This window comes from Mauremys mutica, chromosome 4 (genome assembly GCF_020497125.1).
Source record: "Mauremys mutica isolate MM-2020 ecotype Southern chromosome 4, ASM2049712v1, whole genome shotgun sequence".
In the NCBI taxonomy this organism is placed as follows: domain Eukaryota; kingdom Metazoa; phylum Chordata; order Testudines; family Geoemydidae; genus Mauremys; species Mauremys mutica.
Genome location: NC_059075.1, coordinates 6,330,566 through 6,452,461, shown reverse-complemented (window position 1 = coordinate 6,452,461; position 121,896 = coordinate 6,330,566). Strand labels below are relative to the sequence as shown.

The window sequence follows — 121,896 nt, the reverse complement described above, 5'->3', positions numbered from 1 at the left end:
AGTTTTCATAATGAAATGTGGTAAACAATGGGATCCCTCAAATCTGTATGGGGACCTGTGCTGTTAAACATATTCATAAATTATCTGGACAGAGAGGTAAACAGTAAGGTGGCAAGTCTGCAGTAGATTAAAAAAATTACTCAAGATACTCAGGTCCAAAGCTAACTAAAGAGTTACAAAGGGATCTCATACAACTGGATGGCTGGGCAGCAAAAAGACATGAAATTCAATGTTGATACATTGAAAAACATCCTAATTATACATACTAAATGATAGATTCTAAACTAGCTGTTACCACTCAAGGAAGGGATGTTGGAGTCATTGTGGCTAGTTCTCTGAAAACATCCACTCAATGTGCAGCAGCAGTCAAAAAAGCTAGCACAATGTTAGGAATCATTAGGAAAGGGATAGATAGCAGATATCATAATTGCACTATATAAATCCAAGATACACCAACATCTTGAATACTACATGCAGTTCTGGTCTACCTCTCCCAAAAAGATATATCAGAATTGGAAAAGATACAGAGAAAGGCAACAAAAGTGATTTAGGGGTATAGAACAGCTTCCACAGGAGGAGAGATTAAAAAGCATGGGACTGTTCAGTTTAGAAAAGATAAGGGGAATATAACAGAAGTCTATAAAATGATTAATGATGTTGAGAAAGTAAATAGGGAAGTATTATATACCTCTTTATAGAACACAAGAACCAGGGTCCAATGAAATTAGGCTGCAAGTTTAAAACAAACATAAGGAATACATGCAATGCATAATCAACCTGCGGAACTTGTTTCCATGGAATGTTGTGAAAGCCAGAAGTATAACTGGGTTTAAAAAAGACTTGGATTAAGGATAGGTCCATCAATGACTATTAGCCAAGATGGTCAGAGGTAGCAATCCTATACTCTGGGTGTCCCTAAATGTGTGACAGCTGTACACTAGGACTGGACCACAGGGGGTTGATCACTTGATAAATTGACCTATTCTGTTCCTTCCCTCTGAATCATTTGGCACTGGCAGAAGACAGGATACTAGGTTAGATGGATCATTGATCTGGCCCAGTATAGCCCTTCTTCTGTTGCTCAACATATAAAAAAGAAATTAACCCTATAATTATTAAAGCTAGACCCACATTTAAAGTTGGAGGCTAAAAACAAAAAAGTTATAAATAACTTAAATGAAGTAACAAGGTTGTTTCCAGTAGAAAGCTGGGCAGTAATCAATATGCTTAATGTGCTGTGGATACTTGAAGTTTATGCATCATGAGAAAAACCTTCCATGTCTGAGAGGTGCTTCTTTCTAAGTCTCAGTCACTTTAACAAGCTATTTTCATTCAAAATTAACAAAGCCCTTCCAATGGGAAACAACTTTTTAAAAAATCATTTGAAGAAATGTTTCTTAAAAAAGGCTAGACTTTTCTCCTCCTCTTTGTGTAAACCTGAATAGCTCTTACCCACAGTGGCTTTTAACCTTGTTACTTTTTAACCATATTATTTTAAAGAGCCTCAGTGGGAGACATCACACCTTAACTGAAAGCTCTGAACTTTTTAAAAAAAGTAAATAGAAGTTTAAAGAGACTCTGAAGGTTAACATGACACAGGGGCTTTAAGCTAGATGCCTCTGCAGGAGCTGGGGGAGAATGTATTGCTACCTTCAGAAATTCTTTGCTATCCTGGAGAGATTTCCAACTGGTGGTAAGATGATTGCTACAGGCTGGGAACCGACTGGCTAAGCAGCAGTTCTGCAGAAAAGAACCAGGGGATTACAGTGGGTAAGAAGCTGGATATGAGTCAGCAGTGTGCCCTTGTTGCCAAGAAGGCTAACAGCATATTGGGCTGCATTAGTAGGAGCACTGCCAGCAGATCGAGGGAAGCGCTTATTCTCCTGTATTCGGCACGGTGAGTATTGCATCGTGTTTTGGGGCCCCCACTACAGAAAGGATGTGGCCAAATTGGAGCGAGTCCAGCGGAGGGCAGTGAAAATGATTAGGGGGCTGGGGCACATGATTTATGAGGAGAGGCTGAGGGAACTGGGCTTGTTTAGTCTGCAGAAGAGAAGAGCGAGGGGGGATTTGATAGCAGCCTTCAACTACCTGAAGGGGGGCTCCAAAGACGATGGAGCTTGGCTGTTCTCAGTGGTGGCAGATGACAGAACAAGCAGCAATGGTCTCAAGTTGCAGTGCGGGAGGCCTGGGTTGGATATTAGGAAACACTATTTCCCTAGTAGGGTGGTGAAGCGCTGGAATGGGTTACCTAGGGAGGTGGTGGAAGCTACTTCCTTAGGGTCTTTTAAGGTCAGGCTTGACAAAGCCCTGGCTGGGATGATTTAGTTGGGGTTGGTCCTGCTTTGAGCAGGGGGTTGGACTAGATACCTCCTGAGGTCCCTTCCAACCCTGAGATTCTATGAGTCTATGAAATCACTCAGGAGGTCTTTAACCGATACAACCAGGGCCCCAACTTTGGATAGGAAGGTGAGAGCCACACCGGGCAGCCAATGAATGAGTCCTGCCGCTGCACTGAGGGTGGGGGAATGAAGCAGTGAGAAAAAATTAGGCAGCATCTCCCCCAATCAATGCCCTGGCTGGGGGAAGGTGGCCTGTGCCAGTCAGCCGCCAGCCTGCTGAGGGGGGAGAGGGAACTGAGGGCGCCCCCCGGTCTCGGGGTGGACTAGAACCCAGCACCGCCTGGCGGCAGGGCGCCCCCTAGAGGCGGGAGCAGGCAGAGCGGCGGGGCCGCCATTTTGTTTGGCGCTGTTTCCACGGAGACCAGCGAGGGTCCGGCCGGGCCGAGCGGGCAGCAGCGGCGGCGGCGATGGCGGCCGCGGGGCGCTCCGGCCTGGAGGAGCTGCAGCTCACGGCCGAGGAGGTGGAGCGGCTGAAGGGCGCCTTCCGCGACGAGCGGTTCCGGGCGCTGCTGGCGGAGTACGCGGCCGAGCTGGCCGACCCGGAGCAGCGGCGGCGGTACGAGGAGGAGGTGACGGCGCTGGAGCGGGAGCGCGGGGTGGAGGTGCGCTTCGTGCACCCGGCGCCGGGCTACGTGCTGCGGACCAGCCAGGGGGGCGCCCAGCGCTGCTACCTCAACGTCTGCAGCAACCCGCTGCTGGGCCGGCCCCAGGCCCGCGCCGAGCCCCGCGGCCACCGCTGGGCCCTGCCCTACAGCCTGGCCCCCGGCCGCGAGGAGCTGGGCCGCGCCGGCCACCGGCGCCTGGTCTACGACGTGGTCTTCCACCCGGAGACGCTGCGCCTGGCCGCCCGCAGCGCCCGCTTCAGGCGCATGGTGAGCGACACGGCGCTGGAGGCGGTGCAGAGCCGCTTCGGGGTGCAGCTGGACCGGGCCAACGCCGTCCCGCTGCGGGGCACCGCCTACAAGGGGGTCCCGCAGGCCTCCGTCATCCGCACTCCGCTGCCGGGGGGCGCCCCGCCGCGGGCCGAGGAGCCCGACTCCCCGCTGCCCCCCTTCCCTTCCCCCTACTCCTACCCCGCCAGCAGCGCCCCGCCGCCGGCCCCCGCCGCGCCGCCCGGCCCCCAGGGCGGGGAGGGGGCTCGGCCCCCGTCCCCCACCGCGCCCCGCTGGAGCCTGCGGCACCGCTCCTACGTGGACCTGCAGGACTATCGCTGCTGCCGGGACTCGGCGCCCAGCCCGGTGCCCCGGGAGCTGGTGGTGACCATCGAGCTGCCGCTGCTGAGCTCCGCCGGCCAGGCCGCCCTGGAGATCCGGGGGCGGGAGCTGCGCCTGGACTCGCCGCGGCCCGCCTACCGCCTCCGCCTCCGCCTGCCCTACGCGGTGGACGAGAACCGCGGCCAGGCCACCTTCAACAAGGCCAAGCGGCAGCTGCTGGTCACGCTGCCCGTCCTGCCTCCGCCCGGCCCGAGCCTCGCGGCCTCTGCAGAGCCCAGCGGAGCGAGCCCGGAGGAGCCCGAGGCCGGCCTTGCTACGGGCCAGGAGCAGCGGGAAGAGGCTGGCCCGGCAGCCGGGGAGGAGGAGCTCGGGCTGCCTCCAACTGAGCAAGCGTGTGCGCCAGGCGGTAGCGGCCGGGCCCCCGGCAGCCTGACTCCTGCCGGGAGAGCGGTGTGCCCCGGCAGCATGGATCTCACCTCGTGCACCGCCACCAGCAGCGAGGCGGATCCTCCCCTGGCACCCAGTAACGGCACAGATCTTCCCACCAGTCCCAGCCACAGCCTGTGCCCTGCCGTGCCCACCGAGTGCCTTAGCCGAGGCGGCTACCCAGACCTTCCTGCGGCCCCCAGCACCTTGGCCGTTCCGGTTTGTCCCCCCTTCCAGTGCACCCAAGACGAAGAATCTCTGACCCTGCTCTTGCAGGTGCCAAACATCCAGCCAGAGAGTTTGAAGGGGGAAGTCGGCACAAATCACTATAAGCTCCGTTTCTGTTCCAAGGACGCTGCTTCCTACTCCTTCCTCTTACAGTTTCCTCTTGAAAACAAGCTGACCCACCCAGAGACTGGTATTAATGTCTCCCCCAACAACGCTGTAATAGGACTAGCCAAATCTCCTGAGAGTGCTGGACTTTGGGGGAAGATGTACTTCGGCGTAAACAGCAACGCTCTGCAGGTAAATTTCCTTTAAAATGACACATCCAATATATAATGCTCCTGAAATAATCTTAAATTTAGATATGCTTTGTGGAAGGTCATAACTTAATCAATTATTTTTTAAAAGATGATTGGCTCAGGGGATAGTTAATGGAATATGAAGCTTTTCACTTCTAGGCCACTAGTTCAGGTTTAAACCAGGTGGGTAGTGCCTCCAAGTTCATTACCATCTGACAGCTGTTCAGTGGCCTATGTAAATTGAACCACTACATTTGATGGCCCTATTATGATTCACGGTGGGCAGATGTCCACATGGCTTAAGAAACTCAGCAAGGCCTAGCATTGAATGGGGTGGAGTGAAAACTACTCTTGCTCTCAGAGGTGGTCCCTCTAACTAACTAAGACCTTTTTTCAGAGTAGCAGCCGTGTTAGTCTGTATCCGCAAAAAGAACAGGAGTACCTGTGGCACCTTAGAGACTAACAAATTTATTTTAGCATGAGCTTTCGTGAGCTACAGCTCACTTCTTCGGATGCATAGAATGGAACACACAGACTAAGACCTTGTCTACACTGCGGGGGATTGATTTAAGTTACATGACTTCAGCTATGTGAATAACGTAGCTGAACTCGATGTACTTAGATCTACTTACCATGGTGTCTTCACTGTGGTAAGTCGACTGCTGACGCTTCCCTGTCGACTCTGCCTACGCCTCTTGTTCCGGTGAAGTACTGGAGTCAACTGGAGAGCACTCGGGGGTCGATTTATCACATTGACTTTAGCTGCGATAAATCGACCCCTGATGGATTGATCGCTCTGGAGGTAAGTGTAGACGTGCTCTAAGGGTGAATCTTTTGACCAATGGACCTGAAAAAGCGAAGAGAAGTTTGCAGCAGAGACTTCACAACCAGGAACGGAAAACTGAGCTAGAGGAGCGAGATCCAGGAAAGGCAACCCTAGGATCCCTGAAGGCACTGTCCAAAATCCAAGGAATGCTCAAAAGTGAGGTGGACTCTGAGGGAGAGAACTGCCTACACATTTATGATTTTTTCAATAGCCCTGCACATCCCTAGTGCTGAGTAAAGTCAAGGTGGGTAGGCAGAATTGTGTGAGGGAAGCTTGGTCTAACGTACCTGTTTTGTGGTTAAATAATTGGCTTTAATCTCTAGGGCTGTCAAGCTATCATCTTCCACAAGCACTAAATTCACATGAAAAGTAGCATATGTATGTGCACACACATACAACTATTTTTGAAATGAAAGTGTGTGAATACAGTATACACCAGTGGTTCTCAAACAGGGATACTAAGGGCTTGGCTACACTTACAAGTTGCAGCGCTGGTGGAGGCTTTCCAGCGCTGCAACAACACCCCGTCCACACTTGCAGGGCACAACCAGCGCTGCAACTCCCTGGTTGCAGCGCTGGCTGAAAACCCATCCCGGCAGGGGTATAAGGAGTGCAGCGCTGGTGATCCAGCGCTGCCCAGCAGGTGTGGACACTCACCAGCGCTTTACCTGTCCTCCAGGGAATAAGTAGTTATCCCAGAATTCCTGTTCAGCCACTCTGCACATCAGTTTGCACTCTACTGCTCTTGCCTCAGGTGACCCGCCCTGTAAATGCCCCGGGAAATTTAAAAATCTCCTTCCTGTTTGCTGCAGCCAGGTGTGGAGTGCAATCAGTTTTAATCAGTTACAGGTGACCATGCCTCCACGCGGCAAACGAGCCCCAGCATGGAGCACTGGTGAATTGCAGGACCTCATCAGTGTTTGGGGTGAGGCATCTGTTCAGGCACAGCTGCGCTCCGGCCGTAGGAATTACGATATCTTTGAGCAGATATCAAGGGCCATGCTGGATCGGGGCCATGATCGGGACGCAGTACAATGCAGGGTGAAAATTAAAGAGCTGCGGAGTGCCTATTACAAAGCCCGAGAGGGGAATCGACGATCCGGAGCTGCTCCCACGACCTGCCGTTTTTACAGGGAGATGGATGAGATACTTGGGGGTGACCCCACTGCCAATCCCAGGATAACGATGGACACTTCTGAGCAGGCTGGGGGACAGGAGGAGGAGGCGGAGGAGGCGGCGGAGGCGGAGGCGTGGGGGGGGGAGGAAACCGCGAGTGAAGCTCCTGGCATGGGGGAAGAAACCGCAGATTCCCTGGAGGCATGCAGCCAGGAGCTCTTCTCAAGCCAGGAGGAAAGCACCCAATCGCAGCAGCCAGCAGTTGCAGAAGGACAAGCAGAGGAGCGTGTTACCGGTAAGCGGCTTTTATTTTCTGGGTGAAATGTTTCTGGAGAGGAGGGGGGTTATGGATGCATGCATGCCAGCCTCTAGATGTGGAATAGCCCGTTGATGTGGTCTATCACGTCGCGGTAATCTGCCTCAGTTATCTCAGCAAAAGCTTCATCCAGAGCGTGGGCAATATGCCTGCGCAGGTTTATAGGCAGAGCCACTGTGTCCCTTGTCCCAGTGACGGTGACGCGTCCGCGCCACTCTTCTGCCAGTGGTGGGGGGACCATTTCTGAACACAGGCAAGCCGCATAGGGTCCCGGGCGGAATCCACATTGCTCTAAAAGAGCCCCCCGCTGTTCCCTAGTGACTCGCAGTAGGGAAACATCTTCCAGGATTAAGTCCTGTGAAAAATGTTGGGAGACTCTTTAGTGAAGAGATAGGGAGATAAGATCACCCCTGCATCTGCATCTTCATTTCACTCAACCCCTCTAGCACTCCAGATTACCCGAAGCAACCAGCTCCCCTCTTACACCCAAGCCCCACTTCTCCCCATATAAGCACTGCTCACTCACCATGTCGTGGCTTCTGTAGTGTTATGCGTGTGGGTAAAAGAATGCTTAAATAAGAACTCACTCCCTCAGTGTAACAATTCATGTCTGGAGATAGTGGATACAATGCTGCCCGTGTTAAATGTTGTCATTTCTGTTTCTACAGTGACCTTGACTACTGGACTGCCCAGATGTTCAACATCACAGAGGCTTCAAAATTTGAGAAAAAATCCCCGAAAGAGCAAAGAAGACATGCTGAAAACTGTTCTTAATCAGTCTGCTCGAGAGAGTAAGGACTTGAAGGATTGGCGAGAGAAAGAAAGCAGGACACGCAAGAGAAATGCAGTGGCCAAGAGGAAAACCACGGAGCGGCTGCTAAGCATCCTGGAGCGCCAAGCGGAGTCTATAGAGTCACTCGTTGCCATGCAAGCAGAGCACTACCGTGCTACTCCCCACCCGCCCCGTCCTTTGTGCCTTGTGCCCCAATGTCAGCTCAAACCACCTTTCCCCAGCATCCAGGTTCTTACCACCACCAGCTGCCTCCAACACCTGTATGTTCCCCAACCAGCCCTGATACCTACCACCACCCTTACCCTCTGCATTCAACCCCCATCACCATGCAGTATATGAACCCTGAAGTGCAGGATTCATTAAACAGCAATCCAGACAGGGCATATGCAAACTTGTGACTGTACAGTTCACCAACCCACACCCCTGCCCTCTTGTGTTCATGAAATGTTGTGTGTCTGTCTGTCTGTCAAGGAAGTTTTTTTCTTTTCAATAAAACAATTCTTGGCTTTGAAAACAGTCTTTATTATAGCAGATAGTGAAAGATACCTTAGCCCAGTAAAGAAAGAGGCACTACAAATCATATTATTATTATTATGGATAATAGAATAACAGTGTAAGCAGTGCAATTCACTCCCATGCAAGGCAGCAAACATTATTGTTGGCTTTCAGCCTCAAATTCTTCCCTCAAGGCATCCCTAATCCTTGTAGCCCTGTGCTGGGCCTCTCTATTAGCCCTGCTCTCTGGCTGTGCATATTCAGCCTCCAGGACTTGAACCTCGGTGGTCCATGCCTCACTGAATGTTTCACCCTTCCCTTCACAAATATTATGGAGGGTACAGCAAGCGCATATAACCGCGGGGATGCTGCTTTCCCCCAAGTCTAGCTTCCCATACAAGCAACGCCAGCGGGCTTTTAAACGCCCAAAAGCACACTCCACAGTCATTCTGCACCGGCTCAGCCTGTAGTTGAACCGGTCCTTGCTCCTGTCAAGCTTCCCTGTATAGGGTTTCATGAGCCAAGGCAGTAACGGGTACGCGGGGTCTCCAAGGATCACAGTGGGCATTTCGACATCCCCTACTGTGATCTTCCTGTCTGGGAAAAAAGTCCCTGCCTGCATCTTCCTGAACAGGCCACTGTTCCGAAAGATGCGTGCATCATGCACCTTTCCAGGCCAGCCTGTGTAAATGTCAATGAAACGCCCGCGGTGATCCACAAGCGCCTGGAGAACCATAGAGAAATACCCCTTCCGATTAACGTACTCTGATGCCAGGTGGGGGGGGCCAGAATAGGAATATGCGTCCCATCTATCGCCCCTCCACAGTTAGGGAAACCCATGTGTGCAAAGCCATCCACAATGTCCTGCACGCTCCCCAGAGTCACGGTCTTTCTTAGCAGGATGCGATTAATTGCCTTGCAAACTTGCATCAAAACGATTCCCACGGTCGACTTTCCCACACCAAACTGGTTCCCGACCGACCGGTAGCTGTCTGGAGTTGCCAGCTTCCAGATTGCAATAGCCACTCGCTTTTCCACCGTCAGGGCAGCTCTCAATCTTGTGTCCTTGCGCCGCAGAGTGGGGGCGAGCTCAGCACACAGTCCCATGAAAGTGGCTTTTCTCATACGAAAGTTCTGCAGCCACTGCTCGTCATCCCAGACTTCCATGACGATGTGATCCCACCACTCAGTGCTTGTTTCCCGAGCCCAAAAGCGGCGTTCAACGGTGCTGAGCATTTCCGTAAATGCCGCAAGCACTTTAGTGTCACACGCGGCAGGCAAATCCATATTGATATCATCGTCGGAATCCTCACTGTCACTTTGGAGCTGAAGGAATAGCTGGACTGCCAAACGTGTTGTGCTGGTGACACTCATCAGCAGAGTCCTCAGCAGATCGGGCTCCATTTGCCACAGAAATCGCGATTCACACAGAGAGTAACAGAAAGACACTCACAATGGCGCCAAACGCTGCTGGAAAGAGTGAATGCTGGGATGTGAAGCGATGCACCACGGGGCGCTGGCAAACAGGAAGCGGAATGACCCGCACACTTCCTTCCCCTTCCCACAATACTCAGCGCCAAAACGGCGCCAAAACGGGACGAGGTGCTCTGTGGGATAGCTGCCCACAATGCACCTCTCAATACAGCGCTGGAAAGTGCTGCAAGTGTGGCCACACTGCAGCGCTGGTAGCTGTCAGTGTGGCCACACTCCAGCGCTGGCCCTTCCACAGCTGCATGACCAGCGCTGTAACTCCCAGCGCTGCAACTTGTAAGTGTAGCCAAGCCCTCAGAGGTCTTCAAGGGGTGCATCAATTCATCTAGATATTTGCCTAGTTTTACAACAGGCTACATAAAAAGCCCTAGTGAAGTCAGTACAAACTAAAATTTCATACAGCCAATAACTTGTTTATACTGCCCTATATACTATACACTGAAATGTAAGTACAATATTTATATTCCAATTGATTTATTTTATAATCGTATAGTAAAAATAAGAAAGCAATTTTTTAGTAATAGGGTACTGTGACACTTTTCTATTTTTATGTCTGATTTTGTAAGCAAGTAGTTTTTAAGTGAGGTGAAACATGGGAGTACTCGACAAATCAGACTCCTCAAAGGGGTACAGTAGTCTGGAAAGGTTGAGAGTAACTGGTATACACAACTGATTTCAAGATAGCTATATACTGCTATAACTATAGAAAGAAGACTGCTAAAACAAGCAGGTTAACATAAAAAGCAGCTTTAAATTTAAAAAAGCCGTGGATTGCCATCTTGAATTAGAGCTCCTGTAATGTCATGTGAGCAATCTAGATGTGATTGCTCACTTAATTTTTTCCTTATTCCCTGGGCCATGGACATTCCACATGACTTTTTCTCAGTAGTCATCTAGAAATGTCTATCTCCAACATATGGAAATTCTCAAAACTGTTTTTCTTCAATAGTGAAGAGCATTCACTGGGATTTGCATGATAAAGAGCTAGACTTCCCTGCACATGGAGCACTTAAAACAAATGTTCCATGTATAAGGACCCAAGAAAATGGAATCCTGGACTAATTCTTCAAGTCTGGAATTTTGGGTTCAACTTCTCTATGTTCTAGAACCATGAAATCCTTTACAACTTGGAACACACATTGTGAGATGCCCATTTTTAAAGCTGACTAGTATCTTCAGTATATTCACTGGGCTGAGGGCCTGGAGTATGGAAAATGTCTTGCCAAAATCTGAGGATTATAAAATATTGTATGACCCATTCAGGGATTCTGGGACTTTTTAATTTTTGGGGGTTTTTTTTCCTCAGTATATAAAGGGACAAGGTTTTGAAACTCGACTTCTAATTTTGCATGCCTACATGAAAGCCACCTTATATCATTGTGAGAGAAGTTGCTGGTGAAAGGAGTGGGTGAGAGAGGGTATTGTGGGGCGGGATGGGAGTGGGATTAAAAAAATATTCCCCAACAGGGCTCTGATTTAAGGTACTGTCCCTCAAGGCCTCTCCAAAATCCCCTCCTGGGCTGTTTGCCTAGATTTACCTAACAGCAGATCCAGATCTCTCCCAGTGTTACTTGTATTCCAGTCTACATCTCCTGTGTTCACACTGGATTACATTCTCCAGAATGTTGTGGTCCTAGGCTGAACCAGGAACAGGGCTATAGGTAAATCCTGACTTTTAAAGGGCTAGCTTGCCTCTTGGCATTAGCCTATATAGTGAAATACTTAATTCTTAACAGAAATAGAAATCAGGTTTGATCTTGTTGGGTGAATCAAGAATATATTCTACCTTCAATAATGTTTAAACTATATTCAGAAATGGGAAGCAGATTCAGAGAGGCAGTTAATTTAGGCAGATCAGCCACCTGCAGCTTTTGGGGCAAAAGTGCCTTATTTTGTTTAATTAGAGAAATATTGGTTAAAGTACTAACTGAAATGTATTTAACTTCCTCCAGGTTAAGTGTAAGAAACATCAGGTATTCCTCCAAGTGCTGGGGAGGCTATGCTCATAGGGGTATATACTTTTATCATTGGTGGTTGTGCTCTAAAATCATCATCTTTGGGGGAAAAGTTACTGAATACTTAAAATCCTAAAGCCTGACCTCCCTTTAGACATTGGCATTGGGTTTATTCCATAACATACTAGGAATAAGATTACACAGGGAATTGTGCTCTCTCTTTCTTTTGTGGTCTGTATATAGTATCACCTGTAAAGGGAATAATCCCCTTACTCATAAATCTTTGATTGGGCCCAATGTTTATGGGATGTAGTGGTGCTGGAAAAAATGTTTAACTTTTTCCAAAGATACTTTTTTCATTACTACACTATCTGGTACTCTTTCATCACTGAAGGATACAATCCTCTGTACCAAAAACCCAACGTCAAACAAACTTGATTATGATGTGTGTTGGGACTTTAACTCATGAGTTGTGGTTACAAGAATGTCCTCTTTATGACTGTTCTTATTTAAGGTTATAATTTACCATACTGGGAAGTGACTTAAACTTGGGCCTGTGGACTGGTTACAGAGAGACACCCCATTTTCTCAGTAATGTTAGACATGCTGTGTTAATTCATGGTTAGATCTTATAGTAGATAATGACAAGTTTTATTGTTTGTGAGAAGTTAATTAAGGCATATGTCTGAAAGAACATTGTGCAGGGATAGGAGAGCTCTCTTGGACCCTTGTATCAACATTGACACGCCTGTGGAGTACATTTTACATCTGTGTGCAACCAAGTATACCAGAAGGATTGTGGATTGACTGTTATCCTACACAGCTGGACCTCCTCATGACTTGACAGTCTAAGGGTATGACTTGCATCCGACGAAGTGGGTGTTCACCCATGAAAGCTCATGCTCCAAAATGTCTGTTAGTCTATAAGGTGCCACAGGACTCTTTGCTGCTTTTAAGGGTATGTCTGCACGTAGAGTTCTTGCGCTGTAAGTTTCACCGGTGATAGGGAACCAGTGAAAATAAAAGGCTGGTTTGTGTACTCATCCAATTCCTCAGGCATCGGAGAGCGTTTACACTACCAGCACTTCCATCGCGGATGAGAGCAGCCCTGTAGGGCAGCTATCCCACAGTGCAGCTTTCTCGATAGGTCTTGTGGGAAGACGGGGGTGAGGGGAAGGCATTCTGTCCTGTGCTGCCCTGCTTCATGTCTCAGGAGCCTCATTACTTTCTTGTTTCTTCCGTGGCACTTTTTTTAAAACCTCCTGCTGTCGGGCTGCACACCACATCTACAAACAAAGGGAAAGGGACCTTCAAACTTCCTGGGGCTTACGGACATCCATGTGTCAGAGCAGCGGAGATGCTGGCCAGAGTGGTCGCTTTTGGAACTGGGGGATATCCTCCGGAGGCCAAAAGGTGTTTACACTGCTAGAACGAGTCTTCACTTTCACACATAGGCGTGCGCAGCACATTTCATTAGGGTGTGCACCCAGGGAGCCCTGCCCCTGCCATGCCCTAGCCCCGCCCCCATCCACTCCCTCCTACTTCCTGTCCCCTGACTGTCCCCCTCAGAACCCCCAACCCCCTCGTGCCTTGTCCTCTGACTACCCCCTCCTGGGAACCCTGCCCCTGAGGACCCTACCCCCTAACTAAGCCTCCCTGCTTCTTGTCCCCTGACTGCCCCCCAGTACCCTACCCCCTACCTGTCCCCTGTCTGCCCCGACTTTTATCCACACCCCTGCCCCCAGCCAGACCCCTGGGACTCCCATGCCTATCCAACAGCTCCCTGCCCCCGACAGGACCCCCAGAACTCCCGACCCATCCAACCCCACCCTGCTCCCTGCCTGCACCAACCCCTCTCCACACCCCTGCTTCCTGACAGCCCCCCCCAGAACTCCTGACTCATACAACCCCTCCAACTCTTGTCCCCTGACCACTCCCTCCAGAGACCCCCCCACCCTAACTGCCCCCCCGCCAGGACCTACCTTGCTTCCTGTCCCCTGACTGCCCTGATCCCTATCCACTCCCTGCCCCCTGACAGACCCCGGGACTCCTATGCCTCATCCAACCCCTCCTGCTCCCTGAGTGCTCCCTCCAGAGACCCCCTGCCCAAACCACCCCCTGGGATCCCACCCCCTATCCAACCCACCCTGCTCCCTGTCCCCTGACTGCACCCACTCCTTAGCCAACCCCCCCAGCCCCGGCCCCCTTACCATGAGGCTCCTAGCAGCATGTTCTGCTCCGCGCAGAGCCAGACACACTGCCCCGTGGGAGCAGGCAGCCCCGCCCCTCAGAGCGCTGCGTGTGCGGCAGCATGGCTCCAGATGAGCGGGGAGCGTGTCTGCCTCCCCATGGAGCCAAACACTGCCCCACAGGATCGCGCAGCCCTGGCCCCCAGAGTGCTGCGCATGCGGCAGCATGGCTCCAGAGGAGAGGGGAAGGTGGGGGAGGGGCTGGCGGCTTGCTGTGCTCGTCTGGGTGCTCTGGCCCGGGACTGCGGACCCCGCGGCTTGCCACATGGGAGAGTGGCCATTTTCTCACCCCTGCATTAGAGTGTGCCTGGGCACACCCGGCACACCCTGTGCGCACACCTATGCTTTCACAGCAGCGCAAAAAGAACAGCGGTAAGAGCTGTATGCCTCTCGTGAAGGTGGTTTTCTTTCTGCGGTGGAAACATCACAAAGAGTCATTAACAAGTGTAGACGCTCCCACAGTTTTAGTGCAAAAAAGGGACTTTTTATGCTTTAAATTGTAAGTGTAGACATACCCTAATAAAGCAAGCATTTTTTCCTTGCTCCTCATATGCTTATATTAGTTTTATAAGAGTTGGACATGTGAAATTTATAGTCTTACCTAACTGCATATATTAATGCTTCCTTGCTATAAAACTGTAAGTCTGACTGGCCCCTTTGTAATAAAGTAATCAATTCTGTATATAAGACTGTAACAGCTGTAACTTCTACCTAGTATTATCGTAAGCAGATGCGTAGATATGTACTTCAGAAATGTTGTATTTTCTAACATCTAAACTCCTTATCTTTTTTGGTGATAAGGCACATTGTAGGGAAAATCCTATTTTGTTAAAGGTAAATGTCCTCCACAGTTGTCTGTCACAGAGGTGTTGACAAGAGAGGCCATGGGAACTTTTTATATAGTCTGTCATTTAAATGTTTTTAAAGGGACCCTCAAGGCTGACAATCCCTAAAAGTAGCCAATCTCACAATCTCTTTAAAAATACCATTATTATTTTTTTTAATAAACATTTCTTCTGACACTTAAAATTATCAGCCTTTCCAAAATCAGGGCTGCGTTATGGATACAAGTGTGGTAATCCACTATATATGAACCCAGAGAGCTGTGTTCTGAAATGCAGGGTTCATGTTTATTTAAAGCCCTTTCCAACTTCCAAGAACAAAGCTGTCCATGAGAGCTGAGGGGATGGCACAGTGCGCCCAGAAAATCTGCTTCCCTGTAAACCAAAACAAAGCTAGTGGATCTTACTGTTTTTATTTATGAAAGTAGTGGTAGCCTGTCTTCAGTGCTGGACAAAACTTTTCCTGTTATTTCAAAGCAATTTTGAATGTGACTACAAGTCTTGAAAAGTTTGTCTTTGTCAATATAGTTGTTTGCAGTTTTTGTAGAGTACTAACTTTCCTGTCTAAAAAAGAGTTAATATATTGTGATTAGGACTAGGTTACTTATTACAAGAGGATGCTAGAAACTAAGACTTTCAAGATTACTCCCATGAATGTTTTATTTTGGGGTCAATTAATTCTGTACTGAAGATTTTGAGACACTTAGCAAATTTTTGGCAGGTCACAGAAGGGAAAAAAAGAGAACTTCATTGCTTGATTTTTGAAGTAATCTCTTCTCTAAACTACATTACAAATAATAATAGGTTTCCATATCATATAAAGCAAACTGAATAACTGTTAATTGTTAGGTGTATTATGGGACTGGACTAAATGACCTCTCAAGGTCCCTTCCCGTCCTGTGATTCAGTGCTCATATTAAAAAGAACAGGAGTACTTGTGGCACCTTAGAGACTAACAAATTTATTTGAGCATAAGCTTTCGTGGGCTAAAACCCACTTCATCGGATGCATGGAATGGAACACACAGAAGATATTTATACATAGAGAGAACATGAAAAGGTGGGAGTAGCCATACCAACTGTAAGAGGCCAATCAATTGAGTGCTCATATTGTATATAATCAAGAGGAGACTTCAACAGAAACCATAGATGTCTACAGTTTGTTCCTCAGCAAGAACAATCAACAGAGCAAACTCTACAGATGGCAGATGCAGTACAGGATGACGACGACTCAAGGATTCCAGACAGCCAGTTATTATAACTAATGGGCAACCAAATGACCAAGTTGTTATGCAGCCAGGTCATGTAATTTGAAAACCAGTACCATTCAGAGACACTTAACAGGCAGACAGTGTAATGGCAGAAATACTGTAAATGGTAGGAATGTAGAACTTAAAGGGGGAGATGTAACAGAATGCTAAAGTTTATTATATTGTTCTGCCACTAGGTGGCACTGTGTGAAATACCATCTTTAAGCTAACCTCAGTCATGGCAGGCAAAGCATTAGAGGATCTTATGATACACACTAGATGTGTTCCTCTCGCTGAGAAGCAAGCTGGGAAGTTAGTCCATGTCTGGTACAGGAGCATGACAGGGATATCAATGGCTAAGCCCTTTCTACAAAATGTAATCACTATTACTACCATTGGTGGTGGATTCTGCTAGTGTAAACAAGGCCCCTACTGTATTCTCTTCATGAATAACCTCTCTGCACCCTCCCCATCTGTCCTGCTGCCTGTGTACATTTCTTGGATTGGAAACTCTTTGGGCAGAAAATGGGTTTAATTCTGTACTTTGTAAATTGGCAGTATATACATGATCTCCAAAGTTTCATTTAATGTTGTATGACTATGGAACTGTTTCATGCTCCCAATTATAGCTTCTTTTAACAATCAAAATTATATCTTTGAGAGCCCAGACACAGTTGGATGAGAGAGCTGAAAATATTCAAAATTGCCTCATTGCATCTAACATCAACAGGACTTCCTTGATGGCTGTACTTTTCTGGTATTCTAGCTCTTATTAGGCTGATGAAATGAGGGAGTAAAAAAAGAATGAGGGATTTAAGTGTGTCTATTAAACCAACCCAAGTAATTGAGAATCCTGGAAAAAGGGGTTTAATCTTTTTCCAACTACACCGCTACCCTGATATAACGCCACCCGATATAACATGAATTAGGATATAACGCGGTAAAGCAGCGCTCCGGGGGGGCGGGGCTGTGCACTCTGGTGGATCAAAGCAAGTTCCATATAACACGGTTTCACCTATAACGCGGTAAGATTTTTTGGCTCCCAAGGACAGCGTTATTTCAAGGTAGAGGTGTATTTTACATAATGGAAGAATGTATTGTTAAATAGAAAAAGAAACAGATGAATACATCTATAAAGTATTATTGTCTTTATTAAACAACAAGATATTCCTGGTTGTATTTTTGGACCATTAATATCCACAGCTGGTTTGAATCATAAGACGAGTAGCAACATGCTTTACAGTGCACCTGAATCACATATTAATAGCCCTAAAAATATACCCTGGAGTATCTTATTTAACTGTAAACTGCATTTCATTCCAATCCTCTTGTATTTACTCATACCTGAATGAAGATCTAAAGAGACAAGTTTGTTACACAGATCTGAAATGGATATTGTCATATATATTTCATACTCTCCACTCTAGAAGGCCTAATCTTGAAAGCTGATGACTAAAATGAGCTGTACTTACAAACTAATTAGATGTTTAAAGAACAAAGTAGTACTTGTGGCACCTTAGAGACTAACAAATGTATTTGGGCATATGCTTTCGTGGGCTAAAACTCACTTCATTGAATGGTAATTAAGCAAACCCACAGATCCAGAACTTTTTGAAATTGAATATCAAAAGAGAAGGGAGGGCAACTGAAACAATTTTTTCATTGTAATCGTTCCTCAAATGGCAATTTAAAACAAACACATTACATGTAGAAAACATGCCTCCCTTTAAACCATTGCCTTTTGTGTGAGGCAGACCCATATTTTGTACAGAAATCATTTAAACCATTTTCTTCATGTTCATCTCACTACTTCTGAATGTCTTATTGAGAATTCATTAAACCAGAGATTTAAACAGATATTGTTTTCACAAGTAGTGTGGGTGTCTCAGCTGCATATTCAGAATCAAAATTTTATATGTATCTATATATTTAGTGGGTTGCTGGGTACAAAACACCGACACATAGTGTGAAAAGAACATGTAAACATGTAACTTCATTTTTTTTTTTGCCTTTAGGAAAGGTGGTTTGTCAGTGAAGAAAATGTTGATGAATTTCTGGACAGTGTTTTGTGCCCTTCATTCCTCAAACAGACAACACTGGAAAGCCAACCATTAATTGAAGTACTTGATGTTACTGAGGTCAAAAGTCAAATCAGATTAAAGGTAAGGATCTGCTTAGCAATGGTACATGGTACTTCTATAATTTAACAAGAATAGAGTGTGAAACCTCCCTCAAATGGAGTCATTCATGCTTTGTTTGGGTTCTGTTGAAAATCATGTATAGGAAGTGATGTTTGCAAGTGTAAACATCTGTTTTTGGAGAGGCCGATTTACTTTTAACTCCATTTAATTTAATTTGAATGGTGAAGTGGAACTACATACAGTTCTGGCTTAGCAACAGTTTTATTGGGATGGCAGTGACACATTGTGTTGTCTCATGTATAAATACCTATATAATAGATCCCTCCTTCATATTAAAACAAAAATAGTCACCGATTTATATCTCAGTAGTGTTCAGGGGATACAGACCTAGAAAGTGCGTCCAATTCACAGCCACTTAGCTGTGCTGGAGTCTGCACTCTCCAGACAAACCAGGGGTAGGGACTTCATTGGAATAAAACCAGTCTGAGGCTTGTCTACACTGCAGAGTTCTGGTGGCAAAACAGCAAAAGCGTTCAGACAGCAATGCCATTTTTTGGTGACAAAATAAAACCACCTTGATGAGAGACATAGGGCTTTTTGCACAAAAGTTTTGTCGACAAAGTGCCAGTGTAGATGCTGCCATTCATTATGTTGACATAACTGGCCTCCCCCAGTATCACACAATGCCTGCTGTGACCGCTCTGCTCACTGTTTTGAACTTGGCTGCCCTGCAGGCATGCACCCCTCCTAGGGTGACCAGACGTCCTGATTTTATCGGGACTGTCCCGATATTTGCTTGTTTGTCCCGCGTCCCGACCAATGTTAGGTCGGGACACTGGACAAACAAGCAAAGGCTCCAGAGCCCGAAGGGCTCGCGCCCTCCCCTGCCCCGACTCCGCCCCCTCCTTCCCCCATTGGATCCTTCCCCAAATCCTCGCCCCCATCCCCGCCCCCTCACTGCCCCATTGGCTCCCTCCCCAAATCCCCGCCTCTTTCCAAGCACGCCATGCCCAGGAGACTCAGGGGAGTGCGGGGCCGGGGTGAGTGTGAGTCTGGCCTGGCCCCGAGCAGGCAGGACTCGGGCGCGGTACCTGGAGGGAGAGTAGGGGGGCGGCCCGTGGGGCTAGATGGCGGCTGTTCTCCCCACCTGGGCAGGGGACTCGGGAGCAGCCGCTGCTGCAGCTCCCACTGCTGCGGGGGGAGGAAGTGGCCAAGCACGTGGCGCTCGGCGGCTGTGGCTTTGGTGCCCGGGCCCGAACCCCCCGAGCCCGGGCCTGCTGCGGGGCAGCGCGCACACTGCGCTCAGCCCCTGGCCAGTCGCGTCTGGCCTGGCTGCCCAGCTGGTGCAATCCCGTGGCAGAGGCATCGGCAGCCCAGTCCCGTTCGTTGCCCTGCAGGACCCGAGTGGGATGCGGGGGGCTGGGGCCTGCTGCCCCCACTCCGAGGCCGCCTGCAGGATTGCACCAGCTGGGCAGCCAGCCCAGACGCGAGTGGCCAGGGGCTGGGTATGCGCAGCGTGCGCGCTGGGTCCCCGCAGCAGGCCCGGGCTCGGGGGGTTCGTGGGTGCCAGAGCCGCAGCTGCCGAGCTTGGCCAGCGGCCGCTTCCTCCCCCCGCGGCAGTGGGAGCTGCAGCAGCGGCTGCTCCCGAGTCCCCTGCCCAGGTGGGGAGAACAGCCGCCACCTAGCCCCACGAGTCCTGCTGCCCAGGTGGGGAGAACAGCCGCTGCCTGGCCCCGCAGGCCACCCCGTACTCTCCCTCCAGATACCGCGCCTGAGTCCTGCCTGCTCGGGGCCAGGCTGGACTCACACTCACCCCGGCCCCGTGCTCCCCTGAGTCTCCCGGGCCTCCCTCCAGCGCTTGCGGAGGGAGGAGGAATCACTGCCCCCGCCCCGCCCCCCCCACGTCCCGATATTTGACCTGGGTGATCTGGTCACCCTAACCCCTCCCCTTTCAAAACTCCAGGAAGCTTCCACATTCCTCATCCTGGAGAGATCACCCAGCTGCTGAGGATTCTGCTTCCAGTAGCTGAGGAGGCTGTGGGAGAACTCAAGGGAATTGCAAAACTGCAGGCAGGCAGAGTAGGCTGCTGCTGTGGGGGAGCGAAACTGCTGTGGATTGGTTGCTCAGGCTGCTGTCCGAACTTAAAAAGACAGCATGCCGCCACACACTTCCCCAACACACACACTCACTCTCTCTCTCATATATGTACTCCTCTCACACACTTCCCAAACACAAAGTTTGTCTCTCCTCCCCCCACCCCCAACAAACACACATACTCCCTGTCAATCACTCTCCCACCTTCCCCCCACATACACTTCAATCTACTAGGATGCCCACAGAACAATGGGATTGAGAAACCTGTATCATGTGACACTGTTCTTACCCCATGAGACATTGAAAACCCCTCCCAAAGCACCATGTGACCAGTTGCACAGTGGGATAGCTACCCACAATTCACTGCTCTCTGTGTTGATGCAAGAGCTGCTAGTGTAGATGGGCTCTTCCAACACAAGGAGCATAGTGCAACAGTGGTTAATTAAAGTGCTTTAATTCAAGCGGCATAACTTTTGTTGACAAAACTCTGCAGACAAGGCCTGACTCTCCAACTCTTCTTTAAGGATGTGCTCAATATGAATAAGTGAAGAGTCCATGTCCCTCCATATACACAATTTTGAGTAAAGTTTTAGAGCTCTGTGGATGTAGTGTACAGTACTCCACTGGTTCTCAACCAATATCTAGATGAGTTGATGTACCCCCTGGCCTGGGGGTACACAAAGGTTTTCCGGGGTACATCAACTCATCTAGATGTTTGTCTAGTTTTACAACAGTCTACATAAAAAGCGCTAGTGAAGTCAGTACAAACTACAATTTCATACAATGACTTGTTTATACTTCTCTATATGCTGTACACTGAAGTGTAAGTACAATATTTATATTCCAATTTATTTATTTTATAATAATACGGCAAAAATGAGAGTCAGCACTAGTTCAGTACTAGTGTGCTGGGACACTTCTGTATTTTTATGTCTGATTTTGTAAGCAAGTAGTTTTTAAGTGAGGTGAAACTTCGGGGTACTCAAGATAAATGAGACTCCTGTAAACCAAAACAAAGCTAGTGGATCTTACTGTTTTTATTTATGAAAGTAGTGGTAGCCTGTCTTCAGTGCTGGACAAAACTTTTCCTGTTATTTCAAAGCAATTTTGAATGTGACTACAAGTCTTGAAAAGTTTGTCTTTGTCAATATAGTTGTTTGCAGTTTTTGTAGAGTACTAACTTTCCTGTCTAAAAAAGAGTTAATATATTGTGATTAGGACTAGGTTACTTATTACAAGAGGATGCTAGAAACTAAGACTTTCAAGATTACTCCCATGAATGTTTTATTTTGGGGTCAATTAATTCTGTACTGAAGATTTTGAGACACTTAGCAAATTTTTGGCAGGTCACAGAAGGGAAAAAAAGAGAACTTCATTGCTTGATTTTTGAAGTAATCTCTTCTCTAAACTACATTACAAATAATAATAGGTTTCCATATCATATAAAGCAAACTGAATAACTGTTAATTGTTAGGTGTATTATGGGACTGGACTAAATGACCTCTCAAGGTCCCTTCCCGTCCTGTGATTCAGTGCTCATATTAAAAAGAACAGGAGTACTTGTGGCACCTTAGAGACTAACAAATTTATTTGAGCATAAGCTTTCGTGGGCTAAAACCCACTTCATCGGATGCATGGAATGGAACACACAGAAGATATTTATACATAGAGAGAACATGAAAAGGTGGGAGTAGCCATACCAACTGTAAGAGGCCAATCAATTGAGTGCTCATATTGTATATAATCAAGAGGAGACTTCAACAGAAACCATAGATGTCTACAGTTTGTTCCTCAGCAAGAACAATCAACAGAGCAAACTCTACAGATGGCAGATGCAGTACAGGATGACGACGACTCAAGGATTCCAGACAGCCAGTTATTGTAACTAATGGGCAACCAAATGACCAAGTTGTTATGCAGCCAGGTCATGTAATTTGAAAACCAGTACCATTCAGAGACACTTAACAGGCAGACAGTGTAATGGCAGAAATACTGTAAATGGTAGGAATGTAGAACTTAAAGGGGGAGATGTAACAGAATGCTAAAGTTTATTATATTGTTCTGCCACTAGGTGGCACTGTGTGAAATACCATCTTTAAGCTAACCTCAGTCATGGCAGGCAAAGCATTAGAGGATCTTATGATACACACTAGATGTGTTCCTCTCGCTGAGAAGCAAGCTGGGAAGTTAGTCCATGTCTGGTACAGGAGCATGACAGGGATATCAATGGCTAAGCCCTTTCTACAAAATGTAATCACTATTACTACCATTGGTGGTGGATTCTGCTAGTGTAAACAAGGCCCCTACTGTATTCTCTTCATGAATAACCTCTCTGCACCCTCCCCATCTGTCCTGCTGCCTATGTACATTTCTTGGATTGGAAACTCTTTGGGCAGAAAATGGGTTTAATTCTGTACTTTGTAAATTGGCAGTATATACATGATCTCCAAAGTTTCATTTAATGTTGTATGACTATGGAACTGTTTCATGCTCCCAATTATAGCTTCTTTTAACAATCAAAATTATATCTTTGAGAGCCCAGACACAGTTGGATGAGAGAGCTGAAAATATTCAAAATTGCCTCATTGCATCTAACATCAACAGGACTTCCTTGATGGCTGTACTTTTCTGGTATTCTAGCTCTTATTAGGCTGATGAAATGAGGGAGTAAAAAAAGAATGAGGGATTTAAGTGTGTCTATTAAACCAACCCAAGTAATTGAGAATCCTGGAAAAAGGGGTTTAATCTTTTTCCAACTACACCGCTACCCTGATATAACGCCACCCGATATAACATGAATTAGGATATAACGCGGTAAAGCAGCGCTCCGGGGGGGCGGGGCTGTGCACTCTGGTGGATCAAAGCAAGTTCCATATAACACGGTTTCACCTATAACGCGGTAAGATTTTTTGGCTCCCAAGGACAGCGTTATTTCGAGGTAGAGGTGTATTTTACATAATGGAAGAATGTATTGTTAAATAGAAAAAGAAACAGATGAATACATCTATAAAGTATTATTGTCTTTATTAAACAACAAGATATTCCTGGTTGTATTTTTGGACCATTAATATCCACAGCTGGTTTGAATCATAAGACGAGTAGCAACATGCTTTACAGTGCACCTGAATCACATATTAATAGCCCTAAAAATATACCCTGGAGTATCTTATTTAACTGTAAACTGCATTTCATTCCAATCCTCTTGTATTTACTCATACCTGAATGAAGATCTAAAGAGACAAGTTTGTTACACAGATCTGAAATGGATATTGTCATATATATATTTCATACTCTCCACTCTAGAAGGCCTAATCTTGAAAGCTGATGACTAAAATGAGCTGTACTTACAAACTAATTAGATGTTTAAAGAACAAAGTAGTACTTGTGGCACCTTAGAGACTAACAAATGTATTTGGGCATATGCTTTCGTGGGCTAAAACTCACTTCATTGAATGGTAATTAAGCAAACCCACAGATCCAGAACTTTTTGAAATTGAATATCAAAAGAGAAGGGAGGGCAACTGAAACAATTTTTTCATTGTAATCGTTCCTCAAATGGCAATTTAAAACAAACACATTACATGTAGAAAACATGCCTCCCTTTAAACCATTGCCTTTTGTGTGAGGCAGACCCATATTTTGTACAGAAATCATTTAAACCATTTTCTTCATGTTCATCTCACTACTTCTGAATGTCTTATTGAGAATTCATTAAACCAGAGATTTAAACAGATATTGTTTTCACAAGTAGTGTGGGTGTCTCAGCTGCATATTCAGAATCAAAATTTTATATGTATCTATATATTTAGTGGGTTGCTGGGTACAAAACACCGACACATAGTGTGAAAAGAACATGTAAACATGTAACTTCATTTTTTTTTTTGCCTTTAGGAAAGGTGGTTTGTCAGTGAAGAAAATGTTGATGAATTTCTGGACAGTGTTTTGTGCCCTTCATTCCTCAAACAGACAACACTGGAAAGCCAACCATTAATTGAAGTACTTGATGTTACTGAGGTCAAAAGTCAAATCAGATTAAAGGTAAGGATCTGCTTAGCAATGGTACATGGTACTTCTATAATTTAACAAGAATAGAGTGTGAAACCTCCCTCAAATGGAGTCATTCATGCTTTGTTTGGGTTCTGTTGAAAATCATGTATAGGAAGTGATGTTTGCAAGTGTAAACATCTGTTTTTGGAGAGGCCGATTTACTTTTAACTCCATTTAATTTAATTTGAATGGTGAAGTGGAACTACATACAGTTCTGGCTTAGCAACAGTTTTATTGGGATGGCAGTGACACATTGTGTTGTCTCATGTATAAATACCTATATAATAGATCCCTCCTTCATATTAAAACAAAAATAGTCACCGATTTATATCTCAGTAGTGTTCAGGGGATACAGACCTAGAAAGTGCGTCCAATTCACAGCCACTTAGCTGTGCTGGAGTCTGCACTCTCCAGACAAACCAGGGGTAGGGACTTCATTGGAATAAAACCAGTCTGAGGCTTGTCTACACTGCAGAGTTCTGGTGGCAAAACAGCAAAAGCGTTCAGACAGCAATGCCATTTTTTGGTGACAAAATAAAACCACCTTGATGAGAGACATAGGGCTTTTTGCACAAAAGTTTTGTCGACAAAGTGCCAGTGTAGATGCTGCCATTCATTATGTTGACATAACTGGCCTCCCCCAATATCACACAATGCCTGCTGTGACCGCTCTGCTCACTGTTTTGAACTTGGCTGCTCTGCAGGCATGCACCCCTCCTAGGGTGACCAGACGTCCTGATTTTATCGGGACTGTCCCGATATTTGCTCGTTTGTCCCGCGTCCCGACCAATGTTAGGTCGGGACACTGGACAAACAAGCAAAGGCTCCAGAGCCCGAAGGGCTCGCGCCCTCCCCTGCCCCGACTCCGCCCCCTCCTTCCCCCATTGGATCCTTCCCCAAATCCTCGCCCCCATCCCCGCCCCCTCACTGCCCCATTGGCTCCCTCCCCAAATCCCTGCCTCTTTCCAAGCACGCCATGCCCAGGAGACTCAGGGGAGTGCGGGGCCGGGGTGAGTGTGAGTCTGGCCTGGCCCCGAGCAGGCAGGACTCGGGCGCGGTACCTGGAGGGAGAGTAGGGGGGCGGCCCGTGGGGCTAGATGGCGGCTGTTCTCCCCACCTGGGCAGGGGACTCGGGAGCAGCCGCTGCTGCAGCTCCCACTGCTGCGGGGGGAGGAAGTGGCCAAGCACGTGGCGCTCGGCGGCTGTGGCTTTGGTGCCCGGGCCCGAACCCCCCGAGCCCGGGCCTGCTGCGGGGCAGCGCGCACACTGCGCTCAGCCCCTGGCCAGTCGCGTCTGGCCTGGCTGCCCAGCTGGTGCAATCCCGTGGCGGAGGCATCGGCAGCCCAGTCCCGTTCGTTGCCCTGCAGGACCCGAGTGGGATGCGGGGGGCTGGGGCCTGCTGCCCCCACTCCGAGGCCGCCTGCAGGATTGCACCAGCTGGGCAGCCAGCCCAGACGCGAGTGGCCAGGGGCTGGGTATGCGCAGCGTGCGCGCTGGGTCCCCGCAGCAGGCCCGGGCTCGGGGGGTTCGTGGGTGCCAGAGCCGCAGCTGCCGAGCTTGGCCAGCGGCCGCTTCCTCCCCCCGCGGCAGTGGGAGCTGCAGCAGCGGCTGCTCCCGAGTCCCCTGCCCAGGTGGGGAGAACAGCCGCCACCTAGCCCCACGAGTCCTGCTGCCCAGGTGGGGAGAACAGCCGCTGCCTGGCCCCGCAGGCCACCCCGTACTCTCCCTCCAGATACCGCGCCTGAGTCCTGCCTGCTCGGGGCCAGGCTGGACTCACACTCACCCCGGCCCCGTGCTCCCCTGAGTCTCCCGGGCCTCCCTCCAGCGCTTGCGGAGGGAGGAGGAATCACTGCCCCCGCCCCGCCCCCCCCACGTCCCGATATTTGACCTGGGTGATCTGGTCACCCTAACCCCTCCCCTTTCAAAACTCCAGGAAGCTTCCACATTCCTCATCCTGGAGAGATCACCCAGCTGCTGAGGATTCTGCTTCCAGTAGCTGAGGAGGCTGTGGGAGAACTCAAGGGAATTGCAAAACTGCAGGCAGGCAGAGTAGGCTGCTGCTGTGGGGGAGCGAAACTGCTGTGGATTGGTCGCTCAGGCTGCTGTCTGAACTTAAAAAGACAGCATGCCGCCACACACTTCCCCAAAACACACTCACTCACTCTCTCTCTCATATATGTACTCCTCTCACACACTTCCCAAACACAAAGTTTGTCTCTCCTCCCCCCACCCCCAACAAACACACATACTCCCTGTCAATCACTCTCCCACCTTCCCCCCACATACACTTCAATCTACTAGGATGCCCACAGAACAATGGGATTGAGAAACCTGCATCATGTGACACTGTTCTTACCCCATGAGACATTGAAAACCCCTCCCAAAGCACCATGTGACCAGTTGCACAGTGGGATAGCTACCCACAATTCACTGCTCTCTGTGTTGATGCAAGAGCTGCTAGTGTAGATGGGCTCTTCCAACACAAGGAGCATAGTGCAACAGTGGTTAATTAAAGTGCTTTAATTCAAGCGGCATAACTTTTGTTGACAAAACTCTGCAGACAAGGCCTGACTCTCCAACTCTTCTTTAAGGATGTGCTCAATATGAATAAGTGAAGAGTCCATGTCCCTCCATATACACAATTTTGAGTAAAGTTTTAGAGCTCTGTGGATGTAGTGTACAGTACTCCACTGGTTCTCAACCAATATCTAGATGAGTTGATGTACCCCCTGGCCTGGGGGTACACAAAGGTTTTCCGGGGTACATCAACTCATCTAGATGTTTGTCTAGTTTTACAACAGTCTACATAAAAAGCGCTAGTGAAGTCAGTACAAACTACAATTTCATACAATGACTTGTTTATACTTCTCTATATGCTGTACACTGAAGTGTAAGTACAATATTTATATTCCAATTTATTTATTTTATAATAATACGGCAAAAATGAGAGTCAGCACTAGTTCAGTACTAGTGTGCTGGGACACTTCTGTATTTTTATGTCTGATTTTGTAAGCAAGTAGTTTTTAAGTGAGGTGAAACTTCGGGGTACTCAAGATAAATGAGACTCCTGTAAACCAAAACAAAGCTAGTGGATCTTACTGTTTTTATTTATGAAAGTAGTGGTAGCCTGTCTTCAGTGCTGGACAAAACTTTTCCTGTTATTTCAAAGCAATTTTGAATGTGACTACAAGTCTTGAAAAGTTTGTCTTTGTCAATATAGTTGTTTGCAGTTTTTGTAGAGTACTAACTTTCCTGTCTAAAAAAGAGTTAATATATTGTGATTAGGACTAGGTTACTTATTACAAGAGGATGCTAGAAACTAAGACTTTCAAGATTACTCCCATGAATGTTTTATTTTGGGGTCAATTAATTCTGTACTGAAGATTTTGAGACACTTAGCAAATTTTTGGCAGGTCACAGAAGGGAAAAAAAGAGAACTTCATTGCTTGATTTTTGAAGTAATCTCTTCTCTAAACTACATTACAAATAATAATAGGTTTCCATATCATATAAAGCAAACTGAATAACTGTTAATTGTTAGGTGTATTATGGGACTGGACTAAATGACCTCTCAAGGTCCCTTCCCGTCCTGTGATTCAGTGCTCATATTAAAAAGAACAGGAGTACTTGTGGCACCTTAGAGACTAACAAATTTATTTGAGCATAAGCTTTCGTGGGCTAAAACCCACTTCATCGGATGCATGGAATGGAACACACAGAAGATATTTATACATAGAGAGAACATGAAAAGGTGGGAGTAGCCATACCAACTGTAAGAGGCCAATCAATTGAGTGCTCATATTGTATATAATCAAGAGGAGACTTCAACAGAAACCATAGATGTCTACAGTTTGTTCCTCAGCAAGAACAATCAACAGAGCAAACTCTACAGATGGCAGATGCAGTACAGGATGACGACGACTCAAGGATTCCAGACAGCCAGTTATTGTAACTAATGGGCAACCAAATGACCAAGTTGTTATGCAGCCAGGTCATGTAATTTGAAAACCAGTACCATTCAGAGACACTTAACAGGCAGACAGTGTAATGGCAGAAATACTGTAAATGGTAGGAATGTAGAACTTAAAGGGGGAGATGTAACAGAATGCTAAAGTTTATTATATTGTTCTGCCACTAGGTGGCACTGTGTGAAATACCATCTTTAAGCTAACCTCAGTCATGGCAGGCAAAGCATTAGAGGATCTTATGATACACACTAGATGTGTTCCTCTCGCTGAGAAGCAAGCTGGGAAGTTAGTCCATGTCTGGTACAGGAGCATGACAGGGATATCAATGGCTAAGCCCTTTCTACAAAATGTAATCACTATTACTACCATTGGTGGTGGATTCTGCTAGTGTAAACAAGGCCCCTACTGTATTCTCTTCATGAATAACCTCTCTGCACCCTCCCCATCTGTCCTGCTGCCTATGTACATTTCTTGGATTGGAAACTCTTTGGGCAGAAAATGGGTTTAATTCTGTACTTTGTAAATTGGCAGTATATACATGATCTCCAAAGTTTCATTTAATGTTGTATGACTATGGAACTGTTTCATGCTCCCAATTATAGCTTCTTTTAACAATCAAAATTATATCTTTGAGAGCCCAGACACAGTTGGATGAGAGAGCTGAAAATATTCAAAATTGCCTCATTGCATCTAACATCAACAGGACTTCCTTGATGGCTGTACTTTTCTGGTATTCTAGCTCTTATTAGGCTGATGAAATGAGGGAGTAAAAAAAGAATGAGGGATTTAAGTGTGTCTATTAAACCAACCCAAGTAATTGAGAATCCTGGAAAAAGGGGTTTAATCTTTTTCCAACTACACCGCTACCCTGATATAACGCCACCCGATATAACATGAATTAGGATATAACGCGGTAAAGCAGCGCTCCGGGGGGGCGGGGCTGTGCACTCTGGTGGATCAAAGCAAGTTCCATATAACACGGTTTCACCTATAACGCGGTAAGATTTTTTGGCTCCCAAGGACAGCGTTATTTCAAGGTAGAGGTGTATTTTACATAATGGAAGAATGTATTGTTAAATAGAAAAAGAAACAGATGAATACATCTATAAAGTATTATTGTCTTTATTAAACAACAAGATATTCCTGGTTGTATTTTTGGACCATTAATATCCACAGCTGGTTTGAATCATAAGACGAGTAGCAACATGCTTTACAGTGCACCTGAATCACATATTAATAGCCCTAAAAATATACCCTGGAGTATCTTATTTAACTGTAAACTGCATTTCATTCCAATCCTCTTGTATTTACTCATACCTGAATGAAGATCTAAAGAGACAAGTTTGTTACACAGATCTGAAATGCATATTGTCATATATATTTCATACTCTCCACTCTAGAAGGCCTAATCTTGAAAGCTGATGACTAAAATGAGCTGTACTTACAAACTAATTAGATGTTTAAAGAACAAAGTAGTACTTGTGGCACCTTAGAGACTAACAAATGTATTTGGGCATATGCTTTCGTGGGCTAAAACTCACTTCATTGAATGGTAATTAAGCAAACCCACAGATCCAGAACTTTTTGAAATTGAATATCAAAAGAGAAGGGAGGGCAACTGAAACAATTTTTTCATTGTAATCGTTCCTCAAATGGCAATTTAAAACAAACACATTACATGTAGAAAACATGCCTCCCTTTAAACCATTGCCTTTTGTGTGAGGCAGACCCATATTTTGTACAGAAATCATTTAAACCATTTTCTTCATGTTCATCTCACTACTTCTGAATGTCTTATTGAGAATTCATTAAACCAGAGATTTAAACAGATATTGTTTTCACAAGTAGTGTGGGTGTCTCAGCTGCATATTCAGAATCAAAATTTTATATGTATCTATATATTTAGTGGGTTGCTGGGTACAAAACACCGACACATAGTGTGAAAAGAACATGTAAACATGTAACTTCATTTTTTTTTTTGCCTTTAGGAAAGGTGGTTTGTCAGTGAAGAAAATGTTGATGAATTTCTGGACAGTGTTTTGTGCCCTTCATTCCTCAAACAGACAACACTGGAAAGCCAACCATTAATTGAAGTACTTGATGTTACTGAGGTCAAAAGTCAAATCAGATTAAAGGTAAGGATCTGCTTAGCAATGGTACATGGTACTTCTATAATTTAACAAGAATAGAGTGTGAAACCTCCCTCAAATGGAGTCATTCATGCTTTGTTTGGGTTCTGTTGAAAATCATGTATAGGAAGTGATGTTTGCAAGTGTAAACATCTGTTTTTGGAGAGGCCGATTTACTTTTAACTCCATTTAATTTAATTTGAATGGTGAAGTGGAACTACATACAGTTCTGGCTTAGCAACAGTTTTATTGGGATGGCAGTGACACATTGTGTTGTCTCATGTATAAATACCTATATAATAGATCCCTCCTTCATATTAAAACAAAAATAGTCACCGATTTATATCTCAGTAGTGTTCAGGGGATACAGACCTAGAAAGTGCGTCCAATTCACAGCCACTTAGCTGTGCTGGAGTCTGCACTCTCCAGACAAACCAGGGGTAGGGACTTCATTGGAATAAAACCAGTCTGAGGCTTGTCTACACTGCAGAGTTCTGGTGGCAAAACAGCAAAAGCGTTCAGACAGCAATGCCATTTTTTGGTGACAAAATAAAAACCACCTTGATGAGAGACATAGGGCTTTTTGCACAAAAGTTTTGTCGACAAAGTGCCAGTGTAGATGCTGCCATTCATTATGTTGACATAACTGGCCTCCCCCAATATCACACAATGCCTGCTGTGACCGCTCTGCTCACTGTTTTGAACTTGGCTGCTCTGCAGGCATGCACCCCTCCTAGGGTGACCAGACGTCCTGATTTTATCGGGACTGTCCCGATATTTGCTCGTTTGTCCCGCGTCCCGACCAATGTTAGGTCGGGACACTGGACAAACAAGCAAAGGCTCCAGAGCCCGAAGGGCTCGCGCCCTCCCCTGCCCCGACTCCGCCCCCTCCTTCCCCCATTGGATCCTTCCCCAAATCCTCGCCCCCATCCCCGCCCCCTCACTGCCCCATTGGCTCCCTCCCCAAATCCCTGCCTCTTTCCAAGCACGCCATGCCCAGGAGACTCAGGGGAGTGCGGGGCCGGGGTGAGTGTGAGTCTGGCCTGGCCCCGAGCAGGCAGGACTCGGGCGCGGTACCTGGAGGGAGAGTAGGGGGGCGGCCCGTGGGGCTAGATGGCGGCTGTTCTCCCCACCTGGGCAGGGGACTCGGGAGCAGCCGCTGCTGCAGCTCCCACTGCTGCGGGGGGAGGAAGTGGCCAAGCACGTGGCGCTCGGCGGCTGTGGCTTTGGTGCCCGGGCCCGAACCCCCCGAGCCGGGCCTGCTGCGGGGCAGCGCGCACACTGCGCTCAGCCCCTGGCCAGTCGCGTCTGGCCTGGCTGCCCAGCTGGTGCAATCCCGTGGCGGAGGCATCGGCAGCCCAGTCCCGTTCGTTGCCCTGCAGGACCCGAGTGGGATGCGGGGGGCTGGGGCCTGCTGCCCCCACTCCGAGGCCGCCTGCAGGATTGCACCAGCTGGGCAGCCAGCCCAGACGCGAGTGGCCAGGGGCTGGGTATGCGCAGCGTGCGCGCTGGGTCCCCGCAGCAGGCCCGGGCTCGGGGGGTTCGTGGGCGCCAGAGCCGCAGCTGCCGAGCTTGGCCAGCGGCCGCTTCCTCCCCCGCGGCAGTGGGAGCTGCAGCAGCGGCTGCTCCCGAGTCCCCTGCCCAGGTGGGGAGAACAGCCGCCACCTAGCCCCACGAGTCCTGCTGCCCAGGTGGGGAGAACAGCCGCTGCCTGGCCCCGCAGGCCACCCCGTACTCTCCCTCCAGATACCGCGCCTGAGTCCTGCCTGCTCGGGGCCAGGCTGGACTCACACTCACCCCGGCCCCGTGCTCCCCTGAGTCTCCCGGGCCTCCCTCCAGCGCTTGCGGAGGGAGGAGGAATCACTGCCCCCGCCCCGCCCCCCCCACGTCCCGATATTTGACCTGGGTGATCTGGTCACCCTAACCCCTCCCCTTTCAAAACTCCAGGAAGCTTCCACATTCCTCATCCTGGAGAGATCACCCAGCTGCTGAGGATTCTGCTTCCAGTAGCTGAGGAGGCTGTGGGAGAACTCAAGGGAATTGCAAAACTGCAGGCAGGCAGAGTAGGCTGCTGCTGTGGGGGAGCGAAACTGCTGTGGATTGGTCGCTCAGGCTGCTGTCTGAACTTAAAAAGACAGCATGCCGCCACACACTTCCCCAACACACACACTCACTCTCTCTCTCTCATATATGTACTCCTCTCACACACTTCCCAAACACAAAGTTTGTCTCTCCTCCCCCCACCCCCAACAAACACACATACTCCCTGTCAATCACTCTCCCACCTTCCCCCCACATACACTTCAATCTACTAGGATGCCCACAGAACAATGGGATTGAGAAACCTGCATCATGTGACACTGTTCTTACCCCATGAGACATTGAAAACCCCTCCCAAAGCACCATGTGACCAGTTGCACAGTGGGATAGCTACCCACAATTCACTGCTCTCTGTGTTGATGCAAGAGCTGCTAGTGTAGATGGGCTCTTCCAACACAAGGAGCATAGTGCAACAGTGGTTAATTAAAGTGCTTTAATTCAAGCGGCATAACTTTTGTTGACAAAACTCTGCAGACAAGGCCTGACTCTCCAACTCTTCTTTAAGGATGTGCTCAATATGAATAAGTGAAGAGTCCATGTCCCTCCATATACACAATTTTGAGTAAAGTTTTAGAGCTCTGTGGATGTAGTGTACAGTACTCCACTGGTTCTCAACCAATATCTAGATGAGTTGATGTACCCCCTGGCCTGGGGGTACACAAAGGTTTTCCGGGGTACATCAACTCATCTAGATGTTTGTCTAGTTTTACAACAGTCTACATAAAAAGCGCTAGTGAAGTCAGTACAAACTACAATTTCATACAATGACTTGTTTATACTTCTCTATATGCTGTACACTGAAATGTAAGTACAATATTTATATTCCAATTTATTTATTTTATAATAATACGGCAAAAATGAGAGTCAGCAATTGTTCAGTACTAGTGTGCTGGGACACTTCTGTATTTTTATGTCTGATTTTGTAAGCAAGTAGTTTTTAAGTGAGGTGAAACTTCGGGGTACTCAAGATAAATGAGACTCCTGGAAAGTGTGGAGTAGTCTGGAAGGGTTGAGAGCCACTGGCATACTCCATTGGTTCAGGTACCTCTGAATTTAAAATATTTCATGCTGATGGATGCAGCTCAAGTCAGAAGCCCACAAGGCCCAAAATTTGTACCTTGGAATGTGGAGGTGACAGACAGGCTTAAGGAGAGGACAGAAAACTCGTTGTTTTGGGGATTGTAATGAGGACAGACTATGCTGAGATGGGCAGGGAGAGGTCACAGCGAAGAGGAGCAGTGGGACTGTCAGGAAGGTAGAGGGTACCTTGGAAAGTTTGTCTGGATAACAATCCCAACTTTTTCTATTTATTTGATCTGAGCTAAACCTTTGAATCTTGTGAGTTTTCCCTGTGAGTTAGGGCATTCTTGGGAGAGTCCAGGGTTCTCTTCTACACAAGAGCAAGTCTATGAGACTAGAGGATTAACATGGGACTAGGAGGCAGGACTTTATGAATTCTAATCTCACCACTGCCATTCGTGTGGTGTCAACTAACCGACTCTCCTCCCTCTGTTTTCCCATTAGTTCAAAGGACATCTCATGCAGCCTACCTCTGAGGGGTACAGTAAGCTTAAGCATTATCTCCATTTTATCAAACACAAAACTGAGGCACATAGGATAAGTAACTTGCCAGAAGTCCTACAAAAAATACATGCGTCAGGCAACTCTCCTTGCTCCTAGTCTCCTGCCTTAACCAGAAAACTATCCTTTCTGCCCCCTTCATTGTCTAAATACACAGAGGTACAGCCACACTTATAAATAAAAAAAAAATTAATTGTATCTTAACCCTTTACAATAACTGAACAAGTTTGGAAAAAGCTTTCTCTGCTTTTTCAGTTTAACTTTGTCCATAGTAACTTTCACTGTTTCCCATCTCTAGTGAACATTTCCTCTCGTTTGTATGAAATTGTCAGAGTAATAGAGAGCACAACATTTTTAAGATAGGAAAATGTGATGGTAAAACTACCAAAGCTGATGGGGATTTGGGCAGGCGTAGCACCTGAAACTTAACTCCTTTTTAAACACATTAAATTTCAAGTCGACAGGGTCTGTTTAAGTTCCATCTACAACTGTATGTTGGAGCTCTAGCCAACACTTAAATGCTAATCCAGAAACCAAAGTTCAGAAGTGGAATTTGGACTTTGATACTAAAGTAGCTGAGTAAAGAGCTTACTTCAGGGCTAGTTGCTCCACTGTTATTTCAATGAACTCTTCTTTCAATTGATTATGGTTAAACTATCCATTAGATTGAGAATTTTTCCATGTTTCACTTTGCATCACACTGTGGTGTTATCTCATTTGCATTTACATATTTTTGCATCGTTCCAAATTAGCTGTGTTAAATGTTTTGTCCTTCACTTTTGTAATTTATTCAATATTTAGCCCTAGTTTAAGATGCATGTTTTGTGCAGATCTCAAAATAAGATATAGCCTTTTGCATATTTAGTTTTGTTTGTACCTAACAATGGAGATGCTCCACAGCGGTGCAGTGGGCCTAAATTGTGTGGCAAGGCTCCCTGATTAATGACACTGAATTATGTGTTGCCTTGGCATTTGTGGCAGCTTCAAGTAATGTCAATAATAAGGTTTTAGTTAAATAAACAAACACTGCAGTAATCCCTTAACCTGCTATTAATTTCAACAATTTGGTTTTATATTTTTTCAGTTTTACCCACCCTTAGTTGTCAGCGAGCGGCAGAGCTGTGAAGTTCCAGTCTCTCACTGCATTTCTAGTCTGAGTCTTTGGAGGAAAGCTGGAGATTTTGGACACTGAATAAGCCAGTGGCTCTCAAACTGCACTGCGACCTCCTCCTGACAACAGAACTGACCACATGGCCCCAGGAGGGGGGAGCAAAGCCTGAGCTTGCCAGGCCCTGCTGCTGCAGGCAGGGGAACCCAAGCCCGAGCCCTGCCATTGTGGGAGATGGGGGCGGAGCGCAAAGCCTGAGTGAGCCCCACCACACCAGGCAGGGGGGCCAAAGCCCCATGCCAGGGGCCTGTAATCTGAGCCCCACCACCCAGGGCTGAAGCCCTCGGGCCAGGCTTCAGCTCTGGGCCCCAGCAAATCTAACGCCAGCCCTGGCGACCCCATTAAAATGTGGTTCCGACCCTGTTTGAGAACCACTGGGATAAACAGATTTGGCTTTTGGCACCAAGGAAGTGAAGGAAGGTAGTTTGGGGTGTTGATACACTTTTGTCACTGGTAAGGGAATGAATCTTCTCTTACTTTCTTGTTGACAGGGTGACAGTAACTCATTTGGGGTGTGGGGAGTAGACTAGAGAAGGTTTGGAAGGGTAACGAATCTTGAAATTGCTAGTTCCTGGAGCTAGGCAACTGCCTTTGACAACATTGAGCCACTCCACCGCAGCCAGACCCACCCTATTTACTAACCATGGATACACATTATGTAAAAGCTTCTGCTGAAATAACCAACAGCAAAAAAGTGAATGTTGATCTATGATATTGAGTCACCTGGTTTCAGAGCGCTCACCTTAGTGAGATGAACAAGAACAGTTCTCTGACGTTGTTTTATGCACACTCAAGACAACACTGCATTAGTTAAACTTTCTACATGTGACAGGGACATAGTTTTCACAACCCTACAGGCTAGGAGCATTTCCTCAAATGAAAGTTTATATTCTAGGGCCAATTTTGCAGCCATGGATTTGTGGAAAATGCAAGGCTGTGTGCATAACCCAACTGTGATCATTTGCTCTTTCTTCCACTATTAACTGTTGTACATCATTACCAATTGACCGCTGTCCAGCAACTCTTTCCACAGCAGAGTAAAACCTTATGGTGGAAAACAATCTGTAATACACTCCCATGTGCATTTTGATTACAGTATTGGGAAACCCTCAGTATAGGTCTGATTTAGCTTTCTGAAAGCACAGACTAACACAGATTGTAGATCTCATAGAAATAAATGCATTCTGAGTTATTCAGTATCTAGGCCTCCCCTTGATAACACACAAAAATGCTCAGTCTAAATTAAGTGTTAAGGTATCAAAGTACAATTAATTACCTGTGTTGTTTTTTTCTCAACAGTCACAGGAGGGTAAACAGTGTGAACTTGGTGAAAAAGAACAAACAGTTAACAATTCAGGAAGAGATCAAGTTGAAAAAGAGAATAGAAACTACTTCAAAACAAATACAGAAGCCACCCATATTGCAGCTGACACAGCTGGAGAACATGGCATGGAAACTGACATGACTTCTGGATCTTTTACAACTGATAAAACAATAGGAGTAGTAGATTGTAGTTCAGACCATTGTTTGCAGCTTGAACCTATTGACACTAGTTTAGCAATTTCTGGGAAATCTCAGATAAATGAACCACAGTTAGAACTTGCTTTCACAACAGGCAAAAGTGCCACGTCCTCAGACTGTGAAAAGCAAGAATTACTTCATTTGGAAGAGCAGGCAAAAATAAGAAAGGATGAAGAGGTCATGTCTTCAGAGCCAGCAGAAGAGAACCAACATAATTTGAACTGTACTCCAGTTGTAAAGGAAATTAATATGCAAGATGGAAGTGTGCAAATTGTTAGAGATCACACAACGCACTGTCCATTCATTTTTCAAAATGCTTTGTTGTATGAGTTGGATTAAGCTATGGCAGGATTTTAATTATAATGGTCAGTTTATCATCTGCAGTTCAGGCTTCTGGTTTTTTTGGCATTTAAATCATTGCATGGAAACCAGAAATCTGAACCTGATTCTGACAGCTTCAGTAAGAGGAACTGATTTAATTGTTTTGTTTACAAGTCAACTTTTGTTAATTTTGATTTTTTACAAGTTTTAAACTTTCTTTAAAATAAAAGTATTTTCAAAAGAAATGTTAAATTGAGTAGAAATTAAAACATATAAACAGCAACAGTGGATTACTTTCCCTTCAAGAACTTGGACTCGGATCTTGATTAGTTGGGTAATCTCTCTAATGTATTGAAGTTTTTTTTATATGTTTGTGTATGTACTGTGTTTTTGTAATGCTTCTCTCCAGATTTGGTATCTTTGTTCAACCTACTGACAAGCAATACCCATCATTTGAAGTAAATATTTGCCAATACTCATTTTGTGGATTGTAAGGTTAGACTGCTAGTGATTTTTGGCAAATAGAATTTTTCATTCCAGGGAGAAACCCACTTTTTAATTAGTCTCCTTAAAATAAATGTTTATATTGCTATCTTATCCTACTACTTTCCGTCAGATATACAGTATCCAAATACACCAGTGCAACCATGTTTAACTAATTTGTTTCTTTATTATCCAGTGTATTAAAACCTGCATTTCCCAACATCTCTGCATCTATTCATGTATAGTCTTCTAGTATAGAGTCAATTTGTCTAAATTATTCCTACCACTCAAAATAAGTTTCCGGGGTTTAAATATGCTGCCTGTTGGGATTGCATGGCAGTGGAAGAGCAACAATAAGCAAGCAGACTTCTAAGCTTTGATATTAAACTTTCAGATCCCTTTTCTGTCACTTTCCAAAAAACAGCAAAAACCAGTTCCTTTACAAACTGTTGTACATGCTGAAGAAAATGTACTTCTGAACAAACTTAGGTTAAATTTGATTTACAGTTCAAATCTCCCATAAAATTAGGTTGCTTACATAGCTGTGCCAACCGCAAGTACTGAATTTTATTGCTTGTGACAACTCTAAAATGTATGTACTGTACTGTGTTGGTTCCAGGATATTAGAGACACAAGGTGGATAAGGTAATAACTTTCATTGGACCAACTTCCTGTTGGTGAGAGAGACTTACACGGAGCTTTTCTTCAAGTCAAATCTGAAGAAGAGCTCTGCATAAGCAGGAAAGCATCTCTCTCTCACCAACAGGAAGTTGGTTCAGTAAAAGAAACTACCTCACCCATCTTCTCTAACTCTAAAATTTGACAGTTAAATTACCCAGGAGAACAATTTGTTTTGGCACACATCCTGTTTTTTTTTTAAAGTAATAAACATCCACATATTGAGATGGCTTCATAACAGTTGTTTCCTCTCCAGTGAATACATTTAAGCAATTTATTCACATCCCATAAAGGAGAGAAAATTAACAGAGTTTTGTTGAAAGTTGTCTTATCTATCAGCACACAAGTTAAGCAGTTTCATTGAGCAATAATTATTTTTAGACAGGAACAAAAGGCCACTGACCCTCTATTATCTTAATACAAGTGCAGTAGTTTTTTCTTCAGCCTTAATGTAACAAATTTATCCAATCACTTTTTTTTATTAATGTCTGTAAGTCATCTAGCTACATGAAAGTATTTTTAGAATAATTCCTGTCACCCAATTTTTTCAAGCTTGGTATGTATTTGATATGGTTTATGGGGACTAGCTGATGTTTAGAGAGTGACTGCATTCCAGCTGTCACGTACATTCCCCCTCTGTACTTTGTCTAGGTTGTTCAGTGAAATCTGTTAAGGCTATTCCACAAAACTTCTTTAACTAGTATTGATAAGTTTGTTATACTTCAGGGGTAAGTGACATTTAAAAAAATGCATCACTACAGTTAGAATAGACATTTCACTTTAACAAATGGCATTGTTTTGTATTGTTTCTGGCTTTCAGTTCCAGTTCAACATATGTTTTCATTAAACAGTATGTTTATTCTTTTTATATGGCTGACTAATTTGAAGGCTAAGTGTTGTGATTACTTTCTTTCAAATGAGGTAATAGTGTTTCTCTATTTTAACTCCATTACTGATTTTTTTTTAAACAACATTAGATGTACACTCTTTGAATGGGTAATGACATTTGGTGTGTTTTTAAACCCTCTTTGCATTAGAAAAAATGAATTTTGTCATAGCAAGAAAGATTTAAACTAATGTTTTTTTCAGAATCAAGGACTTTCATGGTATTACAAATGTGAATTTTATTTTGGCAGAACTAAAAAAAAGTATATTTCTACATTAAACTGAGCAATGATTTGTCCCTTTTCATATAATCAAATACATAGCAAATAAGAGAATGCTCTTGCAGATATGCACCAAATCTCAAGCAAGCCTAATAAAATAGTACAAGCTTGTGAAATGCTGAATGATTTTACTTTAATGTCACTGAATTTAAACAATCAGAACGTTATTTAAAACAGTACAGGGCTGCTGGACTGAACTGACTAGAGTTCAGTCAAGCTTATTCCATTCCACCTTACTCTTCTCAGTACTTTGAGTATCATGGATTTGCTCATTTCAAAACGTATTTTACATGGAGTTTGAGATTCTGAAAGTGAAAAGCCCTCTAATGTAATAGATAAGAGATGCATTTGAATGTTTAGCCTTGTCAGTAAGCACAGCATAATGGCCCCTTTCTGTATCTGGGCTTAAATTTTGTTTTCCAGCTGATCTCAGCCATAAAGCCTGTCCCATTTAAAAAATTTAACAGGGAAACATGAAAGATTACTAGTTTGGGACACCTTTTACAAGAATGTTTATTCATCTTAAAGCAGAAACCCTTTTATTCACTTTTGTCCATAAGACAGCATGGAATAATTCAAGAGAGAGGCTATTTGAGTTTGATTTTCACTGCAGTCTGCGATAACTTTTACAGAGTTCATGGTCTCTAATATCTCCCCACCCTCCGTTTTTCACGTGAGGAGAGAGAGGTGCCATGGAGTACCTTTTACTGACACTCATTGTTTCAGGAAACAGGTACTGTTGGTTGCTGCTTAAGAGTGAGTCGATTTTGGCACTCTGGGTGGATGGTCTGCAGGATTTCTTGTGGTGCATGCCACAGTCCCCTGTATGAAAAACCCTGGGGATTTCGGGTACTAGCACTTTCCAGAATTTGGGAAGACAAGAGATAGTCAAATGCTGCAGCGTCCAGTCCCAGTTGTAGTCGTCGTATGTGCAGAAGGCATCTGTGCACTCAATCAGTTGCTGGTACGTGTCTCTGCTGAAGGCCATGCCCATATTGTGCTCGGTGGACTTCCACGTCTTCATCTCCACCTTGTCGGCTTTGCCGGAGAAGCCCCCCCGCACCACGTTGTAGCTGCCAAGGGAGAGGACCTGGCACTCCGGGCACTCCTGCTGCTTCAGCGCCCAAAGCTGCTTGAGGACGTGGTAGAAGTCAGGGGCCAGGTAGTGATCCTCCTCCAGGAAGAGCACCAGCCCCGTGTGCTCCCGCAGCGCCCGGAGCCGCTCCCACACGAAGTGCAGCTTCCACCACCAGTGGTGCTTGGTCTGGGAGAACTTGGCCTCGCGGTAGTGGCCGAAGGAGTCCGGGTACTCGGCGTTGATGCAGCCCAGGCGCAGCGCCGCCGCCTTGTCGATGTCGCGCGGGCAGTCGCGGGGGTCGTGGCCGGGGAACTCGCGTGGGTAGAGCTGGGCGCTGAAGGGGAAGAAGATCTGCAGCACCTGGCAGAACTCCACCTGCGCCGCCAGCCGGTTCAGCTCCTCCGACCACAGGTCGTGGCTCAGCACCAGCAGCGCGTTCTCCACGCCCGGGGCCCGGCGCAGCGACTCCAGCAGCAGCCGCAGGTGCTCGGCCCGCTCGTGCACCTGCACCACCAGCACCAGCTCGCCGGGCGGGCGGCGCGGGAAGCGCGCCAGGTTGCGCACGGGCTGGTCGAAGTTCAGCCGGTAGAAGAGCGAGCGGTAGCCCAGCGTCCGGTTGGCCGGCTCGGCCCTGGGGGGCGGCGGCGGCGCCGAGGCGTTGGCGGCCCGGCGGCTGGCGGCGGAGGCGGCGAGCTCGGCCGCCCGGCTGGCGGCGCGGGGCGCGGGCGGCTCGCCGGGGTCCCGCGCGGGCTCGGGCTTGCGCTGGCGGCCCCAGAGCGCCAGGCCGCAGGCGGCCCCCAGCAGCGCCAGCAGCAGCAGCAGCACCTTGCGCTTGTAGATGCGGAGCCGCATGGTCCCGGGGCGCGGGGCGGAAGCGGGGCCTGCCGCGGGGCTGGGCTCGGCGGGGCTCGGCGCGGCGGGGCCGGGCCCGCCCCTAGCTCATCGCCCTCCCCGCTGGCCCCAGGCGGCGGCGGCGGGCGCAGCGAGCCCGGAAGGGGGAGGAGACGCCCGGCCGGGGCCGCCCCTCCGGCATCAGCGCCGCGGCGCGCGCATGGCCCCGGCGGCTCCTCGCGGCCCGGCGCTGAGGGAGGCTGACACCAACTGTCACGGCGGCGGCGCGCGCGCGACGCCCCCAACCCCGGACACGTCCCCGGACGCCATAGGACACGCGCCGCACGCGGGCCCGGGCCATTGGTCAAACGCGCTGTCACTCACCCCTTCCGCCCCGCCCCTTCCGCCCCCCCGCGGGCTGGCGTGTTGGGAGCGGCTCGGCTCGGCTGGCCAGGCCCCGCGGGGATAGGGCGGCCGGGGCCCGCGGAACCCAGCCGGCGGGGGGGGGCGGGCCCGGGCCTGTCCTGGGGCAGAGGGAGCCGGTGCCCCCGGGCCGCCGCCTCGTGCCCCGTGACTGGGGCCGGAACGCCGCGCGAGCGCCGGGCGGGGCCGCCGTGACACAAGCCCGGTCTGGCCTAGGGGAGCCGGCGGCGGCGGCAGCTGATCGGGGTTTGTAACCAGGGTTCACTAACCCCGCGTCTGCTACCCTGAGAGCCCCGCGGGCCTGCAGCCCCCCGGCCGCTGTTACCAGGAACACCCCCAGCCGACCGAACACCTGCACAGACTGGCCGGTGGGGGTGGGGCTTTACCTCTGCTACACCTGCCCCCCAAGGGCTTTGCACTGTCCTCTGTCATGGGCATGTGCCATGGGTGTCAGCTGCAGGCTAGGGCCAGGCTCTAGGCATTCCCTCCCCTGGGGGAGCAGACAGATTATCAGAGAGACAAGGAGAAATCACACCAACTTCTAGTCTTATTATAACACCCGGGAGGTGGGCAGGCACAAGCCCATCCACTTCTAAAGGCCCCTCCCCCAGCCTAGCAGGAGGGACCCAGGGACCAAATGAATACAGGGGACAACAAATGAGAAAAACAGGGACTGAGGTGAAGGTCAGAGGTTCAAAACGAGGGTACCGGATGGGGACACCAAGCAGAGTAGCCCAGAAAGCACCCACTGCTCCTCAAAGGTGTCGAGGGAGCCAGCGGACGCTGCCCCATGGAACTCTGCCCGGCTGTGTGAAACTAGGCAGGAATGGAAATAGGCCCCACAGTCGCAGAGCATCCTTGTCCAGCATCCTCCTGTGTAAATGGAAAAGTTTTAAGTTTTAAAATCTACATCCTGAGTTGGTTTGCCTTGAACACTGCTGTGCCTCATGTGAAGGTGGAATATGCTTAGTGGTCCAAAGTTGGGGTAATTTGAGCAAGGGATTCCCAAGACATAGCCTTCCTAAAAAAAAAAAAAAAAATTCACATGCTTAGGGCTCAGAATAGGTGTACCCTTCCCAAACTGACTGGTCACTCGGCATTTAGCTGTGTTAGCACACAGCCTCCAGTGCCCTTTGGAGAACCAGTATAGAAAAATGTATCATGAGTAAAGATTCTAAGTCTGGGTCAGCACAAGCTAAACTGATGCACCTGCCTGAAAGGGTGAAGTACATGTGTGCAGCAAAACAAGGGCTCTGCTGAAACCAGAGGGTTCCACACAGGCTGTGTCACAATAACTGGATGGCTCTAGGTGACATACTGTAGTCAGTATTATTTTTTATTATTTTTAGTAATTGAACTTGAGTGACATCCATGCACTCAGTTCAAGGCATACTCTGTGTTATGTGAGTTTTCCTTCTTCTCTGCCTGCACACAGCAGGGGCTCCTTGTGGAAGTCTTGCCCCAAAACCAAAATTTCCAGTTTAAGAGCAGTACTTTTAAAAGTGCTCTAAAATCCACCTCCAGACTCTGATTTTTACTATACAAATAGTGCCAAGGAAACTAACACTAAACAAAGGAAAGACTATTAAGCAGCTAGGGTAATGTAATGACTACTCCTAGGGTTCACCTTTTCCTGAACAGAACTGAGCCTGATCTAAGGAAAGAAAGAGACAGCCCCCCAACATAAGATGCTCATAAGATTTTCAGATTCTTATAATTGTTTGGTGGAGAGCTAGAGAAAAGGGGGTGGGGATCAGAGCAGGGAGGGAGGGTTGGAGCAGTGCAGGGTGGGCGCTTTGTCAACCTTCATCGCTTATGGGTGTTCTCTGGCACAGCTAGTGAGGGGCCAGCACAACCCTGGACAACAACCCTTATTAGGGTAAGGGATCATCCAAACGCTACATCTGAAAACCCAGTTTGATGACTAGTGCTTTGACAAAGATCTGGGTTTCCACAAAGTAGTTTCTCTGTGGTCTCTCACTACATAAGGGATCATCCTCAGAGGGATCTTTGTTCATTGGGAGCTCAGAAGCACTGACAGAGCAGAAACATGAGGAAGTGGGAGCTGAGCAGGTCCTCCAGTGACATATTTTGGGGCAGAGGAAAATAGAGCCATCTGTGCCCTTCCCTACAAATAATCCCCACAATTCTTCCACGGGGCTCTACTAGGCCAAGAGGAGGGCTCAGGAGCTCCCCTTCCTTCCGTTATTCCCCTCCTTTATGCTGCCTCCAGCAGAGGGGAAGGAACATCAGTGTCCCCCCCCCCCCACAGTTTCTGGGGGAAAGGGGAGGTCAGAACAGGAGAGAAAAGAAAAGAAGTGGGTCAGAGCTGTGCAGCAAGGGAGGGGGGAGTCAGCTCTGCTTCCTCAAACCTCTCCCTTTCTGTTCAAATCTGTCCCCACAGTGCTGAGAGCTGGAGAGGTGGGAATTAACATATTCAGGACACAGTACAGGCTGAGGTGGGGTGAGGAGCTAAGAACAGGCATACTTGTCGCAGGGTCCAGGCATACCAAGCAGAGACCCACGAGAGCAGTGAATCGGGATGTTTGACATATGGCCTGGAGAATGCAGTTGGGAGCTGGGAACTGGCCTGTGCAATACACACCAGCCTGGTCATCCACACCTAAAACTTAGGCCAACCTCGCTACAATGCACACCTGAAAGAGAGAGAGAGAGTGTCTATGGAACTGCAGCACCGCTATGGCACTGCAGCTGTGCTTCTCTACTGTAGATGCTCCTTCCTACATCAATGGAAGGGGTTTTTATTGCTGCAGTTAATCCACCTCTCTGGCAGGCAGTGGTTAGGTTGACAGGAGAATTCTATCAACCTAGCTACATCTACAGTGAGGAGGTAGGTTGACTTAACGATGGCACTTAAGGAGTGAAATTTTTCACAGCCCTGAATGACATAGCTAGGTCAGTCTAGTTATTAGAGGTAGATCAGGCCATAGTTAAGCTGACCTAGGTCTCAGTATAGATACCACTAAGGTGATGGAAGAGTTCTTCTGTCAACCTAGCTACTGCCTCTTGAGGGTGTGGATTTACTACAGCAACACAAAAATCTTTTCCAGCATAGTACAAAGTGCCTATGCTACAGCAGCGTAACTGCAATTGTGCTGCTATAGTGTAGACTTAGTCACAGTGTTGAGAGCAAGGTGAGGAGCTGAGAACAGGCATACTCCATGCACATAATAGGCCCACAATTGCTGTAAATGGAGGAGTTGGGGCAGGGGGGAATGAGAACACCCAGTGAGATGGTTGGAACAGTTCAGCTGGAGCTGAATGCTGCTCAGACCTATTGTTTCAGGCTGCATTCATTTCCATGGGGCTTCTCCAGCTGAGAAGAGCACACTGAGATGAATGGACCATGTCACACCTCTCTGAGTCTCCTATACTCCTATACTGCTGAAGCTGTGGAAAGAAACGGGGGGCCGGAATTTGGAAGTGCTGCTGGAGGGGTCTATATCCTGCAGGGGATAGTGGGGTGATGAGAGGGGGTGAGAAAGAGAACCAGTTTTCTCCTAGGTGTTTAAAGCTACTGCAGTGGTTCCCAAACTGGGGTTCGTGAAATGTTACAGGGGGTTCTTGGGAAAAAATTCCCTAATGGTGGACAAAGCTGTCCCTAGGAACTCCGGGCACCATGGGGCCAGCAGCCCAGAGCCCCTGGACTTCCAAGAGCTAAGCAGATCAAAGCAAGCACATCACATTGAGGAGTAGGGTGACCAGATGTCCCAATTTTATAGGGACACTCCCGATTTTGGGGGATTTTTTTTTACATAGGCACCTATTACCCCTCCACCCCCTGTCCTGATTTTTTATACTTGCTGTCTGGTCACCCTACTGAGGAGATTTAAACTTCAAGACTCCTTATAAGAAATGGAAAGGGAGGTGGATATTTTTTGCTGTTTTTAAAATTAAATAGGCAGCTAGTATTGTTTTTAAAATGATTATGAAGAACAAGTTTAAGCTTTGTTGTAACGTGCGTTGTTTGCCTGGACTGCTCAAGACCTGAATGCTTGTGTAGGAGGAACTCTGAGTTGGCTTCTTAAATACTTTCATGCTGGTTTCACATGATACTCCTTGATGAAACATAGGAGCCTTGTCTTATAACAGGCTTAATTAAAGTGATACAAGCTACAAAAGTGAGATCTTGGAAGAGTGTTGCCGTTTTCATAATGTAATAAAAATACTGTAATGATAAATAATAATTAATAGTGTATAATAAGCATGTCATAAAAATAAATTTTATATTTCCAAGATCACTGCTTTTATAATTTATACTCAGGTAAAGGAGAAAATCCCCGGCAATATTCATTTTTAGGAGGGGGCTCGTGAGACTTGACAGTTTAGTGAAAGAGGTTCACAGGTTGTTAAAGTTTGGAAACCACTGAGCTACTATAACCTACATGGAATAAAGCTTTCAAAATACTATGAAATAACAATGTCTGTGTTTTCCCTCCCTACCCTGTTCACACCTTCACACCCAAAAAATTCCACAGCATCATTTGATTATAAACAAAGTTCATAGGAAGGGGGAAGAGCCACTTAGGAACCACGTAGCATCTTTTCCCTAGCATCAGTTCAGCTGCCAACCCCTGTGATAACCATACCTCCCTAACTAAAAACTCTCTACTAATAATTGCCTAGTGTTTTAAACAGAAGAGCTATTTAACAAAAACAACAAAAAAACAACCCAGTTAATGCAGAGTTAAGCTTGCCTGGTGGTGTCTCACCCCCAACAGTCACAATTCTGCCCTCGTTGAGTGGTGCCCCATCATGCCCATAACACACGCACTACTCCTCTACCCTTGCAGAGAGCTCTTTGCTGCAGCTAATCACCACATCCTCTCTGCTGCAGAACTTCCCCCATCTTCAAGGCATATCCTCTGGTTCTTTTGTACTGCAGTATGAGGAGACACTGATTCTTTCCTGCTGAATTATGGGAGAACCTGAATGTCCTTCTGCACATGGGGGATTGTGGGAAGGCACTGGAGGACTACTGGCACCTACGTAGTTTAACCTACATCGTCACTGCAAAGTGTAGGGGTTACTAGCCCAAGTGAAAGCAAAACAGGGCCAACTAGCCCCAGTTTAAAGCATCACTTAACCTGGAGAAGAGGTTTCTGTAGGTGGATGGGAAGGGGCTTAGGGGCAACACCCAGGTAAGACCCTGTACAAACAGTGAAGATGTACCCAGAGATGCCGCAGAACACTCTGGAAATGGAGCACACAAACACTGTATGACACGATCGAACATTTCTTTGATAAGGCAAAACGTGGGTATATGGGTCAGATAGCAGTCAGGAGCTACACTTCCACCCTTACCCCTATAGTTCCTACTAAGACATTAATTTCACTTACCCCTCCTGAGACCTGGAGATCAGTCATATCTGCCTCTAGCATATGGACAATCCCCATGATCTCTGCACACCAGCATGGATGCACCCTACAGAACTCAGGACCGAAATGAGGCATACTTCATCCCTCCAGGTAAATGTGCACCTCTCCTAATATATCACAGTGACAACTCTTCCAACCTGCTTCAACTAATCCCTCCACCATTCAATACATCACCCCAATCGTGAGTACACCTGGAGTGCATGTAGGTAAAGGTGGCATTCAAATCTGGAATACAGCACAAGGACACCTCAGTCCTTCATGTCTACTTACTGTGGCACTGCTACTTGCTGAACCATTCCCAGTGGTTATTGCCAGCTCGGGGGGCTCCGGGGACACAGAGTTAAGGCTGCGTTGCAGAGGCGGTGTGTATGCTAGCTCTGTATTTCCTGGTTTTCAGAAGTTTGAGTTCAGCAGAGCCTGACATTCTGGAAGGACGAGATACCACAAGGCCACCTCAACTCTGCATTAACAGTGTTTTTGTTAGCAAATATATGCGGAGCTCAGTACCAGTGAGCAGTACTGAATGCCCCTGTCTGCCCGTCACCAGCTTGTACTGCTGTGTTATAGAGGAGATTTTATTCAATGGAAAGATATTTTACTTCTTTTTTAAACCAAGGGCAGGGCAAGGCAGCAATTCAAACCCTCCCTGCTGAGAGCTGTACCTATATAGGTACATTCCTCACTGTTCTTCTCTCTGCTGCTATTGGTTTTGTTTGTGATGCCCATTCCCTCTTCAACCCACCTTCATTCCCCTCACCCTTCTCCTAACACAATATCCAGCTTTTAGTAATCCCCTTGCCCACTCCGGTCCTCCTTCCCTCTCCCAAGAGGCTCCTCCCACCACGACACTTTCCTGAGGTTTCCCACACTCCCTCCATTCCAATTGCCACTGAATCTTCTGTTTCTAACCTTCCATGCCTGGTAGGAGATCACCTCAAGCATTCTAAGAACATAAGAACGGCCACACTGGGTCAGATCAAAGGTCCATCTAGCCCAGTATCGTCTTCCAAAAGTGGCCAATGCCAGGTGCTTCAGGGAGAATGAACAAAACAGGAAATCCATCAAGTGATCTCACTGCTCTTTCAATAGCAGTGGAGAGGACAAATCACAGCACCCACGTGTTCTGTTACATAAGCCATATAAACTAAGCCCCTACCAAATTCACGGTCCATTTTGGGCAATGTCATGGTCATAGGAATTTAAAAAATCATAAATTTCATGATTTCAGATATTTAAATCTTAAATTTCACAGTATTGTAATCGTAGGGGTCCTGACCCAAAAAGGAGTTGTGGGGGGGGAGGTCGCAAGGTTATTATAGGTGGGGTTGTGGTACTGCTACCTTTACTTCTGCACTGCTGCTGGCGGCAGCGCTGCCTTCAGAGCTGGGTAGCTGGAGAGCGGCGGCTGCTGGCCGGGAGCCCAGCTCTGAAGGCAGAGCCACTGCCAGCAGCAGTGCAGAAGTAAGGACGGTATGGTGTGGTATTGCCACCCTTACTTCTGCGCTGCTGCGGGCAGGGTGCTGCCTTCAGAGCGCGGCGCCCGGGCGACAGCCGCCGCTCTCCAGCGGCCCAGCTCTGAAGGCAGTGCAGAAGCAAGGGTGGCAATACTGCGACCCCCATAAAATAACCTTGTGACCCCCCTGCAACTTCCTTTTGGGTCAGGACCCCCAATTTGAGAAATGTTGGTCTCCCCTGCGAAATCTGTAAAGTATAGGATAAAAGCACAACGAAGACCAGATTTCACAGTCCATGACACGTTTTTCATGGCCATGAATTTGATAGGGCCTTACATATAACACAATATTGTAATTCGTAATATGTCCTTATTAGCCATAAATAAACATAACAGCTACCTGAGAGCTCCTCAGTTAGTGAGATGTACATGCTCTGGGACAGTGTACAGCCGAGTACTACACTTGGAAATCACACTGTTAAATGTATCTGCAATTATCAAAATGGTAAAAGGCACTCTGACTGAAAGCAAGGGTGATAGAAAATCCGAGAAGGAATGTACAAGGATGGGCCTGAAATATTTCTCAGGCCTAGTCTACACAAGTTGACGTGAGTTGACCTAGTTGTGCACGTCTGCACCAAAGTACCTTATTACAGCGACTCAGAGCCATCGTTGATCTACTTAGGTCAATGCAGTGAGAGCACAGACACTGCATTACTGAGTCAACCCTAACAGTCCTTCAGCAGCTGTCCCACAACGCCAGTCTCCACAACAGTGGCTGCTTCAGTCACAGCCTTGAATTTCACTGGGTCACAGACACCAGAAACCCTCACGCCTCCTTACTTTTGAAAAATCACATTTTATCAATGCCTTTTCCTGAATGCCCACCTTGGCCAGCACACCTACCAGCTCACCTTTGTTGCGTGCATCTGACCATACTGCCTCCCCCACCCACACAGTTACAAGACACGCTCCTGCTGGGAGCAGGCAAGATGTCTTCTCCCCCCAGCCCAAGAGGGTCCAAGAGGCTGTGCAAGCCCAGCTACAGAACAACCATAGAAACAGAGACATCTATGTAGAGATTGCACAGGGGATGCTGAAATGGGAGTACAACACAGAGGAGCAGCAGTGCCATATGCAAGCTAAGGAACTTTGCCAAGGATACCAGGTGAGGGAGGGCAGCAAGAAATCTGGTGCCGCTCTGCAAACCTGCCATTTTTACAACAAACTGCATGCCATACTCGGCAGTGACCCCACCAGGAGCCTGCAGAGGACGGTGAACACTTCACAGGAGCCGGCTGCAGAGTCCCCTGCTGTGAATAGTAAGGAAGAGGGGGAAGAAGCACCGGGGAACTCAAATCATGCCACGAGCCAGCTATTTGAAACTCCGTCAAGTCATGCCAGTCCCACCAGCTGCATAGATGATACCACTAGTGAAGGGAAAGGGAACTCAGGCAAGCATGTGCATGCTTTCATGCATATTTCTTTTTTCTTTTGGTTGCCCAAAACTTCACCACCTTTCCTCTGTTAACAATTTTCCCCACTTACAACTGACACCCAGCCTGTCTGCATGCGGACAGAACGAAGCCATTGACTTTGGATTGCTTACTTTACTGGTATTATGTTAGAAATTAAACAATAGGGAATAAATTCAAAGAAATTAGTAGGAAAATCGGATCACACAATGCTGGAGCATTCTAGCACCACATTGTGGTTACAGAAGGGAATTTTTGTTTTAGTGCAAGCTATGCTTCACAGAGGTTTATAAACCTAATAGCTGTGTGTTAATTTCAAATTGAAGACTTTAGCTGCAGACAAACCTAATCCAGATGTTTGTCAGGGTTTTATTTCACCATCTTTACTAGCATTATCTATCATTACTACTGTTGAACAAAACCACTGCTCTCGTGTTTCTGGAAGCTGGAGGAAGGTTTTTATTGTAGGTCTCCATCTTTCCATGCTGGAAGTGCTGCATTTCATCATCTCTCCCTCAGATGAACAGTTTCCCTGGTTTTCTTTATATTTCTCTGGTCCTGAAGTGAATCTCTATCCTTGCCATTTAGAGCAAACATACATGGCCCTCATCAATTCTGTGGCAGATTACTGCTGCCTAGTTACTGCCTCTGTGCAATGTGGTATTTACAGTTGTACAGGTACAGTTGTTTGTAGTTATTGTATCAGAGGGTACTTGAACAACATTGTTTATATCCATATTTGTAAATGTTTAGTGGCTAAATGAAGACAAACCATTCATCAGGCTACATATTAGCGATCTTAAATTCAAATTGGAGACTATTTCTGGGAATTTTTATGGGGTGCAGGGACAATAAACACATTAAAGATAGTGAGTCACTTGGATATTACAATAATGGATACCATGAGTATGATAGCGCTAAGCTAATTTTATGAAGTAAATCCACTTAAAAGGTAGCCCATAGCCTAGTTTTCAATGGCACTTGACTAGCACTGCAATTTTACATAGTTAAGTTCGTTTATTTTTTAAGGCGGAAAGCTAAATGATGGGTACTAATTACATTTCAAAAGAAGTCTCATGTTAGAGCAGGGGTCGGCAACTTTTCAGAAGTGGTGTGCCGAGTCTTCATTTATTCACTCTAATTTAAGGTTTCGCGTGCCAGTAATACATTTTAATGGTTTTAGAAGGTCTCTTTCTATAAGTATATAATATATAACTAAACTATTGTTGTATGTAAAGTAAATAAGACTTTTAAAATGTTTAAGAAGCTTCATTTAAAATTAAATTAAAATGCAGAGTCCCCCAGACTGATGGCCAGTACCCGAGCAGTGTGAGTGCCACTGAAAATCAGCTCGCGTGCCGCCTTCCGCACGCGTGCCATAGGTTGCCTACCCGTGTTAAAGTATCCTTAACTTTAAAATGATTTGACCAATTGCCTTCACATCTGCAAAAGAGATACTAGTCTATTCAGAGTAAATCCCAACATACTTTCCCCGTACAAAATTATAGGGATTTATAACAGAATTCTGGTCACAACATTAATTAAGGAGCTGATGCAGAGTGTTTCCATGTTCAAGATAAATTTTAATATCTGTAACTCCAAAACAAGCTTGACCAATTTTCTTCATAGTATTAAAAAGTTTTCTTTAGCTTTAAACATACACCTGGAAATTTGCAAATCAAAAGTTAAAAAGGACTGGGGCTAAAAGTATTGGAGTTACGTAATTCTAAGAGAGAAGTTGGTCTCTCCATAACATACCAAAATAAGTCAACTCGCCCATTCTGTTCAGGTTAAATCAGGTATTTCATGGAATATTCCAATACTTAAAATGCAAGTGACTTCTATGATAACACATCAGTTTTTCACCTATTCATGCCTTCCCTTTGGGAAGTGCATGTGTTTCATGGTCACTAAGTGAACTAGTCAAATGACATGGACTCGAGTGCCAGCAATGTGCGGCTGACACACAGCTCTACCTATTCTTCACTATACGACCATATCACTACCACCAACATAGCCCAGTGCTTGGATGAGATCAGTTCATGGATAAAGAACAGCTGGCTGAAGCTAAACCCAAGCAAGGCAGAGGTGGTGCTGGTGGCAAGAGGAATGGACTTTGGAGTTGCAGTCTCCTTTGGTTGAAGGTTCACACCCACAATTTGTCAGTTCAGTAAGTAGCTTAGGAGACTCTTGGTTTCTCACACTAAGCTCTCAGAAAGAAAGCGTTACTCACAGATGCTGCTATCATCTCTGATTGGCTAGGGGAGGCTCTCCCATCCTGGTGAACAATGACATGGCCTCAGTTATTCATGCCTTCGTTACCTCTTGACAGGACTGCAGCAACGTAGTATATCTGGGCATGAAGCCCTCGGTGCTTAGGAAACTTCATCTAGCACAGAATGCTGCAGCACATCTCCTCAGCACCACTGGTGACTGAACACGTCAGACCTGTTTGCCACTCATTACGCAGGCTTCCCATAGAATACTGAACCAAGTTCAAAGTCTTGGTCCTTATCTTTAAGATGTTCAATGGCCTAGGACCAGGGTATGTAAAAGATCAGCTACAGGATGAAGATGTGGCTGATAACTTCGATCCTCTGAGCCCAATGGAACTTTCCACAATAAGGGTAAAGCTCATCTGTATAGGAGACAGATCTCTGAGGCCCACCCAAACCTATGGAATCAATTCCCACAGGAATTCAAGACCATCACAAACCTCCCCACCTTCCACTCCACGTGCATAGCACATGTTTTTCCTTCACCTTCTCTAATATAAATTGAAAAACACTCCACTGCACACAGTTCACCTGGGGAGAGAGTGAGAACATGACAGATGTTAGTTATGATGCTTAATGTAATAGTGGAAGATGCTCGGATACTATGGTTATGAGCTTGGTACAAAAACCTACACACAACTTGGGAGGATCTGTGGCACCCACTATTTCACTCCTGATGCTTCATGTCACAATTACTATCCCTTCCAAGTTAATTCTGTGACAATTTGATTAATTGTATCCAACCCTCTCCATCAGGAAGAGCAGACATGTTGGATGCAAAAAAAGGAAGCATATGTGAGGACAGGCAACTGAAGAATCCTGGAGGAGTCCCCCATATAAAACAAGATTAAAATAATCTTTCCTTGAGTCAGCTGCCCAACTTTTGTTCAAGACGACACCAACTTTCCTCCCTATATATTGGTCATTAACCCCCCAACCAATCATTAATTCCCCATGAAGTGACTTGCTCAACTGTTATTGCTATATTTAAAGTCCATACCTTTGTCTCTCCGTTCCACCCCGGTCTTGAAAACAGATGATGCAGTGCATATAAAAATTCCATTTGTAAATTAGTGACCAATACCTTAGCTGTTAAGATTGCCTCAATCAGCTAAGTCATTGTTTCATTCACCTTACAGCAGACTTTCTGTGGGACCTGTTTTACATTTAATTTGTTTGGTTTCTTGAGATCAGTTTTAAATAAACAGGTGTATATAACTTCCTGGTTTGAATTATTTCAGTAATTAAACAGCTATATAAATACAGAACAATAAAATCAATTGTTCCCTTTACTAATATAGTGCTTCACAAACATTATATAATGATGAAAACACAGTATATAAACTCACATGACATTTGCTACCAGTGTTAGAGAATGTATTAGTGAACATGTACCTAAACATTTCTAAACTGTTTTCACTAGCTTTGGGAGGTTCCTTTCCCTAAAGAAAAGTATTTTTCCCTAGAGTGCATAGTTATACCGATATAGGTCTGTAATGCAGACCTGGCCTCAGAAACCTGGAAAGGTGGGCAATGTACAGCCCATGTTATGGTAATTAGTAACGCGGCTCCAGAAAAACAGACAAAAGGGATTTCAATGTTACATTTCCTCTCCAAAGCTGTAACATGTTCTGACGTGTCCAAGCTCCTTCGGCTCAGGCAGTCTAAAGATTGCCCAGAAGCTCTTCTACTGAATAATCAAGCCACGGACAAGACATGAATTAGGAGTGCAAAGGCTCTCCAAACATTTCAGAATCTTGGTCAAGATAAGAGACTGGGACTAGTGACCGGAAAGCATTAGATGATCATAATGGACAAGTGAAATTGTAACCCAAAGCAAGATCTGTATAAATTCACATGTGCAAGAAAAAGAATTTCACCATTTAATAATTGAAGTAATCATATAAGGAACATCCCAAGAACCTTAAAAATTTACATGATGCTTAGAAATAGTAAACAATTTAGGCTGTGAATGTGAAGCTGTCATTTCTCTCTCACATGACAGTTATAAAAAACACAAACATTTGTTCTGATAAAAAAATCATAATACTGTTTCCTGTTTGAGGTGAGCACCCTACACATGGAATTGTTTATGGAACCGAAAATACCTGAAGAGTGTTTTAGAACAAGTCATACTCTTTGGCAGCAGACTACTTTGCTGCTCCACAATAAACAAGTGAGTGAATAGACATAGGACTCCTGCTCTCTAGCAGGAAAGGCACCACACTGTGCTCTTACTGAAGGAGAATAGTAGATTCTGGATTACGAAAAAAGTCTACTACTCTCTAGCTGATAGAATTCAGAGCATCAAGCAAGGGACAGCGTACAAGACTGACAACAGAAACAAGCAGAAATTCACTCAACTCCCTCCTTCTGGCAAGAAGAGGTCATCTATTCCATAAAAAAGCATAAAGAGAAAAAATAATGAAGCTTTGGAGAAAGTTACAGCAATATAAGCAAGCTAAAATACATTCTTACTAAGAAGACTCAAGTTGGGAGCGATCTCTCTTTCTGCACTGAAGTGATAGCTACTTAAGATTAGTGAAACTTTAAAGCACCGACACACCACATCAGGCTTACAGTGAGAAGGCTTTGTAAGTTTGACATTATTAACTATTTGTAGTGCACAGTCAATGGTTTGTCTCCATTTCATAACAGCAGACAAGGACAGCCAAGCAACATTTGATTTCGGAGTCCTCCATCACTGGATGAAACTTCCCACAACAGTGCCTTTGCTGTCCCTTAAGATCACCTATTACTTTGCAGATATCTATCTAGAAACTGGGAATAGCAAGTTAGAGAGCAAAAGTAACAGACAATGGGTGCCTCTGTACCTCCCATGTTATCTACAAGGACCACAGTATGAGCTACATGGTGGAGATTCATGGTCACTGTTGTCTGAATGAAGCAGCTTAGACAGGCACTTCCACATTGACATGTTTTAGCTACTTCCAGATCTTCACAGAGGTGAGAAGGAAGGAGATGACAACCATAAGGGATCCTGTTGAAAAAGATGAGTGTGAGAGAACATACCGCAACAGTAACCAATACCAGTCAAATTTAGTGACTGACGCATGCATTGCTAGCAATTGTGCTACAGATATCCCTTTGTAAGAGGAAATAAACACAAGTCTGAATGAGTCTGTTCATCATCTACAATGCCAGACTAGCATTCCAGCCAAGATGGAAGTAAACAAAGTGCAGCCATGTTCCTGGTTGCTTTGTTAAGGATCAGGAACCTGGATCAAGACAGACACAGTGAAAAAGAGCCAGAGAGCCATGCTGGTTATAAAAAAGCATTACAGTGCTAGGACAGATGCAGGGAGAAAAAGAGAGGGGCAACAAGAATTTAGCCATCACACCATACATTTGCCTCCCCCCCCAACACTGGTGAGCAAGAGCTCTGTATGATCCCTCCCTCCAATCCATTCATAATACATAAAGTATCTCAAAGCCTGTGACATAGAAGAGACAGTGATGTCAGATATTACTTATGCTGATAAGAGTAAGCAGGAAATAGCATAAATTAGATATTTATAAAAACTGCTTTGAAATAAACAAAATGGTAGCATGTCCTAAACATCTTAACTCGGCTTCTTGCTGACTTACTTACCTTCTCTGTCATGACACTCAAGAATCACTTCAGATCAAGAACTAGAACCAAGAATTCTCCCTCATGCAGTTATTGTTCTAAACAACCATAAGAGACTCTGCCCCCCAAATTAGTTCCCTCTAATTTGAGGAGTGAAACCACAGATAATCCAAATTCTGACTTTGCATATGGAAAACTATAATGCTACAAAGTATAAAAACATCCCAAATATAGTTTAGGGATTTTGGGAAGGGCTCCTTCTGAGGCCTTGTCTACGCTACGGGGGGAGAGCAATCTAAGTTATGCAACTTCAGCTACGTGAATAATGTAGCTGAAGTTGATGTACTTAGATCTACTTACCACAGGGTCCACACTATGCTATGTCAATGGGAGACGCTCTCCTGCCGACTCCTCTTGTTCAGGTGCAGTGCAGGAGTCAACGGGAGAGCAGTCTGTGGTTGATTTAGCAGGTCTTCACTAGACCCACTATATTGACCGCCATTGCATCCATCCCCTGGTAAGTGTAGACAAACCCTCAATCTCCCCTCATCCTTGGAGTCAATTAGCAGCAGTGTATTACAATGATTATGCTTGGCATATTAACTAAAATAAACCTTCCTGAAATCTAACTGGCTAGTGTACTGGCATTAAATTCTCTAGAGATACCCTACTAAAAGGGAGCTGGTAGCAACCCCTATATTTAGGTTGCTTAGCACTTTTTTGAGAGCACTTTTAGCTTGTCACAAGTGTACTTTGTATTTGGAAGTGGGGGAAAAAAGTATTCACAAAGCTTCATCAGGACTGTATTGAGTAACTCACCTCAGAAGGGGCGGTCAGTGGCAGTGAGAATATAAACTAGATATGAGCTAGCCAGTAAATTCACATTATGAGAGTGCCCCAAATACCTGTATGTACTTGTCTGGAAGTACAGGTTACAAGTGGACAGGACTTTACAGCTCATATTTTAGAGAAAGGACTGGGGAAACATTCCAGAATTTTGATAATCTACATTTTATTTCCCTTTTCTTCTGTCTCAGGATCCTATATTACCCCTTCCTCACACCTCTCCTAATCCCAACCCCATTTTCTTGTGTAGTCCAGAAGCAGCAGGCTCTTACGGCTTGCAGCTTGGGACTTGCGCATTTTTCCTCTGCCTGTCTCCCCTAGCAGCTGTTACTGGGCATAGCAGCTCCACTCTTAACACAGCTGCTGGTTTCTATACAAACCAACAGGCAGTAACGTTTAGGAGTTGCACATTGTAGTAGCCCCAGGTGGGTGCAGATGGCAGACACTGGCCTTGCAGGGAAGCTGCTTATTTCCTGCAAGAATACGATGGTAATTACTTTGTTACTCAGAGCTGGGTCTTTCCAAGTTAGAGGTGAAAAGCTCCACATCCTAATCCCTAAAGCCAGTTAGCAATCCTGATGCTGCAGTGGTTCAAGAAAGCCAGTGGTAAGGTAGATTGAGATCTCAATTGGAATGATGTAGCTACAGCTAGATATTTACCTTCCAAGCAGTCACCTCACATTTACCCAAACTCTTTCCAACACTGCTCAGATCTTCTCTAAAGCCCTGTCCACACAAAGAGCAGAACAATGTACAAACACACTTGCAGCTGGCAGTTTCAGTGTGGAGGGATTTCTTGTCCTTTTCAAAAACCAGCATACCAGCAGAAAATGGCTACCCACTAGCAAATATTTAGCATGGTTTCTAATATGGATGTGTGAACACAGGTTGAGTGGCAACAATGCGTGAAAGCAGCCTCAAGCCATAGTGGATAGGACCCAATATAGAATCATAGACTTTAAGGTCAGAAGGGACCATTATGATCATCTAGTCTGACCTCCCGCACAACGCAGGCCACAGAATCTCACCCACCCACTCCTGTATCAAACCTGTGTCTGAGCCATTGAAGTCCTCAAATCATGGTTTAAAGACTTCAAGGTGCAGAGAAAAGTGACCCGTGCCCCATGCTGCAGAGAAAGGCGAAAACCCCCCAGGGCTTCTGCCAATCTGCCCTGGAGGAAAATTCCTTCCCAACCCCAAATATGGCGATCAGTTAAACCCTGAGCATGTGGGCAAGACTCACCAGCGATATACCCACATGAGAAAACCCCACCACAATAGAAACCCTGCACTGGTAGTTTCAGAAGAGACCAATGTTCATGGAAACTGGTGTATTCTCATAACTTGAGAGAGCAGATGTTCGTTACTGAAACTATACCTGTTCTGTGGATAGAGGATTTCAGTCTACAGGTTTCACTCTGACCGCCCCTTTCAAAAGCTTCAAGTTACAGTTAAAAATCTCAGATTCTCACCATTATTACACTGAGCCTTGAGAGATGAACTTACATTGAGTTTAAAGGAACTTTTCTGCTACCCTGTAATTTACTGTAATTGCACATGTTAGTCAAAGTTAAACACTTGCCAGGTTGTTTATCATTCTTTTTCAAAGCTACAGACCAATCATTCTATTCTTACCTGTAATTTACTGTTGCTCTTGCAGCAGATTCTAATAAAGTTAATGGTATTTTTAGCTGTATGCTGGGCACAAGAGGATTAGGCTGTTCAAAAGGGTTTCCAAAGAGATCTAACTTCTCAAGTGAGAGATTTCTGAAGTCACTGGGCAAAAAAGGAAGCTTATTACGGGCTGCTGACAGGAAGCGTAGTTGACTTAGCTGGCCCATCTTGAATGGCAACCTAATCAACTCATTATCATCAAGCTTTAAGTGAATGAGTTCTTGCAGTTGACAAAACTGAACTGGAAGTGCTTTGATTTTATTTTGGCTGAGGTCCAAAAACTGGAGAGACTTCTGAAGCGTGGAGTTGCACAGAGCTACGCAGAAGGACTCCAAGTGATTGTTGTGCAGATTAAGCTCCTGAAGGCTGACAAGGTCACCAATAGTTTCTGGCAGCTTTTTGATATGATTGTGGCTTAAATCTAGTGTTCGGAGTTTTTTCAGACAAAGCATTCGCATGTCGACTCGGGCGAGTTTGCAGTATGAGGCCTGCAGATGTTCGAGGGAGTAAGGGAAATTTTTGGTTAGCGGATAGTCTCTTCTCGACATAATGATCATCTTAGTTTTAGGTTTTTCAACTTCTGAAGTCTTTGCTGGAACCAAGACTGAGAGCGGCAGTGCTTCAACATCGGTGCCTCGGTGAGCCAGCCTCACTGCTGCAAGGAAGCTCTTTAAATTGCTGGCATTTGCCTACAAAAGCAAAAACAGAATAACTAAACGTTTCACTTTTAAGCCTCCTCTACTTGTGCTAGCACTTTCTGAACTCTTTTGTACAGGAGAGTGTGACAAGTGACACTGAGTCAGCAGGGTAATGAAAATGGCAACGGGAAAAAGAGACCTAATTCAGGCTTGTTTTGAACTATCTAGTAATTGTATTTAAGTACCAATGATACAAATTTCAGTTAGAGAAGTTACAACCTCTCCTAATCAGTCAGAGCAAACAAAATGCACTACCATAGCTCAAAAAAAAAAAAAAAAAAAGAACAGTGCGCAAGAGTTTGAAGCTGAGAAGCTAGCACAGAATAAGGGTTGGAAAAGGAGGGCAGCAAGTCACAGCTGGAACATGCCCATTTCTACAGACTACACACATGGGGTGGAGTGGGAGGCAAAGCTTTAAGGCTATAAACAGTGTTTCTGACGGCCCCTAGGCAGAGACAAAAAACAACACAGGTTGAGCATGAGTGGCATTCTGAGTGTGAGGCACAGTGGAAATTCTGGACTAACTGGTTTAACATCAGTAGAGCAAGTTCAGATGTTCTGAGACAGAGAGGTTAACTGGTTGCCCATAGTCACGCAGGAAGCTTCTGGTAGAGCCAGGAAACCACCCTACTTTTCTGAGGAAATAACCATCCTTGCTTTAGGTTGGGCCCAGAATTATGACAGCACCCTGACATATCACATGAATAGGTTTGCGGAATACCAGATGACTTGCATGTTAAGTAAAGATCTAGCACAACTTTAATAGATTTAAAGGAGGGCTGTATTGGTACAGCTGAGGTTAAATAATATGGCATCACTTTCAAATGCCTCAGCTCTTTTGAAAGCTTCCCAGTACAAATCTAATCCAAACTACCTCTCATAGAAAAGTAACTGGCATGCAGTAAACAGCCAGATTAAGCTATTACGCACCTCAAAAAACAAACAAAAAGCAGATGATGAGGTGTTCCCACAGACAACACGCACTTCTCTCTCTGTCTTGTGCTTCAGGACTGTGTGGAGACTGGGAGATCTGTACTCTGTTCCCAGCTCTGACAGTCTGTGAGCTTGGGCAAGTCACTCAGTCTATACGCTTCAGTTCTCCATCTGTAAAATGGAGGATAGTAATTCCTTTCTTCCACCCAAATGTCTGTTTAGATTGTAAATTCTATAGGGGAGGGGACTGTCTCTTACTATGTGTCTGAAGTGACCAGCACAACGAGGCCCTAATCCTGGGGGCCTCTAGGTGCTATTGTCATATAGATAAACCGTATTTTATTAAGATAGCAGTAAGGGCCAAATAAACGGGATTGCACTGCTAACAGTCTGACTGGTTTTCTTACTAAGACAACAAATATCTAATGTCAATTAACTCCCCATTCAATGTCAAAGGTGGCAAATCAAATCTGAACATTAAAAAAAATACCCTCCCAATCTCTGGGGAAGTGGGTAGATTTGTTGTGACTATACACCAGAGAACAAAAGTTACACATAAGATTTCCTTAGCTCTAGAAGTGGATATCACAGTTTCCAAGAGTTGGGATCTGCTAAGAAGCTCTTGGATGCCAGAGGCTGAAGTTAAAACATTCTGCAACTTCAAGATGACAATACTTCGTCTTTTGGTGTCTCAAAGAAAATCCCTCCACATTATCTAAGCAAAGTTAGTATTATACCTCTACCAAGAACAAGTTGAGGAGAAAACCCACAAAGACATGCCCATGCAAATAAAATAGGTAAACGGTTACTCTCAGAAATACTTAGGAAATGACCCCGTGATAGTAATATAAGTGAAACTGGAATCAAAATATCAGAGCCCCAGCAATAAAAAAGGATATTGTAGAAGCATAGTAAGCAGTCTGTGTTGCTGCCCTACAAATCTCCCGGACTGGAACTGATCTGAAGCTGGCTATGTAAGTAGACATTCTTTGGACCTAATGGATCTTAATGTGATATTGCTGGTGCAGGCCTGCTAAAGGAAAATAAGACAGTTGATTGTAGCATGATCTTTTGCTCCAGGGTTATAAAATAAAGCACTGGATGGATGTTCTAAAGATCTTTAGTCTACTCTAGAGAAACTAGGAACCTCTCTACAACAAGGTTATGAAAGAGAACATTACCAGAAAGGATATGGAAAAATTATAGGCAGGGAGATTGACTAGTTAAGTCGGAATTCTCACTTTTGGGAAGAGAACAGGATGAATCCCCTCAGGGAAGAGTCCCCTCTGCCCCCTTCAGGCTATGAGGGACCAAGCCTTGCGCTGCAGTCCCACATCCTGCTTAGCAGCACAGAGCAGGGAGGCAGGTTCTGGGAGCCCAACCCAAGGGTGCTGGGTTTGGGCAGATTCCTCCCTCAGTGGGCACAGGACTGTGTTTTGCTTGGGACATTCAGCAATCACCCCCCCACCCCGTTGCCATAACAAATAAAAATGTGCCAGCTCCATCAGTAACCTGTCCCCTCACCTCCAGGAGCACTCCTGGACGAGGCTGCTGTTGAGTCTCTGTCAGGTCTTTTTCTACAGGCTGTACAGAGGTTTGTCTCCTCCAGGAAGGTGGGGGACATGGCAGATGTTCCCAGCCCTAAAGAAGCTGGTGGGCTTGGACCAGGCTCCAGTCAGAGACAAGAACATCCCTGTAGGACTGCAGTCCATGAACCAGGGATGCAGAGCAGGTTTGCCAAGGGGTCCAGCATAATATGAAAATTGTTATCTGAGGGGACGGGAGAATCATACTCTGGCACTGATGCCAGGGGAAGAACTTTGTTGAGGAATATATTCCTACTCAGGAGATCCAAGTCACCAGCATCCACTGGAACTATGAAACTAATGATAATATGGCATGAAGGCTGTCGTCTGGGATGTAGGTGACAAAGGAAAATGCAAAGCCAGAGCACCACTAATTCTTAAAGAATTTAGAGTGGGTGTGTTCCTAGATCCTGAAGCTCATTCCAGAAGCTGAAGTCATGGTCATCAGGAAATCTGAACTCAAGATTAGAGTGGCTCAGAAGGAGGTTGCATGAGTTTTGTGAAATGTCCACATTCATATCCAATGAAACATGGAGCTTTTTAATTAGAGGTTTTAAATGTAATAAGCAGCTCATGATTTACCTTCAGCTGCTTCATGGAATGCTGAAGTTAGCAACTAAATAAACTCTACATGAATACTGTAACCTAGACTGACAGATGAAGTCAGTCGAGCAGTTTTCCTGTAGACATGTAATGAAATCCAAATGGGTCTTTAAGCCGTACACATTTTCCACTTCAATGTGTATACCTCTTGTAAACCCCTGAACTGCTGGCAGGCCTTCAGCCTTTTGCTCAGAAACAAACCTTCGGATTTGTTTCATTTCAGAATCAATACTGAGAGAGAAGGATCTTCAATCAGGATGCAAAGAATACTCCTGGGGGCATTCTATGCCAAAAAATTAAAAATTCTTCAAATTTTATTTGTCAAAATAACACTACATAATCATGCCAGTTTCAATTATTCTGGTGATTTATTTCAACATACCTGTCCAGCAAGTATGTCTGCAACAATACAGATACACAAAAATTCCCCAGGGAGTAAAGCTTTAAAGAAACCCCTATGACAACCCAGTTCGTGTTTCTTTACCCCTCCCAAGCTCACCTGCAGGGGCCCCCCAGCCAATAGACCCAAACCACCTCCTCTCCAGAGCCCAACCGTGCCCCCGCCCCACAGCCCAGATACCTGCAACCCCTCCCTCACAGAGCCCAGCTGCAGGGCCCTGCCTGTCCCGCCTCTCCCCGCTCAGAGCCTAGGAATCCAGAGGGAGAAACAGCCTGACACTTGTTCCCAAGCTTGCACAGCTTCTTGCATGCTGCCTTCTCCTTCCCTCAGGGCATGCTGGGAACTGCAGCTGCCAGGAACCCTCTAGCTCTGTGGTTCTCAAACTGTGGGTCGAGACCCCATTTTAATGGGGTCGCCAAGGCTGGCTTAGACTTGCTGGGGCCCAGGGTCAAAGCCTAAGCCTGAGGGCTTCAGCCCTGGGTGGCGGGGCTAAGGTTACAGGCCACCTGCCTAGGGCTGTAGCCCTTGGGCTTCGGCTTTGGCCCCCAGACCCAGGGTCCTAGGGCTTTGGCTTTGCCCCTGTCAGGCTCAGGTTTTGGTCCCCCCTCCTGGGATCCTGTAATAATTTTTGTTGTCAGAAGGGGGTCGCAGTGCAATGAAGTTTGAGAACCCCTGCTCTAGCTCCCTCTCCCTCCTCCCAGCAGTGTCTTCTATCTGCAACCTGGGCTCTGCGGAGTCCAGTGGCCCCTAGTGGCGGCTAGCAGCACTGCAGCCCATTTCTGTGGGGGAAAGGAAATTCTGCATGCATGTTAATTTCTACAAAATTCTGCATTGCGCAGTGGTGCAGAACTCCCCCAGGAGTAAAAGCAGCACACTGGTTCTAAATGATCTTATGTGACAAAACGTTCATTGCAATTGAATCAGGTATTACTAATTGACTGTGTGAATCAGGGCCACCTATTGGCAATACCAGGTCACTGAAAGCTCTTACGGTATACAGGACCACCCTAATTTCCAAAATATTTAAGCCAAGTGATTATTCAGAGACCTTAAGTCCCTTAAATGGGTAGCCACTGTGTGTGGGCTTTCCTCCGACACAGGATGCAGCCATCATTATTGCAGTTTTGAATCAGAAGAATTTGCAAGTCCTTCCCCTACTGCAGATTTTCCCTAGATCAACACAAACTGTGCATCTGAGGGGTCAGTTATCAGAATGCAGAGCAAGCGTGTGTTTTATCACCACCGCATCTAACACATTCCATCAGTTACACAAACACAGCTCAACCATCAGGCCAAATACTCTCAGCACTAACCTTCCGAAAACTTGCGGGCTCAGATCAATCCTCTCTGCTACATCCATGTGTTGTGGATCCCCTCTTGGTAAAGAAATTCTTGTAACTATTTATACCTAGCAGGGCTCCTATATACTCTGGTCATCCTTGCGAAAGAATCTAAGGCTGAATAGTTTAATATGAACCCTAACTCCAGTATGACAGTGGTAGGACAAGTATCAAGGGGTAGCCGTGTTAGTCTGTATCCACAGAAACAACAAGGAGTCCGGTGGCACCTTAAAGACTAAGATTTATTTGGGCATAAGCTTTCTTGGGTAAAAAAACCCTCACTTCTTCAGATGGTAGGACAGGCAGGTGCCATCCAACGGCTTGTGAAGTCACATCACATTACTCAGTCATCCTGACAGGGAAATCATGAACTCCTACCAACCAGTCAAACAGCACAGCCACACGCAAGATTTCCGAAACAACCACTTTTAGAGAAACATCCTTATCCTACTGACAATTGGAAAGGCACTACATGCTCTACCAATGTCAGAAACAGACTTCAACCCTAACATAAGTAACTGTTGGTCTTATAAAGGAGGAAGGTGAGACAGGACAGAGTCTGCTCTAAAATGAACAGAATTATATAGTTTTAAATTAATTTAAAGCATCATTTTAATTAAATTTAAAGCATTTAATTTTTCAAAAAAATATTGTATCCACCAAACTGAAGTGCTAAGATTTTGAATGGCTTCGGAAGGGAGTGGAGGCCCAAAGTCCTCAGATATTAAGGTGATGAGCGCTGTATAAATGGACAGGCAGGCGAGGAGGTTGGGGGGGTAGAACTGGTAGGTGAGAAACTCCCTGCCCTCATAAGGAAAACCATTTTCAGGGGCTGGATGTGCTGGTTCAATGGGTTCTTCCCAGAACCTCCAGTTCTCAGGAGCTTACTGTTGGAATCCATTAAACAGATAACATCCTTGCAATAAACATTTATCAAGTGTTGCCAGTATTGCTTCTAAGGTTTCAACTTTTCTATAAGTCTGCTGAAGCTATTTTTCTGTTAACAAGAACCATAAGCTGTTACTAAATTTAATTCTTTGAACAACTTTTCTTCAAAGGTAGAATATATTTTCCTCATAGTACCTACATTTCCTTCTTAGCATAAATCCCAAAATTGACTTAATTTAGATTAGAGACTCAGGAACACAACACAAAAGCGAAAGGTCATAGGGAAATAGTGCAGCTTCCTAAACAAAAGGGTGAACAATTACTTTTCCTTTAGCCATACAACTCAATTTTGAGATTTTAGAAAAATAATCCAAGAAAGGTTAGAGGTTTTCCTAAATTCTGCATCAGTTCTAGACAGGCAGTTCTGCCAAGGACCGGCATTAATTGAGCAATAAGACAGCAAGTTTTGCAGTTTTGAATCAGAAGTATTCAAATGTATTGCTGGTACATTAACAGAGGCCTCTAATTTTGCAGCACAAGCTGAACGATCATTTTAACAGTGCATTATTGGTACATGAATACAAGCACTGAAATAATTGTAAGGAAAATCCATGTAGTAATTTTGTTTTGGAAAAGAAACAACATAACGTGGGAGGAGTAACAGAGGACTGGCTAGATGAAAAAGAAAGATAAGGATGCTGCCTTTTAAAAGGAAAGAGGAGAGAAAAAACACTAGCCAAATGAGGAAACCGAGTGGCAGAGATAGAACAGCGGGGATATGGAAAAACAAAGGAAAGAAAGTTAACATATCAAAGCAAAAGCAGCAGGGATCTGCTTTGTCTGCAAAATGAGGGGACAACCCAAAAATCCCACCCCATTTTAAGATATATAACACAAGTCAATTATATTTTTGAATCCTCACAGACCACATATCCAAAGGCTATTCCTTTGTGGCTAGTTAAGTTTGTGGGGCCCCAAAATAATTGTCTGGCAGGCCCAAACTGCTAAGACTAACACTGAGTATAGCCTAACTTTTCCTTTAAAAATATTAGGGAAAATTGCTCAGGTATTTGCATTGTGACTTCTCATTCACTCTGAATAGAGAGATGCCTTATATAAAGGCAGACAGAGAAGCAGATGATGTCCTGTCAAACTTCCTGGCTTGAGCATTTATGACATCTATATGACATCATTACAGTATACTTTTATTTTTACACAGCAGACTTCATACAGATCACCCCAGAATACTTTTTAGTCCAGATATTTGCTTTGGACAACAATTAAAAAGTTATGCACTCAAATATGCACAGGCATGTAGGTTATGGAGCACTTAACACTTAACTGTGGAAACCTAGCTAAGGATGGTGTAGTGCCATGAATTCCTACACAGGGGATCCAGTTCTAACACCAGATTGAGACCTCACACTATATGCACCAGTAGGTGCTGGGAATGCTGCAGAGTCAGAATGCATGTCAGGTAAGAAAACACCTCAAGGAGGTTTTATATGCCAACTCTTCTGGGGCTTGATGTGTTTACTAGCTACAGAAAGAGCAACATTCAACACCACAGAAAAACGGTCAGGGGCTCCCAAGTGAACCACCCACATAAAATAAAGAAACCCGGACAGAAAGCTAGTCCACTATCAGTTCTCTACCTTGCTGAGACAGACATCCACTGCAGGTTCTTTCAGACGAACAGTAGCTTTCCCTTCCTCCACAAATTTGGTGAAGAACTGCTCAATGTTCCCCTTTAACTGTTTGAAAGAAAAGGGGGAAAAAGTGGAGAGCTTGAGTGTAAAGTCTTCCCAAGAAATCAGGGGGTATTATTTAATTTTGGTTAAACAACAGTAAGAGTCTTACTGTTAAATCATGCCTTTCATATATTTTGTAAAAGCACTTTTCAAGATATGGTTTAAAACTATAAATTAGGCTTAATAACTCTATTCCTGGTGTAGTACTAAGTACACAATTTCTTTTTTTTTTAAATTGTTTCTTTATCTAGTAAGTTGTAACAGGTTTACAAATCCTTACCATGCAAATAACAGAGATAGAACAATCACTACAACAGTGACCTTTCATTTAGAGAAACATTATACAGTAACAATAATCAGATCTCTCTATTTAAGAAGGTATTACCATATTACAGAATGAGCATATTTACACATCCCATGACATGTCATTTCTAGTCATTCTATTAACTTGAGCGAATACTTGGATTACATATATTTTACAACCCAGGCATATCTATCAAATGTCAATATTAAAAAACAACTTTTCTAATGCAGAGACATTGGAATCTTGTAGGGATGGAGAACACACTTAAGCTTTGCTAGTGCCTAAGTGAAAAGCACAACTAGACAGATACCTGATGTTGTGCTGGTCTGTAACCTCTATTGAAAATTTGCAGCAATATCTGGACTAACAAAAAATTGAATACATACAGGCCCATCTGATTTTAGACCCTGTCTGATTTAAGTTTAGCTTCTTCAGGGTACTCTGTCTACTGAACATAAACAGTGAGTCGTCGTTTTTGTGGGTACTGACTAACAGGGCCACCCCTCCGATACTTGTCTACTGAACAGTCATGTGGCTAGGCGGCAGAATCACACAATGGAGAGGACATTAACTCAAGTCGTACTTTTGTCTGAAATGTTTACACGCTATTGTTATGAACACCAAGAATTGCCAAGATCCCAACGGCTAATGGTATGGAGTGGTTAGTCTCAGTTTGTTTATTTTGCAAACAGGCAGTTTCCCTTGCTTGCCCGGCTTGTTCTCATGGCTTCAGAAGAGCCACTTTCAAAAGACAGGAAAAGGGGACGGAGAAGCCCCCGAACCCGAGAGCTAAGGCGCTGGTGTACTCAGGACCCACTCTCCACCCATTCCTCGAAATGGACCACTGGCTCACAGCGCCTGAAGGGGTGTCACCTGCAGGGAGACGGGGGTGTCTCACCTTGGGGAGCCCGGGTGCTGTGGGTGCAGGAAATCTTACCCCCTACCTGGCTCGGTGAAGTCACACTGGGTGCAGTGTGGGCAGGTCTCCCCTTGTACCTAGCCCGCCCCGAAGGGCAAGGATGTGAAGGGTCCCCCCTCGGGCCCGGGCCGGCGGGGGGGAGGGGTCTCCCCTCGGCCCGGCGGGGGATGGAGGGGGAGGGGTCTCCCCTCGGGCCCGGCCCGGGAGAGGGGGGGGAGGCGGGGTCTCCCCTCGGGCCCGGCCCGGCGGGGAAGGGGAGGGGGAGGGGTCTCCCCTCGGGCCCGGGGGGGGCGGGGCGGGGGCCTCACCTTGTACCTGGCCCCGGCCCGGTCCCGCGCGGTGCAGACCATCAGGCAGGCGCTGTGGCCGGGCGGCCGGTCGGGCGGGCGGCCCAGGGAGAGCAGCGCGCGGGCGCCCCTGGCCCGGCCCCGCAGGCCGCAGCTGGGCAGCAGGCGGCTCCGCACCTCCACCTCGCACTGCAGCCTCATGCCGGCCCGCTCAGGCGGCCCGCGCGCGCCCGCCCGCCCGGGGGTCCTGCTGCCGCTCGCGCTCCCCGCGCCGCCTGGCTCAGCTGCCCGCGCGCCGCCTGACTCCTCTGGGCCCTCCCTCCGCCGGGGCTTTGTCTGTGCGGCGCGTCGGCCACCACGGGGCCCGAGCCTCGGTCTCCTCCCCGGCACGGGACCTCCTGGGCGAGAGCGGGGGCCGCCTGGCGGTGGGAGTCTGACAGGCAGGTGTGCGGTCACCCCGGCCGTGTGAGGACCCCTCGCAGGAGAGCGCGGTCCATGGGCTCCGCCTCCTCGTGGCTGCTCCTGCGCCGCCTTGCGGTGGAGGCCGGCATAGCCCACGGGCTGCCAAGCCCCGGTGCCTTGGCCTGACTCCCCCTGCCCTGCGTCCCAGCAGCGTGGGGACCAGCGCCAGCCGGGATCCGGGGTGGCTCCAGTGACCCCAGGCATTGGGGGGCGGGCGGGCAGGGCCCGACCTGTGCTTCAGTGTTACAAGGGTGGGTGGACCTTCAAACAGGCTCCCCTCTGCTCACACCCACCCACCACCACCACAGGTGTGAACGGGCAGAGGGTGCAGCAGCAGCAGCCCCTTCCGCACACCCCTCTACACCGGCCCCCTGCCCCAGGCAGCTCGCTGGCTAACTGGGTGCTCTGGCTACAAACACTGGGCACTGGGCCTTGGGGGGAGAATTACCGAGAAGCGGGTCAGGGCACACGGTTGCCTGTGCCTCCATGCATCTGCTTTGGCCAGCTCCTTTCCACAGAGCACCCCCTCTCAGCGTGACGGGGTCACTAACTTACCTAGACTGCAAGTCCCTTGGATTAGGGACTCTCTAGTGTGTGGCTTGTACAGCGCTGTGCACACTGTCACCACTTAACTACTGGGAACAATAATACCTGCCTGGGGCAGTATCCACCTAGCACAACAGTTTACCAGATCAAGCTACACCTGTGACTCTTGCTGTACATCAGGGCTTGCATCTACAATGGGAACCAAGAGTAGGAGTAGATTCTTCGTCCCCTGATGTGTTAGGCTCAACATGGGATGTCTTTCTGGAAGATACGCTTTAGTGAAATACAAATGATTGGGCTCAATATAGGGTTAACTGAGTAGTTCTCTGGCCTGTGTTATACAGGAGGTCAAAATAGATGATCTAATGGTCCATTCTGGCCTTGGAATCTGTGAAGCTGAAAAGATGCATATTTTTTCTAATGTAGACAGGGCCTTTTCACAGCTGTGGTCATCATTAATAATGAAAAGGCACTGAATAGAAAATATTTTCTTTATTATGTATTCTCTCCACCAAAAAATCTTCTTCCTTTCATTAATCTCATCAAATGGGTCCTCTGTGTGATTCGTGATCAGTGTTGTATCCTCTATCATAACACACGCTAACATGTCTTTGTTTATGAACTCCCACCACTTCTTCTTGGGTCTGCCTCTCTGCCTTTTTCCTTCAATCTGTTGGATTCTCTTACCCACATAGTTGTCAGATTGCGCTTTACAGATTAAACCATGTGAGCCAGTGCTCCCTCAGTGTTTTTCCATCCACCAAAAAAAGGGTCTGAAGACATCTACAAATGATACCTATATTTTACCTTGATTTGATTTTATGGCACTGTGTTTATTTACATACGTTTTCCTGCCCATGTAAATGATTGTTGCCTTTAATTTGAAAGCTTGTGTTTATTTCCTCACACTTTGCTCCATTAGTGAATGAGTCCTAATATCTATGAGTTGAAAACACACTCCATCTAGTGTCAACATCTGGACTTGCATTGCACTTAAATGTGCATGCACTGTACGGTGTCCTAAACTTTTAAAACGAAATGAGAATTTGAGGCCTATAATAAAATGTCCAGTACCGGGGTAATAAGAAGAAATGCCACAGAATTGTGAATAATGACAGCAACAAAGCTCCATGGTGAAAAGGGGGTGTCAGAGGGGAGAAGCTAGTAAACTATCTGTGCCTTGTGCTGAAAGCACTCATTTTGGATTGCAATGTCCTGGGAAGATCCATCCCATGCTCGTGTACATTGGAAGTCTGGAATAATTCCATTGGAATCAATCGAGGTGTAAGCCAGATCAGCCTCATGGTCCTTGTATTTGGGAGGTTACACAGACTAGCCTGATGATTTAATCAACACCAACTTGTTATTGAGTCTAATGACACACCAATGTCTTGAATGTCTATCCCTTCATTAGTATTACTGGTCTGAGCCAATGCCCATTGAAGTCAGTGGGAGTCTATTCACAGAGTAAAATCCTTTCTACTTTCCATCCATCTTGATTTTTTCCCCTAAGGAATAATTTCTGCTTCAAAGTTGCTATGTAATCAAATCTTGTTTTTAAATTAAACATTTTTAAAGTAATCATATAAAGGAGTTTATGTGTACTTAGACACACTGTTCATTTAGAGCCTGATCTCAGTGGAAAGGCTCCCAAAGACTTCAGTGTTTTAGATTAGAAGCAATGATTATGGTTCCTGCAGTCTCAGGTCCTATGTAGTCTTGTAAATATAAAAAGAAAAAAGTTAAAATAGGAGTTGATGGAATTTGGGGAATCAAAAGGTTCTGTGGCATAAAGAATCCAAGAATCAGAGTCTGATCTCAGTATCCCTAGATTAGATCAAATCTAGAAGGACTAACTCTGGATTTACACTGAAAGCAAAATTTGGCCCCAACTGCCAGTGCTTGGAATCTTGGGCTGAGTGGGGTGGCAAGGAAGATGGTGAGGGATGCTTGAAGGTAGCTGAGCTGAAAAGGAAAGGGAATTTAAATCAGAAGAAAGATTCAAGGGGAACTAAACAGTGCTCTGGAGTCAGAAAGAAAGCAACACCTTTGTGGATAGTTAAGCATTTATTTTATTAGTTGTTAAATCTTATTTTATTCACTGAGTCAAAGAAGTTGGTCTCCTCAACAATCGTTTCTGCAGCAGACACGAAGTGATTGGATAGTCACCATCTCTAATGGCTAAGAATTGTCTGTCTAAGGCTGAGAACCATTTTTATGTGGGGGAGAGCAAGGGGCTGTGACTTGCTGCTTCTGTATTTGGACTATCTTGGGAACTACCCAGGGAAAAGATTTGGCCTATAGCTCTGTCAGGAGAGAGGAACCTGGCACTGTGATGACATAAAACTTAATATCAGGAGCTGAGGCAACATCCAGCTCTCGTAGCTGCAAGACATGAATTGCTGGTGAAAACAGAATTCAGATGTATGTTAAAGTGGAGACCCTTTAATATTCCCATGTCCCTTACATATCAGTTGATAGGAATATTCCTATTGATCATTTTCTCCCTTTTTTCAAACCCAGGCTTCCCATAATACATATGTAAGCTATATCTTAAACCATTGTTATTTGTTTTGTTTTGAGCATAGATCTATTCCCCTAGTTCTGTGATCTGGCCATTGGGACAGGTGGAACTTCTCGGCCTGATTTTTTCCTCTCGGTCACATGGCTGTTACACCAGTTACTTTAACCTCAGTGGCGTTATGGCTGGTTTACACAGCTGTAAGCGAGGGGGCAATTAGGATCGCTGTGTCGTAACTGTGGAGGGAAAACGATACAGCCCTGTTTATATCTCCTCCCCACGTTATGAAAAGTCCGTGCCTCATCACCTCCCCATTTAAAAGAGACTGGGGCATATTTTATTTAACCGTATCTCACCAGAGCTTGTTCCCCTTTATAGAGAGTGCGTGTCACTCCTTCCTTCCTGCTAGGAAAAGCTCTCGACCACAGTCGCTGTCAAGCGGAGCTATTCCAATGACACTAACTAAGCTGGGAGTCGGACTAACGCACTTCTCCGCTTCTCGAGCTGCGCAGGGACTGAATTAGGGACATTGATTCAGGCACGGGACTGACCCCTGCCGGCTGCTGGGGCGATCGCAGCGGCTCCGAGCTGCATTTCCAGCCTGGGGCCAGTGGGAGGCAGGAGATGCTGAGCGAGACGCGCAGAGAGGAGGGTGCCGGTGTCTCGCCGGGTCGGCGTGAATAGTGGGGTGGAGCGTGGGAACAGCCGCTGGAGCTCCGTGGGAACAGCCGCTGGAGCTCTGCATTGGGGGAGAGGGGGGGCTGGTGTGACACAGCCCCTGTCTCTCCAGCCCCCCAGGAGCTGCAGAGCTTCCCCACCAGTGCAAAGGGCCATGGCACCCCTGGGGGGGGGGCTGAGCCGCTGAGCCCCGTCTCCCCCAGTAACGATCCTCGGTGCGCCTAACCCCCACCCAGTTCAGGATTCCAGTGCGTGGGTGCCCACCAGTGACCACCCTGGGGGTGTAGGCGTCCCTAGCTCCCCCCAGTATCCCTGGTTTGTAGGTGCCCCATCACCTAATTAAAATTCCTGTGTGTGGGGTGGGATCCCCTGTCTCCCCATATACAAGCTCTGCGGGGGGTGGGTGCATAAAAAGAGACCGTGTCTCACTGTCTTGCCCAGGCTACGCTGCAGTGGCTATTCACAGGCGCGATCCCACTACTGATCGGCACGGGAGTTTTGACCTGCTCCGTTTCCGACCTGGGCCGGTTCACCCCTCCTTAGGCAACCTGGTGACCCGAAGCTTCCCAGGGATCACCATATTGATGCCGAACTTAGTGCGGACACCCGATCGGCATAGCCCACTGCAGCCCAGAACTCCTGAGCTCAAGCGATCCGCCGGCCTCAGCCTCCCAAGTAGCTAGGATTACAGGCGTGCGCCACCGCGCCCGGCGATGCTGTTACCTCGCAGCCTGATACTAGAGGCTGCTGTTAGGATGACGTCACGAGAGGGCGGGGGAGCAAAGTATTTCTGCGCCTGCGTAGGATTGATGCCTCGCTGAACTTGTTCCACTCGCGCCTGCGCACGCCGAGAGACACGCGCTCCGATTTCAGCTGCGCCTGCGCAGTCTGCGGAGAGCCGAGGGATTTCGCTGTGCAAGCCGGGATGTTCCGGCCGGGCTGGGTTGATTAGCGCATGCGCGAGGGCCCTGACTCTCTTTCGGCGCGGTGCGAGCAGCGGGCAGGATGGGTCACCAGCAGCTCTACTGGAGCCACCCCAGGAAGTTCGGCCAGGGCTCCCGCTCGTGGTGGGTGCCGCCGGCTGGGGCCGGGAGCCCGCCCGCCCGCCCCAGCCCCGGGCCGCCACGACGGGCCCCACGCGGGGCGGCGGCGCTCGCGGCCTGGCCTGGCCGGGGCGGGCGGGGGGCTGGGAGCCTGCGGGGACCGGGCTGAGGTGGGGCCGGGGCGGGGGGCTGGGAGCCCGCGGGGACCGGGCTGAGGTGGGGGGAAGTGGGGGGGGGCTGAGGTGTGTGGGGGCGCGTCCGGCCTCTGCCCCGGCGTGGCGGCCGGAGGTGGGGAGGCGGGAGGCAGGGGGCGGGCGGGGCAGGCCCTGGGGACCGGGAGGCCGCGGCGCTGACCGGCTTTTCCCGCTCTCGCCCCGCAGCCGCGTGTGCTCGAACCGCCACGGCCTGATCCGCAAGTACGGGCTGAACATGTGCCGGCAGTGCTTCCGCCAGTACGCCAAGGACATCGGCTTCATCAAGGTGAGGGGCCGGGCGGGGCCCCTGGGGCCGGGCGGGGCCCCCGGGGCCGCAGCAGGTCTCCGGGCTCGGCTAGCAGGGACGGCGCGCTCCGCAGCTCACCCTGGTGGGAGCGGGGTTTAAAGACACGATGCCAGGCCTGGACCTGTCATTTGTGTAGTTGGTTTTAACGGACAGGTCATCAGTGCAGTGGGATTTGTGAAGAATCCTGTGGCACCTTATAGACTAACAGACGTTTTGCAGCATGAGCTTTCGTGGGTGAATACCCACTTCTTCAGATGCAAGCCACGAAAGCTCATGCTGCAAAACGTCTGTTAGTCTATAAGGTGCCACAGGATTCTTTGCTTCTTCTACAGAACCAGACTAACACGGTTACCCCTCTGATAAGTGGGATTTGTGCAGTCCCTTAGATCATTGTCAGTATTGTTACCCTGTGCTCTAAGAAACTGACCTTTTTCCGCAATACGTGTGCTCAAAGGAAATCTCCATATTTATTGAGAGGCAATACCAGCCCTTGTGCGGTACAGACAAACTAGTTGTAGTTGACTGTACTGTGCTTCATGAAACTGGGGGGTACTTGGAAGCTTGATAGTTGTAACTTTGAAATCACCGTGTACATGATTTGGTTCTGATCCTGGCAATCTGTTCCTTATGAGCAAATAGTTACTTCAGATGGCACTAGTATAAGCCTTCTGCTGCAAGACTGAATCCTGATGTTTAAATGTCCATGTAATAACCAGAGAGAATGCATGATTTGGAAACTGCTAATTTGTCTAGCTATTAACTTCACAACTCTTCTTTTCCTTATTTCAGTTGGACTAAACTCTTCTCAAGAAGATGAGATGTCACAAGGAGACTTCTGGACATAATTCTCTGCCTAATTTGGATAACCGGGTGCACTAAATTTACAAAGTCTTTGCCATGCTATTTTGTGTATAAAATAAAATGGCTTAACAGTCAATTCTGCTTTGTTTAATTTGTGGATACTTGAAATTTCAACTTCCATTGTAAGGAGTTAAATTTGCTTCACTGTAACCAAAGTGAAATGATTTTGTGTACTATGCTCCTTTGTTATACTGTTATTGGAATATAATATTTCTTAATGGGAGTGTTGTGCAAAGAAATCCTCCATCTTTACAGCCAACATTGTATGAAACACAGCTTAGTACACTTAAAGTACTAGACCTTATTCTCTCAGAAAAAAGGATTAAACTGTTAACACAATCTAAGAGCTTTGGGTTTTTTTGATAACTTCTAAATGAGTGAATAGGGCACCTATTGCCTCAATATACCCTAGGAAGTGGGTGTCAACACTGTAGTTAAACACTTGTGGCTGACCTGTGCTAGCTGTAGATGTTCAGGCTTGGATTGGAGCCTGAACTCTGGAACTCTCCCTTGGCATTGCAGGGTCCCAGAGCTTGGGCTCCAGCTTGAACCCAAATGTCAGCTTAGCTTGAGTAAGATGGCATGGGCCAGCTGCAGGTGTTTGTTTGCAGTGTAGCCCTGTAGGGTGAAATGCAGGTCCCTTCCTGGCAAGGCAGGACAAGAATGTTTAACTAGTTACAAATGCAGCATCAACCCTACCATTAGTAGCTTCCCACAAGGGTAAGGAGCGAGAGGCAGTACACAAATAGGCATTGTTTTGCTGGACTGAAGGGGAAACTGTCTAGCATTGAGTGTCTTCTACAGTTTAGAGGATAAGTCACCGATACAGAGTGATCGGGAGAGTTTAATCTCTATGGAAGCAAACAGTTTGTGTTAATATGGGTAAACGTATACATTTCAGAAGAGAGAATGCAGGCCATACACTATGGAGGACTCTTCTCCTGGGAAGGTGTGATTCTGAAAAGATTTGGGGGTTGTGATGGATAATCAGCTGAATGAGCTCCCAGTGCAATGCTGTTGCCATGGGGCTAATACTCCTTGGATGCTTTCATAAACATACAGTTAAGGGTTAATTTCTTTTTACCTGTAAACAGTTAAGAAGCTCACATAACTTAGCCGACACCTGACCAGAAGGACTGGGGAAAATTGGGGGAAGGCAAAGTTCCCAAAGGGCTCTTAAATATTTTAATAAAACATTTGGTGGTGGCAGCAACTGTTTTGCCTAAACTGGTAAAAATAAGCTTAGGGGTTATTTATATAGGTCCCCACATCTGTACCCTAAAGTTCAGAGTGGGGGGGGCACCTTGACACTTTTTAGCCTTAACAGTTAGTTCTACCTCCCTTATGTGCTCAAAGACTCTTTCCACGTGTTCTTCCCATGAATCAGAAAAAATGGCCACATCATTACAGTAGGCAACAGCAGATTTTCCCAATCCTGCTAGGAGACCATCTACAAGTCTTTGGAAGGTGGCAGATGCATTTCACAGCCTGAAAGGGAGCACATTACATTTATACACACCAGCATGTGTGATGAAGGCTGACCTTTTCTTGGTGGGTTCATCTAGCGCTACTTGCCTGTACCCATTGGTTAAGTCTAAGGTAGAGATGAATTGGGCATGTCCCAGTTTTTCCAATAGTTCATCTGTGCGTGGCATTGGATAGTTGTTGGGATGAGTTACAGCATTTAACTTAGGTAGTCCACGTAAAAGCGTATTTCCCCATCTGGTTTTGGAACTAGAACCACTGGAGATGCCCATGCACTGTTAGGATTAGGGGGGACACCTTGACGTGGTGGGATGTGAACTTCTTAACCCTTTATAGGTAAAAGAGAAATTAACCCTAACTATGTTTATGACAGATGCACAATGAGGAATTTTAAGTGGGAGTAGAGGGGTTATTTTCCATTTATATTTGGCACTGGTGCAGCTGCTGCTGGAATGTGTCCAGTGCTGGTATCCACAAGTCAAGGAAGATGACAGATTGGACAGGATTCAGAGAAGAACCATAAGAATGATTAAAGGATTGGAAATTATGCCTTCATAGTGAGTCGAGGAGCTCAATCTATTTAGTTTAACAAATAAAAGGTTAAGGGGTGACTACAATCTATATCTACACAGGAAACATTTGATGATGGGCTTTTCAGTGTAGCAGACAACAGGTATAACAACCCACTGGGTAGAAGTTGAAGCTAGACTTCAGATTGGGAAATGAGTAATTTGACCACAGGAACAGCTTGCCATGGGTTGTGGTGGATTCTTTGTCACTGACAACTTTTAAATCAAGATTGGATACTTTTCTAAAACATCTGCTCTAGGAATTATTCTGGGGAAGTTCTATGGCCTGTGTTATACAGCAGGTAAGATTAGATAATCACAGTAGTCCTGTTGGGCCTTGTTGATTTTATTTTTGTAAAGAAGAACATTTAGGTCACAAACCCTCAAATTTATGAGGGTTAATACTCTGACCTTTGGGAGGAAAATGCCATGCTGATTAGAGTGACAGTTCCTGTTGATTCACTACAGTATATGCCATCAACTCCCACTGGAACTACCAATAGTGCTCTAGTTAGAAATGGGAATGAGCTGCTGGCGTTGTATTTGAAGAATGGGTAATTTTGTTAATCTAAAGAAGAAATAGATCACCCAGACGTTTATATAGGCTTAATGCAGGAATTACTGGATGAAATTCTATAGGGTTGCATTGTGCAAGAAATCAAACTAGGATCCCTTCTGGCGTTTGAAGATGCGATGCATCATACTTAACCACTTGTGTGTTATAAGAAGTACTTTTCTGTCTGGAAAGACTATTTCAAGTATGGGTTTTAAAAACTTCGCTAGATGGGTGTTGCTGTTTGCTGATGCATGATAGCCTGAAGGGATTCATTTGAGAGCAGGGTATTCACCCACGAAAGCTCATGCTGCAAAACAAGGTGCCACAGGATTCTTTGCTGCTTTTATTTGAGAGCAGAGAGATCTGGAAATTCTTGGACTTTGTAATCTACTTTTCTGTTCCTCCTAGGCCCACCTTAAAGGGGCACATGTCCAGATGCACAGGGCTGATAGAAACTGACAAACCACTAACAGTTTTCTTCAAGTCTAGCTTGTTTTTTCTCATTGAAACAAACGTCAAGCCTTGTTTGGGAGAAATTCTATTCAGCTTTAGCAAAGCTTTGTCTGTGCTTCCTCCTTGAACTAGAATGATCTTAACCAGAACAGACTTTATATTTAAAAAAAAAAAAGTAGGAAAATTATATTCTATGATGGCCAGGTAGGCTCCTTTGTTCATAACATTAAAGCTAGTGAACTGATTTGTTGATTGTTGGTTTGGGAATTAGCACTAAATGAGACTCTTTGAAGGCTGTAGCTTCAATTTTTTTTAAGTTAGTCGAGGACCAAATTTCTGCTTGAATGGTTGTAAAAGTTTAAACTCTAGCCTTGTGTTAAATTCTGTACTCCTATACTGAGTCTTCTCTATTAGTTTCCAAGTAGGCTCCAGCCTTTGGGAACTGAAGCCTGGATTGATCAGCATGAAACAGCAAATCCAAAGTGGTTTAGCACGAGAAGCAGTAACCCATAGCATTTTTACCTGCTGTTCCCAAATCCCTTATCCAGTTAACTTAATCTTATTCCTTTTATTACTAAAACAAAGTCCTGCACTTTTACTATTGCCTCAGTTTCAGCACCTCATGGAAAGTTGTTCTGCTCTCATCTCTGTTGTGAGGAAAAAAAAATCTTAACTCAGTTTTTTGTGTTTTTTAATTACTAAGAAGAGCCATAAAACTAAGTTTAGGAGATTCCAATCTAGCTCACCTCAGGAAGCTAAGGCCCTGAGACTGCAGAGATTTGTGCACTCACTGGGACTACCTACTGTAGTAAAGTTAAGAACATGTATAAGTGCAAGATCAGGGCACCCAAGTAAGTGGTGATGTGTGGAATCTCCAATTAAGTAGAATTGTAGGCAAGTAATTTTTCATTTTTCTCTTCCTACAACCAAAGGGCAACTCCAGCTGGTGATGCTGTTTCCCTTTGCTGCTGTGAAGATCCTGGGCTGGATTCTCCGGAACACTCAGGCAATAATCCAGGTTTATAGTTGCTTCATCTAGGTGTTTGCATCACTGGAGCCATGCAAAGCAGCTGGAGTGTACGGCTGTTCTTTGATCCTGGAAATCAGAGAAATTATTACTGAACTGAATTATTCCTTGTCTTGATTCTTTTTAGAAGACCATTCAACATAAAGGTCAGTTTCTACATTCAAACTGTAGAAACAAAAGGTTAATTGCCCTGTGAAGCTAACCAGCTCAGCAGCCTCTACCAATTAATACAAGTATAGGAACATCCAGTTAGAGGTTGTCAGACAACTTCTATTTCGCTTGAATGCTGCCTTAAAAATCAGAAATTCACTGGCTTAATTTTCATACCAAGTATTTAATTCTGTTAAATCTGTCTGGTGTTCAGTGGACACTTTTTGACTTGTCAGTATTTTTAATTTGTTCTGTGTTTGGCTGGTAATTTACTTTTTTTAATGAACAGGGGAAAGCCAATTAATTTATTATTTGCCCGTGTAATTTGTCAAAAGGAGCTGCTGTTAATTGAGGTAGAGAATTTGGGGCTCCAGTATCAGGGTCAGGGGCGGCTCTACGTTTTTGGCCGCCCCAAGCAGTCATGCGCGGGAGGCGCCCCCGAGCTGCGGGAGCAGCGGACATCCCGCGGGCATGACTGCAGAGGGACCGCTGGTCCCGCGTGGCTCGGCTGGACCTCCCGCGGCTGCGGACGGTTCGCAGGTCCGGCGGCTCCGCTTGAGCTGCCGTAGTCATGCCTGCGGGAGGTCCAGCCGAGCCGCGGGATGAGCGCCCCCTCCGCAGTCATGCCTGCGGCAGGTCCAGTCGTCCCGGGGCTCCGGTGTACCTCCCACAGGCATCACTGCGGCAGGTCCGCCGGCCCAGCCTGCCGCCCTCCCCTCCCCGGCCGCAGGGCACGCCCCCTAGATTTTGCCTCCCTAGGCACCAGCTTGTTTTGCTGGTGCCTAGAGCCGCCCCTGATCAGGGTCAATTTCCCCGTAGAGTGATTCACGGAAGCATGCAGGCATTTATGAGAGATATTTGCAGAAATGTGGGCTAGGGGATGGGATTGCATTGGGCCAGTGACGAGCCCAACCAGGTAGTGGGGTAGCGGTGGGAGAGGAAGAGGAATGGAATCCTCCCCAAGCTGCGTAGCTTACTCTCACCCAGTAATAAATATGGTTTCTGAATCATCATGCACCTTCTTTGTCCAGGGGTACACTGTTTCTGGGCAGCCTCTACCCCCACATACAGACAGAGCAGGTTTCCACTGGCTGTAGAGTCTCAGTCTAGAAATGGAATTTTTGTATATTTCAAACATGAGATTTGCACAGCAGTTCTACCAAACATAGAATTTACATAAGTGTTTTCTTAACAACCTACTTGCATCAACACAGCCTTAGAGGGTAAACAAGTCTCCAGTGCAGATTCTCTGCATCACTGCTGCACAGTGTGAGACCTTTACAGCAGAGAGAAAAATCAATATCCTTGAACTAAGTGCTAAAGCCACTAAAGTCACCAACAGATACTGCATCAGAATAGATAACATGGTATTAAGCTTAGAGATGCTTTTCATTTTTATTTCACAAAAAGAAAAAATGCATATTAAAGGATTATACTGTATGCAGCATTGTAGCCATAATGAGATGAGGTGGGTGAGGTAATATCTTCTATTGAACCAACTTTTATTGCTGAGAGAAAAAAAGGTTTCAAGCTTTAGGTCCTGAAGAAGAGCTTGGTTTGGTGTAAGCTCAAAAGCTTGTCTCTCACACCTGCAGAAGTTGTCCAATAAGAGCTATTACCTCACCCACTTTCTCTCTATTAGAGGACTGACAGCTCTAAAGAGTCGGTGAGACAAAAAAATTAAGGAAGCAAAGCGAGGAAAAAATGGGAATTTTATTATTGGAATCCATAAACTACTGCATTTGTTTTACCTTCAGTTACCATTTCATGTAGATATAAATAAAACTTAATACTGGTGACATTATCTGTCCATAAATCTCAAAGTCTGGAGGTTAATATCCTCCAGAAACTGTGTTGAAAAGTGTGGTATAAAAGCCTAGACAGCTTTGCAAAGGTCGTTGGGTATTATTGCTCCGGCTTGGATGTGAAACATCATCTCCATTACAGAGAGGAAGGATGGTCCAGTAGTTAGGGCATTGGCCTAGTCCCTGGGAACCAGAGTTCAATTCCCTTCTCTGCTACAGGCTTCTTGGGTGACTGAGCAAGATGCTTCAGGACAGATTCTCAAAGATATTTAGGTGCCTAACTCCTATTGACTTTCTGATACCTGTGAAGACCTGGGCCTCAGATCCCTATTTATAAATGGGATAGTAGCACTTCCCCATCTCACAGGTGTGTTGGGGGAAGAAACACATTGAAGATTGTGAGGTGCTCAGATACTATGGTGATGAGGGTCATGTAAATGCCTAAGAAGAGGTGAGAAACTTATGTGCAGAGAGGTTAAACAATGAATTAGTGGCAGAATAGGTCTCACTCCCCTGTCCTGTCTACTGGAGCACTGCCTGTGTAACTGTAATTAGTATTTATACGGGCCCCAGTACCATAGGATCTGAGCACTTCACAATCGTTAATGCATTTAGCGTTTGTTTAATGCCTAATCTCCCATGTTGTAGCAAAACAAGCCTGCCCTCCCCTTGATGTGTTTAACTCCGATTAGCATCATCGGATCTGTGTTTGTGCAAAATGTCATACAGAAAGTGGGCACTAAATAGTATACGAACATAGTAACGGCCACGCTGTGTCAGGCCAATGGTCCATCTAGCTCAGTGTCCTGTCTTCTGCCAGTGGCTGGTGCCAGATGCTTCAGACGGAATGAACAGAACAGGGCAATTCATTGACTGATCCAGACTCTGTCGGCCTGTCTCAACTTCTGTCAGAGATTTAGGGACATCTAGGCACAGAGTAGTATCCCTGCCCACCTTGGCTAATAGCCATTGATGGACCTATCTTCCATGAACTTATCTAATTCTTTTTTTGAACCCAGTTATACTTTTGACCTTCACAACATCTCGTGGCAATGAGTTCCACAGGTTGACTGTGTGTTGTGTGAAGAAATACTTCCTTTTGTTTGTTCCTGATGCCTACTAATTTCATTGGCTGACCCATAGTTCTTGTGTCACGTGAAGGGGTAAATAACACGTCCTTGTTCACTTTCTCCACACCATTGTAATTTTATAGACCTCTATCATGTTCCCCTTTAGTTGTCTCTTTTCTAAGCTGAACAGGCCCAGGCTTTTTAATCTCTCCTTGTATGGAAGCTGTTCCATAACCCTAATCATTTTTCTTGCCTTTCTCTGTACTTTTTCCAATTCTAGTATCTCTTTTTTTGAGATGGGATGACCAGAACTGCACACAGTATTCAGGGTGGGGGTGTACCATGGATTTATATAGTGGCATTATGATATTTTCTGTCTTCTTATCTATCCCTTTCCTAATGGTTCCTAACACTGTTCGCTTTTTTGACTGCCACAGTGCATGGAGCAGATGTTTGTAGAGAACTATCCACGACAACTCCATGTGATGTGTGTACAAACCCTGCACTGGGCCTGAAGAGGTAACCCAGATAGCCCCAACCCTCCAGACCTGCAGAGCATGCTCCAAATGGAGAGGAAGCTTGAAAGGGCGTAACCCAGCTCAGAATGAGAGGCTGGTGGGGAGGACAGACTTACCCTGAGGGCTCAGGGCTGCACATGGAGCCGGGTTGGGGCTGAAGGTTTAGTTCTCTCTCTCTTTCGTTTGTTACTTTATATTGGACTTGGAACTGTGGGGAGAGGGAGATGGTAGGAAGTGACCCAGGCAGGGTAACTCCAAGGGACTGACACTGTTGACACTCAGATGGCCCTGGGTCAGAGCCCAGTGGAGTGGGAAGGCCACGGCTCCATAACCAACTGCTCCTGCTGCAAGAGGGGAGTAAGCCACATTTCAATTTCACCCCCCGCTGATAGGAAGAGGGCAAGGGCACTGCAACCTGCATTGAATTTCATCGGCCGTTTTGTCACCCAGCTTAGTGAGATCCATTTGTAATTCTTCACAGTCAGCTTTGGACTTAACTATCTTGAGTAATTTTGGATCGTCTGCAAACTTTGCCACTCATTGTTTACTCCTTTTTCCAGATATTTTATGAATGTGTTGAACAGCACTGGTCCCAGAACAGATGCCTGGAGGACCCAGCTGTTTACCATTCTCCACTGTGTAAACTGGCCATTTATTCCTACCTTTTTGTTTTCTATCTTTTACCCAGTTACTGGTCCATGAGAGGATCTTTCCTCTCATCCCATGACGGCTTACCTTGCCAAGAGCCTTCAGTGAGGGACCTTGTCAAAGGCTTTCTGAAAGTCCAAGTACACTATATTCACTGTGTAACCGGGTCCCTTCCTGGCCTGCCTCCCTGCTGCTCTGGGCTCCTTCAATAAAGCACCTTCAGGCTTCTCTTTTGCAGCACCCGTGGTTTCCTTTATTTACAACCAGTACCCACCACCAGCAACACCATATACAAAGTGTACAAGGCTTTGGTCTCCTCTTTACAGGGTTTCTCCCTTCCCTCTGGAGACTAGCCCTTCCCTGGCCAATCCCCCCCCTTTGCACTGGCTGCCAGCCAGCCTTTATAGCTCTTCTCTGAGCAGGCCCACAGGTGCAGCCAGTTCCTGAGGCCTGGCACCAGCCTTCTCCCCAGCCCCAATCTATTTCCCCTGATTGAGGCTGGCTGAGCAGGGGCTGATTAGGTGCTTGTGCACCAGCACCCTGCTACACACTGGATCACCCTTTCCTACATGTTGTTTGACTTCCTCAAAGAGTTCTAATGGATTGGTGAGGCATGATTTCCCTCTACAAAATCCATCTTCTCTAACAATCGTGTTAATCTCTGTGTCTGATTATTCTGTTCTTTACTATCGTTTCAACATATTTGCTTGGTGCTAAAGTTAAGCTTATTGACCTGTATTTGCCAGGATTGCCTCTGGAGCCTTTTTTCTTTTTTTTAAAGTTTGGTGTTACGTTAGCTATCTGCCACTCATCTGGTGCAGAGGCTGATTTAAATGATAGGTTACATATCATGGTTAGTAGTTCTGCAATTTCATATTTGAGTTCCTTCAGGATACTTGGGTGAAGCCTGGCTCATGAGACAGCTCATGGTGTCCGACACCATCAGGTGGTCCAGAGACATCTACATGGAACACATCACAGGACACCGCCAGTACCAGGTTGAGTAATCGAGACCGCTGACCAGGGAAATAACCCACTTCCTTCCCTGACGAACCGAGGGACGCACCCCACCCATGTACTTATTCTCTACACCAATACTGACTTGGACTCTTAATACATTCCATGGGTGCTGTACCTGAGCCCATTTATCCACTGAAGCTTTAAAAATTCCCACACCCCAGTCTGGATCTGGTTATGTGATATGTATGTACTTCGTGAACCTTGTAATCGATACTTGCAATCTCCTATAATCCAAGCCCGACCCCAGATGTACAGTACTTGTGTAACTTAACTTGTGTAAGTTTGATTTTAAACATTAACACTTCCTTATTTACTTTCTCCACACCAGTCATGATTTTATAGACCTCTGTCATATCCCCCCTTAGTCGTCTCTTTTCCAAGCTGAAAACTCCTAGTTTTATTAATCTCACCTCATATGGAAGACATTCCATTCCCTTAATCATTTTTGTTGCCCTTCTCTGAACTTTTTCCTATTCCAGTATATCTTTTTTGAGATGGGGCGACCACAACTGGATGCAATAGTCAAGATATGGATGTACCATGGATTTACATAGTGGCAATATGATATTTTCTGTCTTATTATCTATCCCTTTCTTAATGATTCCCAACATTCTGTTTGCTTTTTTGACTGCCGCTGCATATTGAGTGGATGTTTTCAGAGACTCCAACATCTCTTTCTTGAGTGGCAACAGCTAATTTTGACCCCATCATTTTATATGTATAGATAATCTTCCAATGTGCATTACTTTGCATTTATCAACATTGAATTTCATCTACCATTTTGTTTCCCAGTCACCCAGTTTGAGATCCTTTTGTAGCTCTTTGCAGTCTGCCTGGGACTTAACTATCTTGAGTAGTTTTGTATCATCTGCAAATTTTATCACTTCACTCTTTACCCCTTTTTCCTGGGGGGACCCCCAGGATGGCTTCCCTGTAGCCTGGGGAAGTCAGGCTTGGTCTACATTAAAAGTTAGATCAACCCCACTATGGCACTCAGGGCTGTGGAAAAAGTTCATAACCCGAGTGCCGCTGTTAGGTCAGCCTTGCCCCCAGTGTAGATGCAGCTAGGTCAACAGAAGAATTTTGTCAACCTAGCAACTGCCTTCTGGAGAGGTGGCTTAACTACATCAACGGAAACCCCCTTCCATCATGATCGGAAGAGTCTATCCTCCAGCTGCACCACCCTATCTGGGCTGCTGCAGTGTAGACATATCCTCAGGCAGTAAATTGCTTCTCTCCTTAAACTGGGAGCCTCTAGTTCTTCTCCTGGGGCACAGTGTCTGTTAGCTTACTGTGGAGCTTTAGCCAGCTTCTCCCTCAGCTGTCCCCACTTAGTCCTGAAGCTCAGCAGGTTTGGCAGCCTTCTCCTCCTAGTGTCTGTCCTGTTATGAGGGAGCAGGGAGCCTATACGCTTGTCCCCATCTCCTGCCTGAATCCCGATTGGCTGGGTGAGAGGGGAGCCTTGCCACACCCTCTCTGCAGTGTTCTTGACCTGGAACCCTTCCAGATGCATCATGCAGTGACAGGATTTCCTCCCATGCACCACTCATTCCTGGGACTACTGCTTCTTTATCCATAACCCACTTAGATCCTTGTGCTGGACCTTTCAAAGCCTTAAAGGGCCGTGCTAAATGGCAGGGTGGGCTGACCACTAGGTGCCACTGCCTTTAAGGGGCCGACTACGCCATCAAAGGAAGTTGAGTTAAACAGCCTGTATGATGCTGAATTAAGAATCATCTGCCATTGCAATGGATGCTTCGTTCACGGATACGAGAACAGGATTGTAAGATCTGCATACCCAGGGGAACTTTGAGTCTTTTGGCATGAACACAGAGCTGTGTCCTCTGTTTAGTGAGCTATGCAGTTAACAGCAGCTGAGGATCTGGCCCTTGGAGTTAAGTTTCAGACAATCTGCATTTCCTACAGAATGAAAAATAAAGTCTTTTGTACAAAATAGCAAGGCTTCCCAATTGAAAAACAACTTCCCACTTGAAAACAAGACTCAAATGTCTTTTTGAATTACTCTGTGCTCATTAAAATACCTAAATTGTCACCTTGTAATTTTGTAAATGCCATAAATGTTTTTGCTTCTTTCCTATTCTATTACTCCATCTTTTAAGTCTAGCAGAGAACTGCTGTAGTACAAACTATAATTCCATTTTACCCTTATTGCCGGCTTAACTGTGTATTTATTGCCCAATATACAACAAATGGTAGGAGCTGAAATCTTGAATTTCCTGAGCTCATAGTGCAAATTGCATTTTGTTTCCTCCTAGAGCTGTTGGAAACAAACTACTCATGTGCATAGATGTGAGGCACTGTACCTTATTTGGAAGCAAAATGATTTCTAAAGAGACATGGTTTCCCCTGAAACACAGGTAAAACCAGAATATTTCCCAAGAACTTTTACATTAATTCCAAACAGTGACTGATAATCATCTATTTTCCTTTAGGGAAATAAAGCTGTACATCTGAAGTGAAATAAAAGGTACTGATGCATTTTAGTTTAAAACAGATGAACCAGTAATTGTTAAAATACATTTTATGTGGGATTGGGAATTTTTGAAAAACCCTGAAATCACATCAAATTATATACCAGATTAAATCTCTGATTGTTAGAGGCTCCAGAAGGAGTTTGCAAAGCTTTGGGTAAAAGGCAGGCTTTTGAACTTGTCCCCAGGCTAGATAGTGAAGCTGTTTGACATATTCAAATGAAAAAATATGACTACTGCAGGCATGTTATTGCAGCGTGATTCCTGTGAGAATGCAAAATTCTGCGTCCTACCAGAAGCCTCCCCTGCTGGAACTGTTGCCTATAGAGCATGAGATTAATGAGATCCAATTTTGTCTGTAATATCATGCAAGATACACACCGCAAGTTCAGCCACTGGGGAGAAGGCTCCACTAACTGGTCCACTTTAGCATGTGGCAGCCATTTGCCAATATCTCAGTCCAGAACCGGTCTTGGTTGCTCTTTTTGTCAGCAGAAAGGACCTTCCAGTGAGTGACATTAGAGCATCCTTCTGCCCTATACCCTCAACTTCACTGCAGCCACAGTGTTCCAGTCCCTGCCAACCAGCTGAGCTTAGGAGCTAAACTCAGGGGTCTCAAGGGTGATCTAGTGCAATGGTTCCCAACTGGGGTACGTGTACCCCTGGGGATATACAGAGGGTCTTTCGGGGGTACTCAACTCATCTAGATCAGTGTTTTTCAACCTGGGGATTGTGGGATGGGTTTAGAGGGGTCGCAAGTGAAGGGCTGGTGTTGGGGGTGGCAAGCAGGGCAATTGCCCGGGTCCCACACCACAGCGGGCCCAGCAAAGCTAAGTTATATGCTTCAGCCCTGGGCGGTGGAGCTCAGGCTTCAGACAAGGCTCAGAAGTGAAATGTAAGTACAATATTTATATTCCAATTGATTAATGTTATATGGTAAAAATGAGAGAGTCAGCCATTTTTCAGTAATATGGTGCTGTGACCCTCTTGTATTTTTAGATCTGATTTTGTAAGCAAGTAGTTTTGAAGTGAGGTAAAACTTGGGGTATACAAGACAGATCAGACTCCTGAAATGGGGACAGTATTCTGGAAAGGTCTAGAACCACTGATCTAGTGAATAGAGTACTGGCCCTCAACAGACCTGGGTTCGAGTCCTGACTTTCCTGAAAATTTCCTGTGTGACCTTAGACAAGTCAGTTAATATACCCTGTGCCGTGGTTCTCCATCTGTGTGTTACAGATAATGCCTCCCTGCCTTACAGGAGTGGTGGGAGGAAATCCATTAATGAGTGGAAGATGCTCAGATACTCCCGTGATTGGGGCTGGAAATACCTGTGGAGCTAGACCCCTCCTGGCAGTGCAATGCTTTGGCACCAGACCACTAGGACAGTCCTTGGACTAATGCTTGATGAGCAGTTTGTCGGCGCCAAGCTGAAAATGAGAGAGTCTGTACAATTTGCCATGCAGTTAAGCAGACGGAAGGATGAGGGGTTTGACTCTTATCTGCAGAGCTGGCAGCTACACCAAGGCAGACTGAACTGACTTTTAGAGCCCTAGGCCGGGCCCTGGGTTTTCTGCAACCATTAAATTTATGGCAGAATCCAGCCCCTGCTGCAAGATTATGCTCCAGAATTTCAACTTGCTTTAAAAACAAACTTCCAGCTTTAGTGGTTGTGAAGAAAACCTTCCGAATGTGAACCAGATGCAGCAGTGTTGTTTGCCTAAGTCGGCAAAGAGAGAGCCGGGAACAATAGTACTCTGCCGTTGACTCTGAACCCTAATGATTTATTTAAAAAATGTCACCGTTAACTGTTTCCTGTCTGGCCATTTTAGCAGACACATCTGGTTAATGTTGGTACTCTATGGCCATTGCATTGTGGCAGATATTGGAGTGAGAATAGTGGGGCACCTGTCTGTTGTCCAAACTTAATAAGTTGGGTAAGCCTGGCCAAAAATTTCAATTTGCCTCCATCCCTGGGGGATTTAATATCAGTATAACTAGCTCAGCAGATTCTGCACGGACTATCACTCATCTTCCTGCTGAATTCAGTAAAAAACCACCTTTTTTTGGTTGACTTGAAGTTGCTGCAAAATGTTCACTATGCTGCAGAATTCCACCCTGCTATGAAACCAGGGGGCCTTGCTGGAAGACAGGTCCAGCTCGTCACAGAGCACACAGGACCACAGGCATTGTCAGGAGCAATAATCCTCTGTTAAAGGCTAGAGAGCTGGAGCCAGATTTGGGAGGACAAAGGAGCCCAGAAGTGTGGAGCAAGGGCCTTCGGAGAACACCCCTTGTGCAAGCGGCCTTCCTGGCTGGTGTGCACAGATGTAAGCACTCAGCACCAGCCCCTAACATGGAGATGTGGGCTGCACTATGGCTATTCTTTGCTTTCCAGAGCCCATAGGGGACTATGGGACACTGTGTAAACTGGAGCAGCTCTGAGGACCTGCATAACCCCTGCATATGTTAAAGCTGCTCTTCCCCCTTGCTCTTGTCTCAGATGAGGAATGGAGATGTTAGCGGAGAAGTGGGCCCTGGACTTTAAGTCCCTGCTTTCATCACGAGGTCTGCTCCGAGCAAGGTCCGGACCGACGTGATGTGTCAGGTTTTGGTTCCAAATGGGGGGTGTAGAGCAGTGATGTTGCTCCGTGGTAGCACATTAGGAGTCAATCCACTGTTCCTTCAGGTTCAATGTCCCCATCTCAAATGTGTAAGTCCCCAGAGAGTGGCACGGGAAAGTCTGAAAGCTTAAAATGTCAGTGAAAGGGGCCTCCTCCCCCATGGATGATCAACTCCCACGTTTGGGATGCAGACCATGTTCACGAGTGCTTCAGGGCCGTTTGCCGTCCTTCCTCGACTGTGAACTGGTTGGCGTTAGTGAAGTAAAAAGGAAATGCCAGGTATTCCCTCTCCCGACTTCACAATACCACTCCAGAGTGATCATCTGTTGAGTGATCCAATGGTGAACAACTGAGAATTCTATTTTACAAACGACCTTCTCCTGCTCTAATTGGTCAGAAGAGCAACTGACAAAGCATGTGGGAGGAAGATTAGAAATTCCACTGCCTTCCGCCGTATTTACTGTTCATTAGGCCAGGTGAAAGAAATGGATGAGTTTCATTTCCCATTTTGTCTCGCATTCAGGATTAACCACATTTACTTTTATTCAAAATCTTCATTCTAGTGATTGTCAAGGGGACCAGAGAAAACTGTTTGTTTCAGACAGATGGGACCGTTACAGAGCAAACAAAATTGTACCATAAACCTTGGGGTTACTTTAACATGGTGGCGTCAGAGGACTACCAACTGGAGGTGCTTCTACAGCTTGATGCAAAGCCCACTGATTCCATCGAGAGTTGTTCCAGTGACATTGGTGCTCTGGTTCAGATATCACTGTATAGTTAGCTTACCTGTAAGCCGGTGATACTCTCAGCTGAGAGCTAGTAAATCGCATGTGCATTGACCATATAACAGTCCATCATTCCAGAGCAGTGTAAAGTCAGTTTCTTGAAGAAAAAGATGAACAAAATTCCTAACATGGTTTTGAAACCAGTGTAGGAAGATACTGATTTAATAATGGGCATATTTTAAATCCCTACAACAAGAAGCTATGACTGAAAGTAAGTTTCATAAATTCCCATGTCTGAGTTTAGAAGCTAGATGGCAGAGTCATCACACCATTGCAGTAGGAAGCTAAAATGGCCTGTAGTAACTGTTGCATGGATGGATTGCTTTCCTAGTTGTAAACAGGAAATAAAAGATGTCTAAAAATGATTCCCTTTCCATAATAAAGATGTACTTTTCTGAAAGGCACTACAGTGTAGTATTCGTGTAATGCATGTCACAATCATCCCCTGTGTAATTGCAGGAGCCTGTTTCAGGAAATATATTTTTCGTTTGGCATGCTTAGGAATGCAGGCGCTCTAGAGAACTAGACTGTGACAAATTCACTCCCCCCATAGGGTCTGTTCTGCTCTCCTCATTCATGCGCAACTCCTGTTTGACACTAATGGCAGTTACACATGCGGCTGAACAGGAGGAGAAAGAAACAGCTACGTTTCCCGTCCTCTCTTTGGATTTTTCTGAGTCTCCACTTTTACGTGCCCAAGTGACCACGTCTCCCAACATGGGCACTGCGCTCATTTTCCAGCTCATGCAGCCATTTTAAAAGAGGGCAGCTCACACAGTTCTAAAATTCGGGCATGCTCTTCTTTGGTTGCTCTTAGTTTGGATTTTCCTGCACTTGGGCAGAGACCCATTCACTGGCGGTTTCACTTTTATCTGTTGTCAGGCTCATGTCCTGGTTCTCATGCTGTAGTGGGACGCTGTCCTTTGGTCCTTTCCCCTTTTGTAGAATCCCAGTGTTGGCTCTGTAAAAAGCGACAAAGAGTCCTGTGGCTCCTTATAGACTAACAGACACATTGGAGCCTGAGCTTTCGTGGGTGAACACCCACTTCGTCAGAGTGTTGGCTCTAACATTGTCGCTGCACAAGACTCACCCAGTGGGTGTCACAAACAGAAGTGAGGTGGGGATAAGAGGGGCAGCGCAAGGAACACACAGTTACACACATTAGTTGTGTCCTCATTGCAAGATGGGCATAAACAGCGCTGTTGACCTTTGTAGCCTCTCCTAGCCAGCCTGGGAGAAAGCACAGGGCTCTTGTGGGAGAAATCACTGGCTGCTGAAAGCACTGGCTGAGCAGAGGGGGTGCCACACTAGGCTACGTGAACAGAGGGGGGGGCCGTAGTGGCCAGAATAAGAGACTAGTTCAGCGCTTGTGCCTGCTGAGTTCTCAGGCTCTGCTCGCATGGTAGCCTGGGAGGAGGTTGGGATGACACTTTTAGTAATGTGAATTTGTGTCCACACCGGGAAGTGCGCTGAGCCCCAACCCACTCGTCATGGACGACAGCACCATGCAGCACTGACTCTTTCACTACCAACCTGGGCTGATCCTAAACCAGCCGTCTGGGGAAGGAAGTCACTCTGCTCCACTGAGGAGCCCCTGGGACATTTGGTTCTTTTTCCACTATATACTCGCTGACATCCTCCTCACCCCAGCCATTGTAACTCCAGCACCAGACTGCTATTTAACTGCACTCCACCACTAATTATGTGGATCTTAGAGAGGTCCTATATAACCATCTGGAGCATCCTTAGCTCCCACCGCCTTCAGTTCACTTAAAACCCTGGGCCAATGTTAGTATCTCTGCAGAATCCTAGGAGTCATGGTGGTTTCAGTTCCCCACAAAAGACGTAGATGTCAGTGAAGTGGAGGTTCGTATCTGAAACTGCCCAATTAAGCGCTGGGGAAGATCAAATCCAGATCCAAACTTTCTATTTGAGACGTAGGGATTGGAGCCCCCAATGCCAATTACCCCAAACTCTGGGGAAGTTCAGATCTGGACAGAAGCTTTACGGGTTGGGAACATCACCAAAAAAGTAACCACAGTGAATGGGGCTATTAGACTTCTTCAAGCTCTCTCTGGGGCAGAGTCTGTTATGTACTATAGCACCTAATGCAATGGAGCCCCAGCCTGGTTAAGGCTACTGCAATATAAACAATAAATAAAAATGACTACGGTGAAATACCTGAAACCTTTCACAGAGTCTTTCTGCAAACTGCATAACACACATAGCAGACCAGCCCCTATGAACGTGCCTGGCCCCTAGGTAGGGGCGTGAGGAAGGGTCCCTGCTCTGTTTCCCAATTGCTCACCAATGGAAAATCTGCCACAATCTGTCTCTTAACTTCTTAAGAATTAACAGTAATTATTTTGCTAGTGATTCATTGAAAACTCATATACAAGCACTGCTGCTGCGTAGCAGAATCAGTTTTATTTTCTTCCCTTATTCTGTGTTACTAAAGATATTCGCGTGGAAACAGGGTATTTGTTTCTTAAAACTTCACCTGTTCCTGCTGTTTATTCTGCAGCTGAAATCACATAATCCTGTCTTTGAGCCATCATAATCATCTCCACAGCCACCAAATGTGATACCAGCCGAGAATCATCATTTCATGTGAGAAAAGAGCAGCAGGAACCAACGAACTCTGAAAAATAAAGAGCCTGTTTACATGCAAATACCTTAATAAGGGACCCGATCCTGAATTCCTTAGTTATTAAGGCCCATGAAAGTTACATCTCAGTAACAGCCAATGGCCTGATCATCAGTCCATCTGCTTTGGTGGAGGTGGGGGAGCCTTCTCTGATTTATCTGTGATTGGCAGTATGGGAGGCAGGAATTGCAGCTTCACAGCGTGTTTCCCCTTGCCTGGACTCCATGCGTGGTGAGGGGAGCAGGTGGAGCTGGGGAGAATGTTGCCTTCCAACACCAGGTATTCAATCAGGAGTTCATGTCCACCCACTACTCCCACCATGTCCTTTACACAGCCAGTGGCATGAACAGCGTGGGAGGTCAGCAGAGTGACCTTGGAGGATGTGGGATCTGAATTTCAAGAGCAGAATTCCCAGTTTCCCCACTTTTCGAGGTCTCTTCTGCAGCCCTTGAAGCTTCTCCCCTGTGAGAGGAGCCTGTGACAGACACTCCACCAATTAAACCTTAGCGGATTTCCTGGCTTCTCTCCTGCCTCTGACATGGACCCAAGGAAAGGAATTCTGGACTGGGCCCAAACAGAAATGCAGAGGATGGCCCACATCATGCTGATGGCTACACTTATGCAATCCCACTGCACTTCTGGTACCCAGACAACATGGTGATAGGAATGTTAGAAACTTCCAGATGGGCAGAATTTGACTCAATGGGTGGTATGCAGAAGTGCTTCTGTAATGAAACATTTTCCAAGGTTGTCAGTAGGCATTAGAATCATAGACTATCAGGGCTGGAAGGGACCTCAGGAGGTCATCTAGTCCAACCCCCCTGCTCAAAGCAGGACTAATCCCCAGACAGATTTTTGCCCCAGATTCCCTAAATGGCCCCCTCAAGGATTGAACTCACAACGCTGGGTTTAGCAGGTCAATCACTGAGCTATCCCTCCCCCCCCATTAGTGGTTTTTGAGTCTTGCTGCTTGTTCAGAGTGTATATTCATCTTCAACGATGTTTATTTATGGACTGTAAAATCTATTTAAATCAAATAATTTCCATAACTGAATATTTATGCCAACATCTATTGAATGCTCATTGACTGAACTGAAAACTATTTATTCACTTATAAATGTTTACTTCTTGACTGTTAAATCTGCTTTACACCAACTTAAAATCAAATTGATTTCTCGCCTATTAGTGGGTTCTTCACTTTATTCTAGATTTGACTTCCTGGGAAATGGTTAAATATTTTATTATTATTTCATTTCAAATCTAACAGTCCCTGTATATTTATCAAGTCATATAATAGCACTGATGTTCATAGCGCTGGGATACATTTGCAATGCAGCTCCTGCAGTTATCAGATGCCTCAACTTGACTCAAAGCATTTAATCAGTAGCCCTTTATTGCATCATACAGTCAGCATTAACTCTTAAATAATATTGTACTAAGTAGCAAGGGCGGCTCTAGCAATTTTGCCGCCCCAAGCACGGCGGCACGCCGCGGGGGGCGCTCTGCCGGTCGCCGGTCCCACGGCTCCGGTGGACCTCCTGCAGACGTGCCTGCGGAGGGTCCGCTGGTCCCGCGGCTCTGGTGGACCTCCCGCAGGCACATCTGTGGGAGGTCCACCAGAGCCGCCTGCTGCCCTCCCGGCGACCGGCAGAGCGCCCCCCGCGGCATGCCGCCCCAAGCACGCGCTTGGCGTGCTGGGGCCTGGAGCCGCCCCTGCTAAGTAGATTCAAAATCTATATTTATGTCTCGAGGGAGCACCATCTACCCCTTGTGTGTTTGCATTTATTGCTTGTGAATTTGATGGTTTTATAGTCCTTGGAAAAGAAGCTTGTAATTTTTTCCATAAAAGCCACCAGCAGGGCAGGTGTGCCAGCTTTGCTAGCATGCTATAATACCCACTTTCTTTGAAACACAGGACAGCTACATTTGCTTTAGCCTTTGCAATGAAGATTCTCAGTCTGTTTTTTAGAATTCTTAGGATTTGTCAAGAAAGCTATTCCAGGGTAGTTAGGCCAACTGGACATAAAAGCTCTAAACTTTGCAGTGAATCCAAAAATAGAGGAAATATATTTTTGTTACTTAAAAAAAAATATGGATCAAGAACACCCCAGAGGTGGCTGTGTTTTGGGGGTTTCTGAAGTGATCCATCTATAAACCTTAATCACTAGTTCATCACTCAGGTTTTACACTGGTTTAACTTCACAGATTTTAGTGGAATTACATGGGCATAAAACTGGAGTGTTGCAGTGGTGAACTGGGACTGTAGTTTTTAGTTTAGCTTTTTAAGTCTGTAGAGCACTTTGCGTGGATCTGGTGGGATGCATCTATGTAAATATAATGTATTATTCTTTAAGAAGTGGTTGTAGTGTGAGATGGAGGGAGCAGAAGTAAAACTAAGCCTGACGACTATGCTGTGCTGCTGAGGGATGACTGCCTGTGGTTTGAAAATCTTATTCCAGGCCTTCTGTGCCCCGAAGAAGCTGCCGTGTAAGAAATACCTTCCGCCCTTGGCAGCTGTCCTACATTTTGACAATCTTGAGATTTGTCTCTGTCCTCACTCCTTACCTCGCAGAGGTCGTGGCTATCAGGTTAGTGGGTTTAGATCTTGCTCTCTTTCCTGACTTCACTCAAAGGCTGATAACGTTAACGGGCTGATAGCTTTTGACTTTCAGGACTATGGGGAGCTCCAGTCCTGTGGCACTAAAATCTGCAATCAGCTTTCCAGAAGCTGTATTAATGTGTATATGCCAATCAGGTGCATAAATAACATTCTCTTTTCTAAAAAGCGACAAAGAGTCCTGTGGCACCTTATAAACTAACAGAAGTATTGGAGCATGAGCTTTCGTGGGTGAAACTGCTTCCCTTTTCCTCACGGAAATACAGTGAAATCTACAATTGTGAATAAACAAGATAGGGTTCAGTAACCTGAGAGCCAGGGGCCTTGTCTTGCTTTTTCCATTTCTTTATTCCCTTCTTTCCTTCCAACTTTCTGCTTTTATTTGAGTTTTTCTGGCCATCCCATTGACTGTCTCTTGTCTGGTGTCTTTTCTTTGCCTTTTATTTAATCTCTTTGCAGCTGGCTGCCTCTGCAGCGATCTGTCCTCCAGGGAGAGCTCCTGGAGCCTGGGGAGAGAAGCCCAGCGTGGCTAGCTCAATCTTCCAGAGGTCTGCCTGCATGGGGGACTGCACATCCCAAAAACATTTGCTTTGCAGGATGAGGCTGTAGCATTCAAATCCTTATTCATCCATCCTGTTGTTACCAGCAGACACTGCACACATAGGGAATTTCCTTGATAGGGAGAGTGTGTTTTTGGATTTCTGCTCTGTTTGCCAATAGAGAATTTTACTCTCCCTCTATTTCCTGTCCTAATCTTTTCTACCTACATGGTGTAGGTACGTTTGCTCTGACATTGATGTACTGGGGGTTATACTGTATGGCAGACTAGGACTGAATCTTATTAATCTAAAAAACCCCACCAGGATGAATTCATCCCTAGTAGAACTCCCCCGAAGTCAATGGAGTTCTACCAGAAAGATTTTGTCTCCATGTGCAATAAGACTCTGAGAGACTACTTGCGTGTTCCATGATGTTCACAAGCCTGTGTCTTAAGCTGACCTTGCTGGTTTGTCAGGGGCAGATGCATTTGGTTTTATTGGGCCATCGGGTCATTATCATGTTGTAAGTCATTGTCATATCAGCAAGAACTTGGGATTGTAGATGACATTGTCCCCTGGCTTTTGTCCAGGATTCAAGAGTCTGCGTCTAGCTCTTCTGCTAATGCCCTGTCATGTTCATTGTAGATCACAGAAGGAATAATCGTACCACAACACAGGTCTTGAGAGGACGTACCAACCTGTCTGTAATCAGGGATGCTAGGGATCTTGCCAGATACACAAGACTATATTCACCAAGAGCCTGATCCCAAGCCCATTTTAGTTGATGGAAAGATTCCCATTGACTTCAAAGGGTTTGGAATTACACCCATCAAAGGCAGGTCATATTTGATAGCAATACAATGTTTCAAGCAGATCACTTGTTCCATATATAATGCCAAGTACACAAGACCATATTCCTCAGGAGAAGATCCCTCGTATCTCTGATTAAAGCCAAGGTGGTAAATCCTCTCTGAGTTGTGTTGTACTAGGATTATTGCCTTTATGGTCTACAGTGAACACGACAGGACTTTAGCAGAAGAGCTAGAATGCCAAGGAAGAAGCTGCCCCCAGAGAATCCTTCCTAAGTCTTACACTGGGACAGTGCATGATAGTACATGTGCTTAAGAAGTGCTGTGTAAATAATCTGGTAGCACTGATATGATCAGTAAAGCTCATAGTCATGTTCCTCACTATTTTGTCTTAGTGGTTCAATGTAAAGAGCTACCACTAAGGGTGATCCAAAATCTTATCCACCCTCCATCCTCGTTAAAACCTCTGTTATACTTAGAGTTCTGATCCTGGGCCTCTGTCCTACACAATTTAAGGCAAGTGAGATCTGGCCCTCAGATTGGTGTCCCATAGTTCAAAACTTCTTCTCAAAATTACATTCTTAACTACAAGGTCACTTAAGGTTCAACTCCAACTCCAAGGGTCACAGTATCACATTCCTCTCTGAGCCGTTGTCGGATTTCCTGGGGTAGAATTTTCAAAAGCACCCAAGGGAGTTAAAATATGGCTAGTTGCTGCTGAATTTCTCACCCATGTTCTTGCTGGATTTGGAGCCTCAGCGCTGTCCAGGTCTCTCAGCTGCCTGCCTGGAGACACCTCCAGCACCATTTTTACACTGGAATGATTTTTCGGTTATTCTGTGTCCTGAGGACCATAGTACACTCCTCCCTAAAGCACCTCTGCTGGGTAGCTAACAGGCTTCTAATTGTTTGTGCTGGCACTCTAGTTCTCAGAGCTGCTTCTCCAGTTAGGAGCCATCTCCATTTTACAGCCACACAACCAAATCAAAAGGAGCAGCAACCGCTTCCCAAGATGGAAGAAGAACCAGTAACTTAGCACTGGCAGCTGAAGAGTAAGGAAGCAATCTGTAACCACTTAGATCAGGGGTGGGCAAAGTTTTGGTCTGAGGGCCGCATCTGGGTATGGAAATTGTATGGCGGGCCATGAATGCCCGGTGGGGGAGGGGGACTCTATGGGGTATTGCGGGGGGGCTCTATAAGGGATGCTACCGAGGTGGGGGGACATGAGACTCATGGGTTGTGGCGCGGGGGAGGAGGGCTATACAGGGGTGGTACCAGGGACTCCTAGGGGCCCTGCTAGCAGTGACACCAAGGCGGCTGTACCAGGCACCGCCATCGGCAGAGGCACCCTAGCTGGGACAGGTGCGACCCCTGGGCGGTTTTGAGGCTCTCGAGGGTGGGGCCATAGGAGATTGGGAGGCGATTGAGCGCGCTGCTGCGTAGGTTCTGGGTTCCGATCCTGGAAACAGTGTGGTGAAGTCGCGCCTGTGCAGTGTGGCTCTACGTGCCGTGAGATGGTGCTCATCAAGGGAACTGTGAGTCAGGGGCTGGGGAGTGCTGGGCCTGCAGAGCCAGGCAAACCCCTGACCCCGCTCCCCGGTGGGAGCTCGAGGGCCGGATAAAAACATCTGACAGTTGGAAGTGGCCCACGGGCCGTAGTTTGCCCACCCCTGACTTAGATCCCTTGCTACCCACGGTTCTTTCAACCCAAAGCTCTTGGTAACTTTTACTCTGTGCGAGGAGGTGTCCGGAAATAAATCAGGGGAGACACGGCTGTCCGACCGATAGATGGCTGGCACAAACAGGACAACACACGAGTGCTTTCACTTAAAGCTAAACTTTACTTAGTCTCAAGCACTTACACACGTCTGTAACAGGTTAGTAAAAACCCCCAACCTCTCGAGTGACACCGCAGCAGGCTTCCGGTGGCCAAATCTTCCGTTTGCCAGTGGGGACCGCATGACGTATCCAGAGGGAGAGTCCAAACGAGTCCAAAAAGAGTCCCACTACCTCAAACTTTCCCCCCTTATTTATACGTTAGTAATAGAATGACATGTCCCTTAAAGAAACCTTGTTAAGTAAGCAGTTTTAATGGCCAAGCAAGAGGTTCCTTCTGATTATTGATTAACCAGGTGTGGGTTTTTCAAGAGTTTGCTGCCTTGAGGCCCCAATAGACATTCCTGGGGCACATCCTGCTCTTCTAAAATGCATGTATCAGCAACTTGAACATAATTCTTATCAGGAAGGACGTGGGGTCAAGCTGCCCTTTCTGTGGCACCCAAACCCCCCCTCCCTCCCCTCCTGCCTTGGTCAAGCTGAGACTGCTGACTAGGCTGCTTTTAGCAAGAAACCATAGTGGTTTCAGGCACTTTACTGGTTTGCCAAAATCCCCCCATACACCCTCACTTGTACTGAAGCCAAGTATCCCTGGAATACTGTTGTTCTATTCCACCACCACCCCGCCGCACCCATCTGTCCCCACACCCACCAAGGAAATTGCATCTGGCCATGATGGAGGAGTAGAGGTGGGAGGCCTCAGATAGGAAATCTGGTTTTGTTCCCAAATCCCATCCTGCTCCCAAGAAGGTGAGTCTGACCTGGTTCTGGCCCCTGTCAGGGATAGGCCATTAGACTAGATGGCCATTGGGTCTGGCTGTTCCTGTGTGCCAAAGCAAAATAGCGTCACAGCCAGGCTCAACCCACACCATTGTTCTGGGGGGCGTTTTAATCAAGAGACCCTGAAAGCAGGGAAACAATGGGAGTGAATGTACAATGAGGCAGCTTCAGTGTGAGGAGTCTGGCTTTTTCCTTTGGTTGGGTGCGTTGCCACTAATCAATATTCTGAGGAGCTGGGCAGATTGAAGCTACACTGGGCCATAATCCATCCCAACCCCAGACAAACAGCCCTAGACAAACAGCAGTATTGCCAGCCTCAGAAGGTCAAAAAGCACAAGACGGTTTTCTTTAAAAAAACGTATTTTGTTGTCGGTCTGTCTTCTGAGTTTTGAACTCCCCCTGCTCACACCAGTTGGGGTGTGCAATATAAGTGTTGCCAGCTCTCCCATGCTTGGTGAGTAAGGGGAGTTTGGGCCCTGCTCCTGGAGCTCCCACTGGCTGCCTAATGGTACAGAGCTTCCAGCTTCTCCCGCTTGTGTGCTCACACCTGCCTGTCCCCCAGGCCTCACATCTGTCCTTGCAGCCTCAGCTCTTCATGCCCTCTCTCCCAGGTCAGTGGAGGCTGCAGAAGAGTCCCCTCTCCCCTTCCCAGGGCTGGTGCTGTCCCCATTGCTTATATGAGAGGAGGGAAGAGCTCCAGTGACCCTGATTGGCTGCTCTAGCCTAGGAGGTGGGCAAGTGAGGAAGGCAGCCAATCAGAGGTGGCTTCCCCCAGGCAGGGCTGAAATTTGCAAGAGGGCTGGAGATTCTCGCTCAGTTGCGAGGTTGGCACCAGCACCGGCCCAAAGCCCGTCACCGGTGAAGAAATAGTGAGTTGGCAGCGCTGAGAGGGACTGTGTACATCCTCCTGGGTGTGCTCCTCAAGTGGGAGAGGGAGGGTGGCTTTGGGGTTAAGGCACGGGGCTGAGTCTCAAGACATCTGCTGCAGGCTTCCTGTGTGATCTGGGCTGAATCACAGGTCTCTGCACCACAATTCCCCACCTGTAAAACTGTGAGCATAATCCTTCCTTTCTCCTGTCCTGTCTTTTCTATTTATACTGTCTGGGGTAGGGACTGTCTCTTGCTCTTCGTATGTTCAGGACTATGGGGCCCTGATCTCAGTTTAGACCACTCAAGGTAATATAAATAATATCACACATCCAAAACAATGTTAAAAGAACATTATTAAGGTTGCGAAGTCCAGCATGTAGAAGTTAGGAAATGCCAGAATTAAGGTCTACATGGATCATCAGCAAGGTTGGGACGTGTAGATCAACCACACAGACCTCTGCCACTAGTGCTAACAGAGAGTAACTGATAGGCGTAGTAGGTTGTCATCCTCAATGTGGACTAGCAGTAGAGGGGCTGAGACAGTTTGCCAGTAGGTTTCACAGGTATTTTGCTGACAGCAAAGGACAGGTGAGAGTCAGGAATCTTGGTTCCATTCCAGGCTCTGGAGGGAAGTGTATTGTAGGGGGCACAGCCCTTCTGCCTGTTCCATCCCAAGCCTGACCCCCTTCTTCTCCCATCCCCTCCAACCTGTCCCTGTCTCAGTCCTGTATTTTTCCCACTCCAACTCCCCCCACCGTCTGCTTACTCAAATGGCTTCCAAATTCTCCCTTTCCTCCCTGCCTCCCAGCCCCAGTCTCCCTGGCCAGACAACCAGATACCTCCCCCGCTCCAGCACCTAGTCCCAGTTTCGCTTTCCACTCCCTCCTCCCTGTTGCCTCCTGGTCTGGCATTTGTTCCCTCTGCATTTGAATCAGGCATTCTCCTCCAGGCTGTCCTGGCCCGGGGGGAGGCACTGATTGCACAGGAGAGACAGTTTCCCCTGCTCTCTCTTGTGGTGCCTGGCTCTGGTGTGCAGTCGCAATGAACCTTTGGAAGGCGCATGGCCCGCGTGGATGGAATCTTTGGGGGAACTGAGCTGTGACCCTCTGGCAAGTCTCTCCTGAGCATGGGCAAACTGATATTTTTCAAAGGCTTATTATAACTTGCCGAATTTGGATGGATTTCTCAGGGGAAGCACAAGGCACATCTCTGACACTAAGGCCACCCCCGCTTGCCAAATTTCAATTCCCTGCTCCAAAGCATGGGGCCACTAGAGCTTCCTCGAAGAAACAGTTGCCAGAATTTTTTAACATGGGCAAAACAATGTATTTTCCCCTATAATCTCATTCTTGGAAATGGCAAAACCATTTTGGCTGAAAATTTCCAGGAAAATTCAGCCTGAGGCAGACACCCAGCATGAAAAATTTCAGCCTAAACAGTTAAAGTTTGGCAAAGTTATAAGCAACTGAAAACAGATCTTATAATGGGAACCTATCTGGCAACCTTAATAAAGGGCGGTGATATGTAAGAGTCCAGCAGCCCTGTACTGCCACCTGCTGGTCTGTGTTTGCTTCATGAGGTCGTATAAACCCCCATCCTGCAGCTGGCTCATCAAGGGCAGATGCTGCAGGAGCCCCAATGATGTGATTGCAGAACTGGGGCCAAGGTTAGGGGCTGCTCAGCCCACCATGTGATTTTATGGCTAACCTGTGGTAAGTGATTATTTTAATAGGCAGCAGGTTTAAAACGAACAAAAGGAATTATTTCTTCACACAACGCACAGTCAAGCTGTGGAACTCCTTGCCAGAGGATGTTGTGAAGGCCAAGACCATAAAGGGTTCCAAAAAAGAACTAGAAAAATTCATGGAGGATAGGACCATCAGTGGCTATTAGCCAGGATGGGCAGGAATGGTGTCCCGAGCCTCTGTTTGCCAGAAGCTGGGAATGAGTGACAGGGGATGAATCACTTGATGAGTCCCTGTTCTGTTCATTCCCTCTCGGGCACCTGGCACTGGCCTCTGCCAGAAGACAGGATACTGGGCTAGATGGACCTTTGGTCTGACTCAGTAAGGCTGTTCTTATGTTCTTATATTTAATATTATTTACTTATATAGGCTCTTATTTTCCTGAAAGCTTCTCCTTCCATCAGGAATGATTCAACTAGAATCAATGACAGACAGACATAGACTTTTGTACATTTTAATATCAACACACTGTAAAATCAGATACTTCAATGCAAGCCAAGAGAGGAGGGAGCATGAGAGTGGTTTGCGGGGGAAAAATAGGTATTTAAAAAAAGTCCCTTCTAACAACAGAAGAGGTGATTTGTGAGTGATGGAGATGGCACTGCTTGTCTCAGCTGATTAAAAATGCCAGTATTTTCTCCTGACTTGGCTAATGGGATATTTATTTATTTAATCACATAGAAGAGAATTTATTTGGGTTTTGTGGAGAGGCAGCTGGGCCTTCCAGAGCTGTGCACATGAAATACTGCTGTTTATTTTGCTTTTAATTTCTCTCTCTATCTTGCTAAAGTAATTTCTGAAGGCATTAATCTTTCTAAGAGCTTGGTCTCCAAGCCACAGTCTATCACTTTCTCTGCGGTATCCAGGTGGTAATGGTTCCAGCTCAGTGCTGTGGAAGCTGAACATCTATTACCCTCATAGGATCTCTGGGGTAACTGAGGCCTTGGTAATAAGCATCCTGTAGAAATGGAACAACTTCTCCAGGTGCTTTTCAGAGCTGGACACCCTGATGGTCAGAGGCGAGGAGAAGGTATATGTTGACCTACTGGGTAGTGTGAGGCGAGTGGCTGAGACACCTTGTGGCAAGATCGGCGTTTGGGATTAATACCCTCTGCCCTACATAGGCAGGAGTCAGGGTGAGTCCTGTGGTTTCCCAATTGATCCATGAGGACATTCAGGGAATGTACTGGGAAGAGAAGAGATGGTGGATCCAGCCCTCTGTTCTGCTCTGGCAACTCTGCTGCCATAAAGGAACTAACCCCCAGCAGGTCTGGCCAGTTGTGAGTTATCCAGGCATGAGCGGAGGCAGGGCCGCCCAGAGGATTCCGGGGGCCCGGGGTCTTCGGCAGCGGGGGGCCCTTCCGTTCCGGGACCCGCCACCAAAGTGCCCCGAAGACCCGCGGCGGGAGCCCCCCGCCGCCGAATTACCACCGAAGTGGGACCCGCCGCCGAAGCGCAGCCCGGTCTTCGGCGGTAATTCGGCGGCGGGGGGGGGTCCCCGCCGCGGGCCTTCGGGCCACTTCGGCGGCGGGTCCCGGAACAGAAGGGGTCCCCCGCCGCCGAAGACCGGGCTGTGCTTCGGCGGCGGCGGCGGGTCCCGCTTCCCGCCCCGGCCCCAGCCCCAGCCTCTTACCCGAGCGCGTCTCCGGCGGGGCCAAAGCTCTGTCCCGCTCAGAGCCGCGTGGTGAGGGGGCGGGGCTGTGAGCTCAGCCCGGAGCTCGCAGCCCCGCCCTCTCCCCACGCCGCTCTGAGCGGGGCGGGGCTCAGGCCCCGTTGGAGTTCCCAGCCCCGCCCCCTCACCACGCGGCTCTGAGTGGGGCGGGGATCAGGGGCTCGGCCGGAGACTCGGCGCTTGATGCGCTGAGGCTCCAGGAGAGGGGCGGAGGCGGGAGCCTCCGCTCTTCTCTTGGGGGCCCCTGCGGAGCCCGGGGCCCAGGGCAAATTGCCCCCTTTGCCCCCCCCTCTGGGCGGCCCTGAGCGGAGGGGGTAGCACAGAACTGCTGTAGTACCCCTGGCATAGGGAATGTGGCCGGACGGAATGGGGCGTGGGCCATGGCTGGAGTGTCTAATCCAGATATGCTCAGCTGTGGGAATGGCCCTTTGGAGCTATAGGCAGGTGGGTACAAGTCAGAGCAGCCCTGAGGGAGGGGGTGCTGAATATAACTTGGGAAGGAATTGGGGCAGATGAAATCTTTGCCAGAAGCATTTTCTTTATGGAGAGACACTGGTTTAAAAATAAAACAAACCCACACTGAGTAGCTTTTAGATTCTGCTGGGGGGGGGGGGGGATTTCCTACTTGCCTAAACATCCCATTTGACATGATTAGTCTCCTCCAAGGCATAGGTTCAAATCCAGCCAGGGCTAGCTCAGTCCTTCATGCGCAAGGCTAAGAAAGTGGGTGCTTAAATAAACATGCGGTTTGTTTTCTGGATTTTTCCAGACCAAACCTTAAAACCTGAGGTTCTTTCTGTGACTTAGAGGGCCCACCACATACTTTGTAAGGGTATGGTTCACTCCTTATGTCATCGTACAAAAGTTCCCTTCCCCTCACCATTGTGCAGCATGCTGTGTTCTGTTGGGTTGCTGCTGCTCTCCACCCCAGAGGTGACTGCAATTTAGCACTGCTAACTTTGTAAAGTGCTTTCAGATGGAAAGTGCTATATAAATGTAAAATTGTCATACACAGTATTATCTACTTAATCAGGATAGCTGGCCACTTCACAAAAAGAATATGCCAGGTTTCTGGATATTTATGTATCTCAAATGATTTTTTAAAAAAGGTCTGGGATCATCATAAATGGATACTGAAACTTCCTGTATGTAAGGTAATATAAGAAATTCCAGTTAGTTATTATATTTGATAGTATTTATAGCTATTTATAATGGCAGGCAGAGAGTGACTGTATTTTAGGATTACAAAGATCCAGAAACATGTCATGTACCTTTTAGGCTCTGGTCCATTTTACAGATTCCCAGCTGTACAATTAGGGCAAACACATAACTAAAGCTTTGGCTCCCACTGATGATAATCATTTATTCCCTCAGAGCAGTGGACAATTTGCTGAAGCCGCCATCAAAATTGGAGGATCATTGTGTTACTTATTTTAAGCCTTGGGTGTCAAGATCCGGTATCTAGATATATTGATTCCTATCCTTTAGTTTATGGGTGGTGATCAATTACACGTTCAGAACTGGGGATCAATGTAGCGGAATGTGTCACTGGTGCGTTTCTGTGTGAGAGCTGGAAGTGGGGTTTTGTAATGTGTGTAATACTAGACCTGGGTGGGCACGACTGATCAGTGAAAAATGGGGCACTTCCTCTGTTGTGGCTCAGGGAACGGAGGGCTAAAAAATCAGGTGTTCTGCATGCACACACCACAGGGACTTGGGTACTGCTAACTCCTAGGTGCTCTGCTGCCCAGTGGAATTCCCAGCCCGGGGTTAGGAGCCCAGGCTCTCTCTGCGTTGCAGGGGGAGAGATAGGCACCTAAGAAAGGGATTCTCAGCAACCAGCAAACTGAGTGAGGAACCACCTAAGCCAGCCAGAAGTGAAATGCAGAGGAAAGGAGCAGAGCTTGGGGCCACAAAGGTACTTAAGCACCAGTTGCCCTGGTCCTGGGCCTTAGGCTGACAGGCCAGACGGAAGTGCCTGTCTCTGCTCAGGTCTCTCAGCCACGGCCCCTTTCCTGGAGTCAGGCACCAAAGTCAGGTCAGCCCTTTCTTAAGAGAGAGAAGCTGGCCCCCACCCCACTAGCCCAGTGGGTGGGGCACTCATCTGGGGTGGGGGAGAGGTGTTTTCAGAATCAGGTAGAGCAGGGACTTGAACCTACGTCTCACACTGCTCAGGGGAGTGCCTGGGCTCTTGGGTCGCTGTCAATATCTCCTGTTGAAGTTGGTCCACTTTGTATAAATAACTTAATATTCATTGGAGTGGGGGCTTGAACCTGCCTCTCCCACCTCCTGGATAAACACCCTGGCGGTGGAGTCAATGGCTTGCTTCTCCCTCCTGCTCTGTCCCAACAAAGAGAAAGTGTTTCACACATCTCACACCATGTTCTTTCTGGGAAATTGGTTTGAGGATGAAATCATCCACATCTGCTATGTATATTGCCTTCTAGGCGGACAAGTATAGACATCACAGGCTGGAGCCTCAGCTGTGTAAACTGGTGTTGCTCCATTGGTGTGAGCGGAGCAACACTGACTTGTGCCAGCTGAGGATTTAGCCCAATAAGTCTACTTTTAGGCAGATCACCTTTTTATGGTCCAGCTGCTAACTTGGGGAGGGAAGGCACTTGACGGTGCTACTGATGCTTGGCATACTGCTGGGATTGGGGTGGCTCAGTATTTTGAGTGGAACAGCTGGATATCCAGAACTAACCTAAATAAAAATGGCAAAAAAACCTTTGTTAATGCAGAGTTAAGGTTGCCTGATGTTAGCTCCTTGCAGAACGTCAAGTTCAGCAAAACTCACATTTCTGAAAACCAGGCAATGCAGAGGTAAGGTAAACACCAACATAACCTTAACCCTGCCCCCTGGACCTGGCAATAGCTGCTGGGAATTGTCTGCATGCGCTGCAGTTGTTTCCAGTGTTTTAGGTGTACAGTAGCTGTATTGAATGGCAGAGGCGGTACAGGCGACAGGTAGGTGGAGCTCTGTTTGTGATGTGAGGAGATATGGGGATTAATGTGTGGAGTGTCACAGAACTGTGATTATGATATGGCTGTGTAGTGAGGCGGCCTGGTTCCCAGCCACCCCAGAGGGGGATAAGCCCCTCTGGATGCTAAAGTGGGCGGAGCCAGTGGAGCTTGCGCGCGCCGCTCAGAGGTCAGGGCGCAGGACCGGAAGTACAAAAACCCAACCCCAAAGCTCACTAGGGGCCTGGCCGCCGGAGAAGCCAGACGCCTGTGGCCGAGCTCCCGGTTGGGAGACTCCTGCAGCTGGCGGCTGACCCAAGGACGGGCCAGACCCCGACCAGACCCCGGAAAATCTGGTAAACCTGCTGCTGGCAAGTTACCCAGAGGAGCTGCCAAGCCTACTGCTCGCCGGGTACCCCGAGGAGCCCATGGTGCTTGATTCCTTGGAAGACTCTGTCCAGAAGCAGGGACCTCTGGAGGGAGAGGTAGGAAGTTGCCCGGGCGCAGCCGACCCTAGTCTGGCTGCAGCACACCCAGAGCCGATGTCAGTGTGTTGTGGCCAGGATCCCCACTGACCCAGCAGCGGGTCGTCTACCTGTGCTAGGCCCCTGGGCTGGGACGCAGTGGAGTGGGTGGGCCAGCATCCCCCCTGCCACCCCACTCACAGGTGTCAGTCTCCCCCACTCACTGGCCCTTCGGAGCCAGGACCGGGGCCTGTTATTGAACTGTTTGCTCCGCCCCTGCCTGAGGGCCTGAGGTGCTGCCTGTTTGCCACCCAGCCAGGCTAATTCCCCCGATTCACTGGACCTAGGTGTCCTGGTTCCCAGCCGCCCCGGAGGGAGGGGGAGCCCCGGCCAAACCCCTACAGGCAGACTGAGCATTAACCTTGTAGCTGCTGAATTACATGTCATTTAAATATGTCACCCTCATAAGCACTGTCTTGCATCCTGGTCTTTGGGCTTCAGCAAATGCATGCCGCTAGAACTCCTAACTAGAAAAAGATCCTGACTTGCTTCTAGACTGTGAGGACGATGTTGTTAGCAAACACTGACGATGAGAAGGCCTTTTCTGGTTGGCTTGTAGTAGACATAGAGGCAGTGGTGCTGGAACTAGGAGTGCTGGGGTTGCTGCAGCTGGCTTGAAGTAGTAATAACAACCACCTAATGCAGGGGTGGCCAACCTGAGCCGGAGAAGGAGCCAGGATTTACCAATGTACAATGCCAAAGAGCCACAGCAATATGTCAGCAGCCCCCCATCTGCCCCACCCTCCCTCCCCGCACCTCCTGATCAGCTGTTTCATGGAGTGCAGGAGGCTCTGTGCGGGAGGAGCAGGGGTATGGCAGGCTCAGGGGAGAGGGCAGGAAGGGGTGAAGTGGGGGCAGGGCCTGTGGCAGAGCCAGGGTTGAGCAGTGAGCACCCCCCGGCACATTGGAAAGTTGGTGCCTGTAGCTCCAGCCCCGGAGTCGGTGCCTGTACAAGGAGCCGCGTGTTAACTTCTGAAGAGCCGCATGTGGCTCCGGAACCCCAGGTTGGCCACCCCGCCCCAATGCATGGTTTCCATCAGCAGCAAACCCACTATAAAAATTGTTCCAGCATCCCTGCATAGAGGTAACCCCTGCATCTCATAACATGCAGCTCTGTGAGACAGAGAGGTGCACTTACAATGGGGACATGCTTTCTCTCCCCAGCTAAGGATTTTCCACAGCATCAGGCAGGTTCTCTTTGGTCCAAAACAATGAATCCTGCAGTGGTATGAGAATAAAAGACATGCCAGCATCTTATCACCTGATGTTGAAGAGGGGATACTGATTTCCTGCTGCCCTTTTAACTATTTCACTGACAGCTTGTTCTCTCCTCATGGATGAATTTTGTTTTCTCTCCTTCTGTTTGTTTTGGATGAACGCCTTGCTGAATGAACCATTCCAAAGGCTGTAAGAAAATCCCAGGCTGCAGTTTTGTTGTGGAAAGTGCAACTTTTAACACTCACGGCAACTTGATAATTGCCACAAATTTGAGTGGCTATGCAACGCCGGGCGGCAGGTCGCACTGCCACTCACTCCGATTTGGCCCGGCTGGCCCTTTCTCATGACGGAAGGGTGGCCAGGCTAAATCTGAGTGAGAGGCGTCGGGACTGAGCACACTCAAACCAGCACCACAACTTTAACAAACTGGGGCCCCAACTTTTGAACCAAAAAAATCTTGACTTTCTTGACCATTACAGAGAAGCAGTTTGCTGGAGGCTGCTCTGTATCAATTAGACTAACAGAGTAGCAGCTCACTGGACCTAGCTTTATGCTGGTCAGATTTTCCAAAGTGCTCATTACCCTGCGTCTGCTGTTGTTCTTAGTTGGACCTGCTGGGTGCTGAGTCCTCTGGAAAATCTGGTCCAATCCTTATTTTTTCATTCCCAACGCCAGTTCTTTACTCTGAAGTCAGTGGGAGTTTTGCTTTCTCTGTGTGTGTGAGAGAGAAAAGGGGAGAGAAAGAGAGAGAATGTTACACTGTGATAGCAGGAACGCCTTAAAAGTTACTGATTTGGATTCAGACTCTAGAGGAGGGGTGAGCAGTGTCTACGCTGTCTGTCAGTGGGAGATGTCTTAAATCCATGGGTGGTGCATGAACTGCCAGCTGGGGGAGGCTAGCTCCCGGCCCCGCCCCTTCCACCTGAGGCCACGCCCCTTCCACCCTCCCCCTCAGAGCCCAGAGCCCCCTTGCCCAGCTGCCAGCTTCCCCAGCCCCAGTGTGCTGTGAGGGCGGGTGGCATGGCCTGAGCTGGGGCCACCCAACAGGGAGACTGGATTCCAGCTGTGGAGTGGGAAGCAGGTGTGGGGGACGTCTGGGGGTGGAACAATACAGCTATACAGAGAAATTCCTCAGAGACGTTCCTCCCCTTGCCCGGTAATTAACATATACATCATCGTCTCAGGAGCAGAGAACTAGTTAGCCACTGGTTCAGGAAAACAAACGGGCCTTCCAGCATGCCCAGGCCAATGAAGTAGGATTGCTTCAGACCAGGGAGAGCAAGTTCCAAAGCTCTTGGGTGCTGTGACGTTATCTGATTAAAATCTGACTAGATAGATCATTGTTGCAACCGCTGTTGTATATTTGCAGCAAATCTTGTCCAAAGGTTGTCAGGTGAGGTGTCTATGAAAAGGTTATGATTTGCTGGTTAGGATTATGCTGTCTGTATGCAGGTATCACTTTTGTATTTCAAGTGATAAGTGTTGGCTCTATACCTGGATCTCAAATTGCTCCTGGGGTAACGCCCATGAAGTAGTGAGCCAGCACATCTTGGAGGGACTATTCAAATTGAGTGGCCCATCGAAAGGACACTTAACTCACAATGGACCATGGGAGATGCCCGTCTACACTGAGTGAACTGTCCTGTAAACGTGCTGTCTGGAATATAGGTAATGGCTTCCTGCAATGACTGAGCGAAATGGGGCATGAACATGTGACTTGCCCATGTGACTCCAAACACTATCTGGTCACCTGTGATTCCTCACTAGCTGGGCTGAAGTTTTTGTTTGACACAATGGGTTTCCCTCCACATGGCAGAGGATATAAATGGCCCTGGAAACCCCTCCATTTTGCCTGTCTCCTGCTCCAGCCTCTGTCCTGCTCAAACCTCTGGACTTATACTAATGGGAGCATCTAACCAAGGGACTGAGGACCTTCCAATGATTTGGAAGCAGCCAGAGACTTGACATCACTGCTACAAGCCTGAACCAAGAACTTTGCCATTACTGTATGTATTTGATTCTTTTAACCAATTTTAACTCTCACCTTTCTTTCTTTCTTTCTTAGTTTTTATGAACAAATCTTTAGATTTTAGATACTAAAGGATTGGCAGCAGCGTGATTGTTGGGTAAGATCTGAGTTATATATTGACCTGGGTATGTGGCTGATCCTTTGGGATCAGAAGAACCTATTACTGGATGAGACTGGTTATAAAGAACCACTCATCTCTGAATCCAGTGAAAACCAGTCAAGAGAAAATGGAATTGAAATTGACAAGCTTTCTGAAATGCACAGAGAGCAGGGGTCTTGTCCATATGACTCCCCAGCCAGCTTAACTGAGCAGGTGATTTAGATTTTAGATACTAAAGGATTGGCAGCAGCGTGATTGTTGGGTAAGATCTGAGTTATATATTGACCTGGGTATGTGGCTGATCCTTTGGGATCAGAAGAACCTATTACTGGATGAGACTGGTTATAAAGAACCACTCATCTCTGAATCCAGTGTTTTTGGTGGTGACGGGAATGCCCAAGGAAACTGCTTTTATGACTTCTTGTTAGCCAGTGTGGTGAAACCGGAGTGTACTTTTGTTGCTGGTTTGGTATATCCTATGGGGGATTAGCCACCAGTCTTGGGGTGTATCTGCCCTATTTCTCAGCAGTTGCTCCTGATTTTGGCACCCTCAGTTGTGACCCACTGAGGCACAGTTACACACTCACCTCTCTAGCAGAAGGATGTTTTAGCTCTTCCCAAACAAGCAATTTTATGTTCATCTCAGCTCCCAGGCCTGGTGACTCAAAACCAGTCAAGAGAAAATGGAATTGAAATTGACAAGCTTTCTGAAATGCACAGAGAGCAGGGGTCTTGTCCATATGACTCCCCAGCCAGCTTAACTGAGCAGGTGGAGGGTGTGCAATATACATCTATATCAGCTGTAGGCAACCTATGGCATGTGTGCCGAAGGCGGCACGCGAGCTGATTTTCAGTGGCATTCACACTGCCTGGGTCCTGGCCACCAGTCCGGAGGGCTCTGCATTTTCATTTAATTTTAAAGTACGCTTCTTAAACATTTAAAAACCTTATTTACTTTACATACAACAACAGTTTAGTTACATATTATAGACTTATAGAAAATGTATGACTGGCACGTGAAACCTTAAATTAGAGTGAATAAATGAAGACTTGGCCCGCCACTTCTGAAAGGTTGCCGACCCCTGGTGTATACTGTATGTTTGCAGGGTGTTGTAACCATGACAAAGGGCCAGAACCTGAGTGTTGCTGAGCCCGACCGGCTCCCATTGTCTTCAGTAGGTGTTGAAGGTGCTTAGTTCCCAGGGGCGGCTCTAGCCATTCCGTTGCCTCAAGCACGGCGGCACGCCGCGGGGGGCGCTCTGCCGGTCGCCGGTCCCGCGGCTCCGGTGGACCTCCCGCAGGAGTGCCTGAGGATGCTCCACCGAACCCACGGGACCAGCGGACCCTCCGCAGGGACGCCTGCGGGAGGTCCACCGGAGCCGCAGGACCAGCAGACCCTCCGCAGGCACACCTGCGGGAGGTCTGCCGGAGCCACCTGCCGCCCTCCCGGCGATCGGCAGAGCGCCCCCCGCGGCATGCCGCCCCAAGCACGTGCTTGGCGTGCTGGGGCCTGGAGCCGCCCCTGTTAGTTCCTCACAGGAGCCCCTTTAAGGATGGGCCCATGCCTTACAACTGGAGGTGGCATGACCTTACATTCTGATTTGTTGTTACACTGATTCCGCTCTGCACCTTATCTCTTGTGTCCCCAAAGTCTGGTGCTTTTTCTCAGTGGCCACAATTCAGCAAAGCACTGAAGCCTCTATTTTCAAGTTAAGCACATATTTAAGTGCTTTGTTGAATCAGGGCCAGCGTGTGCTGTCCACACTGCAGGTGTCGTGTGCTATATTGTTTTGTTGCGTGCCACATTATTATTTAAATATGACGATCCATTCTATTTGCTGCTCTTGGCTGTCCGAGGCTCTTTGCAATGTAAAGGCAGCATCCTTGGTTGAGCCAACCTCTCTTTAATTGTTCTGCAGCAGGGTCTTGTTCATCTGCTCTATCACTGGCATGGTATTTCATTCTGCTGGTAATAATTAAGAGCTAATGAAGAAAAGGGAAACAGGAACCGTTTTCTTTTTTAACCAAATGCCAGAAATCCCTAAGAGTATTGATGACATTAAAAAAAATGTTGATAGCCCCTTATTTGCATGTAATTCAAAGAGGCCCATCTGCAAACCAGTGAGTTCAGGTCCCATTTGTCTATGCTGTCAGGGTGGTAAAACATGTTGTAAACTTAAAAGCATTCTGTCTGGATTTTCAATTCTTGACAATGTGCCTGAGGTTGCTCAGTTCAAGGGTAATGTAGTAATTGAAGGGACAAGCTGGGGGGAGGGGAATGAATATTTTTTCTATTAAAAAAAATCATTTTATACAGGAGTTAATTTGTAGGAAAAATCCAATTAATTTTAGTAAATCAGAAGTTGCCTGGCAGTGACTAGAGGTGGGCAAACGACTCATAAAGAATAATTTATTCAATGAATCTAGCCCACAAATTGTGCATGAACGGAATATGTATGACTCTGAGCATGAACGGAATATGTATGAATGCGTTAGTTATTTGACACTATCTGACAAATAGGTAATGCAAACCCATTTCAGCCTGTGGATTGCTTGCAAATGGTCCCAGCAACTACTCACTTCAGTGTGTGCTACCTGTGAGCTGTGCCCTGTGATACTGCCTTGTTCATATGGTTTCTCACTTTTACTGGAGTGATTGTAAACAGAAGGCTTTTAACACCTGGCTTCCAGTGGGAATTAGGGTTGCCAACACTACCGGATTGGCCGGGAGTTTTCCAGAAGCAGCCTCAATCTCCTGGTGATTATTAAAAGCAATCCGGGAGATTGTAATAGGCCAAAAATCTGGTCAGCAGTGCAGCAGGGCTAAGGCAGCCTCGCTGCCTGCCCTCGCTCCATGTGGCTCCCAGAAGCGGCTGGCTCCTAGGTGCAGGGTTGGCCGGTGGGGGGGTCTCCTTGTGCTGCCTGTGCCCCACCCCGAGCACCAACTCCACAGCTCCCATTGGCTGGGAACTTTGGCCAGTGGGAGCTGCGGGGGCAGTGCCTGCAGGCAGGGGCAGCATACAGAGCCAACTGGCTGCCCCTGAGCCTAGGAGCCGGACATGCTGGTTGCTTCTGGGAGCTGCCTGAGGTAAGCACTGCCCGGTGCCTGCACCCCTCACCCCCTCCTACACCCCAATCCCCTGCCCCAGCCCTGAACCCTCTCCTGCACTCACACTCCCTCCCAGAGCCTGCACCCCTCACCCTCTCCTGCACCCCAACCTCCTGCCCCAGGCTCAGCCCAGAGCCCCCTCTCACACTCCAAACCCCTCGGCCCCGCACCCCCTCCCACATCCCCAACCTCCTGCCCCAACCCGGTGAAAGTGAGTGAGGGTGGGGGAGAGCGCGGGATGGAGGGAAGGGGGATGGAGTCAGCAGGGGGCGGGGCCTCAGAGAAGGGGCAGGACAGAGGTGTGGCCTCTGTGAATGGGCGGGGCCAGGGTGTTTGGGTTTGTGCGATTAGACAGTTGGCAACCCTAGTGGGACCCCTGGCACAGATACGTATCCGCCCAAGTATCCGTGCTTTTCTCCACCATTCCTAGGAACAAAATGTCACTCACCTTTGCAGAAACTCAATAAGTGGGTGGCAAATGCCATTAAAGCAAAGGAGTGGGTTTTATTTGAACGTATGTTGGCCAATGCTTCCTTGTTAGAGGTGATTGAGCACTCCAGGAGTGTTAATGATGTGGAACTTTTCCAGCTTGGTTTGATTTCCAAAGCTATTTGTTTGAATGTTAAACGGTGCCATCCATTACTGGTGAAGAAGCGATGGGTAATAACTGGAGCTGTGCAGGACTATGCCACTTGTATAGCAGAGTCTAGCTGAAAATACACACTGATATGTTTTACTATCTACTTATGGTGCATTTTTTTTTTGCCTGAAAATATGACCTGGGGGTGACATTGCAAAGTATTTTGACATTCACCACCAAGCAGAGGCCCAGCCGAAGAGCTGCACTCCATTTAGAGCTCAGCATGAGAGCTGTTTCTGAGGGTATATGCCTTTTGCTGGCTTTCTGCACTGAGGTGAATTCCACCCAAGCTAAGCAAAACTGAAAAGATTCAGTATTGTTGTGTGAACAGTGTGACTTTTTCCTCAGGCGCTTCCTGTTCAGAACCAGCTCTGTGTTATAAATCTGTCAGCAGCGACCCATCTAATCGGAGTGAACAATGTAAATTTCTTGATAACTGAGAGGGGAAATGTGCCTCTGTTTTTATGAAGCTGCAGGTGTCTTCTCTGTGATCTGTTTTGAGCGCTGGGCCTGATCCAGCTCCCAATTAAATCAAAGGAACGCTGCCCATTGATTTAAATAGTAGCTGGATCAGGGTTATAGAAATCGAAGGCACTGATTTCTTTCCACTGATTTTAGTGGGAGCTAGATCAGCCCTTTTGTAAACACTGGTCAATTATTTGTATGTGAATGGTAATTTATTTGAATTGGGGCAAATCTTGCCTCTGCTCCTCATCTGTGGATGCGGAGGGCCATGCATGCCATGACATGATTGTGATTCCCCTGAACACGGTAGGGATCCCAAAAGCCAGCACTCAGGGTCCATATGTCCGTGGCAGTCTGTAGCACACAGCTTTGTGCAGGGTCTTTGCCTCAGTGGCTGGCTCTGTCAGCAAAATCTGGCAGTTGGGTGGCATTGGGGAAGGGGACAAGGGTGCCTCAGGAGCAGAGCCTTGGTGCAGTCCTGACACGCCACAGCATGGCAGGCTGGATTCTGTCACTCCCCGAATCCCTGTGGAACTTCCAGTGTACAGGCCAGGAAACTGGAGCAATACCTTCCTTTGGTTTACATTTAAATTGGCCTTTCTTGGCCTTTTCCTGACTGAGAGCAGAATAGGAACTACAAATGGATGTGTATAGTGCTATTTTTATGTCCAAGATATCCCAGGGCACTCTACCAGCAGCATATGGCTGGATGCTTACAGGGGGGTGTAGGGTCACTGCAGTGAAGGCTGACTTTTCTAAATGCTCTAAAATCCACATGCTGGATTCAATGCTTTATCGTTCTTATTTTTTAAAAATTATTTTGTGCACACAGGGAGCTCAAATGATGGCTCTGACCCTCCCCGAATTGATATCACCTGCTGGGCATTGATCTCTGCTAGGGTCTGGCACCCGCTTTCTTTGGGGAAGCAATATTTAAAAGATTTGGGATGAAATATGGATCTACAATGTGGATTGAGCCATATTGATCAACTAGAGAAAGCCACCGGTGCATGTGCAGCAGGACTGCGGCTGTGTTGCAAGGCAGAGGATTTGCAGAGAGGCTACTCTCATAAAGGTACCATGCTGTGGTTGTTAACTCCATGACGCACCCAGAGGTTGAGTTTTCATCCCACCCTTGGTGGCTTTCTGAGAATGTGTGTTATGCACATTAGCTGCTCCCTGCCTGAATTTTCCAGGGACTGCTTGTGGAATTTTTGCCCTGAGAGCAAAGTTTCTGATTTAAGAGCTGATATTTGAAAGTGCTCAAAAATTCACATACAGACACAGATTTTACTTTAGAAGTATAAGGTGGACTATAAGGTGGATAGAAAGCTGGTTAGATCATTGGGCTCAATGGGTAGTGATCAACAGCTCTATGTCTACTTGGCAGCTGGTATCAAGTGGAGTGCCCCAGGGGTCAGTCCTGGAGCTGGTTTTGTTCAACATCTTCATTAATGATCTGGATGATGGGATGGATTTCACCCTCAGCAAGTTTGCAGATGACACTAAGCTGGGGGGGGAGGTAGATACACTGGAGGGGAGGGATTGGGTCCAGAGTGACCTAGACAAATTGGAGGATTGAGCCAAAAGAAATCTGATGAGGTTCACCACAGACAAAAGCAGAGTCCTGCACTTAGGAGGGAAGAGTCCTCTAAGACATCCACAGGCAGGGCCACCCCCAGCAGCAGATCAGCTCTGGGAAGACTCAGCTTCAGGGACTTGCTCCAGCACTCAGACGTCCCCCTCCCTTGGAGTGCAGATCCAAAGATATATTATGAAACGTGCCTCTTCCCTCAATGTGGAAGAAGGTATGCACAATTTCTTGCCCCGCCAGTTCAAAATCACATAAACTGGGTTGTATTATAAACCAGAAATAAATGTATGAACTATAGCAGGTGTATTTTAAGTAGTTAAGGAGGTAGCAGACACAAGAAGGCAGATTACTAAGAAAATAAAACAGCATGCAATGCACTAGCATAATACACTAAAGAAACTGGTTGCATGCGAGTTCTCACCCTAAATGATGGTGATGTAGAAGCTCTGTGGTTGGGGCCCACTTCTAATCTTTGCCTTCTACACACATAAAATGCTGTAAAGTGCAACATCCAGGGGAGGTAACTTTGTTTAAAATTACTTTAAAATCAAAACCAAACACTATTTGGCTCCATGGGGTAGCCTTGCTCTCTGCAGAGGGACAAAGAATGCCCACTGAACGTCTCTCTTACACGGTAGCTATATAGTAGGGTACAGAAAGGTCTCCTAACACCTACAGGGAATAAAATAGATTGATTTATGATTTTAACAAGCATGGCTGACTGGGGAATCATGCCTATATGGTTTCAAAGTCACGAAAAGATATTAATCATAATTAAAGCTGCTCAAGAAGGCATCTGAACCAGTGGTCTGATGCCTGGCTAATTGATTACACAACTAAAGCAGAGTTGTCCCTACAGAGGCAGGCAAAGGACAGTTTAGATGTGGCATCTAAATATTTAATACCAGATGGGAAGCACAGAATTGGAACAAAGGGCATAATGAGGAATAATAGAAATCAGTTAGAAGGACTATGGACTTGTCCCCATTGATTATGTAGTGTGTAAAGAGAGAAAGTGATTAATAGAAACAAGTAAATGAGAATCAGTGATGACATTTTTAGAGCTGCAGACTGAAGTCATGCATCTGCAAAGGTCAGAGCTGCTCATCTAGAAATAAAATATGCAGCTGAGAAAAGGAATATTGCTTAAACTAAAGCACAGGCAGAGTCGTCTTGGTTTGCCAAAGATTCCAAGTTTTCTAAGCAGAATCTTTACACGGAAAATAAGTTAATAACAGTTGTTCAGTGTAAAAGTAAGGGACCAAATCTATTAAGCCAGGCTTTATCTGAATCACCAGCCACAAACAATGTATTTTTAGTTTTCTTGCTGTTCAGATGTCATAGCTTTTCCCTAGCTGAGGATGCAACACAGTTTCTTCTAGATGCTGAGACCACCCAAAGCACAATAAACTGAGTTCTGTTTCAGCAACACCACTACAAATGAGGAGTAACTTCTCGGACTTAAGGGCAGTTACTCTTGACTTTGGACTGATATTAAGAGCTGGTGAGCCAGGAAGCCCTTTGCAGTGAAACAACTTTATTGGACAGACAGACAGACACTCAGCTCTTGTTGTAGAACTTGCATAAACAGGCTGTTAGGGCTGATTCCCCACTCTGGCACTTCGAGCGCAGAAGGTGGGGGGCCGCAAGGATTCTAAAAATTATATTGGCCACTTTAGGCTTGTATTAAACTCCCAAGGTTACAGCTTCCCTCTGACCTTGGATGGGTAGATGCTGCCACCACCCAAGTGCAAAAAACCCCCTTTGGACCCAGGAAGGGGCACTTGGGAATTCCTCCCTGTGGGGTACCGTCAAACCCTTTCACACTCCCTGCTTTACAGCTTTTTACAGCACAGCTTCAGCCCTGTCTCCCTGCTCCAGAGAACAACCACAGACAAAGGGAAAGTTTTCCCCCCAATTTTAAGAAGTTCTAGCCTCCCATTGGCTCTTTTGGTCAGGTGCCCACTCCCTTCCTTTTACCTGTGGGCTTTTTTAACTCTTTGCGAGTAAATCAAAGTAGAGCACAGCTACTAATAGGGATTTTGTAGCTAACTGGCTAGGTGTCCATAAAAGGGAGTTACACCCCACCCCTCATTTATCACACAGGCATAACCTGAGAGCAGAATTTGGCCCAATGCTTGTGTGTGCCCCATACACCCATTTGGGGCTGGTTTCGCTGCCGTCCCCGTCTCTGGGTGGAACCCTGCCATGTAGCCACTCCTAGGGTATCTGCAGTCTGCGGAGTCACTGCAGCACATGTACACATACCTGAGCTAGGTGTGAGCCCGCTCACTAGAATAACAAGAGTAGCGAAGCTACAGAAACACAAGTGGCAGCGTGGGTTGGCTGCTCAAACACATACCCAGTGTCCTGGGCAGGGTTGTTAGTGGAGCCAGCTTGCTCCTAGATCCCAAGGCCAGACAGGACCATGGTGATCATCTAGTCTGATTGCCTGTATGACACAGGCTACATGTGCGACCGTTACACTTCTGACCGCAGTGTGGGCGTAGCCGTAGACTGGATCTCTGGGCTGCCTCCCCCTCTTGTTTCCTCTCTGTAACCTAACAAGCCCCCCTGAGTTTGGCACCTGTGCACCCTTTACCTGCAGGGACCCCTGACAGCAGCTGAGTCAAAGGACTCAGACAGCTTCTTCAGAACAAAGCCTTATTCCTCAGAGGTACAAAGCACACAGAGCAAGGAATATAAAACAGTAAAGACCCATGTGCCGATATTTCCCCCTACCTACACTTTAATCTTTCCTTGCAGTCATTTGTTAGTTCCCCTCAGCCTAGCTAACACCCCTGTCTGGCAAGGGGAAGCAGACTGTCCTAGCAGCATGTGCCTCACCTACTTAACAGTGCTCCCTGACTCTCCGGGCAGCTTCTCTGAGCTCACCCCAACCGCCTTCCTTTCCTAGGCTGGGGTCCTGTAACAGCTCGGTATCCCCTTTGATTTCTCTCTTCTCAGATCTGGCAAAACAGTCGTGTGTGATGGGGCTTAACCTCCATCACCTGCAAGGCAAAGAAAAGAACCCCAATTAGTCATGCTCTCACTCTGCACCTGAGGGGTGTGTGTGTGGGCTCAGGAACTAATTGCCTGCTGGCCAGAGGTGGAGAAGCTAGGCCATGTGAGTAGACTGAGGGCCATCGCTTGGAGAGAAGCTCTCAGGTAAGGTTTAGTTAAATGGGGGAAGCCTTGAGGTAGGATTGACAAGGGGCTAATACTGAAGCACGAGGGGTTGGCAGGGCTCTTAGTTTGAAGGTTTGTTTGGACTTGTTTGTGCTACCTTAGAAGGGATTTCGGCTTTTGTGTGATCTGGCCAGAGTGCCAAGTTATAGAACCCCTGGAGAGGAGGGGAGAAAAGATGCAGGTCTGAGAGAGAACCCCCCCCTCGGAGATGAGGACCCCTTGCAACACTGCATCTAGGCATGAGGGGGGTGCCCCACAGGTGAGGCTCTGCTTAACACCACGTTCCCAGGATTGGGGCTGAGGAGAGAGAGAGAGAGAGAGTGTGTGTGTGTGTGTGTGTGCTGTTCCCTTTCCTACTTGATTCCCCTTACAACCCCTTTGATCTGACACCATAGCTAGTAAACCATCATAAACAAACATGGGGGCATGCCCCATTATTATTAAAAAATAATTCAGCCATGTCCTGGTTCATTCCAGCCTGCTTCAGGCTTGTGAAGGCTTCTTCTAGTTTAATCTTTTGAACATGTTGACTCTGCTACATAGCATCCGTGCAGTATGGGGCCAAAAGCATTAGCTGTGGATCTATCTACACTGGAGCTATCAATATAGGTTTGTGGCCCCACTTCTGAGCCCACCGTGGTGTAAATCAGGAGGAATCCCACTGAAGTGGTGGAGTGGTACTGCTTTTATGCTGGCGTGAGTGAGGAGCTTCAGGCTCTGAGAAGGACTCTAACCATCTTACACTTACATGCACTGAGGAATAAAGAAGTTTCACATAACAAATTGTGGACGTAGCTGGGAATGGAAACCAGGATTCTTGACTCCCAGTTCGCTGAGCGAACACCTAGAGCAGGGGCTGTGGTTGGGTTGGATTGCAGTGTGTAGAAGAGCAGCTGTTCTGTGCTCACTATCTGAGTGAGGTCTCAGCTGTCTGTCCATCTTTCTGAGGTTTTTTAAATGCTGCTGAAAGCAGCCAGTTCAACAGTGCTGAAGAGTGATAGTTTCTATTGATCCGCAAGTTCAGCGCAGCTCCTGCTGGAGTAGTTTACTGCTGGCATGGCCCCAGAATAGCCAGTGCCTATAAGGCTCAATCCCGCCCTGAGTCTTTCTGGGATAAAGCTAAAGCCATGTTGCTTCTGCCCAGTTATAGTCAGGAAGCCAGCCTGAGAAATGACATGAGCATTGCCCCTCGGGGATGTCTTTTCCTTAGCCAGATGTTAGAGTGGTGAAGTACAGCTGCTGCCAGTTAAACAGCCCTGCCATGCACGTGCAAGATACTCCCAAATCTGCTTACGACGTATTAAAAATGGACCAGTTGACTTTTCTCCTCTGTTAGCTGCAGTTATTCACATTCCTGGTGGGAACGATTTTTCCCAGGACAACCACTTCACATACATGGATTATTCATCAGGAATTGAGAGAGGGGATGAATTTCCACGTTGTGAAACACTTTTCATGCATCAAAAGCAACATTAGCAGCCCTTGCCATGAAACCAGATGCGTTTATTAGACTTACCTGGCTTCCAATCATTGTTCTGATTAGAATATTCTAAAATTTATGTCCAACTTAGTGAAGTGACTAAAATACGTTAGCTGCCCAGCAGCAGGGCTCTCCGAGACTGCCAAGCTTTTCCTAAGCCCCATTTCTCAAGGGCTGAGGACATAGCCATTTGGAACAGCACTGATGAGGGAGGAGGGTATGGGGTATAAGCTGCCAGAGCAATAGTTTTCGCCTTTCCTGATTCTTTTGTTTACTGTTTTAAACACAGAGGTTTTCAGGCCAGTAACTTTAAAGCTTTTATTAATACAAATTAACTCTACAAAAGTCACGAACCCAGATAGTGTTGACATAATTAGGTTCCAGTCCTGCCGTTGGATCTGTGCCAATGCACGGGGTGTGCACAAGTGAATCCAAATGCAGGATTGCTGCTGTAGTCGAAGACCTATTCCCCTGGGGTTTAAGTAGGACCTCGGTGGGGTGAATTTCACCCAGTGCGTATGTAGGTGGACTTGGTTTTCTGCTAGATAAAGAGATTCTGAGTTGCTCAGCTGATCTGTCCTTTCCAAACTCCTCCGAACACAGCAAGGCTGCAACTCGCTAGCTGACTTCTGGTGTTCTGCCTGGCTCTGATTTGGACCTACTGAGCATTTCTGAGCCTGCATTGCAGGCATGTGCTCTCAATGCTGGATGATCTCCCGATTCTTCTCAGTGCTTCCCTAATAGAGCAAATCACACAAATGTTTGGATTTCTCTGCTTGAACTCATTGACATTTGACAAATCCTCAAATGTGTCTGGGAGCTTTGTTGAACTCTTTAGAAGGTGATGGAGGGAGTGGAACTGACATTCATATGTATTCATAACAGAAGATCCTGATTTCCTGGAGTTTTTTCTTCTGGCTCTTTGGCCTTCAAGTCAGTTGTTACTTGAAGATGTAAATTGCTTTCCTGTGGCCTTTGCCTCAGTTTCCCACCTTGCAGTGTGACAGTCTAATGAACAAAAGTACCTCCAACATACCACTCCCCTTTCCCTCTGCTGTACCCCCCTCCCAGTTGCTCTTCCTTAGTCAGTGAAGACCAGTGTTCAAAGGTGTTTTTACATGGGTCCACCTCTGCTCTGGAAAAAAGTTTAAGCCCCTAGACCTACCTTTCAGTGACTTCCACTCTAGCAATCGCTAAAC

The 121,896-nt window shown here is 46.9% G+C and overlaps 4 protein-coding genes across 4 annotated transcripts; 2 read left to right on the top strand and 2 right to left on the bottom strand.

Moving 5' to 3' along the window:
* The first annotated feature begins 2,785 nt into the window (after positions 1–2,785).
* On the top strand, positions 2,786–38,998 carry DNAAF2 (dynein axonemal assembly factor 2). The gene is made up of 4 exons (XM_045012745.1): positions 2,786–4,567; positions 17,914–18,081; positions 30,138–30,284; positions 36,427–38,998. The coding sequence occupies exons 1-4, from the start codon at positions 2,810–2,812 to the stop codon at positions 36,985–36,987; spliced, it is 2,634 nt and encodes an 877-aa protein (XP_044868680.1). The 5' UTR covers positions 2,786–2,809; the 3' UTR covers positions 36,988–38,998.
* Positions 38,999–39,234: 236 nt separating this feature from the next.
* MGAT2 (alpha-1,6-mannosyl-glycoprotein 2-beta-N-acetylglucosaminyltransferase) lies at positions 39,235–41,482 on the bottom strand. The gene has a single exon (XM_045015087.1). The coding sequence runs from the start codon at positions 41,224–41,226 to the stop codon at positions 39,901–39,903; it is 1,326 nt and encodes a 441-aa protein (XP_044871022.1). The 5' UTR covers positions 41,227–41,482; the 3' UTR covers positions 39,235–39,900.
* Positions 41,483–54,092: 12,610 nt separating this feature from the next.
* On the bottom strand, positions 54,093–68,269 carry LRR1 (leucine rich repeat protein 1). The gene is made up of 4 exons (XM_045016959.1): positions 68,075–68,269; positions 66,448–66,546; positions 58,306–59,033; positions 54,093–55,233 (listed from the first exon to the last, which is right to left on the bottom strand). The coding sequence occupies exons 1-4, from the start codon at positions 68,252–68,254 to the stop codon at positions 54,981–54,983; spliced, it is 1,260 nt and encodes a 419-aa protein (XP_044872894.1). The 5' UTR covers positions 68,255–68,269; the 3' UTR covers positions 54,093–54,980.
* A 4,899-nt stretch (positions 68,270–73,168) lies between these two features.
* On the top strand, positions 73,169–75,004 carry RPS29 (ribosomal protein S29). Its single transcript, XM_045015462.1, has 3 exons — positions 73,169–73,327; positions 73,684–73,783; positions 74,594–75,004. The coding sequence occupies exons 1-3, from the start codon at positions 73,266–73,268 to the stop codon at positions 74,600–74,602; spliced, it is 171 nt and encodes a 56-aa protein (XP_044871397.1). The 5' UTR covers positions 73,169–73,265; the 3' UTR covers positions 74,603–75,004.
* The last annotated feature ends 46,892 nt before the right edge of the window (positions 75,005–121,896 follow it).

Coding starts and splice junctions, on each gene's coding strand:
- RPS29 (XM_045015462.1), top strand. CDS start 73,266: ATGGGTCACCAGCAGCTCTACTGGAGCCACCCCAGGAAGTTCGGCCAG. Junction 73,328..73,683: donor GGCCAGGGCTCCCGCTCGTG/GTGGGTGCCGCC, acceptor CTCGCCCCGCAG/CCGCGTGTGCTCGAACCGCC.
- LRR1 (XM_045016959.1), bottom strand. CDS start 68,254: ATGAGGCTGCAGTGCGAGGTGGAGGTGCGGAGCCGCCTGCTGCCCAGC. Junction 66,547..68,074: donor GGGCCGGGGCCAGGTACAAG/GTGAGGCCCCCG, acceptor TCTTTCAAACAG/TTAAAGGGGAACATTGAGCA. Junction 55,234..58,305: donor AGAGCAACAGTAAATTACAG/GTAAGAATAGAA, acceptor CTTTTTCAACAG/GATCCCTTATGGTTGTCATC.
- MGAT2 (XM_045015087.1), bottom strand. CDS start 41,226: ATGCGGCTCCGCATCTACAAGCGCAAGGTGCTGCTGCTGCTGCTGGCG.
- DNAAF2 (XM_045012745.1), top strand. CDS start 2,810: ATGGCGGCCGCGGGGCGCTCCGGCCTGGAGGAGCTGCAGCTCACGGCC. Junction 4,568..17,913: donor TAAACAGCAACGCTCTGCAG/GTAAATTTCCTT, acceptor TTTTGCCTTTAG/GAAAGGTGGTTTGTCAGTGA. Junction 18,082..30,137: donor TAAGGATCTGCTTAGCAATG/GTACATGGTACT, acceptor TTTTGCCTTTAG/GAAAGGTGGTTTGTCAGTGA.